The sequence below is a fragment of the Marmota monax genome, unplaced genomic scaffold (assembly GCF_021218885.2).
Source record: "Marmota monax isolate L192 unplaced genomic scaffold, Marmota_monax_Labrador192_F-V1.1 WCK01_AAM20220418_F8-fsc00072, whole genome shotgun sequence".
Lineage (NCBI taxonomy): Eukaryota > Metazoa > Chordata > Mammalia > Rodentia > Sciuridae > Marmota > Marmota monax.
Genome location: NW_026692356.1, coordinates 3546674 through 3667205, shown reverse-complemented (window position 1 = coordinate 3667205; position 120532 = coordinate 3546674). Strand labels below are relative to the sequence as shown.

The following is a 120532-nucleotide window of genomic DNA, read 5'->3' as shown; positions in this document are numbered from 1 at the left end:
AGAATGGGAGATTCTGATTGCGGCATATTGTATTTTCCAAAAATGGCCACAGCAATATATGAGTCACACAGGGTCTTCCAGAACCTTGCCACTCCCTCCTCTAGGGGTGGTGTCTCTTTGCCCTCTTCCTTGAAGTTGAGCAGACCTTCTTGACTGCCTCTACAAACCCAATGTAATGAAAGAGACACTGGGTCACTTCCTAGGAAATCCTTTGGCACCCAGATACCAGGTTGCAAGGAAGCCCATGCCACACGGAGAAGTCATTTGGAGGCGTTAAAGCTCACAGACGGTATCAAATACCGGCTTTGTGAGAGTGACTTTTGATATAAATTATATAAATAATTCCCTTCTTGGACGTCTATCTGAACATTAGAACACATCCTCGGATTTGGTGATTATAGGTCATCAGTTACCTTTAAAATAGTTTGTTTCAGCAGACTTTAGAGCAGAAGTTTGATTGCAGGGGTTCAAAATTTGAGTAAGGAAAATAAAATGGAAGGCCTTCTATGTGCCAATTGCTGAGTTTAGTTTTTTTAACTTTTACACCCTTAGAGGTGGGTATCATGATCCTTATCCGTGTAGCTGTGAATGGTTGACAGCCTAAAGCCATTCAAAAGCAGCCGAGTGATTAAAAGGTAGGGCAGCTTTCTAACCACGCCGCCGTCCCAGAAGGGGTAACAGGAGCCCCACGGGGTCAGAAAACGCTGGCTCCAGGAAGGGGCACGACGCAGGGGGCCTAAAACCCTGACACACTCATTTGGAAGAGGATGGAGAAGGAGTATTAGTGGCGGCAGAAAAGAGGAGTCTCCTAAGCTATTAACGATACACAATGTGTAACAATTCTTTTTCAAAATACCAAAAGGTTACTAGAAGACTGAACCAACTGGAAGTTCCCGGGGCCTCGGGCCCCAGGTCTCAGGGACCAGCAGAGGCGCCCGCGCGGACTAGGAAACTGTCCTTTCTCCGCGCTGGTTTGAGAAACCTGCTCAGAAAGGTAAAACCCGGGCCGCCCCTGCCCCTCGGAAGCCGCAGAAGCCCTCAGCCCCCCTCGAGTCACACCCACGAGCGCGGCCATCCCCGCCTCCCGGCGCCCCGCCCGGCCTCCGCGCCGGCGGTGACCATGACGACGCGGCGGACGTCTGCCAACGGCCGGGGCCCGGTCTGGGGGCGGGGCCGGGCAGAGCGGGGGCGCGGGTCACGTGATTCGGGGCGGAGCCTGCGTGGGGCCAGCCGGAGCGCGTCCGGAGCCGGTGCCGAGGCCCGAGCCGTGGGAGCCGAGCGAAGGCAGCGCCGAGGCCGCTGTGCCCCGCTGGTCCTCCCCAGCCGCCGCCATGGGCAGTGAGTAGCGGCGGCTGGAGCGGGGCTCTCGCGGGGGCCCGGGCCCCGCGGGGGCTGGAGGTGGTAGGGCCGGCGCCCGCGGGGGTCGTCCAGCCCGCGGGCCGGGGATGCGCGGGCCGCTCCGGGCTGCTGCGGAGGGCGCGGGTGGGGGCCTCCGCTGAGGCTCCTTCTGGCGTGCGAGGCCTCGCCTGGGGACCGGGAGCCGGAGGCCCGGGCGTTGCGCTGGAGAGGCGGCGAGGAGCGGGGATGGAGCCGGGAGGCCATTCGTTTTGGGGGCGGGGAGTTAAGGCAGCAGGCTAACCCTGGACCAGTTGTGATTTTTTTCTGGAGCTTAGGAAAGCTGTGTTTTTTATTCCCGAGTCACCCTTCGTTGGTTGTGATGAATAAGTCTTCTTAGCTCGTTTAAAAAAAAATAAAGTGATACATGGCATGTGATTTAGGGGAGGAAAGGAGTGTGATTGGTAGCACAACATTTTCCTGCTTCATGCCATTCGTTCTGTAGCGTTTACTGGAAACTGTGTAGGGCCCTGTCTGTAAGCCTTAGGGACAAGGCCTCACACTGTGGGAATCCTTTGAGTGCCCTCCCCCCAAACATTCAACCCCACGTATATTCGCATAGATACTTAACCTACCTGTTCAGAGGTTTGTTTCATGAATGAATAACTGCATACCCAGGTACACTTATCGGCTAACTAGGGCATTTGGGGAAATCTGGAAATGAAGCAGAAGATACCGCTCTCTTTGAATTTACCTGTAAGGAGTAAAATTCTGCAACACAAGCATAGACAAATGCATACAGAAGCATTGCTTGAACATGAATAGCCCAATACAAAAGATGATAAAATGCTAAGAAATCCTGGAGAGTGGCTTGAATTGAGGTGGAAAGTACAAGGGTTAAAGAGTCTAGGAAGTTTCCTGCTGTGATGATCTTGTTTTCCTTGAGAGATGAATGCTTTCATAATTCAGGTTTACTTTCCAAACACTCCATAATGGTACTTGGGTCACAAACATATGCCCATGACAATTACTGAATTCTTCTATTAAAGATGGAATTTTCTACTGTTGATTTTTCCCCCCCCAGTACTGGGAATGGAATTCAGGGGCCCTCAACCAGTGAGGTTGAGCCCTTATTATTTTTTTATTTTGAGACAGGGTCTCACTAAGTTGTCAAGGTTGGCCTGGAACTTGATCCCCCTGCCTCAGCCTTCCAAATTGGTGGGATTACAGGTGCTGGCCACCATGCCCCGCTTGTTTTTTTTTTTTTTTTTAAATCTTAATTTTGTTTGTTTATTTTTATGTGGTACTGAGTATTGAACCCAGCACCCACACCTGAGAGGCAAGCACTCCACCACTGAGCTACAACCCCAGTCCCTATACTCTGCTTTTAAGATTTTTTTTTTTTTTTTTTTAAAGATAGTGTAGTCAACTTCTGGCCAGCTGTGGAGGTGCTTTAAAAGAATTTAAGGAGGTTGGTATACAGAAACCAATGTCTGTTGGGAAGAAGAATCTAATAGCCAGCTATGGCTTGTGTTTGAATCCATTATAGACTGCAAAGGACTAAAGCTTAAGAGATTGTAGTCTTTATCCTCCAGTTATTTAACAAGACTTAAGTTAATCCTGAAAGCAATGTTTTTTTTTTTTACCCCCTCTGTGCTGGGTTTGAACCCAGGGCCTTGCATGTGCTATGCAAGTCCTCTGCTACTGAGTTATATGCCCAGCCCTTTAGTGTCCATCTTTAAAGAACCTTGGTTTACCTTATTTTTATATAGCATAATAGTCTGGGTAAGCAGTACTTTCTAATGAAATGTATTGTTGTTTTCTGAACTGATTCTTGTACATAAGCAAGTGTGTTTTGATGCTGTTAATAGAGTGGATGACCAAACATTGAGATGTGGCTTAATGAAATGAAGCAGAGATTTTGTACTAAAAAGTTAACTATAGAGCTGGGGGAGTTGCTCGGTGGTAGTCATGTGGAAGGCCCTGGGTTCAATCCCCAGAAGAGAAGGGGAAAAAAAACCCCCAAAAAACCTTTAGGGCTGGGGGTTTAACTCAGTGGTAGAGCAGTGGCCTACCATGAGCATGACCCTGGGTTCTATCCCCAGCACTACAGAAAAGAAAAGAAAAAGATTAATTGTAGGGGGTAGATTTCGTGATGTTTTCACTTAACACATTTTGGTATATTTCGGTGTAAGTTAGCGCTGCAGGTGAAGCCCATTTCCTGCCTTCCTTTCCTCAGTAGAGAAGGCATCCCCATTTCTTCTTCCTCTTATATGTCTACTTTCTTCCACAATGCATTGCCTTGCAGGTACTATACTAGACTGCTCTTTTTTTTTTTTTTTTGACATAGTAATGCTCTGAATAATTCCTTTTGTGTATATAGAAAATTGCATAGAAGTGTGAGGAAACAAAGTTATAGTGAAAGGACACTTGATTTCTTTTATTGACAATCCATCAAACCATTTGGATTCTTTATATCCGTTCCTTTATATATTCATTTGAAATGGAGAGCATCATGATTATTTAATTTGGGGGGATGGGGTAAATTGCTGTTCAAAGTTAAAGAACATTTATATTTGATTTTACAAAAAGATACTTTTTTTTTGTACTGGGGGCACTCAACCACTGAGCCACATCCCCAGTCCTATTTTGTATTTTATTTAGAGACAGTGTCTCACTGAGTTGCTTAGTGCCTCGCCATTTGCTGAGGCTGGCTTTGAAATTGCGATCCTCCTGACTCAGCCTCCCAAGTTGCTGGAATTATAGGTATGTGCCACCGTGCCTGGCAAAAAGATACATTTTTTAAAAAACTTTATAATACTTTTTTTAAAATTTTTTTACAGTCAAATTTTTAGAAGTTATCAAGCCTTTCTGTGCAGTTCTACCAGAAATACAGAAACCTGAAAGGAAAGTAAGTAAAATACTTTAGTAATATACTGGTTAGCTAAATGAATTATCTTATTAAACCAATAAGATTGATTTATTTCCCCAGTCCTTTTCTGGTTGAAGTTGGAAAAATATATCTTGCTCATCCTCCATGAAAGAGACAGAAAATGAATAAAACTAGTATAGGCCTGCTAAAGTGTAGACAGTTTCCTCATGCTTTCAAAAATGACTATTCTTTAAGTTTTAACATTTCCAAGCCAAGTGTGTCTTTTTTTTTTTTCCCCAAGTGTGTCTTTGACATGTTAGTTAACAAACAGTATTCTCCTGTCCTTGGTAATCCTTTATAATTCCTTTAGTATAGGGTATAGTTTATGCTTGCTAATGATGTGATCTGCTGGAATATAAATGGCCCAGACTGCTGGGGTAGGTTTTGATGAATACAACTGTTTTCCATAAACGAATTATAATTGTGCAAGTATATACCTGCCATGTGTTGATTTATTCATTGGAGAGAAAAATCATAGGAATGCAGTGAGAAGATACAGTAATTGAATTGGATCATTTTCCATCATTGTGTACTTTTGGAGCTAAATTCCAGAAATACTGTTATTTCCAAACTGGCCAGTTCCCATATGTTCCTCTTCTGAACTTTTATTTATTTTTATGTGGTGCTGAGGATTGAACCCAGTGCCTCATACATGCTAGGCAAGCGCTTTACCACTGAGCTAGAATCACAGCCCCTGAACTTTCAATTTCTTATAAAACTAGCAGGCATAGGACTGGAGAAAGAGATAGGTAAAATTTTTGTTAAACTTATTGTTTTATTTAGAAGTGTATTTGTGTTTTAATGATTTGAGATAGTAAAAATAGTCATTCCAGCTGTATTTAAGACATCCCAAGAAACCCTAGCTTTTTGCGGTTTTTAGAATATTCTAAGACGACCTATTTAAAATTGTAAAGCTGTAAAGCATCATAGGTAGTCCTAGGTGTGCATGGCACAGTGTTAACTGAAGTCTATACGTTTGCAGTCTGTGTTTTGCTTTGCCACCTTTTCAGTTTCATTTACCATGGTACAGTGCATGTGAAAACTGCTTATATTTAACTCTTCTTTTTGAAAAGTAGATAACAGTGTTTGAGAAGTTTAGCTGTTTATTTTACCTGCTACAAACTAGGGTGAAAGGGAATTTCAACAGTAAATAATAAAAACATGTCATGGCATGGAATGTTGATTGTGCTTTAAAAAGATTTTTATTTTAAATTTGGTATTCTTGGCTTGAATTGATCTTTCTTTGGTTTTTGTTGTACAGATCCAGTTTAGAGAGAAGGTATTATGGACTGCTATAACTCTCTTCATTTTCTTAGTATGTTGTCAGGTATGTAACCAATCATAATATTAAATGAGTGTCTGTACTGTTGTTCTAAGGTCTTGATTAGGTTTGAGAAACATGTTTTAGTTAAAATAATAAATATACTGAATTATATTAAGCATTGTTATTCCTTTTTATCTGAATTCTTATTATTATTGTTACTTGTGTGTATATGGTGCTGGGGATTAAATCCGGATCTCAAGAGTGCTAGAGAAATTGTGTACCACTGAGCTATTCCTGCAGCCCTAATCTGAATGATTTTGATTATGAAAGTGGTGATATTTTTTTCTTTCTTAGACAAGGTCTCCTTATGTGGCCCAGGCTGGCTTATGATCCTCCTGCCTGAGTCTCCTAGGAGTAACAGGATTATAGATTGTGCCATCACATCTGGCCCGAAATTGATTGTCTTGTTCTGAGTATTATTTTGGTTTACTCGTGAGTTTGAACAATTTTTCTTTTCTTTTTTTTTGTTTTCAGATCATGGCTTTTGCCCATTTTTTTCCTTAAAGACACTTTTTTCCTTATTGATTTGGATACCTTTTTGTATGTAAAAGCAACATATTGTAATATTTTTCCAGTTTACTTTTTTCATGTTGTGAATAGCGTATATTAATTTAAATATTCCATTAAAACAGATTTTTTAGAACCTTGGTATATTTACTGTTTAAAAATTAGTAAGGGCCTGGGGTTGTGGTTCAGAGATACAGCACTTGCCTACCATGCAAGAGACACTGGGTTTGATCTTCAGTACCACATAAATAAAATAAAGATATATAAAAATAAATATTAAAAAAATTAATAAACCCCAGCTTGGAGATGCAGCTCAGTGGTAAGATGCTTGCATAGCATGAAGCCCTGGGTTCAATCCCTATCATAACCAAAAAAGAAAAAGAAAGAAGGGTAAATCCAATGATGATACTTCTTTTTTTCCCCCTGCTATACTGGGGGTCCAACCAGGGCCTCCACATACTGGGCAAGAGTCTACCAGAGAACAACACCCACAGCCCTTATTTATTTTTTATGGTACTAGGGATTAAACCTGGGGTGCTTTACCACTGAGCCCCACCCATTGTTTTTTTTTTTTTTTTTTAATTTTATTTTTTCTTTGTTATTTTGTTTTGTTTTATGGTGCTGAGGATTAAACCCAGGGCTAGGCATGTACTTTACCACTGAACTAAGCTGCAGTCTTATCTTTTTCTTTGGTCATTCCTGGTTTTGATTTCATAACTAATAATTTTTTACATATTTAAGGTCATGGATAATTTTTCATGTATTCTTCTAAATATTTTAGTTTTAGCTTTGTCTATTATCTGTTTCAAATTGATAGTTGGGTTTGGCATGAGGTAGGAGTCTATTCTTTTTACATGGATATCCATTTCTGGAAAAATTTGTTGAAAAATACCCACATTGAATTATGTTGGCATTTTTGTTGAAAATAAAGTCATCACATAGCATGATTCTTTTTCTTTACTCTCTTGCATTCATCATTATGTCTATCATTAATACTAAACCACTTTTTGTTTTAGTTGGCTTTTTTACTGCTGTGACTGAATGACCCAACCAGCACAACTATATTTGAGGGCTCATGGTTTCAGAGGTCTTCATCCATAGTAAGCTGGCTCCATTCCTTGGGGCTCAAGGAAAGGCTGAACATCATGTCTAGGGAGTGTGGTGGACGGAAGCAGCTCACATCATGATCAGAAAGCACAGAGAGAAAGAGAAGACTTCACTCACCAGATAAAAATATATACCCAAAGCCATGCCCCAATTTTTGCCTTCTCCAGCCACACCCTACCACTTCAATTACCACTCAGTTAAACCCTGTCAGGGGATTAAATCACTGATTGGGTTAAGACTCTTACAACCCAATCATTTCTCCTTGAAATCTTCTTGTATTGTCTCGCACGTGAGCTGTTGGAGGATACCTCATATCCAAACCATAACACTGTTTTAATTACTGTAATTTCATAGGAAGTCTTGCAATCAGTTTGTAAAAGTTCCCCAACTTAGTTCTTTTTCAAAATTGTTTTGGCTATTTTGGGTCCCTCATATTTTCATATACCTTTTTTGGGGGGTTGGGTACTAGGTATTGAATTTAGGGACACTCAACCACTAAGTCACATTCCCAGCCCTATTTTGTATTTTATTTAGAGACAAGGTCTCACTGAATTGCTTAGTGCCTTGCTTTTGTTAAGGCTGGCTTTGAACTTGAGGTCCTCCTGCCTCAGCCTTCTGAGCCTCTGGGATTACAAGCATGTGCCACCATTCCTGGCTTTCAAATATGTTTTTTAAATTAGCTTTTCATTTTCTACAAGAAAGCTGCTGGGATTATGATTTGTATTGCTTTGAGTTTATAGGTTAATTTAAGAGAATTATCATCTTGATACTGAATCTTCTTCTTCTTTTTTTTTTTTTTCTTTTTCTTAAAATATCTTTTAGTTGTTGATGGACCTTTATTTTTTATTTATCTACATGTGGTGCTGAGGATCGAACCCAGTGCCTCACACATGCTAGGCAAGGGCTGTACCACTGAGCCACAACCCCAGCCCTGAATCTTCTTATTCAGAGGTCAACAGACTTATTTGTGAAATCCCAGAGAGCAAATGTTTTGGACTTTGCAGCCACAGAACCCAGGAAGAAAAAAACAACTCAAAGGAAAAAGTAACACTTCTCACTAGAAAAGAATGACGTTGGCACCATTGTGCATTCCTGTAATCACAGAAATACAGGAGACTGAGGCAGGGGGATTGTAAATTCAAGGCTAGCCTGGGCAACTTAGTGAGACTGTGTCTCAGAACTGGAAATGTAGCTTCAGTGGTAGAGCACCGTTGGTTCAGTATGCAGTACTCAAGACATTTCTCAGCACGGTTCTTTGTAATTGATTTATACATTTTATATTACTTTATTTTTTTGTGTTTACATAGTTGCTAAGATGTTTCTTTTTGTCTAATGCTTAGACAGATCTGCCCAGTGTGGGTGATTTCTTAATTCTCTTTCCAGTGAATCTCAAACAGCTTCAAGCTAGTTTTCTTCAGCTTAAGGAAGTGATGGGAAATGAGTTAAGCTAAGTGCATTAAATTCTACCAGGACTCTGCTTTCTTATTAAATTTTTGTTAACTATCTTGAGAGGATTCTCATCACCTGAGCTGAAAACTGTATTCCATTCCAAGCTCCAGGTAATTCCTGAGTTCCGGTTTAGGGCAGTCCTATAATCTTTAATTCCATACTACAAGATCAGCCACATTACTCACTTTTCTTTCATTCATTTTTTTTTTTCCCCAGCAGCTATTTTTACTTCCTCTTAACCAAAGGAGGGAACAAGATAAGGATATCTGTGTAGTTGGAATATTGGTGGGAATTCAGAGGATTCTATTAACTTCCCATTGTGATGGTTAGGAGTACCTTTGTACTGGATGCTCAGATGTCTGGTGTTTTCTCCTAACTATCACCAGTCCTTCAGATTTATAATCCTTTTTCTTGTTTGGATGCTGTCCAGATTCTTTTTGCTTTTTTGTTTCTCTTAGTTTTCTTTCATTCTTGTTATAATTTTAACTGTTTTTTAAAATGTGCTTTGTTATGTGCTAGAGGAGGAAATTTCTGTAATGTGATTGCAACTTTCCATCTTAACACAGATCTATCTTATTTGGTTTTCAGTTCCTAGTACCTTTGAAAATCCCTAATGCTTATTTTTTATTTTTTCACTTGATCAACTCATGTTTCCATTAGAGCGTGGACTGCTTTGTTTCTCCAAAATAGTATACTGTATTTTACCAAGTTTGTTATTAGACAAAATAAATGTAACAGTTTAATTGAGCATTAAAGGAATCATGTATCTGGTTGGCTTCACTCAACAGTGGAAGAAGTATAGAGAGCTCTGCTCCAGAGGCATGGGGAGTGAGCTCTTATAGGTTGAACGTGGAAGTAAAAAAATTACTTGATTGGCTATGGCTAGCTGTTTGCCTTATTTCTATATGGTCCAGTGGGTGGTCTCTATAGAACCAATGACTATTTGACTATGATTGGTTGATGCCTTGAATCCAAAATTAATCACAAGGAATGCCTTTAAATTCCGTTTCATTTTGCCTTCCTGAAGTTCCCAGTGTGGAAACACCCCTGGCTAACTGACCTCCTGCTTATATATTTTTTTTAACAAATTGAAACTGATTATATATGAAAAGTTTGGAACTCTTCAACTATGACATATTAATAGAAAATAGCTCTGTATTCTGCCCAACTGTTTTATATGATCCTGTAGCTTTGGAATTTATGGGGATATAAAATTAGAACCAAATTTAGTAATCCTAGTGACTACAGAAAAGACCATTGCTTAGGGGAAGTTGGTTGACTTTTTCTTGTTCAGTTTCCCACAAAGCAGCTAACCATGGAGGTAATGGGTACCTATTAAGGAATATAATTGGACCAACTAACTTCTTTACTATTTAGCATTATACTTTGATATAGACTGTCCTTATTCCTCATCCCTCACCTTAACTGAAAAGTTTTCTACAGCTACAGGGTATACATGAAATATCCATGCTTCACACTTCACTCATTTTGTTACCTAGATAATAAATTTGAACAGTAAAAAAGTCTAGTTTGTTTAGAATTGCTGGAACTGTGTGCAGTGGTACATGCCTATATTCCCAGCTACTCAGGAGGTTGAGGATCACTTGAGGCCATGAGTTTGAGGCCAGTAACATAGCAAAATCCTGGGTCAATAAATAAGTAAGCAAATAAGTAAAATTACTGGTAGCATCTTTTGAAACTTTTTAAAAAATCAAGTTTCATATAGAGAACTTTTTGAAATTAGCAATGTATTTTTCTTTGCCTGATCTTCTCGTGGATGAGAAGGGATATGACTAAAGGCTGTATTCTAAACATGAGTCACATGATAGGAAGCAATCTATAGTTCAGGTGTTTTGTTTTGTCCTGATTAAAAATTAATAAGTATCATAAAATAATTTGATAATTAAGGAAGAAAAATCGATATAATCCTACTAGCTAGAGGTAATCACTATTTGAATAAGGAAGAAAAGGTCAATATAATCCTACTCTCTAGAGATAATCACTATTTAAGATTTTTAAAAGCTACTCCTAGTTTTTTATTTTCTATATGTTTTTTATAGTGTTCAACTTTGTTTTGTTTTGGTGGCCCATACGGGGAGTGTTCATCTTTTTAAATAACTTTTTAATTTATACAGTTTTAAAAAAATTTATTAGTTCTTGATGGACTTTTATTTGTTATTTGTTTATATGGGGTGCTGAGAATTGAACCCAGTGCCTCACATATGCTAGGCAATCGCTCTACCACTGAGCCACAACCCCTGCCCTAATTTATATGGTTTGAATCTTTGTTTTTACTTGTTTATTTTTGCAGTGCTGGGACTTGAAGCCAGGTCTGGCACATGCTGAGCAATACCTTCTACCACTGAGCTATATTCCCAGCCCCTGTACTTTTGTTTTTGTAACAGAGTTTCTTAACAGTGGCACTTCTGAATTTTAGGCAGGATAATTGCTGTCAGGGGACGGCTTTCCTGTGTAGTGTAGAATTCTTGGCACCATTGCTGGCCTCTACCCACAGATGCTGTTAATATCACCTCTACCAAGTTATGACAACCAAAGATATCTCCAGACACTGCCAAATATCTCCTGGAAGGCAAGAGTAAACTAGTTTGAGAACTTTTTTTTTTTAGTTCCAGGGATTGAACCTAGGGGCGCTTAACCATTGAATCATATCCCCAGTCCTTAAAAAAAAAAAGTTTTTTTAGAGACAGGGTCTCACTGAGTTGCTTATGGCCTCACTAAGTTGCTGAGGCTTGCTTTGAATTCATGATCCTCTTGTCTTAGCCTCCCGAGCTGTTGGGATTACCGGTGTGTGCCACTGTGCCTGGCTTGAGAGCTGTTTTATATGTACTGTTATAAGTTCTTCCTCACGTTATTACAATTTCATAATTATAATTTTTAGCGACTATGTAATATTCCACTGTATGTGTAATCTTCAGTTTTATAACTATGAATGTGATCTTGGTTGATTAGTATAAAACTTTTGCAAAATTATTCTATGACTAGGCAGATATCATATCCTATAATCTGATGAGAGTAATTCTGTTCTTTTTGTACTAGGGATTGAACTCAGGGGCACTCGACTACTGAGCCACATCCCCATCCCTATTTTGTATTTTATTTAGAGACAGGGTCTCACTATATTGCTTAGCACCTTGCTGTTGCTGAAGCTGGCTTTGAACTCACGATCCTCCTGTCTCAGCCTCCTGAGCCTCTGGGATTATAGGCATGTGCCACCATGCCCAGCTGAGAGTATTTCTTTAAAAAAAAAATATTTATTTTTAAATTATAAGTGGACACAATATTTTATTTTAATATGGTGCTAAGGATCGAACCCAGTGCCTCATGCATGCTAGGCGAGTGTTCCACCTCTGAGCCACAATCCCAGCCCTGAGAGTATTTCTTTTTTTAAAATAGTAACAAAAAATATAACAAATTTTACCATCTTAGCCAATTTTAGGTGTGTAGTTTAATAGTGTTAATTATATTTGCATTGTTGCACATCGTCAGTATTGGCAGGTGTGTTTACTAGTGAAATGCACCCAACTAATAATTTTGACTGTTTTAAGACTCTTACCCTTAAAAATATGCTTGTTTTGTTACAGAACATAAGAGTAGTCTTTTTTAAAGATTCATTGCTGCCAGGCATGATGGCCCATACCTATAATCTCAGCTACTTGGGAGGCAGAAGCAGGAGGGTTATAAATTCTAGGCCAGCCTCACAATTTAGCAAGACCTTCTCTACCTAAAAAGAACTAGGGATGTAGCTCAGTACTTGTCTAGTAAGTGTGAGGCCCTGGTTCAATCTCCAGCACCACAAATAAAGTATTGCAAATATTAAGTGAATGCATTATAAATTAAATGCAAAGTTAATTTATATAATACATTTAAAAATTTATTTTTAGATATTGATGAACCTTTATTTTATTCATTTATTCATATGTGGTGCTGAGAATTGAACCCAGTGCCTCATACATGCTAGGCAAACGCTCTGCCACTGAGCCACAACCCTAGCCCTATAATACATTTTCATAAAATATTTTGTGCAATATTTTTAGATACCACTGTTTGGAATCATGTCATCAGATTCTGCAGATCCTTTCTACTGGATGAGAGTTATTCTTGCATCCAATAGAGGTATGTAGTTCTTTTCTTTTTATCACTAGATTACTAGTGACATCAACTAGTTATACACACATGCATTAACAATTATTTTTCAATGTTTATAGGGAGGGAGAGGATATGAGATCAGAAATTCATGTCTAGGAGAAGAAACCAACATGTAAATAGTGACACTACCATGTATTTGTTGTAACAAGAGAGAAATTTGTCTTTGGGTTTTTCACAGACTAGAAACCTCTGATCTGCAGTTTCAGAGAGGAGATAATGCATTTGAATTGGAGTTTAGTCTTTAGAACAGTAAGAGAAAGTCTGAACTAAAGCCCACAAGTATAAGACAGCATGATACAATCTGGGAAGTGGCGAGTGGTGGATGCTGGTCAGTGAGGCTAATGAGGTAGGGCCTGGATCATGAGATTTCTTGCATTTCAGGAATAATGATTGCTTGTATTTTTCTTTTAAAGCACTTGTTTAAGTAGCCAGTATGTGTGTTTCAGAATATAAAATTAATATTATTTTTTAAATAATACTAATAATTAATTATTATTTATTATTATTATAGTACTGAGGATTGAACCTGGGGCACTCTGCCACTGAACTATATATCCCCAATCCTTTTTATTTTTTATTTTAAGATAGGGCCTCACCAAATTGCCCAAACTGGCCTCAAACTTGTGATCCTCCTGCCTTAGCTTCTTGAGTCGCTGGGATTATAGACATGTGTCACCACACCCAGCCAGTTTATTTTTTTCTAAAAGCGCCATCTTTTTTTTGTTTAATTTTGGAGTACTGGAAATTTGCCTGTGGTCCTATGCATTCTAGGTGAGCACTCTGTCATTTAGTTATATCCCCAGCCTTTTAAAAATTTTGAGACAGGCTCTTGCTAAGTTGCCCCAGCTGACCTCAAACTTGGAGTCCTCCTGTCTCAACCTCCTGAGTAGCTGGGATGACAGGTGTGTGCCATTGTGCCTGGCTTAAATCCACTGACATTTATATACAGATTTATATGAAGCTAAAGATGAAAGTTGCACTTGTGATTGAGAGCTTGTGGGAAGTCGATAGGTTGGCGAATGTTAATCCAGACTTCTTTGTGTATTCTTTCATATATATAAATGTATATATGCTTCAAGTAAAAAATATGATACACTGTATGTTTTTACTTGCTTTATTTAATATCTCAGATGAGAGACTTCATTCAGTGGCCATGTACTATCCCATTATAAGGATAGGCTATGATTTATTTAATTATTTATTCAGTAATTATTTATTGAGTTTTTACTGTGTACCAAGCTTTGTGTTAGATGCTGAGGATAGAGAGTGAACAAGATGATGTCCCAGTTGTCAGAGTTTATATTTTCTATTTGGGGTTCTAGATTCTACATGAAGCATATTGGGGTGGGGACAGATGCTTTAGGATGATAACATTCGGACAGAGACCAGCACTAAGTGAGAGAAAAGTCCATGTGAATACTTACTAGGGAAGAGCAAGTACATAGGCTGTGAGGTGAGAGTTTGCTTGATGTGTTCAAAGAACATTGAAGGGGTCAGTGTAGCTTAAAAAGAAAGGTGGGGGAAGAACGGTAGGACAGGATATTGCAGATGTGTTTTGAGAATCAGATCATGAAGGGCTTGGAGACTAGTAAGGAGTGTGTTTTATGTGTTATAGGAAACGTTTGGGGTCTTTCATCATGCATTTAGTTTATTCTCCCCTCAGTTTTATATGATAAACAGTGCTACAGTGAAGGTTGTATATATGCTTCGGTAACTTTATTTATTTATTTGTTTGCAGTGTAGGGGGATCTAAATCAAGGCCTCATGCATGCTAACCAAGTGCTCTACTATTGAGCTATGCTGCTAGTTCTGTAACCCCCAAGGGTATTCAACCACAGAGCCACATCCAGCCCTTTTTACTTTTTTATTTTGAGACAGGGGTTCTTTCTTTCTTTTTTTAATATTTATTTTTTTTGTAGTTGAACACAATAACTTTTATTTATTTGGTGATGAGGATCGAACCCAGGGCCTTGCACATTCGAGGTGAGCGCTCTACCGCTGAGCCATAACGCCAGCCCCCCACAAGACAGGGTTTCTTAGGGCCTTGCTAAGTTGCTGAGCCTGGCTTTGAACTTGTGATCCTCCTGCTTCAGCCTCCCGAGCTCCTGGGATTATAGGCGTGCACCACCATGCCCAACATACCTGAAATGTTTTAATATAATTAATTTCTAGAAAGTTAAACTGTTTGGTCACAAGATACGTATGCTTAAATTATCACTAGATAAATTATCTTCCAGAAGGGTGGGACTGGGGATGTAGCTCAGTGGCAGAGCATTTTCTTAGCATGTGTGAGGCTCTGGGTTCATTCCCCAATACCACCACATTCCTGACCCACACAAAGGTTATATTATTTTATACTCTTATCAACAATATATGATAATTACCAATTCTCTTCTAGCAGTGGATATTATTAGAGTCTTAGTCTGTCAATCAGGTGAAAATTGTCATCAATTGTTTATATATTGGTGAACTTTGAACACTATTTTTGAATATTTGTATTTCTTCAGTGACTGAAATTTTCAGTAGTGTTTAAAAATTTTTTTGTTATAAATAATAGCAAATTACTGACTAGTTTAAATACCACAAATGGAGTTTATTGAAAGGATATGATTCTTTATTGAAATCCAAGAAGGTAAACTACTAAGCCAGGGTATCTTTTAGACCTCAGCATCAGGGACTTGAAAGGACTTGAAAGCCTTTTCCTCATGATTCAATTTCAGATTGTTTCCTGATTTTTTTTTTTTTTAGTTTTAGATAGACAATATTTATTTATTTTTATGTCATGCTAAGGATTGAACTCAGTGCCTCACACATGCTAGGCAAGTGCTCTACACTGAGCTACAATTCCAGCCCAGCTTCCTGATTCTTTATTTCCTAGTTCAGAATATCAAATTATTTATGGGAGGCTTGAACATCTTCGGGTAGTGTTTCAGGGTTAGTTCAAGGACAGTACAGTTTCCCTGCTGGGGTTCTGCTCCCATATTGTCAGTGTTTTCCTGAGAAAGCATCCTTGGGAGCAGCTATACAAGGTATCTGCTATTTTCTTTTCCTTTTTTTTTTTTTTTTTTAAACTGGGAATTGAACCCAGGGGTGCTTTACCACTGAAGTACATCTCCAACACTTTTTATTTTTTAATTTGAGACAGGGTCTCACTAAGTTGCTTAGGGCCTCACTAAATTTTTGAGGCTGGTCTTGAATTTGTGATCCTTCTACCTCAGTCTCCTGAGTGGGATTGCACTGTGCTCGGTATCCATTTCTTTTTAAAAATTGGTTTGTTCACTTTTTAATTGATTTGTTAGAGCACTTTGCATGTTAGAGATAGAAACTCATTGTCATATTTGTGTTTGAATATTTATCTTTTTTAGGGGGATACCGGAGGTTGAACTAAGGAGGACTTGACCACTGAGCCACATCCCCAGCCCTATTTTGTATTTTATTTAGACCCTGTCTGGTCTCACTGAGTTGCTTAGTACCTCGAAGTTGCTGAGGCTTCCTTTGAATTCCCAATCTTCCTGCCTCAGCCTCCAGAACCACTGGGATTATAGGCGTGTGCTACCGCACCTGGCTTGAATATTTTTCTTTTAACTGCATGGAGGTCTTCATAGTTGTATTTTGTAGCTTCCATCTTTTTCTTTCTCTCTCTCTCTCTCTTTTTTTTTTTTTTTTTTTTGTGATGCTGGGAATAGAACCAAGGGCCTCACACAGTTTAGGCAGTGCTCTACCACTGAACAACATCCCCAGCCCTTTCCACCTTTTTCAATATGGTTTCTAGGATTTTTTGTCATGGTTAACAAGGCCTTTTCTTTTCTGTATTATGAGCATACTTACTTGTATTTCCTCTGGTTCTTTTGTTGTTTATCTTTTGTATTTAAGTTTTCCATATATCCAGCATTTATTTTGATACAGGTAATGAGGTAAGGAATCTAGGTTTAATTGTTGGTAAATGACCAGTCATTTGCCCAGGTCTTTTTATCTTTCTTTTCTCTTCTGATTTAAAGTGCCATATTTCCTGTGTGAGATTTTCATAAAAGCTTGATTTAGTCTCTTTCTAGGATAGATCTATTTGATAGTTTTATATAAATTTTGGTGATTCGACTTGAAAAGCAGACTCTCTCTTTCTCTAAGCCTTTAACAATAAAAAGTCTTTATCTTTGTTGGGGTAGCTGATAAGACATCAAGAATTCTCCCCTAAAATACATTAAATTAAAAAAATCTTCTTTCAATAGAATGTTTTTTCATATTACAGGATACTTTTTGGCATTTATGAAAGCCAGGATTTAAGAGAGTGATGTGACAGAGTGGCCCATGAAAGCCTAAGTTGTGAACATGTGAATTACTTATTCTGCATAACTCCCTGCACAGTTAGCATATTTAGTTTTATTAATTTTCACTATAAATGCAATACATATTTTTTGTAAAGAAAAGATTTAGAAGTATAAGAGAAAATCATTCATAATCCCACTGAGATGAAGAGAAACAATAAATATCTAAATGATCAGATTAAAATAAAAAGTTAATTTACCACTTAAATGCACTCAAACCATACTTAACTATTTTCTAATTTTTTTCTAACCACTATTATATCATGAACATTATTTATGTCACTAAATATTCTGCATGGTTTAGGTTACTTCCTAGGTAATTTTAAATTTTACCTTAGAAGAGTTACAAAATATTCTTCAGTATCATCTTTTATTAACTTAGTGTGTAATTTTTGGGCTTGTTAGGCAGTTTTTGTTTTGCATTATAAAAAAAGCTTTAAGTTTTAAAAGTAATTATTTGGACAGAAATCTTAGGATTTTTTTGTTTTGTTTTTAAATTTGAATTTCTTTTTTCTTAATTGGTGGTGATGACCACACTTTTACCACTTAATTATGGTCCTGGCCCTTGGAAGATTTCTTTTTAAAAAGGATTTCTTCAACATTTTAAATTTAGAATTTATAGAAATAAACATTCTTTTGGTACTATAGTAATTTTTTTATTCAATGCAGTGTTGTGTTAATAAATGAGAGCTTTTTTTTTTAGCAATTAATATTTAATGAATGAAAATTTGCTTGCTAACACTTAAATATGTGTCACTAGAAATGCCATTTAGGACTTGGTGGCTTCTAAATTAATCTGTGTTGTATATAGTAAAAATTGTTTACTCTTTTCCCTTATAGGAACTTTAATGGAGTTGGGTATCTCCCCAATTGTAACATCTGGTTTGATTATGCAGTTGTTAGCTGGAGCCAAAATCATTGAAGTGGGAGATACACCCAAAGATAGAGCTCTATTCAATGGAGCCCAGAAACGTGAGCATTAATACAATTAAAGAGCCTTTTCCAAATTTGGGAATGATTGGGGCAAAGATATTTTCTGTAATCTTTTTTTTTTTGTCTTTGTTGTAAGCCTATAATCCTTTTCCCCCAATTTTTGTCAGTATTTGGTATGATCATTACCATTGGGCAAGCCATTGTGTATGTCATGACCGGAATGTACGGAGACCCTGCGGAAATGGGTGCTGGGATCTGTCTCCTTATCATTATTCAGGTAAGAAATCTTACATTTTCCTATGCAGAAAATAAGGCAGTTTAATTCCATTTTTTTTATTAGTTTAATTCCTTTTTTTCTTTTCTAACAATTCTTTAGCAATTGTTATATTCATGTCCTTTTAAATTGTTTTATTTTATTATAATATTTTGATTTCTGAAGTGATGTGTATAAATTGGGAGATGTAAAAATTAAAATTTATTCTAACAACCTTATAGTTGTACAGTATTTTAAAGAACTATCGATCACCTGAATTGCATTGATTCTGAGATATACATCTTTCACATTTGATGTCTCTACAATCAGGATGTTTTCCTATAGTGGCTTGTAATTGCTATCAGCCAGGTGGCAGTCACAGAAGTTGTCATTTCAGTGCATGAGTGTCTGCTTGGATATAGCTGCTCAGATTGTCATTACATCAGTTGGTTATGCACACTGTTGATATAATAAGTGTTCAGGTTAAATTGCTGTCTAAAGTGTCTTAAATATTTTTTAATTTATTGTTAAAACAATTTTGAATATAGAAAGGCACAGAAAAAACAAGATAGATGATAAAAATTTAAAATACCTATTTTTAATAAGAATATAAAGATTCTTTGTTATAAGATATTGTGCCATAGATTAATTGGCAGTATTGTCTTTGTTGGCACACAAAATAATGGTGTTTAAAATAACAATTTCTTATTTTATATATTTATTTATTTTTTGGCAGTTTCTTAGTGTTAATGAAATACTGTAAATAGACACATACCTATATTATATGAGTTTTTTTTTTAAGGACAATTTTAAATGGAATTTTTAAAAAGCCCACATAATTATCAGTGTACTAAGTATCCTAAAGTTTGATGTAAAGTTTAGAAGATATTTCTCTGTTGAACAATGTTTAAGAGTCACTTGGAGAAATTACCCAAGAATAGATTGTACTTAAGTTACAGAATAGTATTGTGTTTTGAAAAGAAGTTTGCTTAAGTTATTTAATAGTGAGTAGTATCGTGTCCTGGTTTTCTTGGAAATGCATCATCCTGGTCACTCTATGAAATTAGAATATAGAAAATTTTTTCTTAGGATTCAAAAGATTGAGCTGAGAAGAACATTTTAAAATAGTCCTAAACACCATTTGGGGTGTGTGTGTGTGTGTGTGTGTGTGTGTGTTATATATGGAGAAGTAGGACTATCTCCAGACTGGCATGGTTGAGTGTTCTTTTTTTAATAAGAAACCTTACATAGGAAGCAAATCATAATAAGTAAGATTGTTTTAGTAAGTATGATTCAGAACAAGGAGTTAAATTGTTTATTTATTGGCATCATTAACAATAGAGATAGCTTTTCTAATGAGATAGAACTATTTGATCTTTTGATGAGGTTAGGAATTTTTAATGGATTATTGGGTTTTTGGTAGCTTTCTAGCCCCAGTGTGTTTTCACTTGATATAAGATACATTTTCTTAGAAAATAATATTTATTTCTCCATTTATCAATCACTTTTACATGACAAAATTGGAATAACAATCGGAATTGTAAGACAAAAATGAAATGGATGGGGAGCGAAGATACCCTGGTGACTGGATTTTAACATACAGTGCTTAGGATCTTTTTATATACTGATGGCATTGTTGAGGATACTAATAGGCCATTTGTTGCCTTATTTTATAGTGTTGGGGATCAAACACAGGAACTCATACATGTAGCTCATTGGTAGATGAGCCCTCTACCAATGAGCTACATGTATAGCCCATCTTTTTTGTTGTTGTTGTTGTTCTGGAGATTGTGTCCAGGAGGGCTCTATAGTTGAGCTATAACTCCAGCCCTTTATGTTTTTTATTTTGAGACAGGATTTTGCTAAGTTGCTCAGAGCCTTTCTAAATTTCTAAGGCTAGCCTCAAATTTGCAGTCTTCCTGCCTCAGCCTCTGAGTTTCTGGTAACCCATAGTTTAAGATAACCCTGATTTTTTTGGTCGGGGGAGGAGGGTTATACCCAGGATCTAGGGCCTCAAGAATGCTAAGCATGTATTCTATCATTGAACCATACCCTCAGCCCAAAAGAACCCTGATTAAAACAAACAACAAACAACAATAACAAAACATTGAGAACTGGCATCTAGCTCTCAGAATATTATTCATTATTTCTCTAGTACCTTCCTAAGGATATATTTGGAATCCTAAGTGACCTTAGGTGAACAACTCTGGGTTAGTTAGATAAAGATTGACTTTTTATAGAGTCAACTATGGATTTAAATTTATATAAAATGGAGTTAAACTATTTTGATATTTATTTTCAGTATTCACAAATATAAAAATTGTTATATTTTAAAAATGAAACAAGTGTATATGTACTAATTTCTTCAAGTAAATTCTGGTATAAAAATGTTTGTGTTATGGTTAACTCTTCTAGTATTAATGTACAAAGAAATATGTCATGTTTGATTATAGGTGGGCAGTGATACATTTGTGTCTTTTCAAGGCATTGCTAACATTGAAAATATGTGGATACACTGAAGAGCTATGATTGGACATCAGTGTTTTCACCTAGAAACATAGGTTTTGAAAACTGCTTGCATGCTTTTATGGAAGGTATTTCTCATCTTAATTTGTCTTGTCTTATTCACATGGCCAGTGTTTTTCTATTAATGGGTTTTGAAATCTAAGTAGTGGGACTTGATTAAGATCTTTAAAACACAAGTAGAAAATATTAATGTGCATGGCATGTAGTAAAGGTAAGTATATTTTGTACGAAGTGGGGTGTGTGTGTGTGTGTGGTTTGGAAATGTGAAGTGGTACTTTTACACTCCCTCCATATGTTCATAATGTACATAGATGTACATTCTACATGTAAATGCAGCTACTCTTCTATTTTTACAGTGCTAGTCATGGAGATACTGCTGTTTCTTCCTGATTTGGTTCCTTTTTCAAAGGCATGCCTGATTTTTAGCTTCTTTATTCTTATTCCCTTAATTATAAAAACCGTTTCTCAGATTTCTTCATCATTTCATTTTCCCACTAGAAATACTTGAGTCTGATTGATGAACCACTCTGTAGTCTGACTGACACTGTTCCAACATAGGGGGTCTGGAGAATTACGGTTGTTCCAGAGCTGCCCTGTGACTTTGGACAGGTCGTTTATCAGAGCGCATGATAATGCAGTCTGGTTGCTTGACAGTTTGTGGACAGCTAGTATTCCCTGCGTGGAGATGGGTTTCTGTATCTGTGCTTGAAGTCTTCACTCATTACATAATTGCTGTCAAAGCAAAATCTAGTACTAACTCCTCACGTCTTTCTTATTTTGTCAAAATGTCAGACTTGGTTTTCAAACAGTATAGGGTGATCTCTCGTAGAAGTTTTGAGAATTGTACCCTTTTCCAGTTAATTGAAAGTTAAACTAAAAGACCTTAGGTAGAAAAGTTAGGCTTTGTACAACCACTGAAATAGTAGTTAAGGAAAAAACATTGTATAAGGTAAGCATGCTTAAATGGTATACTGTAGTGAGTTTGATCTCTCTTCTGACAGGTGATCTTAGACAAAGTGAGTAGATAATGAAATGAGTGGCTTCAGAGCTGGGAAGAATTGAAGTGACTTCCTCACTTCTGTAGGGGGTTCTCTTTAAAGTATCAGTGGTAGAGCACTTGTCTAGCATGTGTGAGACTTTGGGTTAGATGCCCACCACTGCCAAAAAAAAAAAAAAAAAGTGTTGGGGGCGACCTGTGTGAAATTGGGGGCATAGAAGCATATTTTCCTTCCCCTCTTGATTAGGTTATTCAAGTCGGGAAGGAGTCATATGACTGAGGAGGTCACTTGCAAGGCTATGGATTGTTTTTAATTGATGCATGCTTTTACAGAAATGTCTTCTCCAAGAAGAAAGTTAAGAATGTTCAATATCACAAAATTAAAGTTAGTATGCTTTCATTTTTTAAAAAAAAATTATGAGCTTAAATACCTGGCAGATTTTTAACTGTCTTCAGTTTACATCCAATCCTTGTCCCTCATAAGAATAGGATGTGTTTTTACATTGATTATAACCTGTGTACATAAATTAATGTGTGCTTTACTTTTTGACTTATTCTAGACATATGTAGTACTTGTAATATGTAAAATATTATATACATACTACTTTTTGAGAAGTATCAACATAGTCTTCATACTTATTCTTAAATGGAAACTGTAAAATTGCATCTTGGTATTATTCTATAATTCTTTCAGCCTTTTACTTACTTGGGAGGTATTTGAGATGTTTTTAGCTTCTTACTGTCAAATTCTATATATCTGTGATCATATTTGTTCTATTGTGCTTTTTCAAATAGGCCCTGGTTAAACATTATAAGAGAAACTATTCAGATATTATAAATATACTTTAAAAGTTGAAATGTCTGCTTTATAATGTAATAATATTTCTGATCCTCTGATTTTCAGAACTGACTTTGACTAAAACTAAAGCAGGTCAAAAACTCCCAATAGTGATACTGCAACAATTAGGTTTGATAATTGAAAATGCCAGTACTTTGAAATAGTCCATGGTGTTCATCTCCCCTCTTTCTTGAGTTTATTCTTGCTTCCGCTTACATGCATTTCTTTCCCCACAGTTGTTTGTTGCTGGTTTGATTGTGCTGCTGTTAGATGAGCTGCTACAGAAGGGTTACGGCTTGGGTTCTGGTATTTCCCTCTTTATTGCCACCAACATCTGTGAAACCATTGTCTGGAAGGCCTTTAGTCCCACTACCATTAACACTGGCAGAGGTACATTGCACAGTGACTGCAACTGCACGAGTTTTGCTGGATGTGTGCTGGACATGAGTCCATAATGTAGAAATACATGCCTGTAGCCATTCTGGTTTGCTGCCCCAGGAGACAACAAATGCTATTTGTTCAAAACTTGATAAGCAGAGATGTGTAGAGTCTGCAATAGTACTTCACAAAGAATGATAACTATGTATTAGCCTCTGCTCATTTAAAATTTCAGTGATTGCAAACAGATCTTAAAAATGTTGTTTGTTGATCTTAATCCATTGCTGCAAAAGTCACTTGTCTGACCGACTGCAGTATTCCTAAAGGGATGAAAAGTGGGTCAGGATTTCTGAAGCAAAAAAGACTGTCTCTTACCGTATCTTCAGGGAGCACTTATACTTTTGCTTTTCCTCTAATTGGCTTTGTAATAGCATCTAAGTTTTGAAAGATTCCATTCTGTTTTTCCCCTTTACCCCTCTCCATTTTTCTCAGTTGTCATCCTGTCTAACCGATTAACATCAAACTCTGATGCCAGCCTTAAGAAAATATCAATAATGGTTTATTAATGTTACAATAAACTTAAAAGCGAGCTTGATAGTCACCTTATATCCTTTGATTCTGACATTTCTGTTCTGCTTTGCTGCTTTTCTATTTTTCCTAAAAATATTCCTTTCCTTTCCCTAAAGTATAAAGGGGAGGCAAATCTTCATTAATGAAATATTTTCTTTGGTAGAATCCTACTTTGGATATTTTCATAAAGAATAGTCTCTTGAGAAAACTTCAGATTTATACAAAAAGATAGATTTGCCTCAGTGATCTAAATGTGTTTAGAATCTGCACACATGACGCTATTATTGTAAAGCAAAAGTGGTGAATTCCTTTGACTGGAGTTTCAGGTTATTTGTTTTGACCTTTGAGACAGTTTTGGAAAAGACCTGTACAGTTTGTTTCTGTCTTGATTTCTCAGGTACTGAGTTTGAGGGTGCAGTCATAGCTCTGTTTCATTTGTTGGCAACCAGGACAGACAAAGTCCGAGCTTTAAGGGAAGCTTTTTACCGGCAGAACTTGCCCAATCTTATGAACCTCATTGCTACAGTTTTCGTGTTTGCTGTTGTAATATATTTTCAGGTAAGTAAAATCTTTTCACTGAAGTAAATGGGATGTGAATTCTTATTTTGCTCTCAAATTCCATTTGAAATGCTGGTGTCTAACCTGCCAGTGTTTCAAGATCTAAGTCAAGCAAATAATTCTATTCTTTACCCAGTAGTCTGAAGCTGTAAAATATTGGTGTTTATGAAACAGAAGAGAAAGTTGGTGTATGAAAAGGGGAGCTTTTTGGTTTGCATTATCTTTTTATGCCCCCTTCTATTACTTGTGTTCTTTTCTTTTTTCTTTTAAAGAGAGAGTGAGAGAGGGGGAGAGAGAGAGAGAATTTTTAATATTTATTTATTTTTAGTTATCGGCAGACACAACATCTTTGTTTGTATGTGGTGCTGAGGATCGAACCCGGGCCGCACGCATGCCAGGCGAGCGCGCTACCACTTGAGCCACATCCCCAGCCCTCTTTTCTTGATATGTACAGTTCAGTTCTTCTTACTTACTCTTCATTTCATTTTTTAGGGATTTCGTGTTGACTTGCCCATTAAGTCGGCCCGGTATCGAGGACAGTACAGTAGCTATCCCATCAAGCTCTTCTACACCTCGAACATTCCCATTATTCTTCAGTCTGCTCTGGTTTCAAATCTGTATGTTATTTCCCAGATGCTGTCTGTTCGATTTAGTGGCAACTTTTTAGTAAATTTACTAGGACAGTGGGCTGTGAGTATTTCATTTATTTATATTAAGTATTATAATTTAATACAATTTTCATTTCATGGATCTATTTTTAACTGAATGAGACAGACATTAAAGCAGTTGCTATAACATTTTCAGATTAATTTGCCTATAACAGAGTTTATTTATCTAGAATTGGTAAGTGTTGTAAAACTAAGATGGACCAAGTATTTTTTACTATTTACTGTCTAGGAAGCATTTTCATATATCATTTGAATGACCTTTTAGTCTGAAATCACGATTGCTTTCATGAAAAGTGATTTCTTGTTTTGTAGTCTTATTCCTATATTATCTGTAGCAATTTTTTTATTTGATAAAATTTGCAGATAACATATGGGATACTAGAATCATTCTTTCCTATTTTCCCTCTATTTTTCATGGCCTGAATGGCAGTAAACTAGCTTGTGATTAACTGGGCTGGAAATCAGCATGTAATTAACAAAACTAACAAGAGTTAGAAAAAGAATCCATTAAATTCTGACTTGACTTTTATAGATCCTCTTTATAATAACTTCTTCTAAAGCAGCCCAGCCATGTTTCTTTTGAGGTATGAGTTTCTATTAGTGGTGAAATTTTGATTTGTTTAAACTTCTATCATCTGACAAAGGAATATTTCCTTCTTAAAATTATAAGATTAAAACAAAACAAAACAAAACAAAAAACAACCAACTAAAAATACTTAAAAACAAAAATCAAAAAGCCTTAACTTCTTATATTCTTTTGTGGAGTATATAATTCTAGGATTTGCATTCTGCTAAAACCAGTATTTTAAAATACTCATTCTTGTAATATGGTGCTTATTCTGAGTATTTATTTTAATATGCTGTCTTTTGCACTATAACTTGAGGTAACATCTTTCTGCTTTTATTGAGAGTAATTTAAAAAACTTAGCAGAAAAGACAGTTAATTTAGAATGTTAGTTGAAGGGAATAGGATTCGTTTTATTCATAATACTCCTTTTCTATTCATTTAACAGAAATTTAATTACATTTTGTATTCTGGCAATTATAACTAGGAGAAGGGGATGAAGAGGAGAAAAAGGAGGATGTAGTCCCTCCCTTATTCGTTCAGCAATAGTTATTACCATGATAGGAATTTCATAGCAATAAATGTACTGAGGTGTTGGCTCTGTATATATAGTGTTGTGATCTTGAGTAAGATTCTTTTTAATGTGAGAATTATTGGTAAATTGAATTGGCCTGAAAACAGTGCTTTCAATCTGGGATTTGTGATTCTATAGCACAGTAAATTTTTTGAAAATTTTAAATTCAGGAGCCAGATATTTTAATCATTACAGACCCAAATTGTTTTCCTACCCTTCTGACCTATGATGTCAATATGAGCAAATACATGCTATTCTCATTTTTATTACTATAAAAACCCATTATTATAACTATTTATGAAAATATTATTTTTTTCAACATTTAAAAAAAATTATTTTGTTTGGTACTGGGGATTGAACCCAGGTCCTCACACATGCTAGGCAAGTACTCTACCACTGAGATATATCCGCAGCCCCTAAAAAGACTATTTCTTATAATTATAAAACATAAGAAGTTTAGGCAATGAGCTGTTTTTTTTTGGTCTGTATTTTGATTGTATTATTAATACTTGTAATAATCATTAAAGACCTTTAGTTGGATACTCTTACATATTTCAGAAAATTTGAGGTTCTGAATGTAAGAGATTAATTGTGATCATATTCCTATATTCAGAAAGGTTTTGAAAAAAAAGATTTTGTAAGATATAATTTAAATTTACAAAAAGTTACTCTTCTGTTAATATATTCAAAATGCATTGTACATAATTGATGCTATACAATTTTAAAAAAGTGAAGTAATAGATGCAAAACTTAACTCCTGGGCTGGGGTTGTGGCTCAGTGGTAGAGCGCTTGCCTAGCCTGTGTGAGGCACTGGGTTCTATCCTCAGCTCCACATAAAAACGAACAAATAAACAAAGGTTTAAAAAAAAACTAAAACAAAGCAAAATAAAACTTAACTCCCGTAGTTATACAGAATCATTGGCTCTAGGCACTTTAAACTTAAAACACTATAATAATATTTGAGAAATTTGAAATTCATAAAACTGTATTCCAACCTATAACCCCAGATATACAGGAGGCTTATGTGCTCACCCTAGCCCAGGAGTTTGGGACCAATCTGGGCAACATATCAAATGTCTGAGGGTGAAGCTCAGTGGTAGAGTACTTGGAATGTACCAGGCCATGGGTTCTGTCCCTACCCCCCCAAAAGAAAAAAATATTCTTGATCAGTCAGATTGGACATGTGTCCTTTTTATTCTTGTTTGTAGGATGTCAGTGGGGGAGGACCTGCTCGTTCTTACCCAGTTGGCGGCCTCTGTTACTATCTTTCTCCTCCTGAGTCCATGGGTGCCATATTTGAGGACCCTGTCCATGTGGTTGTTTATATCATTTTCATGTTGGGATCCTGTGCATTCTTTTCTAAGACATGGATAGAAGTGTCTGGTTCCTCAGCCAAAGATGTAAGTATTTGGTTTATTTGAAATAATTATTTTTTTAGGTGTGAAACTAGTAATAGACATACTCTTTCTTTTGTAATTTATACTTATATTTTGTTCATACATTCTTTAATGAGGCAATATTATCCCCAACAGGCAAGAAATTGGTTCCTGCAAGGTGAAAAATCCTTAATATAATGTTTTTTCTTCCTCCAAAACTCAACCCTACCTAACAAAATCTTTTCCTTAGTAAATTCAGTTTCTCTTTAGGGAGGTGATAATGAGAAAAATAAAAGGTTGAGAAACACTGGTTTAGGGTATGATTAACATGTAGTTGGCAGCATTGAGGCCTCAGTTTTATTCAGGTTTTATGGGTATGATACAAATCTAACTTCAAGGTTCTTGCATTGTACTTTTTAGTGTGTGGAAAGCACTTCACACAGAAATGATAGCAAACAGTGAGCTGTTAAGACTTTGGAGATAGTGGTGCACAACTATAATTCCAGCTACTCAGAATACTGAGGCATGAGGATCCCAGTTTGAGGCTAGCCTGGGCAGTGAGGCCCTGTCTCAAAATAAAATTTTAAAGGGCTGGGGGCGTAGTTCAGTGATACAATACCTCTGGGTTTAATACTTATAGTATGAGAAAAAGAAGTTTGATTTAAAAAACATTTTTTTTTTCTTTTCTTGCAGGTAGCTAAACAGCTAAAAGAACAGCAAATGGTAATGAGGGGTCACAGAGATACCTCTATGGTTCATGAGCTTAACAGGTAAGCAAGCCTGTTAGAGTCAGTCCTTCATAGGAGTGGGTGCATTTCTATCTTTCATCACTGATTGTTATCACTTTATCTGTTCAAATGCATATCAAAAAGTAGATGTCCTCTACATCACACAAGAGAACACAAATTTAACACAAAACATAAATTGTTCTCCATATTAAAACTGACCCCTAAGCAAAGTATTTTAATTGAAATTATGTTCAGTCCAGTGTGAAAATGATATAGATCAGTATTCATCATTGTTGGCTGGCTGGACATAAAATCTCCAGGAGGCTTTTATAAAGTACTACTTTCCCACCTTCAGAAACAGTGATTTATTTTGTCATTGGGTGTTTGTTAACAGATTTATTGGACAATAATTCACATAATGTGTGATGTACTTATTTGAAGTATAGGGTTTTTAATTTAGAACAATATTACGATCTAATTTTTCATCCCTCAACTATTATTCTTCATTCACTAATCCACTAGTCTTCATTCTGACTCCCTCACTCCCCTCACCCCTTGCAACTACTTTTCACTTTCTATCTCTATAGATGTATCTATTTTGTATATTCTGTATAATTTTTCATATAAATATGTACTCTTATGAATGATTTCTTTCACTTTGCCTGTTCATCCATGTTGTAGTATCATTACTTTATTCCTTTTTTCTTGAATAATATTCCATTGTATATGCTATTCTCATTTTTATTACTATAAAAACCCATTATTATCCATTCATTGGCTGATAGAAATTTGGGTTGTTTCCACTTTTGGTCTATTATGAATAATGCTGTTGCAAACATACTTGTACAGGTTTTTTGTGGATGTACATTTTCATTAGTCTAAGAGGGGAAGTGTTGGGTCATATAGTAACAGGTTAATATACTGAGGAGCTTCTAAACTGCTTCCTAGAGTGGCTGCAACAGTCTCCTGTAGTGGATGAGGTTCCATATGCTGCACGTCTCACCAGCACTAGCTCTTAATGTTTTGAGTTTTGTTTTCCTAATGTGTGTGGAGAGGTGTTTCATTGTGGTTTTGATTTTCCATATGACCAATGATGTTGCACATCTTTTCAAGTATTTATTGGCTATTTATGCTGTTTCTTCTTTGAAGAAATATTTGTTCAGATCCCTTGCTCATTTTTAATTGGGTTGTCTTTTTGTTAGTTTTAAGAATTGGGTTTGGATTTTTATTTTTTTAATACAATTGTCAGATATTTCAAATATTTTCTTCCATTCTGTTGGTTATTTTTTCACTTTCTCTTTTTGGTACTGTGGGTTAAATCCAGAGCTGATTTACCACTGAGCTAGGACTCCAGTCCTTTTAAATTTTGAGACGGGGTCTCGCTAGGTTGCTAAGACTGGCCTCGAACTTTCAATCCTCCTGCCTCAGGGTCGACGTCAAAGGAGTGAGCCACTATGCCTGGCTATTCATTTTCTTGATGATGATCTTTGATGCACAAGTTTTTAATTTTGATGAAACCCAAGTTTATTTTGTTTTTGATGCTTTTGGTGAAGTAACTAAAAAAGCATTGCCAAACTCAAGTTGTACTCCTGTTTTCTCCTAGAAGTTTCAGCTTCTCTGTGTAGATCTGGGATGCACTTTTGAGTTCATTTTGTGTTGTGTGATGGGTGTCCAGTTGTTCCAGCACGACTTATTGAAAAGGCACTAGTGTTTTCATGTGAACTTTTTATTTGTTTCAGCACGCTCTGGTGGAGTGCTGTAGTGAACCTCTAGCGTCAGGAACTGCCATCATTCTGCCATTCTGTTTTTCATCTCCTGTATCCCCCAGATCTCCCCACCCTTATTTTAAATAAAAACCCATTGTTTAAAAACAATCTTCCTCATAATTCCAATGTCAACTAAGGTTGAATCACTGTTGAAGAGGATCTTCAAAATTTTGTTCCATTTGTTGACATGTTTACTTGTTTAAAAAGATTAAATATTTAATGCTTAAATCTCAGCCAAGGATTCTGATCTTCTGTCCTAAAAATTACATATTGCCTTTTTTGGCTATTAGCCTTTTTCTTTAAATACGGGAGTCAAGTCATTGCCTTAATCACAATTTCTCATCAGCGTGTCGTCCATTATGTACAACCCATCAATGCTATACTCTTCCCATTTGATTAATTTGTATTTCTTTAGAGAATCAACCTTGCCATCTTATTTGTCACGTCTTACATTCTGCTCCACTGCCTGACTAAGGGTTTTGTCTTCTAGGTATATCCCCACTGCAGCTGCATTTGGTGGCTTGTGCATTGGCGCCCTGTCGGTGTTAGCTGACTTCCTTGGGGCCATTGGATCTGGCACTGGAATTCTACTTGCAGTCACAATTATTTATCAGTATTTTGAAATATTTGTTAAGGAACAGGCTGAAGTTGGTGGGATGGGTGCTTTGTTTTTCTAAATGTTCAAATATTTCTTTTTGTGTGTGTGAAAGGGAAAACATTTTGACACGTTGTTTTTGTCAAATAATGCTGGTTCCCCTTTTCCCCCCTCAGTTTCTTGTTTTCAAGTGCTAATAGTCCCATTTCTGAAATGGGCACAGAGCTAAGCCTGTGTGCAGCATTAGTACCAGCTGCCTTAAAACTGAAGTTTACATTATTCGTTAAAAAGTGTACATCTAGTGTTGCCTGTAATGCTGGAAACCAATGCATCTACCTTGCTGTGTCAAATCATGACAGTGAGATGGTGACATGGATTAGTTTTGCACACAACATTCAAAACACTTAATATTCCCCCCTTGTTTAAAAATAAATGTAGTTCAAATTGCCACTTTCCAGTATTTTTGAGCTTATCTGATGAGTTCTGGAACATTTATATCTAATCTATATTTTAGATAATTACTTTTTATACTTTTTTAATTCATAGTATCCATGTTCCTTCCCTCCTCCCTCTCCATCCCTATCCCCATCTTTTATTTGTTCCTTACCAAAGCAGCCACTTAGCCCACATGAGCAAAATCAAGCATTGACAGTATTTCTGTTGCCAGAAACAATTGCTTCTGATTACTCTTCCTGTTTTTCATTCCTCCTTTCCTCCCAGGGACAGCATATACTGTGCTGTTTGACTGTATTGGCTATGCCTTCTAATTCCAGCCAGTCACTTGAGAATACTCTTTCAAGATGATATGCCCCAATTCTTTTCTTTTTTTTTAAATCCCTAAAGCAAAGATCTAATTCTCAAGCAAAGTCTGTAGTTCAGTGGGGGTGAACAATGAGTAATTCATGCTAGGAATTTAAGTCTGTTGTTGTACTTATAGCAGCAACATGAGTGTAAACAGTAGACAATAAACTTTTATTTAATAAAACTGTTTCAGTTGTGTTGGAAAAATAAAGGAATCTGATTTTCAGTGTTCTCCAAGATTATTTGTATAGGTTCACTGTATTTACATCAAGCCCATTCTGAGATGCCTGTTGAAAGAGGACAAATGTAATATACACTTTAATGTTTAATCTGAAATTATTGTGTCTCTTTTTGAATTTGTAGTTCTTTATAAATCACTTTATATATATTTTAGTTGTAGTTGGTTGGACACAATACCTTTATTTATTTTTATATGGTGCTGAGGATTGAACCCAGTGCCTTGCACCTGCTAGGTGAGTGCTCTACTGCTGAGCCACAATCCAGGCCCTGTTAAATCACTTTTTAAGTTCAGGCAACTAAAACAGTGCTGACCAGCAAAAACACCCAGACTGCAGTATTCAAACTCTGACTTAATCTCCAAGGCACAACCTTTTGATGTTCACAGATAATGTGAACAGCACTAGGGATGGTTCTAGGAGTTAGCTGTTGCTTCTAAGTGACTCTTGGGAAGAAAGAAAGGCCAGATAGAGGTTACAAGCCTCACTTCTTAAATATCACTCCTATAGGAGTGGCTTTGGAAGAATTGTTCTGTGCTGGAGTCTATCTCTGCCTTGTCTCTTCTTGATTTCAAAGGAGGAGAGTAATTTTGGAAATGATAGGAAACGTCCTTTGGAGAATCATGATACCCATGATTTTAAAAAAGATTTTAACTAAAGAGGCATAGGAAAAAGTTACTGTTGTAGCAAGGAGATGGAGCTAAGTCTTCACACTTAGAAGGACAGTAAACTTGATTTATAAAATTCTAGAGTCCTGTAATTCTGTCCATCCTTCAGTCTAGATAAAGATATGTATGAGGGCTGGGGCTGTATTCAGTGGTAGAGTGCTTGCCTCACATGCGTGAGGCACTGGGTTTGATTCTCTGCACCACATTAAAAAAATAAAGATGTTGTGTCCATCTACAACTAAAAGAAGGACATGTATGAGCAGCTTTTATATATATCTTAGTTGTAGTTGGATATTTATATTTATTTATGTATGTGGGGCTGAGGATTTTACCCAGTGCCTAGCAGGTGCTAGACAAGGGGCCTACCTTTATCCCTAGATCCAGTTAATTCATAGTATCCATGTTCCTTCCCCGCTTCCTCTCCATCAGGAGATGGTACTGGGGGTTGAACACGGGTGCTTTATCACTGAGCTATATCTCCTGCCCATTTTTTGTTTTGAGACAGGATCTCTCTCAAATTGCTTAGGGTCTTGCTAAATTGTTGTGTCTGGCCTTGCAACTTAGAGTCCTCCTGCCTCAACCTACCAAACCCTGGGATTACAAGGATGCATCACTATGCCTGGCCTCATCCTGACTTCTTTGAGAGGCCAAACTGAAAAGACAATTATGCTGGAGCTGTTGGAAGCTGAAAAATTAAATGGCCCTGGAACATTGGTAGAACTCTTAGGTGTTGGACTTCAGGCATGGCATGCACCAGTTATTCCCACGTTTCCCTTCAGTTTGGGCTTCAAGTATTAGCTAATCTTACTGCCTATACTTCTGGTTTGACATCATGATATTAGTGCCCCAAACCATGTCAATCTTATTATGGATCTGTTTTTTTTTTTTTTGTAGTTCTAGATGGATACAATACCTTTATTTTTCTGTGGTGCTGAGGATCGAACCCAGGGCCTCACACATGCTAGGCAAGCACTCTAACACTAAGCCATAACCCCAGCCCTATGGATCTGTTTTCACAAGTATATTCTGAGATAAATATAGGAAATCAGATCGAAAGTATAGTGTACATGCTTAATGAAGGGCCATGGATTTTCACTAGTCTCTTCGCCTGGTATATTGAGTAGAATCAATCATTTTTCATTATCTAAAAGCTGGGTCACCTTCAGTAATTGGATGGTTATCAAGTCACCATATACTGTTTATCACAAATGTTATTCTCTATTGATTTTACATACTGTATTGCCCAGTTGGATTTCATATAACAATTCAATTAGGAGAGGCCAAAATAGTCCTATATAGGTCTCTTTCTTCAAAACTAAAAACACTAATGCAGAAAACAGGTATATACATACCCAGCAACAGAATTTTTATTTTAGATGTTGAGGGTGGAAAGATTTGCCCCAATTTGGAACTCAAGTTTGTTTTCCTATCCTACCTTTTAGATTAGGTTAAAAAAGTAGTAGTTGGGTTTAAAGAAATAAAACTTGTAGTAAAGACACCTGCATTTGTTTGTTTCCATTAATATTAGCTAGATTTTAAATTTTAAAGGTTGTAGCCTACCTGTAATTACAGTTCCATACCACCACATGCATTTTGTGCTGCTTTTATTTTATGAAAAAACTAATTTCAAATCTACATTAAACTAAGTTGAATACAAAGTCTTTGTGAAGAAGACCTAGTAGTCTCATTTACAAAAACAGGGCCAGTGTCCTCTTTGGCCTTAAAATTTCAGGAAGGGCACTTCAAATGGCTTCGTGTTTGCATGTTTCAGCGCCAGAGCATATGAGTAGACTCTGGCATCCACTGTAAGATGTTCTTCAGCTACTAGAGCTGCAGGAAGCAAAAAATATAACTTAGAAAATGCACTTAACAATGGATAACACTTTCAATATTTACTGTACAACTAGTATTTGCCTGTTCATAGGCTAGATGCTCGTAATAATATTTTCTATCTTCAGAGATCCCACTCCAAAGGAAGAATGAAGGACAGAAAAGTAGGATCCCATTCCCAGCACAAGATAGAACACCAAGGATAATGATTTTACATGTTAAGACAGCAAAGCTGTAAGTTCACAGATCCAATGGTTATACTTCATTTACAGCTCTGGGTTTACTCTTCTGAAACTCCAAGGTGATGATTCTCCCATCACCGGAGGGTGCACATTTCCCCTTGGCAGGCTGAAATATGTGCATGTTAGGCCTGGAAGAATACTACCAAGAATGTGTTCTCAGAATTATAATAGGCCTTAGTGGGAACTTGTTTTTCACTCCAATGGAGGATGTCAGACTTTGAACGTGTAGTTTGCCTAGCCATTTGTTTGGGAACAATCTCAAAGATAATTTGATCCTTGAAGGCAGGGATCATGTCCTGCTCACTTATGTATGGCAGATGCTCAATAAGTGTTGAATGCTATTCTTTGTGGCAAACTGATCTTAAAATACCTTCCTTACACCTTCTCAAATGTCCCTTGTTGAATACATTACTTGATTACTATATCTACTAAGGTTAGGCAAACTGGTTCTTTCATCTTTTTCTCTCTTCCTCCCTTTCCTCCTCCTTCTCTTGCTCTATTTTCCCCCTCTTCTAAGATCAGAAACAAAGGCAAATTAGGTGGGAGACAGGGCATAGAAAGACATTTTTTAAAGAGGATATTCTCTTAATGGAAGAAAGAATAAAAACTGATGGTGTGTAGCACTTAAGCACTTGGATGCCAAGTGCTTTGCCTACATTGTCCCATTTAATTTTATCCATGCCTCCTCAGAGGTAGAGTTTAGAGATCAAGACTTGTTTGAAGTCATAAATAATCAGCTGAGCCTCAAATCAAGTCAGGAATGTGCAACTATGAGCTGTATTGCCTCTTTATTTAGTTAAACTGAGGATTGAACCCAGTGGTGCTTTACCTCTGAGTTGCATCTGCAGCCCTTTTTATTTTGTAGTTTGCTTAGGGCCTTCCTAAGTTGGTATGGCTGGCCTTGAACTTGCAATCCTCCTGTCTCAACCTTCCTAATTGCAGGTATTATAGGCATGAGCCACCATTCCCCTCTGTATTATATATTAGCCACTGACATGGCTTTCTCAGAATGGTATCTCTCTTTAATATGCTATGATTATTTTGAAGTCTGTTTTTAAGATCTTGAGGTGGTTTCTACTTTAGGTCTAGTATTTTAAAAGGTAAAGTAGGGACAGAGGCTGAGAGTCTGAATTCACAGTAGCTTTTGAAAGATACCCACTTTACCTTTCAAACCAGTAACAGACATTTCAGAGTGATCTGCTTTGAAGTGAAATTGTAAGCCACTTGTAGTCATGGAAGGAAGAGACACTCTAAAAAGCTTCTGAGCAAATAATGCTTCAAGTTAATGTGTGAAATAATTACTTAAAAATTGTAGAAAAAATAGGTATCAATTTCCTGAACTATAACCAATAAAATATTTAAATTTTGAAAAGGCTCTCCTTTGTAAATGAGCAGAAATCTACCCAGCCGGCACAGAGTACTCCTGGAACAGCCCTTGTCATGTCTGCATTAGCAGTATCGCCTGAGGCAGTTATATGAAGGACATCTTTCCACATAACAGAATTTTTACAAAATCCCTGTAAGATGGACTGGCCAAGAGTTACAGAATGGAACTACATGACCAGTGATTTAAAAAGGGTCACACAGCTAGTTAGTTTGGTTCATTATATCAGTTTATCATGGTATACAGTAGATACTACAAATATTTGTTGAAGAAATATTGTTAAATTCTCCTTTAACTTACATCCTGCACAAAGAACCATCCAAGACACAGTTGAGGGAAAACTAAGGCATATCCATTTACGCCTTTGCACTACTATGGAATAAAGATTGAACAGAATAGTTTTGGCTAGTTTTGAACAGGAATATAATCTTAAAACAATTTTGTAGGGGAACAAAGGCCCCTACTAAAGGCTTTCACTTGAATATAGAATGTTTTGCTTATATTCTAAAATTCCATGCCAGCTGGAAAAAAAATTACTATATGTCAATGGCAGTTTTCACAATGGTTTCTAGGTATTGGACATTAAGATAAAGAAATGGGAGTTACTTTTAATACTCATTTGCTAGCGATGGGGCCAAGGAAAATAGAGAAAGTTGGGTAATAATCTTAAGGATGCTTACCATCAAGTCTATTCAGCAGGTCGTTCTTTGGTAAAGAAATTACTTCCACAAATTCTAAATAAACAAAGTTCAAATGAAAACAGAGCTAAATAACAAGAGCCCACCAAAACAACCCAAAATGACTGTAGCGTCATCACTATACTAAGCCATACAAGTGGTCAGCAACTGGAAGTCGAATAACATACCTCCATCCCCTGAAAATAAACAACAGAAGGAGAACATTTTAGCAAGACTGCAAGGGTAATACCTTGGAAAACTTTTAATAATGTAAGACATATCAAAATGGCTATTTAACAGAGACCTGATTCTCTACCAACTTTAGTTATCTCATGACAAAACAAGTTCCAATAGTACAAAGTTATTATTCTCTAAATCAAGGGCTTAATAAGAAAATTTAAAAGCATATTCTATAATGTACATATGTAGATGTAATATCTGTATACTGTGGTAAAATATACATAAAATTTACCTTTCTGGCCATTTTTTTTTTTTAAGGGCATGATAGTTTATTTTAAAAAATTGTACCACACTAATGATGACCACCAGCATACATATGATAATGGATTTTCTCTTGGGTATCAACATTGCACTGCAGTATTTTTGTATACTGAAATGTTTCACTAGGACCAAGAATGTTAAGAGAATAAAGATCTTAGATGAAAATGGACACTAATAACTTTGGTGTTCTAACCCACAGAATTAATTTAACCCCCTATGAATCAGTGATGTAATGTTCAGAACTATCTATCACCCCAAACAGGAACTTGGAACCCATTAAAAAATAATGGATAATTATTGTAATCTCTATTTTCTGTGTCTATTAATTTGTTTGTTCTGGGTACTTCATAGAAGTAGAATCAAATAATATTTGTTTTTTTTGTGTTGCGCCCATTTCACCTAGCACAATGTTTCTAAGGTTCATACATGTTGTAGCATACCACACCAAGTTTTTTTTATGATAGCTGAATATTCCCCTGTGTGCAGAGACTACATTTTGTTTATCCATTCATCTGCTGATGGACATTAGGTGGTTTCCACTTTTGGCTACTGTGAATGATGCTGCAGTGAACGTGGATGTACAAGTATACGAGTCTCTGCTTTCAATTCTTTTAGGAATGGAAATGCTAGATCTCATAGTAATTCTATATCTAATTTTTTGAGGAATTGCCAGACTGTTTTCCATAGCATGTTATATTTGCAATTTAAATACTAAGCATTTAAAATTAGTTGCAATTAAACACTGAAGCAGGAATAACTAAAAAGGGTAAGAAATTATAAAAATTCCCATTCATACATGATTTACTGTGGTATGTATATAAATACTCCCTTTAAGAGGTGGAAGAGAGGACATGGAATTGAAAGCTTGACCCCAAACTTGATAAATATTTTAGAACAAAGAATATCCTAACACATTCTCTAAATATAAAACTCATAAGGAATAGTTGATAAACATCTGCCCCTTAACAATACTTGTCATTCTTACAATATACGGGAATACAGAAATCAAGGTGGTGTTGAAGTTTCTCACTTTATATTTGGGCCTGTAGCTCCTTTTACTAAGTGGGAATAAACTTCATATAAAAAATATAGAAATGTGTAATTTAACATTTTAAATAAAGAATAAAAATCAATCAAATGAAAGAAAAATGCTAAACTACCCAAATTAGGAAAACAGACGAGAATACTAAAGTACCTCTAAAAGACTATGATGCTTTGAATGGAAGATTATGATTCATTTAACAAAAGAATTTAACAAATTAAAAGGATACTTAATGCAATTCAGCCTCCTTCAGCATAGCCAACACACACTTACCTGGCTTTGGCTTAGGTCTTACATTTTCTGCATCATCTCCATTGATGGTTACTGTCACGATGTGTGTGGTACAGTTTGACAAACCAGGATCCATACATACAACTATGGAGAGCAGTGACAACTCATCTTAAGAAACCAGTCAGATGCTTTAGTCCCTTTTCTCATTTGTCTTACTACTTAAATATCCTAAGAAGACAGGCTGGGGATTCATAGTTACAGAATTGATAAAGCAATATTACAGTTATATATTCAGTCAGTACATGCTACGGGACTGCAGAGTATATGTATACTAATATATTTCACACACATTTCTCCCATTTTCCTCAGAGTTACTGAGTCAGGTTTGGTTAAGTCTGAGGTATTAGGTGGAACTGCCTAGTTACAAGAAAAAAGGATACTTCTAGTGAGGAGTGTGGCACATGGATGAGGTGAGAAAGTACTAAAGGTTAGAATGGGGGAAATTCTGAAAGGCATCTAACTTTCATGATTCTCCTCCAAGTTCAGGTCCTTCTTGTTTCTACCTGCTTTCCTGAGGAGACCAATTATAACCTATTCTCTTCAGTGAATTAGTTGAAATAACAGTCACTTGCATTCTGAGTATAAAGAACATCCAAATAACTGATCCCTTTATACAGAGGAATCTAGTGATTTTCAAGATACTGTCCAAAGTGCACACCTGGCAAGCAGTACAAACCTGGAGAACATTCAGCAACGTCGCCCTTATAGCCAGTTTCTTCCTCCAGTTCCCGAAGAGCAGCAGCTTCTGGGCTTTCATTGTCATCTATGAGACCTGGAAGTCCAGATCACTTATAAGATGGGATAGGGGAATTCAATTTCTTTGCAACTTTTCATTCTTCTAGCATAGCTCAGTTGTTAGATGAGTCAGAGGACCATGTAAAGTGGTTTTAAAGATAAAGCTGACTGGAATTTAGAACTTAAAAGAATACATTCCTCTTATTTAGATCTGGATTTTTTTCATGACGATGATATATCAACAGTCTTTTTGTAAAGCACAGTGTTTCTAAGGAAAAGTGACTTGGTTGGTGGCTAAATGGCTACTTTTGGGAGTCAACTATGTGACATAGCACAAAAAGCAGCTTTATCTATCTTGCCTTTCTGTCCCACAGAAAAATACTGAGGTCTTATAATTAAATGCCAGAAAGGAGTAAACTGAAGGCTTGTGGACTTCAGATGACCATTATGGTTATTGTGAGAAGCAAATAGGACAAGTGGGAGGAGAGTGGCAATTCAGATTCTTTTGCTTGAATGGAATAAAACAATGTAAAGAAAAAGTGAACTGCAGGTTACTCAGTTACTTTGAATCTTATTAATTTCTTTAGTAAAATGGCAAGTAAATGAGAAATGAAATAGCTCTCACTGTATGTTACCATGAACTGGGCTTTTTCTTCTTCTTCTTCTTTTTTTTTTTTTTTGGTGGTGGTTATGAAGATTGAGCCCAGAGCCTCATGCATGCTCAGTATGCACTTCACCACTAAGTACACTCCAAAACACAACACTTGCACCATTAATGACAAGTAAATAAGAGTTCATCTTTTTAGACAGGGATAATCCAATAAAGTCCTATAATAATATAATGCACTAAATTTTGGATTGCTTTAATTACTGTATAACTGAAAAAATATTGAAATTAAGAAAATTTCCTTCTCCTGTTTATAGATGGTAGATCAAATTGTCTTTTTCATTTATGGTTTTTTGGAGTTCAGTCTGATCTGCTTATTACTAAATTTCTTATCAGGAGCAGATTGCTAGTGACAGGAAATGAAATAAGTTGACAAAGTAAGGAACAGTAATTACTTAAAGAGAGACTGGAGAGAGACACTGCAGAGAGGTGGATGGGATGGCATGGAAAGGTGGGCCATAGCACCCTGCCTCACATCATCTTCTTGGATTCAGTGGATCACTGGAGTACGGCTGGTGGCCTGGTAGAGCCTCCCAACAGAAATGGTTCTGTTTTACTTAAAACCACATGGACAGATGAAAAGGTGTTAAAGATCTAAGCACTGCAGTTCTCAGGCACTGCCCTGCTCAACAGTCCCTGAGAAGGAACATGATGTTTGTTCCTTCTCAGCTACTCACCTGCTGGGAACTCTAGGCAATAGCCGCCCATTGGTGGTCGGAACTGTTTAACCAGAACAATACACTCATAATGAAGAGTTCTCTGGAGCACTGGGATGACTGCTACACCTGTCACCAGGAAATGAAAGCAAGGTAATCTCTAAGAAAGGTTAGCCTAGACCAGCAATTTGCTCAGAGCAATCCAACTAAAGCCCCAGACTTCTGCATCCAGAATCTACTCTGAATTTCCCAGTAAGCAATAAGAAATTAACTTAAATCTTTAGTGTTGGCAGTTAACATTGGAACTCTCATTTAAAACTGTAACTAAAAAATAATCAGGTTTCTGTGCTTGATTTTTTAAATAAAAAGCTCATTTTAACTGTCACTTTTTTTGAGAGAGAGAGAAGGCCTACCTATGTTGCCTGTTACCCAGGTTGGCCTCGAATTCCTGATCCTCCTGCCTGGGCTTATAGGTGGATGTCACCATGCCCACCTCACTTTCTTAACAAATAAAACCAAACTGAAACCAAGTATTTCACATAGCATCAAGGACATGAAGCTTCAGTCTACACGGACCTCTAGGCAGAACCTTCACTCACTGTGCAGCAGCTGGACCACTGTGAGTTAGTGATCTCCGTGCTCCTGCAATTCCATTAAGCAAGAAACCAAGTAAATTCCACTGCTTCTAGTGTATGCTAACTAGACTGGTTATATAACAGAGTAAAAGGTCTTTCCTCCCAAGTAACTTGGCCTTAATCAAAACAAAACTAAAAAACAAAAAGCCCCTGGGTTCTGGAAAATACGAACCACCTGGCAGGAGGACTTGGCTCCTTTTAAATGCTTTTGCTTCAGGTAAGAACAAGAGTTGCAGCAAAACTACTCAGCTTATAGTAAAAATAGACATCAGAAAAATAAAAAGGAAAAATAAGAAAAGACCTACTTCCCCAATGCCAGAAATAATTTTCAGGATTGTTTCTGAGGTCTTTGCAGTCAAATCACTCATGAAAGGAGAGGAAAGGTGAACTGAAAAAACAGTCTTTTCCCAATTCACATTAACTTATAAAGCAAGGGGCTGATAGGCAAGAAGCTGTGCCAAATCATTTTACCAAGCTGAGGGCTCTCACCTGGATCTTTGAACAGCAAATATAGACACAAAGGGTGGCTTTAAGATTTATATTTGGCTATAAAAATATGTACACCTCACCTAAAAAATACCGTTCTGAGCTTAGAAAACAAGAACCAGAAGTTCTTTATAAAGAAAGCTTGATTTAAGTGGGTGCCAGCCATGGCAACTCATTGAGAATCCAAAAAAAAAAAAAAAAAAAAAAAAAATCTGAGGATGTAGGGATGTAGCTCAGTGGTAAAGAGCTCCTGGGTTAAATCCTCAGTAAAACAAAACAATACAAAAAAAAAAAAAAAGCTTTATTTAGTTACATAGAACTGGAAAAAAAAAGGAGATTTTTCAGGTAAAAGAACATAACTGAATGTAACTCTTTTCTCTGAGATTTTGGTTATATTAAATACTCTCCTGCAATTATCTGTGTAACTTTCTTTATAAAGAGAGTTATAAGACTCATACCATCAGCAGACTGTCCTTTCCTGGTTGTACGTTTCACTGTTTCCCAAGTTCTGTTCAGACAGAGACGATGAAAAAAACTGTTAGTGCTAAAGGAGAATGTTCTTAGGTTTCCATGTATAACCAGAACTTCATAAATGCAACACATGCAAATATCCTTATGATACTGACCAAGAAGACCAAGACTATAAAGATCTGTTATTTAAAAAGCCAACTGTACTTAGAGTTTCCAAAATGATCAAAGAAAACCATTGCCACCCTACACCTAACCCTCTGGGCACCATCTAACAGAAAGCCTGCTAGGCACTTGCTTTGCCACTCTCAAAACACTTCAGTTTGGATCATCAGTCTGCAGGTGAGCAGGGCAGCTGGTGAGTGCAGCTGTGAAGGCTGTTAAGCAGTGATGCAAAGTAAGCCCCAGGAAGATCCCAGCCTTGTCCTATGCACAATGCCAACTACTGACATTATTTACATAGATTTTAAAATATATGACCTAAAGTACACAGTTTAAGAAAGTAGAACTTTCCCCTTTACTGAGGAATTATTAAATCGAGGTAAGTGCTCTATTTTGCATATGTGAAGTTTTGTCTAAGGGGGAAAAAATGGTCCCTATAGGGAAAAAGTGGGGTAACAGCAAATTCCTGCTCCCTTTTATGGCTTTACTCCTTGTTAGATATCTGTTCCTGGCTATGTTACTTCAGGTTTTGGTAACGTCTGTACTAATCCACTTCCTTGACAGGAACATTGAGCAAACTATATAGAGAATGCAGTAACTGAAAAAATCATGCTGTTTAAAGGGGAAAGAGCATAACAGGAAACTTCTCCCTTTATGCTCTCCTCCCTTAAGTAGAAAAAAAAAAAGGTAAAAAATGGGAGCGGAGAGGCAAACAATTTTAGATCTCTTCTAAAGGAAGTGAGAGATCTGGGTGGCTCTGGGAATTGGAATAAGAAAAGAGTCAATATCTGCAGCCCAGTAGTAAGGGTTATGAAATGTACTATTATGAGAAACCCTCTTGCTCATACTTTTTATCTAGTGGTCCCCAAGGTTTGGACCTTGCCCCATTTCTATAAAAAATTTTCTGATATTTAATCTGGTTTAAAAATAAAGGGAAAAAACCCTGTATATCTTTCAGCATCATACCCAAATTCTAAAAGGCAAATGTGTGTAAAAATGAACCCATGAAAATAAAGACTACTATGACAACTCACAGCAGCCCGACATTCCTGTTAGTAGCAAGAAGCCAACCAACAAGCAATTTCTGATAAGTAGGTAATACAGGTTGCAAGAGATAAAACACCTTTTGGCATAGCTCCCTCTGCTGCCTCTTAAGGTTAGTCCTAAAGACTGAAGAAGATAGTGCTGGAAAAAGCACTGAAGGTCCCATCCCAAATACACTAGGAATAAGGGAAACAAAAAGAGTAGCATCATTATAGTGGTCAAGATGAAGTCAATAAGCAGTAATGAGCCACAAAGTTTCAGCAATAAACTATAAGATGTATTTTTAAGAAATACTAGAACAACAGTGTCCCCAGAAGAGCTCTAACAATTTTAAAGGGACTCTCTTGAGAGATTACTTTTCAATGGGAGTAAGAAAGTCTTAATCTCTACTTGCATGTGAGTTAAACTAAAACTACAATCTCCTGGAAAATGTTTTCTCATTTCTAAAACCTGGGAACAAATACATTATCTCAAAAATCTCTTCTGGCTTTAGAATTCTGTTTCCATGAGGTTGGATGGTCACAAAGGATGACTCCAGCACTACCCTGAATGTCAATGTAGGGACTTACTAACAGTATGTCTTTACACTTCTAAAATTAATTTCATATCCTTTCTTCTGTGAATAAGACAGTGGACTAAAATAGCTGCTATTTTATCTTTTCTGCATATGCTTTTATACCAGATAATAGAGAACACATTCTTATAAATTTATAGAATGTGGCCTACTAGAAAGTTCAGAGATTCTGTCTTTAAAGCTTGACATTCCAGTACAAAAATATTAATGGTTTATATAAGATCTCATCAGAGGTCAGCAAGACGACTTATATGATGAAGAATGGAAATAAACATGTACAATTAGGTTGGTAGAAGGTAGGGTCCACTCCCAAATTATTGAAATAACGTAAATGAGATCTAGACTTGAGTATTCTGAAGAAAATCCCCAAATTACTCTGGTGTACATTCCTAATTAATTGTTGGAAGGGAAGATGACTAGCAAGGTGAAGAGATAGATGGCATAAACCAACACATATTCTTAGACTAATTAGTGTTAATGGTTGCATTTTGTGTTATAAACTTAATTTTATAAGAAAAAGAGAACCATACCATATAATATATTGGATTCCAATGTCTGTATATACTTTCGCAAATATAAATACATGTGAATATACTGTGCTCCCTGAAGCCTTGCCACATTTCTGTATTGGGTTTGGCCATATCCCTTACCTTTTAAAATATCAAATTCACTTAATATTTTAAATATTACAGTCTTCGAGGATGATAATGGCATAGTGTGTTAGCTTTCTTACTTTTGGGTTTTGAGTCAACAGTGCAGTATAAATATCTTAATGTTTCCTCTAGCTCTCCAACACCAGGTCTTAATAATGTTTTTTTGCTAATTTACTAGATCTAATCAAAAATTGTTCAAATTTGCGAATCCATATATTTTCTTCACCTTGATGACAGATGTGTCTACCCACAGAGAAGCTATGTATTTTTATCTGATCACTTAACAAATGAAATTTTTATAATAATGAATATTAATCATGTAATCTGGATAAATCATGTGATTTAATTTTCATATTTTGTTTTACTCATTATGTTTCATTAGGTAAATAATCTATTTAACTTTTCCCATTTTACTAGGTTTTCTTCAAATATACCATAACAATTAGTTACACACACACACACACACACACACATATATTTGCAGTGCTAGAGCTTGAACCTAGGACCTTGTGCATGCTAGGCAAGGGCTATCTATATACCTGGGCTACAATCTCCAGTCCAGCCCTAACTTTCTTTTTTTTAATAGTAAGGAGGCTTGAATCCAGGAATGCTCTAGCACTGAACTATATCCCCAGTCCTTTTTCATTTTGTAAAATTTGAGACAGGGTCTTGCTAAGTTCCTGAGGCTGGCCTAGAACTTGGGATCCTCTTGCCTCAGTCTTCCAAGTAGCCGGGAATACAGGTGTATGCCACCACACGGAGATTTTTCTTTTTTTTTTGGTGGGGGCGGGGGTACTGGAGATTGAACTCAGGGGCACTTGACCACTGAGCCACATTTCCAGCCCTATTTTTGCATTTTATTTAAAGACAGGGTCTCACTGAGTTGCTTAGCACCTCACTTTTACTGAGGCTGACTTTGAACTCACGATCTTCCTGCCTCAGTCTCCCTAGCCGCTGGTATTACAGGCCTGTGCTACTGTGCCTGGTACTGGGAATTGAACTCAGGGGCACTCAACCAGTGAGCCACATCCCCAGCCCTATTTTGTATTTTATTTAGAGACAGGGTCTCACTGAGTTGCTTAGCACCTCACCGCCTTTGCTGAGGCTGGCTGTGAACTCATGATACTCCTGCCTCAGCCTCCCAAGCAGCTGGGATTATAGGCATGCACCACTGCACCCAGCCTCTTTTAACTTTTTAACTTTTAATTTATAAATCTGAGTCTAAACAAGAGATAATTTTCTCAGCACATTCTCAGAAGTGGATTATTAGCTATTTGCTACAACGAGTGAAAATATGCATTATGATATGGGTTTTTCTTCCAATTTACATTCTATGAACAAGGTATAAACATCTAGGTATTACCTTAAAACCAGCTATGTTTTTGTTTTCTCTTTAAATTTTTCTAATTCAGAGATTAAAGTATTGGTTTTACAAGTATTGTTTACATGTATTGTTAATTATTCTGCTGTCTTGGCAACTAAATTAGGTTTGACATAAAAGTTTAGTTCCACACTAGTCTACTGCGGAAAATGGTGTTAAAATAGTTTCCTGATTAGTTATTGTAACAAATTTACAGCCTAATTTTATTCATAATATCAATGATCCAAACATTCTAACAGTGGAAAAACATCTTCATTAAAGTTCTTATTTAAAAGTTTATAATGAGGAAAACATAAAAAAAAGTTATGTTAAATATTCAACAGAGATCCAGAGAACCAAGATACTGATCAGTTTATAAGAGAAGAAAACGTTTACCTAGTTTTACCAGTAGGATCCATGTAAGTTGTTTTTTCAAGCTTGACCCATTTTCCTTCTGAAATTAACTAAAATGAGATCAGATAGTAAGTTGGGAAACTTTCTAACCCAGTTGGTTTTTTATCTAAAAGGTATTTTTTGTTCAGATTTTTGATATGTAGTCCCCCCACCTCAATAATCATGCTTCCCTCCCAATAATTTTGGGCAACTTTTCATTTCAGAATAAATATTCAAAGTTGTTTTTCCTAAAGGCTAGCTCTGATTCTCTTTGGAGTTTTTGAGGTATTATTAAGAAGTGAAAATAAGTGACAGTCAAAATGGACAGGAAATGGGAGCATGGCTCAGAGGAAGCATGTGCAAGGGCTCTGGTGTAATTCTCAGCACCAACAAGTAAAAAAATTGAAACTTCTGGGATGGAGGAAGTGGGGGCAATTAGATGGGAGCACCAAGGGTAAGAGGTCTTCTGGGATACTCCTACTAAAGTTCTATCCTCTCATCTGGGTATTAGCTACATAGGTGTGTGCGTGGGTAAAATTTTATTAATGTATTTTCCATAGATGATTATACTGGAAAGCTAATTGTGGGGAAACCAGGTCCAGGATTAAGTTTCCTACCCTGACATGTGATCTGTCTACCCAATCTAAGACAGTCCCTGGGACTGTTGAGGCTAGCTGTTTGAGTTTTGGTTACAAGGACTAACTTACCTATGACACTATACTGAACCAAGAGAGTTTCACTGTATACTTAAAGCAGTAGCCTTTTTCTTACTATCCTATCTTTCACTTCTTCCCGGCAGCAACCTAAAAATTATCAGCAGATCTGTTCACAGACAACGGAAAAACTTTTAAATAAAAAATAATTCCAGAAAGGTGCCAAGATCAGAATTGATGAAGGATTTAAAATTTATCCACTGCAATCGTTCCTGCAAGAAGAGTTTAGTAAAAAACTAAACTGAATAACATACAAGACAGACTTTAGTTCTACAAAGTCAGTGGAATTTGGACTACAACTAATAATTTAGGTTCCTTTTTTTTTAATATGTATATTTTAGTTGTAGTTGGACATAATATCTTTATTTTATTTATTTTTACGTGGCGCTGAGGATTGAACCCCAGTGCCTTGCACATGCTAGGTGAGTGCTCTACCACTGAGCCACAACCCCAGCCCCAATTCAGGTTCTTAAACATACATGTTGGATCACGAACAGCTAAGATATGATAACTAAATATGAAATATCAAAGTTTTAAAAAAACCCACATAGTTTTGCCTTTCTATTCAGGGAAGTAGATTATTTTAATAAGAATTAAGGATTTTCTATTAAGAGTCAAAATCTACTTACAGTCTCATTTCACCCATACATATAACTAAGAGGGATAAACTATTGCTGTCACATAAGAGCAAAAAGTACTTGAACTAGAAGATTTAAGGAACGACTATCTCCCAGATTGACAAGTGAATTATAACTTTGGGGGGAGAATATTTGGAATGTTGCCTTTGAATCACTTTTTTAAAAACTCTATTCCCACTAATGGCCAGAATTGCAGACTCTGGGAAAGGACTAACCTGTGTTTCTCATTTGCTAGCAAAACAATAAAACTTCTTTTTCCTTAAAAAAAAAAAAAAAAGAAAAAGAAAAAACAAAGTGCCAAAGCCCTAAAACGAGAGTAGAAGAATGTTTAAAATTATCCATCTGCAACAACAAACAACATAAATACTTCTCTTAAATTTAGACTTATGTGGGAAGGGAAAAGGAAAGTGAAAAACAAATTATACCTCCTCTGAAATAATAGTCTGTTTGGTATTCCGGGAAGAATCTGTTGGTTCTTGGTTCTCCATTTTCAATCCAGCTAGTCCTCAGTGAGAAGTTCCCGCTGTAAGATAATGAGATTTGTTTAGACTAAATTTTTTTCTGAATTAAACAAATAGCTGTCCATAGGCGACTAGTCAAGAGATTCAAATGGCAAATTATATACCATTAAAGCTGCTTCTCCTTTGTTGATATGTGGTGGAACTACCCTAGATGGAAAAGCAAATTTAGAAGCCAGGCTCTTTCAGTTAGAAGCAGTTTACTCACATTCACTAACTCCTGCTGTGCACCTGGAGGACAGTCTCTTAATCAGGTTTTCTGATTCCATATCTAAAACTTTTTTCCAAAAGAAAACAGTGGGAAGATTACACACCACTCTCTACACCCACCAACTTTTTTTTTTTTTTTGGTGCTGGGGATTGAACCTAGGACCTTATGCATGCCAGGTGGTACTTTACCAACTGAGCTATACCCCCAGCCCTCACTTAGCAACTTTTTACATCTAACTTAACAGTTTCCTGTGCTGGCATTTTTTATCTTCTCTCCTTTTTAATAAGTTGGGGTAAATGGATTTATCCTTTTAACAATTTTGAGTTTACAGTTCAGTGGCATTGCACACACTCACATTTGTGTACCATCAATATTACGGTTTCAACAGGTATCAAAGTACAGTTGTACAGTCAACTAGTCCTAGAAGATCTGTCATGAATAAAGCAGGTCCCTGATCCATTATCACACATTACTTCCTCTTTCTTAGTTTCCTCCTTCATTTTTTGGACTTTGCCCCTCTGAGAGTCTTTTTTCCCTACCCTTTCAGTTTGTTAATAATCTGGAGGCACTGCATAGTTGTCTTGTTGTTGAGAAGTCTGAAGCTATTTTGATTCCTCATCCTTTTTTCCATGTGACCTGTTTTCTTTTTTGGGAAGCTTATGACCAAGAAAGAGTCTTCCCACTGACATTATTATAAGGAGTACTCAAGTGGGTCCTTCCAGTACAGAAACTTCACACTGTGCTTCTTTTTAGGGAACCTCTCTTGGATCACTTTATTGATAATTTCCTCCTCTGCATTTTTTTTTCTTTCTTTTAAGAACTGTTATTTAGCTGTTGAGTTTTGTGAATTGATTCTGTCTTCTTGTTGTCATTCTTCTTTTCCATTTCCTTGTTACCTCATTTATCTACATTTCTTAATTGCTACTCTAACCCTTTACTACTCTGAAGTTTCACAGTTCTCCAACCTACCCTACCTCATAACTTTACCTTCAGAGAAAATAGTTAACCCTCAGGTTGGGGGGGCAGTGGCAGATACTGGACCCAGGACTCCCCTTTGGATACCCAAATCTCCTGATACTCAGGTCTCCTAGATAAAATATCATGATATTTGCATACAACTTATACACATCCTCCAATATGTTTTTATTAATTGATTTATTTTAATTAGGTATATATGACAGCAGAATGCATTTTGATTCACTGTACACAATTGCAGCACATCCCATATATTTAAAATAATCTCTAAATTACTTATACTTAACGTAAATTTTACAAAAACAGTTGTTATATTATGTTGTTTAGGGAATAATGACAAGGAAAATGTCTACATGTTCAGTACAGAAAGAATGACCCCCTCCCCCAATATTTTCAATCCATGGTTGGTTGAATCTATGGATGTGGAACCCAAAGATAAGGAAGCAATTACATAGACCTTCAAACATCACTTTGGTTATCATCGGTGTAAAGGAAAAAGTTTCTTCCAGAATCTAAAGTGATAATCAAATCTTTAATTTTTACCTTGTCAGCAAATTTCCCTATCTTAAAATACAATCAACAAAACCCAAACTATATTTATATTCATAAAGTACCTTTAAAAATCAAATGTCTAACTATCTTAATGGACCTGGCTAAAGCACCTTGTAGCAGACCCATTAAAGATAAGGTGTTTGGGGGGCTGGGGACGTGGCTCAAGTGGTAGCGCGTTCATCTAGCATGCGTGAGACACTGGGTTCGATTCTAAGCACCACATAAAAATAAAATAAAGATAGTGTGTCCACCTACAACTAAAAAATAAATATTTAAAAAAAAAAAAAAAAAGATAAGGTGCTTGGAATGCAGCAGTGGCCAGTATAGAGGCAGATTCTGTCCTCATGGACCTTTCCTTCTGGTGGGGAGGAGAAAGGGTGACTTGAAGTATTATGGGAAAAGGTAAAAAAAAGGATAAAAAGAGTAGGGAAGATATGTGCAGGATGGGGGAGGAAGTAATCCATATGGAATGATCAGGGTGACATCTGAACAGAGACTTGCAAGTAATAAGAAAGCAAGCTACACAGACATTTATATATTTAGAGACAGTCATTTAGCACATTGAAACCTAGAGGCCTAGTAAGAAAATAGGTAGATATTCCTTTGAAAAGGTCTCAGATGCTGATTTACTAGGTAAACTTTTCACTGGTACTGATTGAGAGAAGTGGTTGCAACCAAAGTAGCATGCTGACTCAGATAAAACTAACCAAAGGTAGAAAAATCAACTTGTCTTTACCTGCATGCACTAAATTCAGATTAAAAAAAAAAAAAAACTTTATGTAGATTTTTACCTTCTAGACAGTCATGCCCTTTTATTAATAACATACACACCAGAGAAGAAAACTTGCCAATGTGTAAGGAAAGCTTTGAATTTTAACTCTTAACAGAAAATAACTTCTAGATAACAAAGCAGCACCCCCCCCCCCCAATTGAATACACAAAATAAAATGTCTAGAATGGTATAAAATTCTTGGGTTATGTCAAATTTCTACCTCCTTTGATTACATATATGTATTTTTGCAGTGCAGAGGATTGAACCCAGGGCCATGTGCATGCTGGGAAAGCAATCTACCATTGGTCTATATCTCCATCCTCTAGGTCCTTTTTAAAAGTGACACTGACTCCAAATAACTTCTTAGTGCATACCCAAACTTCTAAAAGCAGGGAACCCTTCAAAACCATAAGCACCATCAGAAAATACTGAAAATCCAGGCATACACCTTTTATTCCAGTGGCTAGGGAGGCTGAGGCCCTAAGCAACTTGACAAGACACTGTCTCAAAATAAAAATTGAAAAAAGAGTTGGGGATATGGCTCAGTGATTAAGCACCACTGGGTTCAATCCCTGGTACAAAAAGAAAATACTGAAGAACCAGGTATCTAATCTCTCCTGTGGAAAGCATTTAACCTGGATTCCCAGAAGCCCCAGACAAAATGGCCACAACATGTAACACAGAAGAATAGAGCCTGCTGCCCCAAAACTGCCCCCATGTGAGTATCTTTAGGGGCAAAGGGGCAACTGGTCCTTTTTAAAAAAAAATATTTATTTTTTAGTTGTAGTTGGACACAATACCTTTATTTTATTTATTTATTTTTATGTGGTGCTGAGTGAGGATCAAGCCCAGGGCCTCGCTCATGCTAGGTGAGCGCTCTACCGCTTAGCCACAATACCAGCCCGCAACTGATCCTTTTAGAGTTCATGAAACTTGAAGGCCATTTAAGCCAGGCCCTCTTCTGCAGCTGTCTGTACAGCTTCCCTCTGATTTTCAAAGGTATGGTTGACTGCCCAAGGGATGAAAGAGTAAAATTTTGAAGGCTAGTTCCTCATCTACTAGTCTTCATTTAAAAAAGTTAGTTGAACTCAATTAAATACCCTAAAGATCAATCCTCAGTCAGCACTCAAGATACAGCAGTTGTTTCCAACAGATTGTGTTAAAAAATATGTAAGCTAAAATATTAGAGACTGGAGGGAGGGGGGAGCTACAGGCCTATACCAAAAAATTAAAATTAAACCAGTGGCAAACAGGCTGGGCCTCTCTAGGGCAATCAGTTCCAAGGAGAAGCAGTATTATGAAGCAATCCATCAACAGTTTAAGTAACAAAAAATAAGTGATTAACAAGCAACTTCAAAAGTATATAGTATTCTTTACTATCAGATTCCCAAAATGTTTCAAAAAGACAATAAGAGCATCTCAAAGGTAGTACCAAAACAAGATAGAAATATTGTTTTAGCACTATTTCAAAAACAAGCCAAATGGTACAGTCTGGGGCCAGTCACAAGCAACATGCTGAAGGAAGAAAGAGAAAGTTTAAATTCCACACTTCATCCTCCACTACCTCTGTTACTGTGATAGCACTAAGTCAATTCAGGAACAGCTCTATCACAGTAGCAGCTCTATTTCAAGATTTAAAAAATTGTTTAATTTGATCCACTTCTTTAACTAGAATTTATAACTATCTATATACTACCAAAATGTACGTTATTAAAAAATACATATATACATAATGTTGAATGCTTTATAATTTCATTTGATTGTCCCTCATCTTCAAATTCACTGTTTTGATTCACATAATTCATTTTAATTCAGTTCAGTAGTTCAGACCTTCTGACACTGAAGGTCTAAGATGTGTTATTTTCAAAAAACTCTAGTGAGGGGAAAATGTTACAAGATTCTTAAACTTTTAAAAGGTAGTTTTGATACTGAGATATAATTAGTGACCAAGAAAGCAGGGAAAGCATTCCTACTGGAAGGAACCCACAAGTAAAGAAAGAGATACTAACTGGGACAAGGTTGAAAAATTATGAAAAAGTTTGGCAAACTCAACCTTTCCCTCTACCCTGCTTAAAACAAAATAAAAAACAAAACAATCAAACTCTACATATATGGGATGAATCTAACATTTGCAAACACATTTTTATGATTCACAGATTTGGTGAATCCCTGCCTCTTTCCTAGATCTGCAGGCAAACAAAGTACTCTTCCCTGAAAGGCACACCATAATTTCTGTTGCTATATGAGCTAGTTTTAGGGTTAGGCAGAAAGTACAACCTTCCACTGAAGGGAAGGAAGACAAATGATCAATTTCTCACAGACTTGGGTATATTAGTACTAGTAACAACAGACAGATAAGAGACTGTGGGAGTTAAGATTCAAGAGATTTAGCTGAGAACTCAAAAAACCAGGCTGTGGAGTTTGTGCTCAGGCTCATTGCTCAATTGTTATCATACCTATTTCCTGAAATTTGTTGAGACTGCAAAGTGAAGCAAAAATCACAACAAGAAATTACATATTGGCCAGTCTCTACCTGATAAATTGAGTACGATAAACATCACCAATACTCAATCAAACAAAAAATGTAGGAGTTTACCAGGTATGCTGGAACATGCCTGTAGACCTAACTAGGCTGAAGCAGGAGTATGGTTTAAGCCCCCACAGTTTTTTTTTTTTTAGTTGTAGATGGACACAATACCTTTTTATTTTATTTATTTATTTTATGTGGTGCTGAGGATCGAACCCAGTGCTTCACACATGCAAGGGGAGCCCTCTACCACTGAGCTACAACCTCAGCTCAAGCCCACACAAGTTTGAGACCAGTATGGACAACATAGCAAGACCCTCATTAAAAAAAAAAAAGGGATGGGGATGTGGCTCATTAGTGGTAAATTGTCCCTGGGTTCTATAACCTGTACTTTAATACCCCTGAGTTCAATCCCTGGTACCCCCCCCCCAATAAATAAATACCCCCAATAAATAAGTAAATAAATAAAAAGAAAGTACTTAGGTTGATCCTTCTTTTGTACCATACGGTAAAATTTTGGTTACCACATTATCAAATGGATTTAAGTGACCTTTTTGCTGTTGATAATCATCCTCAGATAATGCAGACCTCTTGTACTTAATTTGTTAATTATAGAAAAACCATTGTTTTTTCTTTTTTTTTTTTTCTTTTCCTCTAGCAGGTATGACTGTTGGATGGACAGGGAAGGAACTAACATTTATTGAGATTATAGTAATCGGTAACTAATAACTTGATTCTGGTTGCACAAGAATGAACTGACTGAATTCTTAGGAATAGTTAACTGGTTATAGTAATGACCCAAGCAAAGAACCTCTTGCTAGAGATCAGGCAAGAGATTAACATGTGCTGAAATAGGGTGGTGGATTGACAAAGGAAAAAACATTTAATTTCTCTCAGAAAAGTTTATTATTTGCTCTAAAACAACTTCTAGGGAAGGGGTAAATCCAAGCTACTTCCAGGCGACGATTTGAAAGGAAACTAGGACATGGAGTTCACATTTGGATACACAGAGTTTATGGTGTTAGCAAGATATCCATATGGAAGAAAACTTCCAATAGTTGAAAATATTAATCTAGAAGAGTTAGTTATGCTATGGATTCAAAGAAGTAAATGTGCTGTCACATTCTTTACTCTGGATTTGTGCAATAACCTCCTCCCTCTATAATCACTTGACTGCTGACATTTGTCAGTATGCAGGAGAAAAAGCAACTTCCCACTATTGTAAAGGTTTCAGTTGAAGAAACCTGAATATAAACACTTCTTGGCTAAACCAAGACAAACATGGTAGTTTAAAAAAGGGTGAAAGCTCATTCAATTGTATCCATTTCAAACACTTGAGCATCTCCTGTTTGTAGTGTTAATTTATTTGATGCTGGTTAAATGTGAAATAAGTTAAAACCAACCGTAGGTAAGACTTCTATTTTTTTTTTTAAGAGAGAGAGAGAGAGAGAGAGAGAGAGAGAGAGAGAGAGAGAGAGAGAGAGAGAATTTTAAATTTATTTTTTAGTTTTCGGCGGACACATCTTTGTTTGTATGTGGTGCTGAGGATTGAACCCAGGCCGCGCGTATGGCAGGCGAGCGCGCTGCCGCTTGAGCCACATCCCCAGCCCCATGTAAGACTTCTAAAAAAAGTCACTGAAAATACTTCTAAAGCATGCAGTCGGTATAAAAGACATATCAAATTCTTTCCCTGCAAGATCTATTATTTAATAGTTTTTAAATTAAGCTGCGTCTCTACAAGAAACTGCAATGCTGTATTCAAGCTCAAATATTTTCCAGGCTATTTAAATATTACTCCTTCCAAAAGGAGTAATATTTAACTACATTCCTGGAATCTGTTTTCTCCCATATATTTGTTAATTCCTATCTTATACAGGAAATACCTTACTAAATGTATTTCTGTCAGTTCTAATATTTCTTTCGGCTGCAACTTTTTCTTCCTAGGCAAAAAATTACAATAAAAAAGTATGAGTGACCTTTCACATCTGCTATTAAGTCTGGCACTCTTCTCCGGTGTTAGGAGACGGAAAATAAGAAATACAGCTTCTTCCTACTACAGTCGGGACTCCATTGATACATACTGCAACATTATAATCTATTTACCTCTGCTCTGAAAATGTATCCTTAGTGGTTAGTTAACCACTTAGCCAGTAACATTTTTGAGAAAAACAATTTATCTTCCTGGGGGCAAAGTTTCTAACTTCAAATACACAGTGGATCCTGTTTATTATTTCTAATGAATACTTTCTCAATGAGGCCTGCAGTGGGTGGGGTTACCTCTAATTTAAAGCTGCTTAGGTCACCCTAAGAGTGTGCATTTATACTACAAGCACCTACAAAACCACTAGGGTTTTTTTTTTTTTTTTTTAAAGTACAGGGTATTGAACCCAGGGACAATTTACCATATGGCCCATAATCCCAGCCCTTTTAAATTTTATTTTTTTATTTTGAGGCAGGGTCTCACTAGGTCGCTTAGGGCCTCGCTAAGTTGCTGAGGCTGGCCTTGAATTTGTGATCCTCCTGCCTCAGTTTCCCAACTCACTGGGATTATAGGCATGCACCACATTGCCAGGCTACTACCACAAGATTTTTAAAGGCGTTTCTCAGTAGCTAGTGTTCTCTCTCTCTCTGAAACAAAACTCAACTTCGTGGGGTAACAGTGGAAAGTGGAGTAGTAGAGGGTAAAAAAAAAAAAAAAAAGAATGACACAAATTCTATGAGAATTCTTCCAGTTTTAGGATCCGATCATTTTAGAGACTGATATAATTTCTGACTGTGTGTTTCCAGACTAACAAATTTTGCAGGGCTGGACTAAATGAACTTGATGCTTAAGGAAGAAAACGTTCTCCTTGACGCTTTTTCAAACTAGCCCGCCCCCTTTTACCTCCCAAACCGAATATCACCTCCCACCCTACCGCAGGATGGGACAGGCGGGATTCCGCCCAGTCTTTCAAAATCAACACTCACGAATGAAGAGGAACCATTCTCCCTGTTTGCAGCTGCCTCAACCAATATACTCAGACATTTAACTGTGGCGTCCCCTGCTTCCTCCGATAGTTCAGGCTCTTCCATCGCAATCGCTGGTTTTCCTTCCGCACTGGGACTCTAGCCCAGCCGCAGACTGGGAGACACGCGCGCGGCTGCTGCACTGTCCGAAATCATCACGCGTGCTCCCTCCCACCCTCTCCACTCCCAAAGAGACCTTGTCCAGTGATTGTTCCGCACCCATTTACCTACTCCAAGGTGTGGGGAGAATAAGGGAACAGGAACCAAAGAAAAAAGGACGAGCGTGAAGCAGCAACCTCTGCAGATACCGGTGGCACGACTTCAGACACCGGCGCCTCTCGCGGTGCTAAGAGGATGTGTACGCGTCCTCCTCGAGGCATCCGTAGAAATCCCGCCGCTGACTTAGCCTTAGATGATTACCTTCCGGGTCGCAGTGCGTCTAGGGTGAAAGCCGAGCCATAAACTCAAGTTCCTCTCTTACACTTCTACAATCCCTCTTCCCGGATTCAAATGCTTTTTGCGTGTGCGTGTATTAAGAATACTCCCACGACTGACCTCCGCCTCCTTTTCTCCTATTGCCTGCCAGCCTTACCGACCGGAAGAGTCTTCGAACCGAAATATCTCGGCTGGCACTTCCGGAAGTGCAACCTAGGGTTCCGGGAGAGTGCTGGCAGGTGAGGGAAAAGTAGGGACGGAGGTAGCTGGAGGATGAAGAAGGAGCAGGTGCTGCACTGTCAGTTCTCCGCGTGGTACCCGCTTTTCCGAAGCCTTACCATCAAGAGGTAAGATGGGAGACGTTAGCCCGGGCTACTGACAAAAGCGAACTGTGGCCTTCGGGCAAATCCCATCTCCGTCCAAAGGAGTGCAGGCCTTGTAACGACCGGATAGGAACGACGAGGTCGATTTCTTAGTGGTATTCGGAGTAGGGAGATTGATGAAGGTCAGCATTTGCCGGCGTCCCCTTGCAAGTCTAGGAGTGTGCTGGGGGAGGTAGGAGGGTGGGTCCTGGTTCGGTGAGGGTCGGAGGCGGGCCGAGTGCTCGATTCACCTAGGGTAGGCCTCGGAGTTTACTAGTACTACTTGAAGAATTGCCAGAGGCGTCAGGCGATCAAGAGAACTGGACAGTCTGGGCTTTGCTACTGACCTGCCCGCCCGGCTCCCATGGCTTTCCGCCACTGTAGAGTGAGAGCAATTTATACAGACCCTACCTCCAAGTCTGTTGTGATGCTCCAGTATGATAGTGTATATGGAAAGAGTTGTGTATGCTGTGAGAAGAAGCAGTCTATCCGGAAAAGAAGTGGAGCCGTATTTGTTTCATAATTCTCTTGACCCCAGTTTGCAGGACAGGCAGAAGATTAGCTGTTTCATCCTTTGTCCCATCATTCATGGTAATGTATGGCAAGGCAGCCAGAAGCCTGTCCCCAGCCGTTCAAAAACAATCATAAGTCTGAAGCATGATACAGGGTAGGCTCTCACTCGCTAACAGGGGTAGATCCAAGGCCTGGGTTCCTGTGAATGGGATTTTCTGTATTTTGCTCACTTCTTCTCCTTCTCCTCCTCCTCCTCCCCCTCCCCCCTCTCTCTCCTCCCCCCTCTCTCTCCTCCCCCCTCTCTCTCCTCCCCCCTCTCTCCTCCCCCCTCTCTCTCCTCCCCTCTCTCTCCTCCCCCCCTCTCCTTCCCCTCTCTCTCCTCCCCCCTCTCTCCTCCCCCCCTCTCTCCTCCCCCCCTCTCCTCCCCCCCTCTCTCTCCTCCCCCCCCTCTCCTCCCCCTCTCTCCTCCCCCTATCTCTCTCCTCCCTCTCTCTCCTCTCTCTCATTCTATGTTGGTACTGGAGATTGAATCCAGAGGGACTTTCCTACCGAACTACATTCCTAGCCCTTATTTTTTTTTTATCTTGAAACAGGGTCTCTCTTAGTTGCTTAGCGCCTGGTGAAGTTGCTGAGGCTGGCCTTGAACTTGCAGTCCTCCTGTCTCAGCCTCCTGAGTTGCTGATATTATAGGAGTGTGTCTCACTGCTCACTTCTCCTTTAGGCCTAGATTGTCACTAAATAAATGACATTAACCATCTCTTTGTTTTCATTCTGACCTGTTTTGGACTCCTGAGATGTTGGAAGGAAACAGAGATTATTCATAAACAGTTCTTTTTCATTTTTTTTAAACAATGATTTTATTGCTTGAGTACATGCACAAATTTATGCCACCAACGCAGAGGCTGTGGATGACTCATGTTTTCAAAATGGTGCTCTGGATTGGATGCAGGGCTTCATGCACACTAGGCAAACACTCTATCACAGAGCTACAGCCCCAGCTGCTCTTTTCCATTTTGTTATTTAGACATAAAATTCTGCTTCTAGGGGCTTGGGTTGTGGCTCAGTGGAAGAGCGCTTACCTAGCTAGCGTGGGTGATGCCCTGGGTTCGATCCTCAGCACCACATAAAAATAAATAAATAAAACAAAGGTATTGTGTCCAACTACAACTAAAAAAAAATAAATATTAAAAAAAATCTGCTCCCGGTTATTCATGGTGTAATGGAATTGAGAGTAGCAAAAGGAAGATAATCCTTGCATTTCATGACAGCTGAAATCACACAAAACAAAGAGAAACCCCCCAGCAGCAGCAGTAGCAGATATTACATCCTATTATCTTCCTGATATTCCAGTCCTTCATTAACTTGCATAATTCAAAGTTGGACTTTGGGTCTTAGATGATGTTAGGCTATTTCTTTTGTGTTGGCACAACAGAAGGTACATTCATGAACTTGTCAGACATTTTGCACTGAATGTTCTTTTCTCTCTCTCTCTCTCTCTTTTTTTTTTTTTGCAGTGTTGGAGATAGAGCCCAGGGCCTTGCATGTCTAAGCAAGCACTCTACCACTGAGCTATACCTCACAGCCCCTGACAAACTAACATTTTTTTTTTCTCTACACCTATCTTGTATAGCCTCTAGCATGCTTTCTCTTTGTCTTAAGCTATAAAAGCATATGATTAAGAAATGGACTCTGAAGTTAGAGCCATCTGTCTGCTTTGAATTTTGGTTCCATCAGCATCTTTACCCAATTATTTATCTCCCTAATCTTCCTTTGGAAAATTGAGAAAATAATAGGATTTTCATGGGCATTAAATGAGAAAATATTTAAAATACTTGTCACTCTTTGTGGCATATAGTAAACATACAAAAGTGTTGCTTATTGCATTTTTTATTTAATAAACGCCCGGTTGAAGCAAAATAATTTTAGTTCACTTAAAATGTGTACCATTTATATGATGCCAAGAATGAAAGAGAAATAAACCAACAACTAAGGCATGTTGCCTATAACCATTTACTCTGTTTTTAAACCCATTTCTTCAGTCTATTTAGTTCTAGTGGTATCCCTGGAACCACACGGATGGCAGGGTACCCCTATACAATCCAAGCCAATCCAGTGGAAGTGTGTGGTGGCCATTGCCAGCTTTAATGCTGAAAGACCTTACTCTGATTATTGACTCAGCATTTTATTTTTTGTTTATTAATTTATGATACAGAAATGATTATGCAGGTTCGTTTTTTTGGAAAGTTCTAGGACTTTGACTCAGACTTGACAATAATTAGCTAGGTGAACTTTGGTCTTCCAGCTACTTTTCCTTTCTAAGTCCATTTTTTCCCCCTAAAATATAAAGATTATATTAATCTTATAAAGGGCCTCTTCTACCTCTTAAATTCCATTAGAAGTAACTTGCCTGTCATTTAATTATTTGATTTCCATCAGGCCTCACTGGATACTTACCTGCATAGCAGCTTCCTTTGATGGCCACATGGGCTCTGAGTAAAGCTTCCTTGGCAATGACTTGTTTATGGCCGAGGCTTTCAGGCACATTTCCTTTTCCTTCTGTATTTGGTAGCATGTGCAGCATCTGCATTCAGTTCAGCACTTATATTTAACTGTGATCCCCCGCCCTTTTCTGTCTTTGTCAGGTCAGAAGCTTTGAGTTCTTAAAGGAATCTGTTGATTTACATAACAAAGGTGCAAGATAATGTCATTTAGGATGAACTTCAAAGTGTGACTGTGGGACTAGGTAATTCATAACAACTATGCAGACTCTAACTCCATATTAGTTCATATGAATAAGAGTTATGGACCTGATGAATAGGAAGAGTATGCAAAGAATTCAGAATTGAATCAAATAGAATACAAATGTTTTGAATCCAATCAAGGAAAGATGAAACCTAGAGTAATAGTACTGATGTACTTCAAACCTGAAAATTAGTATAACTTGTTAAACAAGGATGTGGACTCTGGAATCAAGTTTTCTCACAATGAGAAAAATCACCCTGGATGTCTAAGAATTCAAATCCTGCCAACTTTTTTTTAGTCTTTAGAGCCCTGGGAGGGTAAACTTCAAATTCTCTAGAAAGGTCATCTCTTATTCTCTTGGGATGATATTATTTCTTTAGTGAATATCTTTAGCCCCAGGAAGAATAAGAATTAAGTATGGAGGTGACGAAATAATTTACATTTAATGGTTTTATTTTTTTTTCCTGTTAAATTTCTTTAGTATCTTTAGGGCTTTGCCATTTTGAGGATAACTAGTATGTTCATAAGAGATTAGCCTTGTGGTTACAATTGAAATTATGTAGTTGCTTTAGAATTGATAAGTTAACATATTTAAGGAAAAATTTCAAGTTTTGAATGGTATTAGAATGTGAGAACCTTAGATTCACCATATTTTTATAGTTTTTTGTTGCTCAGCTTTATAAGATTAAATATTTGGCAAGGTTTATTTGTAATCAGACAACAAACGTTCAAATAGACATTTAAATAGATTTTTAAATTAAATGTAGTTTAAATTATTTTATTGATGATGATGATAATGATGATGTAGTAGTAGTAGATACACTATGGATTAAACCCAGGGGCACTTAACCACTGAGCCACATCCCCAACCCTTTTATTTTTATTTTGAGATAGGGTCTTGCTAAATTTATTAGGGCCTTGCTAAATTGCTGAGGATGACTTTGAACTTGCAATCCTCCTGCTGGAATTTGAATTCTTAAAGAGACTTTAAAGTCACAAAGGCCTCATTGGAATTGGTTAAAATTTAGTAGATTTACAAACAGAATAATAAAATTTGTTAGTTGAACTTAAGAAGTCTGAGGAAGAACTAGGCTTTTGAATTTGAAATTGTAACTTTGCTGAATAAAATATTGATTTTTAAAATCAAATTAGCACTTAAATATCTTTTCTTTGTACATAAACCATTTGTAATGTATCAAAAAACTTGTTCAGTAAATAAATGATGCATAAGTCACTGATGTTCTGCTGACTCTTTAAAAGCAGGCTGTAATCTTTTTCAATTCTTAGAAAATATACATCTCAAAATCAAAATGCAGTAATAGCATTACTTTTTAGGAATCTGGAAGAAATTTTTGATGATTTTTTACTTCAGTATAAAAACAAATTATCTCATAAGTTGTTAAATGACTTCAAATGTGACTTTGCCATCTTTAATTATGATTAACTGAAACAAATTAAGCTAACATGTACTCAGTAAGCAACTTTATATCTCTCGTGATCAGTTGAATAGAATGCCAAAACAAATCCATGTAGATCATGAAGTCTTAGCCCTTAATATGTTCATTGCCCATCAAACAATGGATTCCAGATCTTGAGTCTGCTGCTGCTTTGTGTCTTAGAGGTGTTTAGTTAATGCTGTTAATGTTCTGTTGTTGTTTTTCTTCCCTGTATTTTCTGTGTTGGTGCAAATACCTGCTGGTCTTAGATTTCTTAAAGACAGAATCCTTGTGCTCACTGAGAATTCTTTTGAGCTTGTTACTTTCATATTGTGACCTCCATTTGTTTATTTGGATTTGTTTTTGTTTTTCTGCCATAAACATTGTTGTGGTAATTATATGAAATGTCATGTTTGTTCATATTATACTAGTCCTGGTTTGCTGCTATCAAATATACACCATTAACATATTCTACTATATATTAACATAAAGGGAACAGATAACTCAGTAGTAGAGTGCTTGCCTACCCCCCCTCGAAAAAAAGAAAAAAAAAAAAAAGGAAAAAAAATGACCTGGGTCATTAAAATGATGCCTTTTTTGGCGTACTTTTTTTTTTCTTCCCCCAGTGTCATCCTTCCACTTCCTCAGAATGTAAAGGATTATTTACTTGATGATGGAACTCTGGTGGTTTCAGGAAGGTAAGTATGAGAAAGAATTCTTTAAACTTTATTATAAAGAAATAATGTGGTTAAATTTCAACATTTATGTATAAAATGAATAAATTAGCTTGGCACTATTCTCTCATTTTAGCTCCTTTTTTTTTCTAGCTAAAATTATGTGCCAATTTTTGTCCCATATTCCTTTCAATGTTCAGCTGATATCTTGAAAATTGAGTACTTCCCTCACTAATAATAACTAGTTGTGAAATTGCGCAGTTCCTTTCACTTGCTGTAGAGAAGGGATAAGATGGTACCTTTCCTTCTGAATGTAGCAGGCTAAGTGATAGGGCAGATAATTACCCTTTTAAGATCCTTTAGTTTTTAAGATAAAAAATTCATTGTTCATTGCAAGCAGAAAGCTTTCTGAGGATTTATCCTTAACATTTTATTCCCCACAGTTGATCCATCATGGCTCCTCCCCAACCTTCTAGAATCTATTCAGGTAGTTCCTCTATTACTGGGTAGAGGAAAATGATGTTTCAATCGTTTTAGTACAGACTTGAGAAAGTTGAGAATCAGAGTTTAGTGAAGTTCTTGTGTTTTCATTTAAATCTGTATTTAAAAGTCATGTCATGTATGTGTCCAGACTTCCCCATCCTTTCTAAAATGGCCTAATAATAACCCTTGCTAGTATGTCACTCTTTATCCCCTAAAACTGCCTTTATTTTCTGATGATACTTACTTTCACCTTACATAATTCCATTGGTTGTTCTATTTGAATGAAGTTTGATGAGACCAGGGACTTGAGCAGTTGTTCACCCAGCTCTGGGAACAGTCCCTAGTACATAGGATGTGCTTGATAAACATTTATTGAATGAATGAACCTTAGACATGTGTTTAGAGTTATGGTTATTTTCAGTAATAACTAACTTGACCCCATATGTTTGCTTGGTGGATTTCTAGTATATTTTTCTGGATTATAGTTCTAGACTTTTTTGAGTACAATTTTAGCCCTTTCATAACCTGAAAATTGTTAATATCATTAACTTGGAATAATTAGAGGAAAAAGAAATGGTAGAAAAAAATGAACAAGTCTCAACTTTGGGATATTCACAGACATTTTATTATCCCCAATATTGCATATTTAATAAGCTTATGTAAATTAGACTGCAATATAAATAAGATGACTCCTAATATTAGAAGATACTTTATTAATTTTAGTACTATAAATTACCAAACAGCTCCTGTATTGACTTTCATTGGCCAGATGTTTGCATGGGCTGTTGGCTCAGGAAAACAGGATGTTAAATACCATTAACAGTGCTCCACAGTACACAGGGCTCTGCCCTGCTGTACTCTAATGCACAGATCACATACGGAACCTGTCCTTTTGGAGTTGATAGTTCAGCTTCATATTTTGTGGGAGTCAAAATGGTATAAGTGCTAACTCTTAAGTACAGTTTCCTAGGGTTGGATCTTCTCTGTTGTTTTGTAGTTCACTGTATCTCAGGTTCTTGTCTGTAAATGGGGTAAATGATAGTGCAGAACTTAGTTCATTGGGGTGTTATAAGGATAAAAAACAGTAATGTGTAAAACGTTCAGCCCAGTGCCCAGTATATTTTATGGTCTTAAGAAGTATTCACTTCCCTCCTCATCATTAATCTTACTGAGTACAAATATTAAATAAACATACAAGTTAATATATGTGTGAAAATTGGGATAAATCCTATGAAGGAGATGGGACAGGTCCTGACATTAAGTTGGTGGGCTGAGTATTGTGGGGAGGGTCAAGGAGTGTCCTAAAGAAATAACTTTTGAGCCTCTGAGATGTGGAGACTGGGAAAAAGAAGTCAGCCAGTTGAAGGTGGGAAGAAAGACTTTTTCTGGCAGAAGGAACAACATGAATGCTCTTGACTTGGAGAGGGTTGTGTGGCTGGAACTGGGAGAGAGCTTTTGACAAAAGGTAACATAACTAAAATTTTAAACTATCTTTGTGACCCAGAGCCAGTGTTCTTACAAACCAGTTCTGTGTAAGATATAATAGAGAAAATACAGAATCCTAAATACTAGCATCATATTTTTACCAGTTCAGACCTCAGTATTTGAGGGTTACCTTAGAAAGCCAAGCCTAATAAACTTGCACTTTGAAAATGTTGTCACATTCTACTATGAAGAAACTTTAGGTTGTTATCTTCTACAGTGGCACTGCAATAAGTTCTCTGAAGAACTTATGAATACACTGATTACAAATATATTTTAAAATGTATTCTGTTATACTAAAAAAATATGATTTTTAGAGTAATGAAGCACATTTTCAAGTTTGTTGGGGTACCTTTTATGTTATATAAAGTTTGTAAACAATGTTAATGTCACGTTGAATAACGTGATGTGACATTTAATAAGAGGTCTAAGAAAGAAAGGCTAGCTTCTTGGGTAGGGGATTCACAATTGACAGTGTGTTAATATTACCCCTAACTATAGAATCGGGTTCTCACCTTGTAGATATGGAAACTAAACTCTTTAGGATTATGAAGAGTTGATTAAAATTTTGGGGGACTGACACACATTAGCCAAAATTTTAACAGAATAATTGATAAACCAGAGTGTGCTTTTTCTAAAGATTGCTTCCACTTGGAAGATACATAGTATAGCCTGAACAAATGTAAACGGACTCATTCTTTGCCACTTCATGTATCTTAATGTACTTACACTATTAGTCCTTAATCTAATCTCTTCAGTATTATTTCTTTATTCTCTGTGATCACCTTTGAAGATCTCTTCCACTCTTTTCATCTCCCTCATGACTAGTCAGTGTTTACAGTCATTATTGTTGACTACTGAGCTACATTATATGTTATAATTACCTTTTCTTTTAAAAATAACTGTTTCCCCTGAAACTAATAGTGATGTTTTCAAATTTTACTTTATTTTCTATGTGTCTATCACTGATATTTTACAAATGTTCTAATAAACAAAAACAGCCTATTAGTTGTTTTTCTAAATCTTCAAGAACAGTTCCAAATCTGGCAGCTCTGTTTTTCTTTTCATGGAGATCTCACTGTAGCAATCACCCATCTTCCTGGTCCAGGTCGAGCTGATAGTTCCTCAGATCTGGTATACAGTTGTCAGCTTTGAATTTCTCTTGAGAGTTGGATTTTCTGTATTTTTCTTTGGATGCCATATTTTTGTTTATCTTAGTTTATTCATGTTATTGAAGTACATGCTCTAGAATGCATAGAAGGAACACCTTTTGAGCTGTTGCATGTCTGAAGAAAATTGTATTCTATTCTTATACTTGATTTTGGTGCTTAGGAGTTTTTACTTAATATGGGATTCTAGGCAGAAAATCACCCTCTGATTTTGAAAGTGTAGCCCACTATCCTCTAGTATGCTCTGAGGTCCCAAATCATTCTGATTTATGTACCTTTTTTCCCCCTAAGAATGTTCTTTGGATTTTCTCTTCATATTTTATATTTCATGATAATCATCATAGTCACTTGTTTATTGTGGCTTAAAACAGTAACCATTTCAGTGATTTGGGGTTAGGAGATACTTTACTTGTTCTGTTATGTTTCTGCACATCTTCAAGCACAGGTACCACCAGCTTTTGTTCTTAACCATCTTTTTAAGATTGCTTAGACAGCACACATTCTCAAAGATACAGCCTCTCCCTGTAGAGTAAAAAGCAAGTTTGTTTACTGACAATATAAATAAACACATTTACTGACAATATAAACAAACACATTGAGCAGGCTTTTTTGCCATTATGAAAGATGACATTCCCTAAGTTCAGGGTTCCTTGGTTGTAATACAAGCCTGGATTACCCTACTCTGTATTACCCTGTGAGACTTGAGGGGCAAGAGAGAACTGATACAAAGAGCTTCTTGCTGTGGTATGAGTGATAAGAATTGTTTCTGACTCAGGAGTCCCATGTCCTCTGACAGTGTCCATGGAACTGTGAGAAGCTAACTTGTTAGCTTTCAAGTAGGGCAGAATCTCAGATTCTCCATAGTTATTGACACTGAGCAGGTCTTCACAGTGACTGGTCATTTGTCCTCTAGTCTGAGCTGGGCAGTCTTATGATGTCTTTCCTCATATGTCTGGTAGATGATGCTGACCATCGGCTGAGTCTCTTTATCCCTCTTTATCCCTGTGGGCCTTCATCCTCAGAAAGGCTGGCCTTAGTTTCTTTAGCTGTGGCAAGTATTTCGAAAAGTAAGAGTGAAGCTCCAAGGACACTTGACATCTCAGCTCAGAATCCAGTGGCATCACTTGTGTTACATTCTATTAGTCAGAATGAGTCTTGAAGCCAGTCAAAATTAAAGGGATGGAAAAATAAAGGCCATTTGTTGATGGGAAGAGGAGCAAAGTCACCCTGCAAAGGGGCACATAAAAAGGGGTGGAAAAAACTACTGTGGCTATTTTTGTACATTTGTTTTTCTTTTCCTTCATAGTGCTATGTACCTAGTAGACTCTTTAATTCTAGAGACATGTTTTCCATTTTGGGGACATTAAAAAATATTTTGTCTTTGATAATTTTCTCTGTCTTCTGTCTGGAACTGCTGTTGTTTAGGTGTTAAGTCTGTTTGTTTAATTCCTTTGAATTTTATCAATTCTTTTCTATTGACTTTTTGCCTACTTTGTTTTCCTTTCTGGGTAGTTTTTGTGACTTTTCCTTTCAATCTTTTGAATTAAAAATTTTAGCTATCATGTTTTTATTTTCTACAAGTTCTGTCTTTTTTTAATATATATTTTTAGTTGTCAATGATCTTCATTTTTTAAAAAAATTTATTTATATGTGGTGTTGAGAATTGAACCCAGTGCCACACACATGCTAGGCAAGTGCTCTACCACTGAGCCACAACCCCAGCCCCAAGTTCAGTCTTTTTCTTTCTTCTTCTTCTTCTTTTTTTTTAATTGCCTCCTTTTCTTCTTTTCTGGATGTGATATCCTTTATGTTTGGGGATTAATAATGCTTTTAAAAAATATTTTTATCTGGTTCCCTTGGTGTCCTTTTTCTTCCGTGTATACATTTTTTCCTCTTCTTTTTTGAAAGCATTTTTTGTCTTGGAGCTTTTCTTCAGTTTTCTAGTTCTTTGAGGCCTATATTCTTACATAAGAGTAGAGGACACATCCTTGCACAAACATTTGCAAACTTTGTGTACCTAGGTGGAACACAAATGTGCCAGTAGCCAGCCAGTATTGTTGGGAGATTCCCAGATGGTAATATCTGTAGGTCTTTCCTCTAGGCTATTCAGTTCCTACAGAAAATAATCCTTTAATCCTTCTTTGTTCCTGAATTAGGGTGAGAGGAAGGGGACTAGAGGTGGCATTGTGAAGTATGATTTTCACATAACCCTCGTGATCATTTGGGCCATTATGTGTCTGAATCCTTTCACTCTTTAGTTTATTTTTTTCCCCAGAGAAAAAATGCTTACCAAAAGGGCTGAAGAGGATTAGTGGCTAGAGTGTTCAGGGTAAGGAAGGTTGGGTATGTCCTATTCCTCCTTAGATGGTGCCCAAAATTGACCTTTTGTTTAGCGCAGAGCTTCCTTCCCATCTTACACAGTATCTATAAGTTCTTACCTGCCGCTCCTGGGTAATCCCTCTGGTGGCCTTCTGAGTTCAAAACTTTTCAAGCCATTTTTCTTCTATAGTTGTCTTTATTTTGGTCATCTTTATCCTTGGATCTTTCCTTTCATTTTAGTAGCATTTTAAGAGGGAACATAGAGGTAAATGCACATGTTTGACCAAAAATTTCCCTCTTCTTTTTTCCTCATATAGCCTTTGCATAGCTCCTGGGCTTTTCTTATTGATCCCCCCCCCCCCCATAATGTGAATTCTCCTAGGCTTGTTGTCTGCAGTTGGGTGTTGAGGAGTGGCAGTGCAGTGTTGTGAATATTCTGTCTGAGTTCTTTCAGCCTCTGCTTCCCCATTAGACAGTGAGGACTGGCTACTGAATGGCATTTTCCATTCTCCTTTGCTTGCTGGCTTCTTCACAGGTAGTATGCCTGAGTATTTCTTTCTTTCTTACCTTTTTCAGTGGTCCAGTCTTGATCCAGAGTAACTCTTGACACCGGCCCACATGCTCAGTTTTCATTGCACATAGGAAGGATGTTGGTTTTGCCCCAGGGATGTCTGTCAGTAGTGTGGACAGCTCTTCACATGTTTTCTTCCTGGGTCTTCCTTGTTTTTGGCAGCACTTTCTCATATATTGGGGTGCAGAGTCCTAGATGATTCTTATTATCAGACATGGGGTTCTTAAAATTTCCCTTATTTTTGGTGATTTCTGAGAGGAAGGTAGGAAGGTTTTATTCTGTGGTCTATTATTGGTAGTAAGCCAAGTATATGATGCATGGCATTTTTGGTTGAAAGGTGACGCCAGCTAGCCATTGAGATGATATGATTATGTTAAGATTTGCATTCATATGGATATTGGACTCCTGCTGTTCACCTAGGCCTGCTATGGGACTCCTGGAGAGTTCCCATTGGTTGGGGAAGTACAGTAGGAGGGAGTTCCGGGGGAGGAGCTCTCTGGTAGTGGGTAGCGTGGGTGGATTGAAAAATCTTCCTGGACATTGGCGGCAGTTTCAAAAAATAAAGTTTGTTCCTGCTTGAGTGGCTCGTGATTTTGTGCCCAGCCAGACTGTGGCATACTTCAAATTGTTTTGTTTTACATAAGCTTAACATGCTTGAGAATATGGCTATTTGGTAGCAGAAGTTTTCTTTGCATAATTTTTTCTTTCTGTTTTTTTAGGGAAGATCCACCAACTTGCTCTCAGCCAGACAGTGACGATGAAGCAGAAGAAATACAGGTTGGTAGAAAATAAAATAATCTGTTCTGTAGACTATTTTAATTTAAATGGTTCCTAAAGTGGTTTTGATGTTTAGGCTTCCCTTACATTTGATAAAGTGAGAAATTACACGAAAATCTTACATTTGATGTCCATTTTTACATATACTTTGAATTTGGGGAAAGATGTCTTCTGTTTATGTATCATTTTTAGATGGAGCACTGCCTTTGGGATCCTGTTATACTATTTAAAGTTAATGTTGTTTGTTTTTCTGTCCTTTTATCTATGTAGTGGTCAGATGATGAGAACACAGCCACGCTTACGGTAAGAGCAAAGCAGCACCAGCATGGGGACACAGCCTCATACTGTCACCTAAGAGTTACCTCACAGCTCTCCAAATTCCCATGTATTTAACCACTTCAAATACCTTGTTGTCTGTGGGGTATTATTTATTATTCTGAAAAATAATTTGAATCATTTTTGAATAGGCAAACATGGCTTGCCCTCTTTTTCCCTGTGATTACAAAGGAAATATTTAAAGTGCATTATTTGATGCTCTGACTTGTTTCTGTTATACTCTGAAAGAAGGAATTAAGCCAGGCATACACTGAGCTTCACATATTTTGCTGGGCAATAAAATGAAAAATCTATATTTATTTACTCAAGTATATTTAAATGCCATAAATAAATTATAATTTATTTCAAGTGATGAAGTATGTGAGTTAAACCCAAGTTTTATATAAAATTATAGAAGTTGATCAAGCATATTATATAGTCTTTTGGGATAAAAATGCTGCTATAAAATTTAAAATTCAACTTAACATATTTTTATGAAAAAAAAAATTTTTTTTGGTACCAGGGATTGAACTCAGGGGCACTTGACCACTGAGCCACATCCCCAGCCCTATTTTGCATTTTATTTAATTCAGAGACAGGGTCTTACTGAGTTGCTTAGTGTTTTGCTTTTGCTGAGGCTGGCTTTGAACTTGTGATCCTCCTGCCTCAGCCTCCCAAGCTGCTGGGATTATAGGTGTGCGCCACTGCGCCTGGCCAAAAAAAAATATATTTTTTTATACCTTTTTTTTTTAAAGTTATTTTTATGTGGTGCTTAGGATTGAACCCAGGGCCTTGCAAGTACTAGGCAAGTGCTCTCCTGCTAAGCTGCCGCAGTCTGGCTGGGCACAAAATAACCGAGCCACCACAAAAGCCTTGTAGATTCAAACAGCAATTCTTTATTCCAAACTCTCACCGACACTCTACCCACACTTCCCATGAACACCCTGCCTCCACTCGGCTCCACGCACCAATTCTCTCAGAATCCCTTGAGAACTTCACAGGAACTCAAAAGGAGCTGGCACCTGAGGCAGCAGGATCCGCCCTAATCCTGGAGCCACCCTATTCCCAGCAGGATCCACCCTAAACCTGGAGCCTCCCTATTCCCAGCAGGATCTACCCTAATCCCTGAGCAGGGTCACCTTTCAACCCAAAATGCCATGCTTCATTCCTACTTGGCTGTGGCTCTCAGCACTAAGCCACAACCCCAGCATCATGAAAATACTTTAAGAGTATTTTTTAAAGATTAGTAAAGAAAAAAAAAAAAAGAAGAAGAAGAAGAAAGTTTATTTATTTATTTTTGGTGCTAGGGATTGAACCCAGGACATCAAATATATTGAATAGGCGCTCTACCACTGTATATCCATGGCCTGCAAAAATGTATTTCTAAAAATAGATAAATGAAACTCTCTACCTTGAGATAGAAAAGAAAGGCTTTTTAGAAATATATATATATATTTTTAGGCATTGATGGACCTTTATTTATATGTGGTGCTGAGAATCAAACCCAGTGCCTCACACACGCTAGGCAAGTACTCTATCACTGAACTGTACTCCCAGCCCCAAGAAAGGCTTTTTATAAAATTCCTTATAAATAAACATAAAAGCAAAAAGAAAGGAAACTCGTTTTAGGATAGAATATATTGCAATACAACACTAAATAAGAAGATACTTTTGCTTAATGAAAGAGATATAAATAGTGTTCAGAATGCAGAAAAAAAAAAGTGAATATATTTAAAACTGTCATTTCCTTCAGTAGCAGAAGTTTAGCATGCCAGGTATAGAAATAGAAGTTTGTGTTTTATTTACTCTGGATGCCATTTGATTCACTCTCCTTTTATGAAAATTTCACTCAATTCTGTTATGTTATTTTTCTTCTGTACTGAGAGCACAAAATTGAGTTCTGCATGATAATCAAAGATGAATATGATTTGATTTCTGCTATTAGAGGCTTTATAAACCAGTGGGGAAAAATGATATAAAGTAGGGAGTAGATGGAAGAGATGTTGGCTTGAACCATTACAAGTGAGGATATATAGAAGTGCTTAAAAGAATAAACAGTATTTAACCTGGACCTTAAAAAGAGTAAGGATCAATATAATTTAAAAATTACAAATGGATGGGTAATATGGAAATTAATAATACAAGTGTATGTATTTGACTGAGTCTGTTCCTGCTGCTATAACACAATACCGTAGACTAAGTAATTTAGAATAATAGAAATTTGCTTCTCATAGTTAAAGAGACTAGGAAGTCCAAGATCAAGGCACTAGCAGATGTAGTGTCAGGCGAGGGCTTGCTCTTTGCTCCCAGACCTTGTTGCTATATCCTTACATGATACAAGGAGCAAGAGATGGAAAAGTCAGGTAGCTCTCTAAAGCCTCTTTTATGAGGGCATTAATTAAAGGCCCTACCTCCTAATATCACCACAGTGGGGGGGGGGGGTTAAGTCACAACATGAATTTTGGAGTGACGTAAACATTCAAACCAAAGCATTGTGCATGGGTGTATGTTTGTATATTTTTCAAACTCTGTCCACTAATTTGAGCAATAAGTTGTAGAAGCAGTGACATATATCATGAAAGCAGTGAGCACACTTCCTGCTCTGATATTGATTTCTAAATACCATTCTCCAATAAAGGAATTGAAGCTTCTTAGAGAAATTGAGGACTGTGATTAGGAGAGTAATACAAAAAACTAAGGAAATGCTTAAAGAATGATGGGGATGTGACAAAAAGATCTCAGAAGCCAGCTTGAATGGCCCCTCACTAGCTAAAAAGTTGTGCATCATAACAAATAGTGATAGATTATAACCCACTGACTAAAATAAGAATGTAAGATCCCATACTGACATAAATCAGTGATTAAATTAAATAGGTAAGGGGGAAATTTCCCTCCCCCATGGCAGTGCTAATACCCAACAAAGTGAGCTTTTTAGAATTTGTATTGAATAACTGCCCTGTATGTACTTTTTTTTTCTTTTTCTTTCTTTTTTTTTTTATTATTGGTTGTTCAAAACATTACAAAGCTCTTGGCATATCATATTTCATACATTTGATTCAAGTGGGTTGTGAACTCCCATTTTTTCCCCACAGATTGCAGAATCACATTGGTTACACATCCATGTTTTTACATACAGCCATACTAGTGTCTATTGTATTCTGCTGCCTTTCCTATCCTCTACTATCCCCTTTCCCCTCCCCTCCCCTCCCATCTTCTCTCTCTACCCCATCTACTGTAATTCATTTCTCTCCCTTGTTTTTTTTTTTCCCTTTCCCCTCACAACCTCTTATATGTAATTTTGTATGACAATGAGGGTCTCCTTCCATTTCCACGCAATTTCCCTTCTCTCTCCCTTTCCCTCCCACCTCTCGTCTCTGTTTAATGTTAATCTTTTTCTCATGCTCTTCCTCCCTGCTCTGTTCTTAGTTGCTCTCCTTATATCAAAGAAGACATTTGGCATTTGTTTTTTAGGGATTGGCTAGCTTCACTTAGCATAATCTGCTCTAATGCCATCCATTTCCCTGAAAATGTCATGATTTTGTCATTTTTTAGTGCTGAGTAATACTCCATTGTGTATAAATGCCACATTTTTTTTTATCCATTCATCTATTGAAGGGCATCTGGGTTGGTTCCACAGTCTAACTATTGTGAATTGTGCTGCTATGAACATCGATGTGGCAGTATCCCTGTAGTACGCTCTTTTAGGGTCTTCAGGGAATAGTCTGAGAAGGGCAATAGCTGGGTCAAATGGTGGTTCCATTCCCAGCTTTCCCAGGAATCTCCATACTGCTTTCCAAATTGGCTGCACCAATTTGAAGTCCCACCAGCAATGTACAAGAGTACCCTTTTCCCCACATCCTTGCCAGCACTTGTTGTTGTTTGACTTCATAATGGCTGCCAATCTTACTGGAGTGAGATGGTATCTTAGGGTGGTTTTGATTTGCATTTCTCTGACTGCTAGAGATGGTGAGCATTTTTTCATGTACTTGTTGAAAATGTAAAAAAAAATGTCAAAATCATCTGGACATGGTGGCGTATGCCTGTGATCCCAGCAGCCTGGGAGGCTGAGGCAGGAGGATCACAAGTTCAAAGCCAGTCTCAGCAACTTAGCAAGGTCCTATCTCAAAATTAGAAAAGGGGGTGCTGCTGGAGATATGGCTCAGAGATTAAGTGCCCCTGGGTTCAATTCCTGGTACCAAAAAAAAAAAAAAAAGGTTATGAATAGTAAGAACCACAGAGAATATAACTGATGCAGATTCAAAAGTATTAAAGAAGCATGACACCTAAATACGATGCTTGAAGGCAGTCTGAATCCTGGACCTGCCTCCCCCCACCCCCAAAAAAGTTTTGTTTTTTCTTTTGCTATAAAAGACATTATTAGGGTAGCTGGAAAATTTCTTATAAGATCTATAGATTAGGGGCTGGGGTTGTAGCCCCTTGGTAGAGTGCTTGCCTCACATGTTTGATCCTCAGTACCACATAAAAATAAATTAATAAAATAAAGATATTGTACCCATCTACAACTAGAAATATTTTTTAAAAAATCTGTAGATTAGGTTAATGGTATTGTGTCCATGTTAGCTCTCTGATTTGATTGTTTTACTATGTTATGCAAGAAAATGTTAAAACGGCTTTCTAGGAAATATACATTGAAATATTTAGGGGTAAAAAGCTTACTGACTGCAATTTACTCTAAAACAGTGTAGGGAAAATGTAATATGTATGTAAATGTAAATAAATAGATACATTCATAGATAGGAGATGGGATGATAAAGAGGATGTCGTAAAATGGGGAGTCTGGGTGAAGAGTAGGTAGACACTCTTGGTACACTTATGATGTTTCTGAGAGTTTTAAATTATTTAAAAATAAAAAGTTAATGATATATAAAAGTGGCTGGGTTTCACTGGGTTGAATTAGATGGAGTTTGGCAGGGGGAACATTCATGGTGAACACTCTTAATAGAGGAAAAATTTGAGCCAGAACATAGAGTTGGAAAATCCAAAGTATTGTTGACTGGTGAGTTGTCCATTTATATAGGTAAAGCAGTCAATTAAAAATGCGAAAAATAGAGATCAAAACCACAATAGTGAATGTAAAAACATAAGTTGGTAGAGTGCATCCTGGGTTCAATCCCAATGTACCAAAAATATTAAGTTGCTAAAAGTGCACATAGTAAAGGATAGCATATATGTAAAAATTTTAAATGCCACATTTTATAGATAAACACATATATTGTATAAAGTCATAAATGTGGAAGAATTCACCCTGATTTTCTGATGATAGTTGCTTATGGGATATTTAGGATGAATATGATTTTAGAAAGTCCAGTGATATCAGATGAAGAATGTAGAGTTTATCCCACTTCAGTGAGAATTTCCCCCAGGCAAATAACATGTCATGAATGTTTGAAATTGGCTAATTGCAGACTAGCAATGTAGTTCAACAGTAAAACACTTGCCTAATGTGCTCAAGGCCTGGGTTCAATCCCTAGTCCCCCCGCACCCACCCGCAAAAAAAAAAGACCATCTGAGCTGTGTGTTTAAAAAAGATCCTATTAATTAAGTCTTTTTATAGACGATTTTCAGAAAAGAAATCATGATTTCAATACAGATATAAAACTCTGTAACACATTTTAAAGATTTTGTTTAATTTATGAGGGAGCCAGACAGATGTTAACACTATTTTAAAAAAGAACCCAAAGACATATTTATAGATCAAGAATATCAAAATGAACATGTAAATGAGACAAAACTGGTTTTCCTCCCTTTAGAGTGGGAAAGAAGACAATTGAATTTCTTCCAGACAAAACAGAAATTGCATAAACGTAAGAATAAGCTCACATTATTATCAGTTACCTATTATCAAGTTGTAAAATAGCTCATGGACATAGCTAGAATCTGACAATCCAGAGGGTCTTTTATACATATGCTTTTTATAATTTATATTTGTTTAGAATCCTTTTGATGGAATTTCCTCAAGTTGAGTAATTTTGAGGATTTGAGGGAAATGATCACATCCTTTAAAATTCAATACATAAATATAAAGCAATCCTTAGATGTCAAGTTTCATGGGATAGGAAAATTAAATTATTTTGTCTTGAAAGTTGAATGTCTTCATGTTGTAAAATTTGTGTAACTGTTCCACTTTTAGGAAATATTGTTAATGCAGATCTTGGATAATTGGTTTTTATTAGTAAAGATGTAGGGGAACCAGACTAGGAGCTTCAAATTATTGGCTTGACATTAACCATAATTCCTCTTGATGGGGAGAGTTAAGTGGAAATAAAGGACCCTTGATTTAGTTATTCACTTCAAAAGTCTCTCTATACAACTTTAATTTTATGTATCTAAGCTGAAGAAATAGTCTAATGGAAACTAGATGTGGAGACAGTCTATCAAGTAATTAAAAGATATTATTGTTAACAATCTAGAGATCAGATTTACCTGTAGCAAAAAGATAGCTTAATTGGGCCTTAAGCTCTCTCTTCTCTACTCATTAGCCTTTCTAGGGCTGGGGGTATAGCTTAGTGGTAAAGTGGTAGCCTAGCATGTGCAAGGCCCTGGGTTTGATCCCCAGCATTAAACAACAAAAACCAAAATGTTTCTCATTTGGAGAAATATTACCATTAAAAAAAATTATTTCTTTGGTCTGTTTCCAGAGCCTTGTCTATCAGTTTCTTTTCTCTCATGGCTAGGCTAAACTTGGGGATCCACACTAACCATTTCATTTAGTTTTAGAGTATGTAGTTAATTCTAGATCTAATCTAACTTTTTTCCATATGAAAGTTAATTACTGGATTTTTTTCCCAGAACTTACAGATGCGCAATAGGGGGCAGCAACTCCCTGTGTAGGGATATATGAAATTAAATGATTATGTGGAGAATTTATGTTAATATTTTGTGTTCTGTCCCTCCTGAAACCTCCACTTCCAACTCTCTTAATGTTCCTTTTATCTAGTTTGTATCCATGAGTTCCTGTGATAATGAGAGAAAGCTCAAGGCCGGATATACTGGCAATCAAGTTTAAATTCCTGTTCAACAACAGTATTTCAATTTCCTGGTTGAAATGATTACATGAGATATATTTTTTGAACCAACCAGAAAGCAAAGAACATTTTAATTTGACCAAGGTCTGACTTTTGAGTTTTGCTTACATTAAAACTTGTCTGGAAATAGCAGTGTTTAAATACAGTTTACCACATCATTTATTTTTCATTCTTATAAAGCCTTTTGGAGGTGTGTCCAAAGACCTTTTACAGATGGAAAAGCATCTGGCCCTTTAAGTTTGGGGTGTTATTTCTGAGAACTAGAAGATATATACTAGTGACATTCCTGTTACTTCACTTAATAAATCCTGTTTTATGTAGGTATACGGAAAGAACTATTCTTTCATTCTTTTTTTAAAATATTTTTTTAATTGTCAATGGACTTTATTTTATTTTATTTTTTTATTTGTGGTGTTGAGAATTGAACCCAGTGCCCCACACATGCTAGGCAAGCGCTCTACCACTGAGCCACAACCCCACGCCCATTCTTTCCTTCTTAAATTCCAGTTGCCTACTCTGTCTTTTTGGATTTGTGGGGGTTTTTTTGTTTTGTTTTTTAATTTGTGGGTTTTGATTGTTTTGGAAAGTGCCATTTGAGCAATTTGTTATTTTATTTCTCTTTCTGGTAAATATTATTTGATCACTTATTTTATTGAGTTCTGAAATTTGGATGGTAGTTTGTATTCTGCATTCTGTTTTTAATGCCCTAGAGTATATCCTTGAGGTTTTGATCATATTTTCCATGTTCACTGTGATAATACTGACTTGCCTTAATGCTTTCTTCTTTTTCTCTGTAGGCACCAGAATTTCCTGAGTTTGCCACTAAAGTCCAGGAAGCTATCAATTCTCTAGGTGGCAGTGTCTTTCCTAAGCTTAACTGGAGTGCCCCAAGGGTAGGAACACATAAGTAAATCTCTTATTGCTTGAATAGTCTTTGCTTTACTATTTATTTCATTTTATATCCTCAAAGAGAGACTAATTATATTCCTAATTTTAGGGAAAATAGTGTGGAATTTATTTATTATTTTTACCCTGTTCCTGGGTTTGTGATATACTTTATTTTCTGTCAAAAGACAGTTTTGACCTCTTAAGTTGCTGCTTATTCTAGAATTCTGAGGAAGTTCATTCTTTGCCCTTTTAAAAACTTCAGCTATTTAACAGAGAAAGTTTTGTTCATTGTAAAGTAATAATCAGAATGCTACAAGATGTAGAAATAGAGTGGTTTGAAAAATCAACTTGTATTTTCTTATATTTACACTTTATTAAAAAGATTTTTGTAGAAGTTAAGACCCGTGGAAAAATACTCTTTTTTTTAATCCATTAGAAAATAATTTTATGTCATTAAAGCTCATTTAAGAAATTAAAGACTTAACTTGCATTTTCAAAAATCATCTCATGTATCTTTCTCTTTTAAAATGAGTGATGTACTTAATCTAACTTTTATTTTTACTTTATAATTAGTTATATGTGTACACAGTTTAAAATTTTTAAGTAGATACAGAATCTTGCCACAAATAGCAGCAGGTCCTACACCTGTTTTACTTTGTTTCCTCTTCCTTGGAGCAGCCACTTTCAAATATTTTAGTACATTTGTTACTTACCTCTCTTTCCTGACTTTTCAGTTTTAGATATTTATTATTGGCTTCCTACTTGGAAGACTCAGCTCTTTCATCTCCTATCCCCTTTACTTCCTATTTCATATGCTCCTTACAGTTATATCTGATTTTGGTTAGGTCAGCATTCAGTGTTTTTATTTACTATGGTTATGCAAAAAACACATACACATCTGGTATATACTATACTATGATTACTTATGTTTTCTTATTCAATATTTTATCTTCCCTGGAGTTGATAATTGCCTTGTTTATTCAGCTGCACAATTTGCTGTGTATATACTTGTTTCAGTGGAGTTAAAGTGCGTTCAATATTCTATTTTTAGTCAGAAGTTTATCATCTTTTTCATTGGGAGAAATTTTTAAAAAGTTACTTATTGACTGGGTGCAGTGGTGGCACACGTCTGTAATCCCAGAAACTTGGGAAGCGGAGGCAGGAGGACTGTAAGTTCAAAGCCAGTCTCAGCAACTTAGCAAGATGCTAAAAAATAAAAAAGTCTAGGGATGTGACTCTGTGGGAAAGGCCCTCTGGGTTCAATCTCTAGTACCCACCCCCACCCCGCGACAAAAAAGTTATTGTAAAGAAGTTATAATATCGTATATTACAATATACAAAATTATTAAACTCATTTGTAGTTCTCACAGTCAATTTTTCATTTGTACAGCAATATTTTTAATCATTTTTTCCCCACTAAATTGAATTTGGACTTTCCACTTAAGATGGGAAAATTATTTGTGGTTGTTATTTATTTTTTTCTTTTTGTTGTTGTTGTTTATTTTCTTCTACATACCAGTGCTTTCTTACATGTAGTAGAATAGCTTTTTAGTTTTTTGCGATCATTTGTTTCTCAAAAGTATACAGTGCTCCTACTTCTATCTATAAGAAAGGAGTGTTTTTTAAATTACTCAATTATAATATTACCGTTTAGGCATGTTCCACTAAGCTGTGTGCCTGCTCTTCTTCCTTTTTTTTATTCTTGAAGAGTAGCTGGTCAGGCTGTTTCTTTACCATGTTACTCTTTCAGCTGAAGTGTGCTTCTGACATTTCATTTCCCCCTTCTTCCATCATCAGCAAGAAAAGCATTGGAAAGTGCCTGGGCCCCAAGAGGAAATGTGGGGACCACACCAGCTCAGTGATTGTAACTGAGGGTCTGTCCTGCAATGGTCATGCTCTTCCTTGTAAAGGAGTATAATTTGACATTTGACAATATTGCTAAGATCTACTAGACTTTTTTACTACAGCAAGTAACATGGAATTGTACTAAATCACATGTGCTTTATTATTTAGGATGCGTACTGGATAGCAATGAATAGTTCTCTGAAGTGTAAAACCCTCAGTGACATCTTTCTACTTTTCAAGAGTTCTGATTTCATCACTCGTGACTTCACTCAACCGTAAGCATCTCTTTCCCTCAGTATCAGTTATTTCAGTATTTATGCTGATTTTTCTATTGGTAGAACTCCATTAGTTCTAGTACTGCTATAAACAACAGTTTTATATTTCAAAGTCTTTTATGTTCCCAAAACTACCTATCAAAACATACCTTTCTTTTCCTTTTACGGTAAAGACTTATATAGTGGATTTTCCTAAATATAAAGAACTTTCTGTGTATTTGCACATTAAATATTTTAGTACTCTTTTTTTTCCTTGTATAAAACTGATGTTTATCATAGAAAAGCAAAATTAGAAACTGTAGCTAAACAAAAACAGAAAATATAAAAACACTTATGAGGGGCTGGGGTAAGATAGATAGGAAGAGAAACTTAGAAAAATAACTGCCACTTGATGATAGAATAAAAGCACAAACAGCAACTACGGTGTTCTGTATACCTATGATGTTCTGTATACTACAGCGGTAGAGCATTCGCCTAGCACATGTGAGGCCCTGGGTTTGATCCTCAACACCACATAAAAATAAATCAATAAAGATATTGAGTCCAACTACAATTAAAAAATAAATATTAAAAAAAGCACTTAGAATCATTATAATTGGCTCTATATACTTCCAGAGTTTTGTCTATGCATTTATTTATATATAATATTATATATATAAATTTATACATATATAAATTTATTATATGTATAAATTTTTCAAATGGTATCCTATAATTTGTATTGCTTAGTAGGCTAAATTTGCACTTACCAGCATATAGTGACATCTTTGCATGTCTTTAAATACTTAATTCTTCATGACTTTTTATTACCTTAATGATATGTCCCTGAATACCAATGGCGTGATGTGTTTGACCAATCCTTTTCTTCTAAAAAGTTCTGCAGTGGGGCTGGGGATATAGAGCTGTTGGTAGAGTGCTTACTTCGCATGCATAAGGCCCTGAGTTCAATCCCCAGCACCATCAAAAAAAAAAAAAAGTTCTGCAGTGAATATTCTGAAGTTAAATCTTTGGGTGCTTCTCTAATTTTTTCCTTAGTATAAATTTCAAAAGTGGAATTGCAGTTTTCCTTTCTTTGCCAGTCACTCTATAGTTAAAGAACTTGACCTTGCATGATCTGCATCATAGTTATACAGAACACCTGCACTATTGAGTTGTAAGTTGCTTTTATTCTATCATCAAGTGGTAGTTATTTTTCTAAGTTTCTCTTCCTATCTATCTTACACCAGTTATCTCAAACTTCTTTAAACTGGCCTTTAAAATAAAAGATATCTTAAAATCTAGACGCTAAGCAGGAGAACAAAGGTAAAAAATATTGTATATCTGTGCTACTTCTTTCCTACCCGTTCATTCGAGTTTTCCATAATAGTTTACCCCAATTCACATCCTTTTCTGAAAAGGAACTTGGCCTGAATAAATAACTTTGCTTCGTGAACTTTGTTGAATCCGAGTTTTGTAGCTTGGGCATGTAATTATAGTAATATATTAATTAGAGAAAACAAAGTTATGTAACTGTTAATGGGCATGGTTGTCTTGCATACTTATTAAAAAGGATTTTAGGAGCTGGGGGTGTAGCTCAGTAATAATGTGTTAGCATGTGTGAGACCCTGGGTTCAGTCCTCAGCACAGGGTAGGGTTCTTCTTCCAGCCTTCTTCCAGCTGGAAGAAGCAGGCTTTTACCTGCATTGGTATTTCTGGCTTTAAGAATAAAGCATACACACACACACACACATTTGGCACCAGAGATTGAACTCAGGGGCACTTAACCGTTGAGCCACATCCCCAGCCCTTTTTTGTATTTTATTTAGAGACAGGGTCTCACTGAGTTGTTTAGGGCCTCACTAAGTTGCTGAGGCTGGCTTTGAACTCATGATCCTCCTGCCTCAGCTTCTCAAGCCACTGAGATTATAGGCGTGTGCCACCATGCCCAGCCCTGTATTATTTTGACATTTAGTTGTCAGCCTTTTATGGCTGTGTTGGTGCAGATGCTATTAGGAGTTGGTAGTCCTTGTTTACTAATAATTAGTAGCCTTTTCATTTTAGGAGATGCCCTCTGATTAAAAGAAAGTCATGTCTTTCCATTGTAAAGCTTTCTGACAGCCAATGCTTTAAGAGGCCCTGAAATATATTACATTAAAATTACTCTACACTGTTAATTAATCTGGTATGGACTTGTATATACCTTTAGTACTGGTTGTAGCTAGAGTGTGAGAGCCCCTTGCCTTTCCAGAAACCATTATAAATCACTTCTGTTCTGAGGCTGATTGTTTTCTAACTCAGCTTTATAATTTAGAGATCCACTATTTCCACTTAGTCCACTTCTTCCTTTTTGTCTTAATTTGACTGATGTTCCCGTGAATGGTATCCATGAGTTGATTCGCATTTTGTGTTTTTTGACTTTTGTATGGGGAGGAAGTTAGGTCAGCAAGTGAATTTGAGGCCTTGGATTTAGAGTGTTCACCCAGAAAAGGCCATTCTTCTCCGAGTGTAAATAGTTGGGAGTTGGCAGGAACAACTACTGAGCACTGACCTTTTAGACTTTTAGGTGGGTACCACTAATGTGTCACCCTTTTCTAGAAATATTTGTTGGTAGTCAGTTGCATAGCAATTAATAAGCCAGTAGCATAGTAGTAAAAGTTATCATCATATTAAGATTCCTTATTGATAGAACTCATTGAAGATGCACTTTGGGAGCTGAGGCTATAGCTCAGTGGTAGAGTACCTGCTTAGCATGCACAAAGCCCTCGGTTCAATCTCTAGCACTGCAAAAATTTAAAAAAGAAGAACTTTTGACATAAGGCCTTGTCAGAAAGCTCTTAAAAGATTAAAACTCTTAATGTAGTCCGGTTGGTAGAGTGCTTGCCTAGCATATATGAGGAGGCCTTGGGTTCAATTCCCAGCACCACACACACACACAAAAAAAGTGTAATTCTTTAGATCAGATAGAGTTATCTGTGACTTAATCTAACCCTTTTCTTATACAGATTAGAAAACTGAGGATTAAATGTGTCAGTAATTGGCCCAAGGTCCCACAACTGATTTCTTCCACCAAAACCAAAATATAATTTCAATAATCTAATTCTAAAAGTTCTTTGTACTTTCAGTTAATTTACAGATTATTTTCAAAGTGCTTACAATTAAAATACAGAATACAGTATAACTGAATATTATAATATACATATATATGTATATTATACATATATATATATATATATATATACACACATACTATGTATAATATCATATAGTATTACAAAAATAAAATTATTTTGTTTATACTATTTTGAAACTTACCTTAACTAAAAACAAAGATGTGGTCAGGATTGCAAGATAACAAAAGGCCAGCTGAAGATAGCTTATACATATGGGGTTTAAAAGAATATATTATTTGGCCAGAAGTGTGTGTGGTTCAGTAGTAGAGTGCTTGTTTAGCATGCATAAAGCTCTGAGTCCAATAGCCAGCACTGTAAAAAATAAAAATAAATAAATCTGGATAATTAAAAAATATATTATTTACCAAGAAACTTGGAGACTCTGTATTTTTAGAGTTAATTCAGCAGCCCACTAAGGTCACCAGGAAAAGACTTTCAGACTTTCCTCTCTGCCATCCCTGGCTTATTGGCTTGGTGTTTAGGGTTTCACCTGTTGGTCACAAGATTGCTGTCTAAGTTGCAAATATCTATCACATGAAGACATGACAATGTCCATACAAAAAATAGGAAAGATAGGTGTATCTCCTCTGATTAATTTCCTATATGAACAAGTAAAGCACTCCTGGAAGCTTCCCAGGAGACTTCTCTCAGACATCACTGGCCACACAGTTACTTAGCCTAATCAAAGAATTGGCAACAGAAACAGAATGCATGACCATTTAGATGAGGGGTTTTCAAATGTTAGAATGCATCAGAGTCATCAGGAGAGTTTGCCAAAGCACTGATTTCTGGGACCCATTCCTGGAGTTTCTGTTTCAGTACTCCTGGGGTGGGGCCCAGCCATATTATTTCTAATTTGTTCCTGAGTAACATTGATGCTGCTGGTCCAGGTTCATGCCTTAAGGTCTGCTTAGATCAACACATGCATCCCTGGGGTTAGGGAGGTATGTTAGCATAACTGTAACAAAATATCTGAGATAAACAGTTTATAAGGAGGAAAAGTTTACTTTGGCTTCTAGTTTCATTCCATGATTTGTTGGCTGTTTATTTTGGGCTTGTGGCAGCATGGTACACAATGGTAGGAGCACATGGTTGAGGATGCTTGTTCTTATAATGGCAGCCAGGAAACAAAAGAGAAAGGCAGAAAAGAACCAGGATCCTAGTATCCCCTTCAATGGCAAATCCCCAGTGACCTAACTTCCTTCCAGTAGGCCCCATTTACTGAAGGATTCCCCGCCTTCCAGTAACATCATGGACTGGGAACCAAGCCTTTACTACATGGGATTTTTGGGGGACTAGACCATACCAAGAGGTGATCAGGAAGCACAAGTGTTTCCAGTGTCTGGACAATTCACATTCTGTAAGCAAGGTTGGTAATGGGGAACAGCTAGAAAGGGCCAATCATCAGTGTCTGCCAAACTGTAATTTGCTGTAAAATATTAAGTAAGTACAGTTTCATTTTTCCTGTTCCTCAAATTGTTACTCTAGACAAAAAAAAGTAGAGATTTAAATATAACACATATAACATAATCAATCTACATTATCTTTGCTGACTATATTCTTTGTCCAAGTATAAACATTATATTTGATTAAACTGATTGAATCACAAGGCTGCTTTCGACAATTATTTTATTGATTATGTGTCACTTTAGTAAGCCAAAGTAAGGAAAAAACCAAAAAACTGTTATTCCTTTGTCATTTAGAAGAAAAAGCTGAGTGGGTGAAAAACTAAATCCATTCATTGTTTCTGTGATAGTCTCATGACTGAGGAAAAATAGAATTGACCAGAGATCAGGGAATTTCATTTGTCTTAGTAATTTAAACTCAGTTATACTCAATGCAATTTTTAGATTTTTTTCCTTAAGATTATCACAAAACTAGTGATTAAAGTAGTCCTTTATCTTCAGGGGAATATCCCTCCAGTGAGTGCTTGAAATTATAGTTAGTACCAAACACTATAGAGGCTGTGTTTTTTTCCTTTACATACATCCCTATGGTAAACTTTCACCTTTTCATTTAAGAGGAGCACATTATGACTTCTCTTTGGAATATCTGAATTGCCAGCATAGATTTTGCACTTTGGTGTCATTATTAAGTAAGATAGGGGTTACTTGAACATAAGCATTATAATACTGTGACAGTTGACCTGATCACCAAGACAGCTAACCAAGTGACTAACAGGTAGGTGGCATATGTCTACTGGAAACACTGGATAGAGGGATGCCTCATGTTCTGGGCAGGATGGAACAGGACAGCACAAGATTTTATCACACTACTCAGAATGTCACTTAATTTAAAACTTAGGAATTTTTCAGTTCATATTTTTAGAAATGACATGATCACAGGGAACTAGAATTGCAAATGGGAGGGAACCACTATAATCTTGAAGTTCAGCAGCAGTCTGGAGTCATGTATAAGTGGACTATTAGAACCTTGTACCCCATGATTTTTCAAGTCCATTTCTTTAAAAATGATGAAATTATCATAAGATTTAGATAATATCTAAGCCCATAATAAATTAACAGATTATTCTCATATATACTAATTACTCTGATTCTTCTCCTCTGCTCCTACCACACTGGCCCAAATTTGAGAGCAACTCACACCATTGGAATAGGTAATACTGTAAATCACATACATCACCAAGGCTAGAATCTCATCCCTTGTCCAGCATACAGGGCTCATCTTCAAGTGCTTTCCACTAATAGCTTCTCATTTCCCCCTCCATCTACCTTTTTCCTGCAAAATATACTTCTTGATCATAGCATAACCCATCACAGTATATATACATGCGTCCTTCTCATCTTTGTCCTTCTTTCCTTATAGCCTAGTAGAGGACACATTCTACCTTATTTTTCATATTCTGCATTCTCTGTTTTCCTGATAATCCATGCGTCGCAAGTCCCGAAGTTCTGGACATGCATCCTCATCACTGACTATTTACATTTGTCCTCTTCCAAGGTGTGAAGCCTTTGAAATGGCATGATGGATTTCTGTTGATTATAATAATGAAGTTCACAGAAAAAGCATGTCAGTCTCACAACATGTTTAAGACAAGATAAATAAATATGCCTACTTACAGTAAGAGCATTTGGCTGGCAAAAATAGTCTTGTTTAAGTTGAGGGAATAAATTAGGAAGGAACTTGGGTAGAAATAAAAGGAAAAAACATGATACTCCTCATTATGGTTTGGACATGAGGTGTCTTCCAAAATCTCCTCTTAATGCAGGATAAGTGAAATGAATAGATTATGAGAGCTGTAACCTAATCAGTCCATCCTGTTTGATTGGACTGACTGTGTGGTTGGTAACTGTAGGCAGGTGGGGTACAGCTGGAGGAGGGGATCACTGAGAACAGGCTCTAGGAGGATACCTCTTCCCTTCCTTCTCTCTGCTTCCTTATCTCCACCCCCAACCCATGAGCCAAGCAGCTTTTCTCCACTGGGCCTTTTCTCTGCTTCCTTATCTCCACCCCCAACCCATGAGCCAAGCAGCTTTTCTCCACTGGGCCTTTCTCTCATGATGTGCTACCTCACTTTTCCCCAGAGCAAGGAAGTTGGCCATCTATTTAGACTGAGATTTCTGAAATAGCCCCAAATAAATTTTCTTCCTCTAAGTTCTTGCTTCAGGTGTTTTGGTCACAAGGACTTTTAGAAAATCTAACTAAAGCACTCCTCTTAGTCATTAGTAATAACTAAGCTTATTACTTCTAATTTGGGGTTAGACTCTTTTCTTCTTTTTTTTAAAAATTTGAATGTAGAACATTGCTCTCCAAAATTCCTATTAACTAATTTCAAAACATGTTAATAATATTCAGGCATAATTTTGTGGTAGCTCTCATTAAAGTAGACCTTTGAGATTTTGCTTTTGTTTTCTTAAAATAATTTTTTTTTATATCTGGGAGTTCATCTAGTTTATCATTTACATTGTAGATTACATAACATTTATTATTTAACAGTTGTGTTATTTTAGGGATTTCATGACTAGTTAGAGCAACTGTAATTATTCTGCTTAGAATTAGGAGTTTAGAATTAAATGTTGGAGTGTCCTTTTGATGTAGACTATAAATTAGTGACTTTGGTTTTATACTACTTTTTGTTGATGTCATTTTGAAATTTTCAATTAAAGAAATCTTCCTAATTAGTATACTAATTTGTATAATACTACTAACTAATGGAGGAGAACATTTTTAGAAGTGGATTTTTTTTTTAAAGCAAACCCACCTCCCCAAGAATGTAAATGGAATTGAAATATTCACATGCAGCCATTTGCAGTATTTCAGTTGAGCTCCTGAAAATGTTCTTGCTGACCTTTCTATTCAGTTTTAACTAGATGGATCAGCACTTTCCTCTCCTTTCAGGAAGGATACTTGGCCATCTGGCTAATCATCTTAATAAGGTCTTGTGCAATAATCTCTTCTATACCACATATTTTCTGCCTTCTAAAACTAGTCAAGTTTTTAAAACAACAAATGTTAAACCAATTGACCTTTGAAAGTGATGTTATAGGATGATAGAATGCAAATGTGTATGTATTAAAATATATACTTTTTTTTTTGCAGGTGCTGGGGATTGAACCCAGGGCCTCATATGTATTAGGCAAGAGTTCTACCACTGAACTACATTCTCAGCCCATAAAATAAATATTTATTTTTAAGTAGCAGTATGAGGATTAACCAAGTATTGAAATCAATATTTGTAGGAATGTAAAAACATTTTTAAAAATTAGATAATAAAGACCCATGTCTTGGAATTGCTTCTTTTTGTTTTTTTGCTTTAAGGTTCTAATCTACCTTGTTTTAAAAAACCTTTTTCTTTATAGAACAATAGGTTAATAAGAAATTATCCTCATTTATCAGATTTATAAAAATATGGCACCCAGCTGATTAAAATCACATTTCAAAACTTAATATGGTAGGAGTTCTGTAACTACGTTAACCATTAAAACAATGTCATATTATTTTGCCTAAGCTAATTCCTTAATTGTTTCTCTCTTCTTTGTATCATTTAGATACATTTAAATGGAGAAAAATATAGACAATTAGTTTAGTTTTATCTTGATAATGAACTAATGGTTGGTTGGAAACTGTAATATTAAGTTTTAAAGTAAGCTTAAATTGGCTTCATGGGGCTGGAGTTAATAGCTTAGTGGTAGAGCTCATATTTTACATGAAAAAGCCCTTGGTTCAATCCCCAGCACCAAACAAAGAGAAAAGAAAAAGTAAAAGCATTTATAAAAGTATTATAAAAACATTTTTCTTTTATCAATAATTCTTTTACCACACAGTTTTTTGTCCCTACTAAAATAGTATGTGGATTTTTAACACATTATTCACTTAGAATTTTAAAAAGTTTAGTGTCTGATAAGTGGTTAACCAACTACAAAGGCAGTGAAGAAGAGGAGGCCTGATGAATTCTCTGTAAAAAGAACTTTAGAAATCACCTAATTCCATCTCTCATTTTCTGTTAAGGCATCAAGAGCCATCCAGAGACGTTAATTAATTGACTTTTCTGTAAGCCTGTAGATTGGTCTTATCTGAAATGCTTGGGACCAGAAGTGTTTTAGATTTTTTGGAATATTTGCAAATACAAAGACCTCAGGGATGGAACCCACCTTTAAACATTGAATTCATTTATGCTTCATAAACACCTTATACACACAGATAGAAGGTGATTCTCTACAATATTTTTAGTATGCTAGTGTTTTGATTGTGACCTGTCACATGAAGTGAGGTGTGAACCTTTCCACTAGTGATGTCTTATTGGTTCTCATATAGTTTCGGAGTTGGAGCATTTCAGATTTCTGCTTCTTCGATTAGGGATGCTCAAACTGTATGCTAGTAAGGAGCCCAAATTCTTGATTTTGATTTTTGATATTTCTTGGCCAGTGTTTTCTTGGAATGTTTTAATTTTCTTCATGATGTAGTTTATCTAATCCAGAATGTTTTACTTGTCTTCATAGTGGCTGTGTGACCAATCATAATTTTCTTCAATGACAGAAGATGTTACAGCATAGAATTCTGTAAACATTCTTTTTTTATATATTTATTTTTTAGTTGAAGGTAGGACACAATACCTTTATTTTATTTATTTATTTTTATGTGGTGCTGAGGATCGACCCCAGGCCTTTGCTCATGCTAGGCGAGGGCTCTTCTGCTGAGCTACAGCCCCAGCCCCTATAAATATTCATAATGCTTATGATTCTGCTGATCTTGGGGAGAAAGTAGATTTCTTTAAGGATAAAATAATTGTGTTAGTTTTATTAATCTGACAGTTTATGACCTTAACATAAAAATTGATTAACATGAAACAACATATGAGATTAATTTTTACTTAACAAATTTTAAATATATTGAAAGCTAGTTTTCTAATTATAGAGTTTAACTCCTCTGGGTAGCATACTTTTAAATTAGTTTGATTTAAAACAAGGGATTTTTGCTTTTCAGAGAAAAATTAGGTTTTAAAATAGCACCAGCATGTGTTTGAATGTATAAAATCAGAAAATTAATAAGTTGGTATTTTAGAAGATCCGTTTTATATTATGGATTTGGTGAGCAGTAGGTTTTTGTTTTGTTTTGTTTTAATACCTTTATTTTATTTATTTATTTTTATGTGGTGCTGAGGATCTAACCCAGGGCCTTGCATGTGCTAGGCGAGCGCTCTACTGCTGACTCACAACTCCTGCCCCATGTGTGTTTTTTTTTTCAGTATTGACATTGGTTGAGCCTAAAGTCCCATTAGTATTTGTGTTGTTTTTGTTTTGTTCTGGCTCCACCCCCCCCTTAATTTTAGAGTTTTAATAGAACCTTTATCCTTTAGAGAAACAGTACAGCCTGCAGTCTATGATTTAGTGCTGTCTTCCTCACTTCCTTGTTATTGTACCTTTCTGAATCTTGGTATCCTTGTGTGATAACTGTAGATAGTGATAACATTCATGTCCTCATAGGATTATTGGAAGAATTAAATGAGAAAACAAATAAAAAGATTCATGTTGTACCTGGCTCATTAATTGTTCAGTGCATAAAGCCCACTAATAGAGAAAACCTACCGGCATTTTAACAAAACACACTATGTGTAACTTTTTTAGCAATGTAGGTTTTATCAGTCAGTGCCCAATTATTAGTGGTAATAGAAGCTCTGTTCTTAGGATTTCAGCCAATCAAGTAAACTTGTTATTGTTTGTAGTATAAAGCATAATGATTACAGAGTAGTCCCACCTAATCATGTATTCAGGGAAATTAAAAAGCTTCTTCCTTCCTTTCAGTCATACATCAAGTTATATTGATGTGGCCTGAATATCTTTATATATTGATGCCTCTCCTTCTCCACTCCAGCATTGCCTTCATGAGCTCCCATCTCTTACCAGGACTCTTGCAACAAGTCTTTCCACTGGTCTCTTTGCCTCACATTGCCACCCTTTCCCCAAACTATCCAATATTATTTCACCACAGTGACATTCTTAATGCATGAAGGTAATGATCTCCCTTGAATATTTAGACTTTATAGTCTCCCTTTGTCCCTAGGCTGGTGAACTGTACATGGTCTGTACTTCTCCTGTACAAAATTTCTATCCAACTCCATCATTCTTCAATTTCCCTCTTGTATGCTATACCCCACGAGTACAGATGTCCTGCAGTTCTTTGAATACTAGGTGACATTTCTTACTTCCCTCCCTATCTTAGCACATTTCTCTGTGCCTTAAATCTGGACTTCTTCTTGCCTACCTTCCCTCACTCCCCGCACAGCAGATAACCAATTACATCTTCCTTTTTGCTATCAGAGTATTTTATTTTCCCCAGTGTTTTGAAATTGTTTGTCTACTTGTTAGTCCTTTCTCCTTTAGGACTAACCTAGTAAAGTACAAAGGCATATTACTCATTTTAGCATTCCTGGGGCCTAATTGCCTTTAGCATAGATAGATATTTAATAAATGGTATAGATATTGTACATGACACAAGAGTTTTTAGAGACAGAAGCTTAATGGAGGACTGAATAGTTCCATCAAGTATTTTTTAAAATGGTACGTGGGAGAAGGAATAGATTACCTTTATGTAGCTTTAGATGGCAGAAGTAACATTAATGGCAAAGTATAGTAGACTATCTGCTGGCACAGCCAGAGATTAAATGAATGAGAATGTGTGAAATGGCAGCACCATCCTGCATTTATTGAGAATCTGGAGTTAGGCCACTTGAATTATAGACCCAGCTTGGTCACTAAATTTGGACTTTTTTTTGCGTCTTAGTTTCTTTGTCTTTTGATAGAAAAATGGAGATTATACTATATTATACTATTTGTATATTTTGCATTATACTATTTGTATATTTTATAATGATTATAAGAGCTCATAATGTTTTGAGGGTAAATGAGATAACTTCTTTAGGGTGCTTAGGCTAATGCATAACATCAAATAATACATAATACATGTTCATTGGATTTGAATTTGTCTCCTATTTCTGATTGCCTTTAATAAAATCTGACTCTCATGTTAAATATAAGTAACGTATGTATGTAAACTGATACCAGTTTTTAAAAAAATTCAATTGCTGCTTTTCTCTCCAAAGATTTATCCATTGTACTGATGATTCTCCAGATCCTTGTATGGAATATGGGGTAAGAAGCTTTGTTTTTGCCTTAATGACATTGATGATCCTAAATGAAGATGTATTGAAAGTTTCTACTTAACCGAATGGAATTTTTTGGATTGATTTCTATAGAAAAAACTGAGAACCCCTGAATTTTTAAATTTATGAAATGTAGGATACATATGAAAGAATATGTATTATTGGTAGAATATTTATATACCAAATATATATAGCATACATAAACTTATAGAATTTATACTTCCCACCCAGATGAACCTGGTTAAGTTTTTAAACCTGATATGCCAGGAAAATTAAGTTTTTCTTATACACACTTTTAAAATATTGTTCACTCACATCTTAGAAATAATTTTGAAGTAAGAGTGAAAGATAGTGAACAAGACAACTCTTATTAGCTATTTTCACGATGTTAAGCATAGTAAACCTCAATTTTTATTTCATGGTTTCCTAGTTTTGAAAGTGTACACATGTGCAGACACCTGGAATGGGCCATGTTCTTCAGTGCAGCTAATAACTCATTGAGAGTCATGGGTGAATCTGGAACACCCCCACATACACATTTTTTTTTTAAATGTTTTCCATCCCTGGTAGGCTGTCACTTACCATCACTTCTGGTAATTCTTGTATTTGCATTCGCAGAATATAATACTTAACGAAAAATTTGTTAAAGAGACGATGGTTATCTTGCCTACATAATTGCTATACACTTTTATTTGGATTTATAATACCAATTAGAATTAGTATGGTGATTTTTAAAACTTTTCTTCATTGTCTTTTGCTTCTGAATACTTGTATACATGCATGCTCTGAAAATTGCCTACTGGGATGGGGATATAGTTTAGTGGAAGAACACTTGCCTAGCATGTAGGAGGCCCTGGGTTCCATTTCTAGAACCACACACATGTAAAAAAAAGTCTACCTGTTCACTGTATTGAATATTTTTACTCTGTTTCTTAGTGCACTGTAATTGAGATCTTTACACACTACTTGTGTAAGTTTTTTCACCTTATACCATCTGAAAGTATTTCCCATGTTATTATACAGCCTTTTATAACATTATTTGTATTTATGTAATATATTCATATCTGCTATTTTATTGAACAAACATCTGTTAATGAAGCACCTGTTACTGTCTTATTACTTTGTGCTGGGAATAAAAAAATGAGGAAATTTTATTTTTTATTTTTAGCCTTTCCCTGAGGAATAATCTTTGTTGAGACGTTATCATTTATCCCCAAGATGTATTTACCAGAATTTGTTCTTTTATTGCTTTTTAGGGATTATACCATCATCACCTTTCTTGAGGGTGTGTGTGTACTCTCTTTATAAATATTTTGCATTATATGTTAACTTTCTTTAAACTTATAGTGTAAGCATTTTCCCAGGTCATTAATTTTCAAATAACATGATTTTTAGTGGCTGCTTATCTTATACATTTGCTGTTTTACTTGGCAAACAAATTTCTCATGCGGCTGCTAAGTATTATATACAGAAAGATGAGTAAACCTGCTTCCTCACCCTTAGGGAGCTTGCAAGTTAGTGGAGAAGAGAGACTTGTATATTAATTTGATTATTAGACATTGTATGTGTATATATATATATATACACACACACACACCCCTCCTTCCTCCCAGCCCTGAAATTATTTTATTAATATTCCTACAGGGATGGAGAACATGTAAATTACAGAGCAACTTATAGCACAGTGGCAATATGATTTGACTTGGTTATCTATCCTTGCTGTTGGGTATTATGTCAGAACTCTCAGAATGATGTGACAAAGATGGATCTTGTCCTGAAGAGTTTCAGCATAATTTTTCTTTTTTTCTTTCTTTGGAATGATAGACTATAGCCCTTGCCCTCATGTCAAGCTTGTCTTATGGTACTGCTCTTTCCCCCTTTTAAAATCATTTTTTAATAGCAGCTGTTAGGGATAGTCTTGTTAGGAAATTGTCTTAGACCTTGCCTAGTTGTATCACATTTTTTCCTTTGTGTATAGCTTGTTCTCCGAAAATGGTGTGAATTAATTCCTGGAGCTGAGTTCCGATGTTTTGTCAAGGAAAACAAGCTTATTGGTGAGTTCTTTCTATCTTTGAAAGTATTTTTTAAAAGAAGAAAACCATGTTGCCTTAAATATCAGTATTTCTTTTTATGGCTGAATAGTATTCCATAGTGTAAATATGTTAATTTGATTATTAGACATTGTATATAGGTTTTAAAACATCACATTGTACTTCAAAGTATACAATTACTATGTATCAACTAAAAATAAAAAATAAAATCAAAGAGAAGACAAGTTTTTTTAAAAAAATATTTTTAGTTATAGATGGGCAGAATACCTTTGTTTTATTATTTATTTTTATGTGGTGCTGAGGCTCAAACCTCAGGGACTCAGTCGTACTAGGCAAGTGCTCTACCACTGAGCTACAACCCCAGCCCAAAGACAAGCTTTTGATGGAAATACATTTCTAGTAATTACCACAGGGTTATCAGTCAGTTTTAATTTCAGATGCCACCTCTACCCAATTGATACTGACTCTCTGGAATGCTATGCTGACAAGGATCCTGAGCCCATAATCAGTTTCCACAGAAAAAGGTAGTATTGTTGATTAATCATGTCTGTCTGGATTCCAGAGATGAAAGTGGTGGTTATTATGATTTCCAATTTGACATTGTATGATGTTACCTTCTTTCTGTTTGAAACTTTCCAAAAGTATTACTAGCAATAGCTTATTAGAAAGCATCACAAAAACCTGAGTTTTTGAACCTTTATTTTTATTATTGGGACACTGTTCATTATTCCAGCAAAAGAAAATATGTGGGAAAACAAGGAAGCTATTCTAAAAGTCACCCATATTCTTTTCTTTCAGGTTATTTTTTATGTTTGTTCTGATTATTCAAGTTAAATATTGAAGATTGTGTGTCCTTAAATTTTTAGTTATGCATGTTTCCTGAGAAGTAAAACATATGATCAACCAAGAGAAGTGTAATTTAATCAAATCAAATGAATCATATTCATTAAATATGATGTTGATACTTATTAACATAGCTGAAGGAGACTTGGGGCATTCAAATTTGTCATATTGTTAGATATTCCTGGAAAAACTAGAGAATAAATGTGCTAAAGACAAGAGTCATATTGGCATGTGATGAAGGAACTGGAAGCCCTTATTTCAGAGCAGACATCTTTCCCTAGGACTTAAGCATATTGCGGGAATTCATACTGTAGTCCCTCAAGTGTATTTGGAATCATATCAGCAAAGGCACTTTGCAAAAGGGGAATATTTACTTTTCCATAGCTTGAAAGACCAGTGTTGTGAAGGCCGAATAGCATGTATAAACAAGAAAAGTAGACTGTTTCTATGAAATAAAATATGAATATTGCAGACATATGGTGAGGGATATTTTAAATTTTCACCAAAACAGTGGAAGATAACTAATTTGTGGAAACTTTCTTGGAAAAAAATCAAATCAGTTGAATGTATGCAGGTTTAAATAGCTACTTTAAATTTTCTCTTAGCAAGCTTTTTTGTGTCTAAATTCTTTATGTTGTGCTCAAAAAAATACTTCCAGAAGTAAGAATGTGTGGCAATATTGAACTGTAGGATTCCTCTCTATGTGTAATCTTGACACCTGAATAATGTTTAATGCAATTTTCATCTGATTGAACTTCTGACCTACTTTAATGATTGTCTCAAAAAAGTTTAAATTACATCTTGTATTTTTTTAAGAATATTGTATAATAACAATATAAAATATTTTCTTGTCAGGTATTTCTCAGAGGGACTACACACAATACTATGATCATATTTCTAAACAAAAGGAAGAAATTTGCAGATGCATTCAAGACTTTTTCAAGAAACACATACAGTATAAATTCTTAGATGAAGATTGTGAGTATTTTTAAATTTACCCAATGAAATGAAATAAAGTACATAATATTACTGGACCTTATTTCACCAAGGTGCATATTTTAAAAAATGGGACTATTGTATGAGGACTGGGGGTGAAGCTTGATGATAGAGCACTTGCCCAGCCTGCTATAGGCCCTTTTTCAGTTCTCAGCACTAAAAAAGAAAAAAAAAAAATTTTATTTAAAGTACTGCATTTTACTATATTACTAATTGATATTTCTCATGGTTTGCATGTTAATTTTCACCTTATTTAATTGAAATTCATTTCTAATACCAAAACCATTCTCTCTCCTGTCATTTTAGATGTTCAAATATTTCATAGGGTCCATCTACAAAAACCAGACCTATATTTCATAGAGTCCATCTATAGAAACCAAATTCTGTGAAGTAAACATTTGTGGGTTGTTTTTTGGATATTGAAAGTACATTGTAAGAGAATTTCCATGCATCTTAAAATTGATATCTTCTATGCTTTACTTTTTTTCCTCCTTGTCAAGACTGGGTTCTGTGGCCGACTTATTTTCAAAAAGATAAATCATGCCATTAGCATAATTAGATTTTATGCTTTTGTATGATAAATTTTACTCATTTCATTCCTCAAATAAATGACAGATTCTCCTTTCATGAGTACTTTTCTTTTTTTTTTATTGGTTGTTCAAAACATTATAAAGTTCTTGACATATCATATTTCATACATTAGATTCAAGTGGGTTATGAACTCCCATTTTTACCCCAAATACAGATTGCAGAATCACATCGGTTACACATCCATGTTTTTACATAATGCCATATTAGTAACTGTTGTATTCTGCTACCTTTCCTATCCACTACTATCCCCCCTCCCCTTCCATCTTCTCTCTCTACCCCATCTGCTGTAATTTAATTCTCTCCCTTGTTTTTTTTTTTTTTTTTTTCCCCTTTCCCCTCACAACCTCTTATATTTTGTATAACAATGAGGGTCTCCTTCCATTTCCATGCAATTTCCCTTTTCTCTCCCTTTCCCTCACACCTCTCGTCTCTGTTTAATGTTAATCTTTTTCTCATGCTCTTCCTCCCTGCTCTGTTCTTAGTTGCTCTCATTATATCAAAGAAGACATTTGGCATTTGTTTTTTAGGGATTGGCTAGCTTCACTTAGCATAATCTGCTCTAATGCCATCCATTTCCGTGCAAATTCCATGATTTTGTCATTTTTTAGTGCTGAGTAATACTCCATTGTGTATAAATGCCACATTTTTTTTTATCCATTCATCTATTGAAGGGCATCTGGGTTGGTTCCACAGTCTAACTATTGTGAATTGTGCTGCTATGAACATCGATGTGGCAGTATCCCTGTAGTACGCTCTTTTAGGGTCTTCAGGGAATAGTCTTGAGAAGGGCAATAGCTGGGTCAAATGGTGGTTCCATTCCCAGCTTTCCCAGGAATATGAGTACTTTCCTTGTTGACAACTTTCCTCATTCCTGTATGATAAGTTATACAGTGGTGAACTACTTGACTTGATATTGGTGTTTGGTTTGACTTTTTAAATATAAGGGGTTTTTATAGTTGGGGATAGAGAATATTATATAAGTACTTATTAAATAAAACACTGCAAGGGTGCCTTTTTATATTTGATGTTTTGAGATTTAGAAGCACTAAATACTCAAGGTCCATTCTGTTTTTAGTAATGAAATGCATTTGAGGTTTAAATCATGAAAATACTAATTCATTAATAACTGAGTTTTTTCTCCTTTCCAGTTGTTTTTGACATATACAGAGACAGTAGGGTAAGTACATGCTATATTTGACATGTTTAAAATGAAGACTGGTCTTATAAGCAAGCCAGAGCACATATTTTATTATTTAAGGGTCTACTACTCAAAAAATGCATTCCCAAACAACTAAGGTGTGTGAAATTCACAATGGTCCAGAATTTTCCTTGAAGGTATACTTAACATGAGGAGACATAATGTCTTAATTATGTGCTGCAGGTTTAGGGATTATTAATCAAACAGGTAGGTAATGTCTACCTTACTCTACTTTATATTTTGGTCAGAGGTGTGGGACCTACTTAAAATAGTTCATTTTGCATTCTTAAAAGGCCAGGAATTTTTTATTAGATATTTTGGTAATTATTTTTAACCAACTGCAAGAGCCTTTGTATGATTTGAATCACTTTTCTCTTTAGACTAAAAATGAGGTTAAGTTTACATTTTAAAGTGTTTTACCCTTAATCAATTTAAAATTTCTTAAATTTAAATTAGTATTTTTAGCTGCTATATAGAAACGTAAAAATTACGCATGTGCATAGGGCATTGTGTGGTATTTTGATACCTGTTTACATTGTGTGGTGTATAAATCAGATAAGCACCACATATGGGGGTAGTCATAGATTCACATAGGTGAAGTCATGTGGTCATTGTCTTTCTATGCTTGGCTTATTTCACTTAACATGTGAGGCTCTTCGTATCTTTCCATGTTATCACAGATAACAAGTTTTCATATCCTTTTGTGGCTGAATAGTATGTCATTGTGTATCATATTTTCTTTATTGACTTATCAGTTGATGAACACTTGGGTTGCTTCCATTTCTTGGCTATTGTGAATAGCCCTGCAGTGAACATGGAGTGCTGATGTCTGTTGGCATACTGACTTCATTTCCTTTGGATATGTACCCAGGAGTGGGATGCTAGATGGTATGGTAGTTCTAGTTTTAATTTTTCGAGAAATCTCCATACTGTTTCCATAATGGCTGTACTAATCTACCTTCCCACCAACAGTGCACAGGGGTTCTCTTTTCTCCAAGTCCTTGCCAGCGCTTTCTGCCTTTGATACTTGCCATTCTGACAGGAGTGAGGTGATATCTCATTGTGGCTTTAATTTGCATAACTAGTGATTTGTGATGTTAAGTATTTTATTTTTTTATATTATCTATTGGCCATTTGTATATCTTCTTTTGAAAAATGCCTTACATTCTTTAAATCATAAAAGTGACATGAACTTAAGTGACAAGAAAACAAAAGCTTGACATAGTAAAAAATTCCTTCAGCAGAGATTTCCTTGTCTAAGACATGTAATCTTTTTAGAGAGGTTTAGGTCACTGTACATCATCTTGTGATTTCTGCCCATTGACTCAGCTGTTAAGGAGATCACAGGTGTGTTTTCTAATATGTTACCCATACACTGGCAGAGTACTTTTCAGTCTCCCTCCATGCACATGTCAGCCTTCTGGCAGTGATGCGTGTGATACCTTTGAGTCACTGTTTGAGCAAAAGGTTGTGACCCATTGGATCATGTCCCCAAATGACTGTAAACTGTGTAAGCTATTAAATCAAAAGACATTGCTGTATTTTCACCTCTCTGCAGAATTGATGGTATAAGACTTTGAAAGAGGGTCTATAAAATGAGACTCAGCAAAGAAGCGGGATGTTACTTGGCAGAGTTTCTACTGTGTGGAAACAAACTGTAGAAAAGCATGAAAAGCTGGTGTGATGGGATGGACAAAAATGGGATCTAGAAGGCTCTTGCCCTGGCTCTGCTTCTGACTTGTAGACATTGCCAAGTCAGACCACTGATGGAGCCAACAGTATGAGAATCTGAAACATGCTATGCTTCTAACAGGAAGCTTCAAACAGGTTTACTTCCGTCCTAGAAGGAATTCATCTTCAAGTGAGGGTGACAGCCATGTAAACATCATAGGGAATGGCTGGTGGCGAGCAGTGTCAGAGTAGTTAGTTAGCAGTTAGCACCCAGCTCATTGTCCAGAAGGGCTTTATCCTCATTTAACTCAATTCTCACTTAATCCATCTAAGCCTGTGAAGTATATATTATCTGCCCACATAGTATAGACACTGAAACTGAGGCAGTTGAAATTGTTGGAACTTGCCAAGGTGTTTTAATATATCCCTGGCAGATGTTGTGGTCTTCTGTAAATCAGTAGGGCTGACAGGTAGATGTAGATGTTTAACGTGGTAAAAGAGTTAAGGAATGTCTTAAAGTGATGTTGGACATATGCATAACTAATTACTGCTATGATCTTGCAGAACTAAAACTAGTTACATTTTTAAAAGTGAGAAACATGCCAGTATAAACATCCTGACAATTTCTGTTAAGAGATTCAAACCATATTGTAAAATTCATTTGCATTTACTCAATGGCACGTGTATCAGAGTTTGTTAGACACTTGCTTGAATATATTATTTTGTGACTATTCTTATAGAAAGCTAAGTCTTCATGAAATATAACTGAAGTGTGTTTGGACTTGGCAGCACTTTGTTGTGGCTGCTTTCCTATGACTGGAGAAGTTGACTCAGTTTTGATAGGTTCTAACCAGCCTATAAATGTCCCTTTGATGGCCCATCCATTCAGTAAGATTGTTATTAATTTTTTTAATTAATTTTATTAATTTTTACTTTCATTGCTTTACAGGCTGAGTAACTCTGATCTTGAGTCTTGGTATTGTCAAAATTGGCTTTGCAATTTGGTCACTCTTGTGAATGTTCTGTGTGTGACTGAAAAAGAAAGTACAATTTCTAATTCATGAAGTATTCCACAGATGTCTTTAGATTAAGCTTGTTTATTAATTTTATTTTTAAAAAATATTTATTGTTTATTTGTAGTTGGACATAATACCTTTATTTTATTTATTTTTATCTGGTGCTAAGGATCGAACCCAGGGCCTCACATGTGCTAGGCAAGTGTGCTACTGCTGAGCCACAACCTCAGCCCCGAAGCTTGTTATAATAATCTTCTATATTTTACAGATGATATGCTGTTTGAGGATTCATATAAAATAATACACATTCAGGAGGAGTGGATGGGAATATAGATGAAACAGTATAGGTCATGAATTGATATGTTGAAACTGAGTGGGAGGAAATGGGGTTCCTTATGCTGTTTTTCTACTTTGATATATTTTCACTTTTCCATACCTTTTTTTTTGGCAGCGGCAGTGGGGGTGTACCAGGGATTTAACTCAGGAGTACTTGGCCACTGAGCCACATCCCCAGCCCTATTTTGTATTTTATTTAGAGACAGGGTCTCACTGAGTTGCTTAGTGCCTCACTTTTGCTGAGACTGCTCAGCCTCCCAAGCCACTGGGATTACAGGTGTGCACCACTGCACCTGGCCTTCTATACCTTTTTGTTATGGTGCTAGAGCTTTGTATGTGCTAGACAAGCACTTTGCCATTGAGCTGTACCCCAGACTTCAGATCCAGTTTCTTTCTAGTATAGTACATCCTTTAATAGTGCATCCCCCTCATGCATTGGCTGAAGTTGTTATTCCTCTTTCATGTGTGAGTGGTAGGCATTAGCTGGGTATAGAATTTTCAGTTGACCAGTTCTGTTGCCTTAGCACATTGAAGACATTGTCCCATTGTTGTTTGGCTTGGCTTTTCCTTTCTCTGCTTTGTTTTTCTTTGCCTTTCTTTTCACTCTTTATTTTTGTCTGCCTTTTTTGTTAAGCTAAGTCTAGGAACTCATTTCCTTTACCAGTTGTAGAGAATTCTCAGCTCTTATGTTTTCAGATGTCATCACTTTTCTCTCTCCTGTCTTTTTGGAGTTCTGCAGGGAGGCATGTTAGAGCTTCTCACCTTATGCTCATGTCTCTTCTCCTTTTCTGCCTCTTTTTCTGTCCTATGCTGTATCATTTTCTCAGGTACATCTTCTTTTGCTAGCTCTCTTTGAGTTTTGTGTAATCTGATGTGTTTGACTGTTCAGTTTTAAATTTCATCAGCTGCATTTCAGAAGGTTCTATTTAATCCTTTTTCAAATCTGCCTGTTTTTATCATAGTTTCTTATGTCCTGGTGTATTGATTCCTTTTATATTTTCAATCACTTAAAACTGCTGATTTTTGAGGGTCATGCTTTTGAGAAATAATTTACATAGACTAAAATTCATCCTTTTTACTGTGGAGGTGTGTCTTGACAAACACCCAGTTGTGTAACCAACACTAAGTGTGAAGATGGAGAAGTGCTCAGTCTCCCCGCTCATGACCGTTCCTGTTCCCCAGCCCCTGTACTATTTTTAAGTTTTTAATTGACAATACATTCACATAGTTTGAAAATCAAATCTGCACCTTGCTTTTTTCACTATTTGAAAGCACTGTCTCTTGTAGAACTTTCCAGTTTTTTTGTTTTTATTTTTTTGCAACTCTGAGGATCATATCCAGGGCCTCGTGAATACTAGGCACATGATCCACCACTGAGCTACATTCCCGAGCCCTGCCATTTTCTTCCAGTGTGTAGTATTTCAGTTTTTGAATATTCTATATAGTTTGTTTAACCACTTCCTCGTTAATGGTCACATAGGACAACACAGGTTGTTTCTTATCTTCACAATCTATACAGAGGTGAATAACACTGTACACTTCGTTTCATATATGTGCCCATTTATCTACAAGGATAAATTATTTGAAGTGAGATATTGACTCAAAAGTTATATTATTTTAATTTTGAGATATTACAGTTTACCTTTCATAGAAGTTATACCAAACAAAACCCCACCCAGAATTTATGATGGAACCTATGTGTTTCTTCAGAGCTTGCGAAATTCAGACTTTTTTTTTTTTTTTTAGTTGGGTTAAAAAAATGATGTTTCAGTATAATTTCAATTTCTCTTTTTCTTATTGAATAAGAATGAAGTATATCTTTTTATAAATTTAAGGGTCATTTGTGAGAATTATTGCTTTATGTTTTTTTCCAATTTTTCTTTTTTATTTTCCTTAAAATATAGGTCATCTTTATTACAGGAATTAGAATAAAGTTGTCTTTATTGTTCCTCAGGTTGATGATGATTTTTCCAAGTTCTTGGCTTTAATCCCTATTGTATTTGCAGACTCTCATCCATGTTCTTTCCTTTTGACTTTATAGCTCTTCAGTGACTTTTTTTTTGTGAGCATCCCAAAGATCCTAAAGTTTGAATTTTCCGTTTGTTTTTCCTGTGATCCCCAAAACCTCATCAGAGAAAGACATCATTATTTCCTGTTCCCATCATTAGAATTTTTTTCTTATGCTCTCTTCACAGGTCATAGCCCTCTGGTGTCACTTCCTAGTCCTAAGACCTTTCCTCATGGCAAGTCTCCTAGTCCTGTGTGCTACTAACACCTGTGCCGTGGGTTCCTGGGAGGAAAGCTGTCCCAAGGGCTCTGGCAGCTCAGTTTATACTCATCTGTTTTCTTAGTGTTCTTCTTTGCTTCTAGTTCCTGGGGATTCCTCTTTGTCATGATCACAGCTCTACATTTAAAGGGATAATTTTAACCTGAATTTCATCCAGCTTGGAGCAGAAGGCTTTTAAAGTTACCTTAGCCCACCACATTTATGGAGCCCTCATATATTTCATACTCTTAGCCAAAATAATCTATTCCCAGGATGGGTCATCCTCACATAGTCTTTGTATGTGTTAATTTTTATTATTCTGGTTGTTTTCCTCCTAAATGGTTGCTTTTCCTTTCATCCTCCCCTCTCAGATCTTTAACACAATTATTCTTTAAATTCTCAGTTACCTTGGAAAGTGTTTCTAGTCAGGTTCCCCCATGCTCCTCTGTTGTCTCTCAACACCCTGTTTTTGCTCCTGTCAGAGCAGTACCCTCTGTGTTGTAACCATTGGATGGTTTTCATGTTTTTTGAGGGGACAGGGTGGGATTCTGAGCTCATTGAAGGAATAGATTCTGTGTAATACTGATCCTTATAGCTCAATCTCTAGCACAATGTCTGATTCACAGAAGAGATTGATTTGGGCTGATGGTCATTTGGTTGGTATGAAGAATACTGGGTTGACTGCTCTTATCAGAATTACTGAAATAGAATTACTTTCTCAGGATGCCTTGTGCCTGAGATATCGATGAAAAACAGGTTACCTCTAAAAAATCCTAATTCTCATAGTTTTATGCCTGACTATAGCCATTTGATTTTATTATTTTGCACTAGAGGATGGCTCCTGAACTCTAGAGCAAACCTTGCCAGCTAACAGTGGTGGTTTGTTTCTCGATTTTGTTTTTTGCAGTGTGGCATGTTTTAGTTCATAAAGCTCAGCTCCTATACTAACAGATACAGTGGTGGAGTTTTATTGCTTTTAATAATGAGGTGGTTTTATTTGTTATAAAAGTCAATAAAGGAACTGGGATTGTGGTTTAATGGTAGAGCACTTGCCTTGCATACACAAGGCTCTGGATTCAATCCCTAGCACAAAGAAAGGATGGAAGGAAAGAATGAAGGAAGGGAGGGAGGGAGGGAAGGAAAGAAAGGAAAGAAGAGAAAAGAAAAGAAAATCCAGTAGAGAGGGTTTGGAGGTTAGAAAATATCCATTGTAAAAATAATATACAGTATAATAATGTATCAGTAATAGAGCCCCCAAACAAGCTGACATCATGTCAAGATATTAATTGGTAGCTAATATTATTTCACATGTCCAAGAATGTACCCTCTGTGTTGTAACCATTGGATGGTTTTCATGTTTTTTGGGGGGGACAGGGTGGAATTCTGATCTAGGCTGAGCTCATTGAAGGAATAGATTCTGTGTAATGCTAATTCTTATAGCTTAATCTCTAGCACAACTGAAGTGAGCTGAACTGAAGTGAGCAAACAACTCAAGCGGCAAGATAATCTGTAGGATTTTTCCTGGGAATTATATAAAATCAGAACATTACCCATGTGACCCATGGCAAAAATGTCTTGTATTTGTTCTGTGTCACTCACTAGGGGTTTCTGACATTTGAAGTAAGTGCTAGTGAGATGTCTCATCTTTGCTATAATTTTGCTTTAATCCAGGTGAGGAACTGTGAGAGGCTCACCAGTTTCACTCCTTAGGTGTGTCTGATTTTACACACACACACATCTGGTCAAGATGGCATCTGTACATTATAGACAAAACCTAGTTATTATTAGCATCAAAACAATGCAGATATATGAATGCCAGTGAGAAAACCAAGAGTAGCAAAGATAAAAACTTCAAGGAAGAGTCTATCCATTCTGCACGCCTTATCTTAGTGATGTAGCATGTGGTTCTGGTTTCTTGGGGGCTTATACACATTCCCACTTGTTAGCTCAGAGCTGGCCAGTTCTGGCTCACATGCACCTGACTCTAGCCCAGGCAGTCTGACCAGATAGGAGACATTTCTTTCAAAGGTAGATGCATTTTTTCATCTCCTTTTCATATGCTGTCAAGCTTTGTCATACTTAAAAAACAAATACTAGGTTAACTTTTAAAGAAAGCAATTTTTCCATACTTCCTTTAGTATTTCTTTTTAAATCCACTCACAGCAGCTGCCCAAAACCTTTCAGGTGCTCTGAGAGCCACCAACTCCCTGCCTGCCTGTGCTGGCTTCCTCCTCACAGTGGCGTTAAAGACATCCTGGAAAGCATTTCATTCACATCATGTATGGCAAGTGAACTTTTTGCAAGATCTTCCTTTTTTCCTGCTTGGATTTTTTGACTTAAGATTCTAATGTGAGGGCTGGCAATGTGACTCAAGCGGTAGCGCACTCTCCTGGCATGCGTGCGGCCCGGGTTCGATCCTCAGCACCACATACAAAGATGTTGTGTCCGCCGAAAAATAAAAAATAAATATTGAAAAATTCTCTCTCTCTCTCTCTCTCAAAAAAAAAAAAAAAAAGATTCTAATGTGACTTGAGGCGGGAGTTGGAAGATAGGTCTTCCTTCCTGAGTCCCTTCTCTCTGCAGTCATAGGCAACCTTCCCTTTACATCTGTGTCTACTTTATTTAGACAAATGGCCCTTTCTCAGATGGGACCTGGAAGAATTATATCTTTTGAAATAAGTCATAAGATTTGTAAGATTGTCCTTGACAGAAAATAATATCAAAAGTATTTTTCTTTAATAAGACAGTATAGACTGTGTTCTTATTTTATACTTATTTGTCTTTTGTCTGTACTACAGGGGAAGGTGTGGCTAATTGATTTTAATCCATTTGGTGAAGTCACAGATTCACTACTGTTTACTTGGGAGGAACTGATATCTGGAAAAAACTTAAAAGGTGATTTTAGTGAAGGAGATGCTCAGGAGCAGGTAAGACTTTATTTTTTAAGATATAAAGGCAACCTTTTTAATCCACTGAACAATCACTTGCTTACTTTTTAGACACATGGCATATAAGTAACTTGGACCCTTGGGAAGTAGAGTATAGCACAGGTTTACCAATAGTTACTTGATCATGGAGGTGATTAAAGAAAGGTATACATTGTGATTCATTCATGTAACTTTTTTTTTTTTTTTTGCCATCCTGGGGATCAAACCCAAGACTTTGCACATACTGAAGCAAGTGTTTCCTGGTCCCTCGTTCATTTAACTTTAAAGAAATAATGGTCGTCTGATATATATTTTTCTAGTTTGTTTTCTCTTTTTTAGTTTCCTCTCTTATGCCCACCTGAATAATCTTAACATATCTGTTTACTTGACCCCGAATCCTAGCTGCTTGATGCTGATGGAGAACATTCGCCTATGTGCATGTGCAGAGCAGTGCTCTTCTCATTCATGGTCTCCAGTTTTATGAGTTTCCCTGGTCAGCTTTCTCTTCCATGGTCCTTGGGGGCTAATCTGCACCTTCTCCCTGCTCAGGTCTCCCATCTGTCACTACTCTCCCCCCTCTCATTTCACTTCCTTCATAGGAAAAGAAAATCCACTCATGAGAATTCATCTGGTTGAATTGTCATCAGACCTACAGACTTAGCTGCCCCACTCCAAGTCTGATTTTTTTGTCTGCTCAGCTTAGCACCCCCCCATCTCTTGTACTATTTTTTCAGGTTCTCTTTTTCTGTTAACTCCTGTCCCTCAGGATTTAGCCATGTTCAGATATCTCCCACCTTAAAAAAAAAAAAAGAAAAAGAAAAAAAGTTTTCTTCAATCATATTTGCTCACCCAGCCATGCTTCCTTTCTCCCATCTTCACAGCTATATTTTCTTTAAACAACGATTTTGTATTTTTTTTTTCCTGCCTATAAAAGTAATAGTGTGTTTGTTTTTGAGACAGGGTCTCACTAAGTTGCCAAGGCTGACGACCTTTAGGAGGTTCGTGTGTATGTGTATATGCATGTTATACACCATAATATAAATGGTGGTTCTCAGATTTTAGGATCATAGATGATTTTATGATTTTCTTTCTTTTTAAAAATTTTTTTTTTTTAGACATAGATGGACCTTTATTTTATTCCCTTATTTATATATGGTGCTGAGAATTGAACCCAGTGCCTCACACATGCTAGGCAAGTGCTCTACCACCGAGCCCCAGCCCCAGCCCCTGATTTTCTTTTAAAAACGTGTGTGTAGCGGGTGCAGTGTTCAGGTCCTGTAATCCCAGCAATTTGGGATGCTGGGACAGAAGAATTGAGAGCAGTCAGTATATAATTTAGTATTATCTAGTGAGCATTGTATATCTTTTAAAAATATAGTTTAATAATCATTTAAATGTATGTAAATATAGTTTACATAATCATTTAAGAAAACAGAATTAGAGGCAGGACTTGAAATCCTCACCGCTTCAGCGAGTGCTTTCTGGGCTCTTTTTGGTATGAATATGCACATGGACTTTTGCATAGGTAGGAACACAGTAGTTACCCTCATGCTGTCACAGGACTTGTTCTTCTTAGCCCACTCAGTGGCTGTGTATCAGCACATCAGGGTTCCATGGATGGTGATCTCCCTCCTGCCTGTTGCTGTTCAACTCCTCATCCCTCTGCCAGTGGCTTTTGCCCTTCCTCTCAGCTGAACCTGCTCCCAGCAGGGGCTCTAGTGGCTTGCTGGGAATTGCAGTGACTAGCACAGTCCTCCTTTTACTGAACCACTGGCAGTACCAAATACAGTGCCCTCTTCCTTGTTACACTGCTTCTTCCCTGGCTTCTGGAACGCGTGCTCTCCTCTTCCATCTCTTTCTGCTTTTTTAAGTTGCTTCTGCATCTTCACTGAGTACATCTTTTGCCCATCTATCCAACATTTCCTTTCATCATGCTTTGTCCTGGACCCTCTTTGGCCCTGTTTTTCTAGCTCTGAGTTAGTTCAATATTTGGAACTTGGCCTTACTGTTCAAATTGCTTGTTGATTTACGTATGTTCTGCATTATACGGTAAGTTTCTGAGAACAGGGATACTGTCTCTTCTGTTCTCAGTGCATCTGCAGGACTTACCAAAATGTCAGGTACTATGAATGTTGTCCAATTAAAAATGAAGGAATTTGGCCGGACACGATGGCACATGCCTTTAATCCCAGCAGCTCAGGAGGCTGAAACAGGAGAATTGCAAGTTCAGAGCCAGTCTCAGCAACTCTGCGAGGCCCTAAGCAACTTACCAAGACCCTGTTTCAGAATAGAAAGTTTTTAAAAAGGGCTAGGGATGTGGCTCAGTGGTTAAGCACCCCTAGATTCAATTCCTGGTACTAAAAAAAAGGAGGAGGAATTTTATCCCTGCTGGTGTATTACTGTAGTGAACCATTAAACCTAAAGATAAGGAAGGAGAATCTAAGTTATTCAGCACAGATGTTAATTGTGTGAGATTAACTCTGATCCAAAGTTTTTATTTATTCTAAATGGTAGAGGTAAGGGGTATACAAAATGGCTCCTCCCAGCTTGTCTCCTCCTGCTTGGTCTTTCCAAGTTCAGACCACAGACAACTGGTCTTCCCTTTGTTTTGCAAAGCTATGAAGCCCTACGTTGGGTTGAGGTCTTTGCACTAGTTTTTTCCACTGCCACCAGAGCCTGCTCTGCACCCAGACTTGCAATGCTGCTTTCACCACCCTGTCCACTTCTCAGCAAGCTCCTACTTGACCGCTCATCTGAAGTAGTCCACATTGTTATCCTCTTAGTACATCACCCTGGTTCTTTGTTTCCATAGCACTTTCTTCTTTTTCTTTTTTTTTTTTTTTGTGTGTGTATGTGTGTGTGTGATGCTGGGGATTGAACCCAGTGCCTTATGCATGCAAGGCAAGCTCTCTACCAACTGAGCTGTATCCCCAGCCCCATATCAGTTTTTATTATCTGAAATGGTTTTGTTTACTTACTCTTATTTGCCTTCCAATCTTGTTTACCAGTTTGTCTCCTACACCTAAAACAATTCTAGCACACAGTAGATGTTTTAGCTGCCAAGTATGTTCTGTCTGTCATCAGATCTGACCCTCTTTCTAGGTCTTGTCTTCCATCTCCACTGAGTTATCTGACACCAGGAAGCCAAACCCAAGGCTTCTTGTCTCTGAAATTCTTTTTGGTACAAAACAGCATGTAACTATTATATGCAAAACTCTAAGCAAAAGAATTACAGTAAGAAATGAATATGAGGATTTTAAAATTATGATTCTTGAATTTTTATGTAATTGATGAGAGAGATATAAGTAAGTCCAGTGGTCTAAGATAAGTACAAAAGTGACATGAAATCCAAAGCACTCAATTACCCTCATTATTAATTATCATTTTCTAAAATAGTACTTCTCAACTGTACACCTATAGGAAATAATATTTATAAGTATTCTGGCCTATATGAGATTGCTTGAGGCCAGAGATGGCTGGATGTAGGTCCTCGGTCCACTGAGAGGTCATAACCTAGATCCATAACCTACCTTTAGCATACAGTGGCTACACTGTGGTAGCATTTAGTGGGGGGACCTAGTTCTCCATTGGATTCTGTTTTCAGATACCTTATACTTACTTTCTAGTAAATATGTAGAATTATTTTAGAATCTTGGTGCATTCTTCTACTTTAAAATCTTATTTCTTTCTTATGTAGTAGAGAAGAGAACATGGAATTGAAATTTATATGCTAACCTAGTTTGGAGAATAGATAATACTTACAGACTTTTTTTAAATTTTTTTCTTCATAAAGGATTCTCCAGCTTTTCGTTGCACAAACAGTGAAGTTACAGTACAGCCCAGCCCTTATCTGAGCTACCGACTGCCCAAGGACTTTGTAGACCTCTCCACTGGGGAAGATGCTCACAAACTAATAGATTTTCTTAAGTTGGTAAAGTATATGTATATTTATTATGACGCTCATCTCTCCCGTGGGCTTTTATTGGATGATTATCAATTAAAGGATTAGAATTACTGGATTAGATCATTTTGCAATGGAATATGAGTGAAGGAATGAATGATTTATTGATTAGAATGGCAGAAAATGTTTTTATGGTATGCATGCTTTTTGAAAAATATTCATAATACTTCTAACTGTAAAGTAGATATGTTGTCACAGGGCTATGAGATATCTCTGCTGTGGATTCTCAAGGGGAATGTGATATTTGTATTTCCAAGTTTGTTTCTGTGTGGGAGTATATGTACATAGGGATGAAAAAGAAGAAGACAGTTAACCAAGGAGCCAGAGTGATAAATTAGCTTATTTGAATTAGTTAAAGCATATTTTTCTGTGAAAATTTCCAACCAAAGGTTTTATTAAGGCCTTTGGAAAATTGGATTGCTTACAGAAACAATGATCTTGGCTGAGGAAATATCCCAATCAGAATATGCTATTTCAGTGTACTCTTGGTTTCCTTTGACAGAAAAGAAATCAGCAAGAGGATGACTGAGTGCTAGTTCAAGACCAAGTTAAAGAGGAATCCATGACTATTCAGGAGGCTGCTCAAAGGCCACAACTTCCCAGTGACCCTAATGGGTGGAGTAGGAGTGGACAGTGTGGAAATCAGCAGCTTTTTATATTCATGTATATTCACCTGGAAAAAAATGGAGGGACTTTACTACTTGTAAAAATAACATAATAAATAAATCTTAAACATAGGAAACCATACTGTTCTGATAATAAAGTAACTTTTTATGAAATTCTTTACTCTTCTGGCATAGTCTGTTTAGATTTATCTGTATTTCTTATACTGCCTTTTTTTTTTTTTTTTTTTTTTTTCCCCTAATGAGATGGGGTCTCACTTTGTTGCCCAGGCTGTCCTTAACTTTTGATCCTCCTGCTTCAACCTGCTGAGTCTCTGGGATTATAGGCATGTGCCACTGTGCTGGGCTTATGTTGCTACTTTCATACCTGTCAAGTAGGTGGGCAAATTTGTATTTATTATACAGAAATAAATTATTTCTTAATCATTACTTTTCCATTTAAAAATATAGTTTTAGCCAGATGCAATAACCCATGCCTGTAATCCCAGTGACTTGGGAGGTTGAGGCAGGAGGATTGCCAAGTTCAAGGCTAGCCTTGGGCAGCTTAGTGAGACCCTCAACAACTTATCAAAACCCTGTCTCAAATAAAATAAAAAAGAACTAGGGATGTAGCTCAGTGGTAGAGCAAAAAAGTAAAAACAAAAAATAGAAACTTACATTACAATAGAAAATATTTTTCCAAACTTGAGGAATTTCATATAATTTCCTTCAAGTTTAGCTTCAGTTTGGGTGTAGCTACAAGAGTAGAGACTTCTCAAACTACCAAATAACCATTAGTTTTTTAGTACATTACAGCTACCCTAGTGTGTATTGGTAAAACTACCACAGATTTAATTATAATTTTGGCTTAAAAAAAAAAAAAGTATTAGAATTTTTTTCTTTTCTTTTTTTTTTGGTACTGGGGATTGAATTTTGAATTCAGGGGGCACTCAACCACTGAGTCACATTCCCAGTCCTTTTTGTATTTTATTTTGAGACAGGGTCTTATGAGTTGCTTAGCACATTTATTTTGCTGAGGCTGGCTTTGAACTCGCGATCCCCCTGCCTCACCCTTCTGAGCTGCTGGGATTACAGGCATGTGCCACTGTGCGTGGCAAAATATTTGAATTTTAGGCGAGGTAGAGTCACTTTTTTAGGCCACCATTCCAGTAATTATTCTTCAGTGCCCTAAGTGATGATTATGATGATATCAATGATACTTAATTTACTGAGGACTTACTGTCTGCTAAGAGAGTGTGAAGAATATAGACATTACAGTCTCCCAGGGTTTCTATCTAATGTCCTATCAAAGAATATTGTACTCATTGCAGGTGTGTTTCTCAATGGTTAAGAACACACAGAGACTAGGTAGGGATATTGCTCAGTGGTAGAGTGCTTGCCTAGTGTGGGGAAGCCCTGGGTTCCATCCTCAGCATTGCAAAAAAACAAAAACAAGTTTTGCCACCACTTGTAGGAAGATAGAGAAAAGTGGAGCAAAGTTTTCTCTTTCTTTGCATTTAAGACAAATTTTTGTAATGATGAAAAATAGAGTTTATTTTTGGGTTATCTCAAACCATAGTTTTTTTGTACTTAACACTTGGTTTTTTGGATTCAGTATACAAATGCCTTTCAGAGACCAATTGTTTAGGTTACAGGTACTTCAAAAATATTTCTCTCTCTCTCTTTTTTTTGGTACTGGGGATTGAACTCATGGGCACTTGACCACTGAGTCACATCCCCAGCCTTATTTTGTATTTTATTTAGAGACAGGGTCTCACTGAGTTGCTTAGTGCCTTGCTTTTGCTGAGGCTGGCTTTGAATTCGCGATCCTCCTGCCTTAGCCTCACGAGCCGCTGGAATTACAGGCGTGCACCACCATGCCCAGCTATATTTCTCTATTTTTAAACTGTTCATGGGCATTAATCCATGGTAAAAGGAATTACTATCATGAGTTGACTTAAGGTTAGCTATGGAAGCTGACTTTGTCAAGATTGTACTTTACCAGAGTGAGAACAACAAGTGTAAATGCAATTGATACCAATGGGAAACATTCAGACTGCATAGAATAAAAAGACCTAAGCAAAATTTGGCAGATAATTAATAAATGATACATTTCATAATATAAAACTCATTAAGCTTTTGCATTAGTTTTCTTGAGAAAATTTTGGAGTTCAACTCCCACTGTGCTTTTTTTTTTTTTTTAAATAAACACAATACCTTTAGTTTTATTTATTTGGTTGTAAATGAACACAATACCTTTAATTTTATTTATTTTCATGTGGTGCTGAGTATCAAACCCAGGGCCTCACACATGCCAGGCAAGTGCTCCACCACTGAGCCACGCTCAGCCCTCCCACTGTGCTTTTAAAAATGTGTTTTTGGTACATTGTTTCCTCAGTCTATTTAATTTTAATTGATTATCCTGATATTAGTAATTATATTAGGACAATATGTAGGAAATATATTCATCTGAATTCAAATATCATTCTGCCTGCCTGAAGATTAGTTTTGAATTTTTTTTCTTTTTTAAAATTTTGTATTTGTTCTTTTTAGTTATATGTAACAATAGAATGTATTTTGACATATCATACATACATGGAGTATAATTTCCCATTCTTGTGGTTGAATGTGATGTGGAGTTACACTGGTCATGTATTTATATAAGGAAATAGGAAAGTTATGTCCGATTCATTCTGTTGTCTTTCTTATTCCTATTCCCCTCTCCCTTCTCTTCATTCCCCTTTGTCTAATCCAATGAACTTCTATTCTTCCCTCTCTGCCCTTCCCTCTGCTTAGTTCAAATTAGCATCTGCTTATCAGAGAACATTCAGCCTTTCGTTTTTAGGCACTGGCTTATTTCACTTACCATGATACTCTCCAGTTCCATCCATTAACCAGCAAGTGCCATAATTTCATCCTTCTTTATGTTTGAATATTGTTCCATTCTATATACCACATTTTCTTTATCCATTCATCTGTTGAAGGACACCTAGGTTGGTTCCATAGCTTATCTACTGTGTATGAAGCTGCTACAAACATTGATGCAGCTGCATCAATATAGTATGCTGATTAAGTCCTTTGGGTATAAGCCCAGGTGTGGGATAACTGGGTCAAATGGTGATTTCATTTCAAGTTTCCTGAGGAATCTCCATTCTGCTTTACAGAATGGTTGTACCAATTTGCTGTCCCACCAGCAATATACAAGTGTACCTTTTTCACCACATCCTTGCCAACATTTGTTACTTGTATTCTTGATAATTGCCATCCTGACTACAGTGAGATGGAATCTCAATGTAGTTTTAATTTGCATTTCTCTAATTGCTAGAGATGTTGAACATTTTTTATGTATTTATTGATAGATCATATTTCTTCTGTGAAGTGTCTGTTCAGTTCCTTTGCCCATTTATTAATTGATTAAGTTTTTTGAGTTCTTTGTATGTCCTGGAGATTAATGCTATATCTGAGGTATAGGTAGCAAAGATTTTCTCCCCTTCTGTAGGCTCTCTCTTCACATTCTTGGTTGTTTACTTTGCAGTGAAGAAGCTTTTTAGTTTGATTCCATCCCATTGGTTGATTCTTGATTTTACTTTTTGTGCTTTAGAAGTTTTGTTGAGGAATTTGGTTCCTAAGCCAAGATGATGGAGATTTAGGCCTGTGTTTTCTTCTAGTAGGCACAAAGTCTGTGGTCTAATGCCTAGGTCCTTGATCCACTTTGAGTTGAGTTTTGTGCAGAGTGAGAGACAAGGATTTATTTTCATTCTGTTACATGTGGATTTCCAGATTTCCCAGTACCATTTGTTGAAGAGATTATCTTTTCTCCAATCTATGTTTTTGGCGACTTTGTCTATTATGAGGGAACTGTGTGGGTTTGTCTCCGTGTTTCTATTCTGTACCATTGGTCTTGAGGTCTCTTTTGGTGCCATTTTTGTTACCATAGCTCTGTAGTATAATTTAAGGTCTGATATTGTGATATCCAAAAAGGCTTTATTTATCATTTGGTCAATTTACTCTTCTGTGTCCTTAATAGCAGGCCTTACCAGAAAATTGAACCTGACAGAAACTTATTCTTGGACTTCCTAGTCCATAGGACTGTGAGACAATAAATTATTATTATTTATAAATGATCCAATCTTGTGTATGTTGTTAGAGCAGTACTAGTGAGCTTAGACACATAAGAATATGGGCATTTTCTGTTAAGTTTGTGCTCATTTTTATTACTAGAAGATAGATTTATTTTGATTATTTTTATTATTTAGATGAAAGTCAAAATTTATATTCAGAAATTTTAGCAAGAGTCTTTGAGATATATTTTCATTCATTATATATTCATTTAAATCATAACTATGACCATCAATGTATTAAACATTAATATTTTTTTCTAGAAACAAGGTTGACATGTTAACGTATGTTCCTGTTGTCATGACAATTCCAGCAAGATATTTTCTATGTATATAGGAAAAAAGTAATTTGTCAGTCAAATCATTGACTTGATTTTGAACAAAATATGAAAGAGAGTCCACTAAAATTCATATTTTCTACGTTGTTTATATCCATAAAAATATTTTAGGGTTTCTTGATTGGAGGGAATGGTTTCTATGTGCTGAATTTTTTGATTTTTTTTTTTTTTTAATTTTCAAAACAAATCATTAGTAATTCTCCTTCACTGAGAGTATAGAGTTCAAATGATTTTCTTCAGTCTCTCCTTCAACTGTCATTTCCAAGATTGAGTGTTGTTGTGGATTGATTATGAGGTAACCCCCCAAAACTCCTTGATATTCTGCCATCCTCAAACATGGCTTATATCTCATGGTTTAGTTTCTTCTTGCTCCATCCCTTACATCTGTGTTCTAGCCAGGTTTCAGAGGTTTCAATCCATAGACAGCCAGCTCCATTCCTCAGGGCTCCAGGTGAGACAGGAATAACATGGCAGAAGAGTGTGGCAGAGGGAAGCAGCTTACTAGTGATCAGGAAGCAGAGAGAGGTTGAATTGCCTTTTTATTTTATGGGTTTAGCTGTTCTCTTTGAAGTGTCAGTTTTGGACTTGAATCTGGAAAATGAATGAATACATGATTCCTGAAATTCTGCCTTCTGAAGAGAAAACTCAGTGCCGTTGACTTTGAAGGTGGATGAACATGTTTACTGTGCACTGCAGGCAGTGACATGTTGCCTGGGCCTCCTGAACTCAGCAGGCTTGGCTAAAGTTCTAGTCTCAAAGTCTCATTTTGATCTTATCTTAGGAGTTCACAAATTTTTCCACTCAGTCATTTCTCTTTTTATGGACTGAGAAGATTATGTCCATTAACCTTATGTGACTGAGTTTATAGGCTTCAGTTTTTCTTACCTACTAAATGGGAGATTAATACTCATAAGATAGTGCTTTTGTTAAATGAGATAACCCATGCAAAGCTTTTGATGCAGTATCTGACAACAATTTATAAGCTCCCATTAAATGGTCATTGTTGTTATCATTCTGCTTTATAGACCTCTGTATTAAAGGCAAACTCTTTTAACAGAACCAAGAGAATTTTGAGGGGTAAGGGACTTTATTTTCTTCCATTTCTTCCCCCTCACCCCCAATCTCTGTTTTTTTTTTTCCTGGGATTTTTTTTTTTTTTTTGAAGGAGAAAACTGCTACCCAAAGGTGTTAAGACTTGTCCAAAACCTTGATTATAGCAAAATGGGGGTCAAAGGAGAACTTCTGGTCTAATGCTTTTCTCTAAGTGTTTCTAATCTAATATTTTTTTAAATGGATAAGTTTAAATCAGGACCAATTCTTATTTTAATTGAATTTTCAAAAAACATTATTTTAAAAATAATGTTTTAAAAATGTTTTATTGCACATTTCCCTGAGTAAAGGAATCAAAGAAGGAGATATTAAATACAGAGAAATTAAGTGAAGACAGTAGTTAAGCTATGGAGCCCACCTACGTGCCCTTCAACAGATATGGAAAAGAAAATGTGGTACACATACACAACGGAGTATTACTCAGTCATAAAGTCATAAAGAAGAGTGACTTTATGACTTTTTTGTTAAATGATGGATCTGGAGACTATCATGCTAAGTGAAATAAACCATTCCCAAAAAACAAAAGGTTGAGTGTTTTCTCCAGTATGTGGAAACTAACCCACAATAAAGGGCAGGAGGGGATTAAAAAGTTCAGTGGATTAGACAAAGAGGGGAATGAAGGGAAGGGAAGGGGGATGGGAAAAGAAAAGACAAGGGAATGAATCTGACATAACTTTCCTACGTACACATGAATATACCACGATGAATCTCAACATCATGCACATCCACAAGAAATCAATTTTTAAAAATAACTGAGTAAATGACAGGAAGATCAGTAGAAGGAAGGGAGCAGGTGGTGCAGGGGAGGGGAGGGGAAGGAGTGGTACTGGGGACTGAATTAGAACAAGATATAGCCCATACTTTTATAATTATGTCAAAGTGGATTCTATTGTCATGTATAACTGAAAAAAATAATTAAAAAAGAAATTAAGTGAAGAAATATCTGTCTTTGGAAGACTAACGCAGATCTATGTTTATAAACTAACCATCCATGCACATTGCAGGTATATTATGTACACACATAAAGAAGAAGCTTGAGAAATAGAAATAAAAGACTATAGCAAAAGGAAAAAAAAAGTAGTTAAATAAATAGCTACAAGCTCTATATTATGGGGTTATGCAATGACTGGCATTTGTTACCCAGAGAAAAAATGCATTCACGTGTGTGTTTTTTAATCAAGGAAATCCAAAACTAAACCCTCCTTGGGACTGGAATGTAGCTCAGTAGTAAAGTGAATACTTAGCATGCATAAGGCCCTGGTTGCTGTCTCCAGTGGGTGTGTGCGCACGTGCACGCACGCACACGCCCACACACATACTTCTAAATACATACAGACTTTTCAAAAAGCTAAAAGAGCTGGTATGTGTGCTGTTGCAGTGACTCATGTATTCAGCAAGTATTTAATTATTGGGCCCAAGACCTTGGGGCTGTGTGTGCCTCCTAAGTGTTCCCAGCTTCATCCATCCAACAATGAAAATAAGTAAATAATAGAAATCGTTATGAACAGGGAGTACTAAAGAATATTGATACAGACTTACATTGATGAGAGGAGGAACTTATGGGCCAGAATGAAAAACCAGCCACATGAAGAGGGGAATGTACTCCATAGATGATGGCTCCAAGGGAAGACCATAGTAATGAGGGAAGAAATGGGCAGAGCCCTGGTCACACCAGGTCATTTGCCCAGTGTCTGATGCTGGGATTTCCCCCTAAAGTACAATGAGGAGCCATAGGAGGGAGGGTTCAGTAAAGGAGAGATGTAATCTGTTTTTGAAATGTGATTCTGGTTTCTACTTGGAAAGCGATGGGTTAGGCAGTGGTAATGGTGGCTTTCAGGATAGTGATGGCAGTTGTGAAGAGTGCAGAGGAGAGATTGGAGATAAGTTGACAGGGACAGTGACAGGATATCGGGTGCTGTGGCTTGGATGTGGTTTGTTCCCACCAAAAGTCATACTGAAAGTTGATTGCCAGTGTAGCAGTGTTGAAAGATGGGGCCCTTGAGAGGGATTAATGTCTTTCCCAAGAGACTAGATTATTTCTTAGTTGAATGGATTAGGTCTTAGAGAATAGATTAGTTCTTAAAGAATGGATTTTTATAAAGCAGGTCAGTACTGTTATTCCCGTCCTCTATTCTACATGTTCTGGCTTGTCCTTCCCCTTTTCCACCATGTTATGTTGGAGCATGAGGTCTTCACCCGATACAGCCGCTTGATCTTGAACTTCCCAGCCTTCAGAACAATAAGCTCAAACAAACCTCTTTTATTTTTTAAACAATAAATACTGGTCTCTGGCACTCAGTTACAGCCACAGAATTAGCTAAGAAATATGGTGCAAAGGAAAAGGAGGAATCAGGACTATTTCTGATTTGAACTAGTGGGTGTTTTTTAAAAAACTAGTGGGTTTTTTAAAATTTAAAAAAAATTTAAAAATTTTTAATTTTAAAAAATTAAAATTCCATCTTAATTTTTCTTTAAGATGGGAAAGATTAAATAAGAGGAACCAGTGAGGAAAGGTCTTGTATATGAAAAGAGTAAGAGAAAAAGGGGGAGTAGTGGGGAAGGGGGGAGAGAGAGAAAGTGGTAGGAATAGAGGGGAAAGACACAACAAATTGAGAAAGAAAACCAGAGGATGTCTTTATATTCAACTGTGGGATATCAGTAAGAAATTAAATAAGATGACAAAAACTATTGTGCTTACATATTATGAGTAGAATCGTCAACCTAAATAACTATCAGGAAGAGAATCTCTGGAGAATGACGTGTATGTGTGTGGGAAGAGCTGGTGTTGCAGTGGGAATGTTCCTGCTCTAGTAAACCGGGTGAGGTGGAGGCTGGGGGCGTTTTTAAAGGCAAAATGAGGAGAATTACTTAAGCTATTTTTAAACCCCAGTCCTTGGCCACTAGGATCAATGACGAGGGTGGCAGCGGTCCAGGAGTGAGAACCACTGCTGGCAGATATCCTTGTAGGAGTATTTCCTGTGTAAGGCTGCAGTGGCCTCTGTACAAGGCTGGGTTCTGACACTCCTTGTGATGGTCACTGCATCAGGCCCTTGTGAGAACCTTGCCTTCAAACCTCCCAGGTGTGTTTTCTGTTGTGGTTAAGGTTGACACAAGCGGCTCCATTTTGATTCTGACAACTTTCCCATAATCTTTTAATTTGTGAAAAGTCCTCATGCAGATATTTAATGTGAATTTGGACTTTTCTTTTTGATTTTTTTTTAATGTATGAAGTACAATCCTCCCTTCTACAACAAAATGTAATGATGTTTAGCAATAGAATAGTTTTGAGATTCACTAATTGATCATTGCTTGATTTTATTCAAAACTTAGTGTGAACTAAAAATGATGTAAATTGTGCTTTCTAGATCATTGATTTTCTTGCCTTCTCGAGACCATACTTGATATGTGGTGTTCTTAGGTGGGGATTATCTCACCACATATTTATGGATTTTTAATCAAGTAGCCACTTAAACTGAATTTCTCCTAGTTACAAGTGGCCGGCTCCACCCTCTCCCTTTCTCAAAGGACTATCTACAAAAATATCAACAGTGATTTTGGAACAAGATGAGCAGCTGGAAAGCTGATCACCCATTCATAACATACATACAATTATTGAGAAACTGTATAAATAACAGATTAACACTAAGATAAACGACTGGGATTCTTACCATTTTGAGGAGAAAAGGATTCTTTAAGCATCTGGCGAAGGGCCCAGGCTTTTCTCAGAACAATTTTACCTACAATTTCAGGGGTTGTAGACCTCAGATGAAGAAAGAAGAATAAGTAGGGAGACTTGGAATGTGCCTACTTCATCTAAAAATGGACTGAAGTTGTTCCATTTCAAGACTTATTGCCTCTCACCATTCAAGTCACACCCACCCCCTTCCCCTTAAGTGTGTCAGGTTGGATCACTCTAGTTGCACCTGGCCTTCCAAGAGGCTGGCCACTCCTACCCCTGGTCAGGAGGCAGTCCCAGTGTGAGCACCTGTCCTGCACTTCTGTGGGCTCCCCTCTTGTCTTGGTCCTGCAATTTAATGACAGTGCTCACAGTTCCATGTGTCTTGTGCCCTCAGTCAAGCTTTTGGCTTGGTGGGGCCCCTTCCCCTGAGGCAATAGTGAAGGGCCCTGTGTTTTTCACTATTGTGTTCTTAGTCTGATTGCATTCTGACTCAAGGATTGCTCACCTCTTGTTACATTTTGAGGAAAACGGGGACAGACCTGAAGAAAGAAAGCAATTGAAAACAAGAAAGTTTAAAAAAAAAAACAAAACCTTTATTTACATATTATTTATTTTCATGTGGTGCTGAGGATCGAACCTAGTGCCTCACGTGTTCGAGGCAAGCCATCTACCACTGAGCCACAACCCCAACCCCCTGAAAATGTGAGAGCTTATTGTGATCTGGGTGGATGAACTTTTCTCTTTCTCTTTTCTACCCTGGAGTGTGATCATAATTTGGTGATATGGTTGCTGGGTGTGAGCCTCAGTAACAGTGAAATATTTTGGGCTTGCCACTTGTTTTTGAGTGTTGGGTTGCTATAGTTGTTTCCTCTGATTTATCCCGATTCTTTGATTTCCTTAGCTTAAGTTTTCGAAAGTCCTGGACTAGTAAGAGGCAGTAGCCCTCGACCCTGAGAAGATTTACAATCTGATGGCCAAATAGCAGGGACACAGCCACACATGCAGAATGTCTAAGAAAAGACATGTGGACACATGTGGTAGCCAAATAGCAGCAAACGAAGATGGACTTTGATGCATTAACTGGTTTTATAAGGTGTAGGTAGTGAAATTTTGTAAATTAGAAGTTGACTTAATAACATGTATTGAGCTTATGAGAAAAGAATTCTAGAATTTTTTTTTTTAAATCCTCCATTATGTTCCATTGGGAAGACACCCACCACATGATCGTTCCTAAGTGTGGTTTGTTTAACTGTTTTCTTTCGTGCCTCTCAGCTCCAGACACACAGGCATGACTTAGAAGCGAGGAAGGGGGTTTGTTGAATGAATTATAATTTCTGTTGTAACTGAGAAAAGGTCCAGAGTGATGGGAGAAGAAAGCCTTTATTTAGTGGCCAAAGAACAGAGAAGAGGAAGCCTAATTCAAAAGTCAGCATCTCTGCTCAGGGCGTTGAGAGATGACAGATACAGATACAGGATTAGTGAGGGAGAGAGACAGGCTGGTAATGGAGAGGAATACTGGTATCTTTTCTGAGAATAGCTAGAGATCCTCCAGAAACTTGGGTGCCACCTCTTTTTGTTCCTTTTATGGTCTGGTGTTTGTGGTCATGGCAGTTGGGAGATGTACTTAGCCTTATAGTGAGGAGGGAGAGAGAGACCTAGGCAAGTCCAGGTCAAGTCAACTTTTTATTATAGTTCTGAGCAAAACATTTCTCCAATGATCAACACGTCTACATGCAGAGCTGAACAGAATCTGACCCAAAGGTTAAGGCAACAAAAGAGGCAGACACCATATGAAGGCAGAGACGCCAGGCATTTCATCCTGTTTCTGTCACCTGTTGGACA

The 120532-nt window shown here is 36.7% G+C and overlaps 3 protein-coding genes across 8 annotated transcripts; 2 read left to right on the top strand and 1 right to left on the bottom strand.

Moving 5' to 3' along the window:
• The first annotated feature begins 1218 nt into the window (after positions 1-1218).
• On the top strand, positions 1219-31496 carry Sec61a2 (SEC61 translocon subunit alpha 2). Of its 2 annotated transcripts, none has more exons than XM_046442312.2 (12): positions 1219-1338; positions 4179-4246; positions 5529-5594; positions 12710-12788; positions 17984-18115; positions 18244-18353; positions 22927-23080; positions 24036-24196; positions 24689-24886; positions 27213-27404; positions 28074-28150; positions 30365-31496. In XM_046442312.2, exons 1-12 carry the CDS (start codon positions 1332-1334, stop codon positions 30549-30551), a joined length of 1431 nt encoding a protein of 476 aa, XP_046298268.1. In that variant the 5' UTR covers positions 1219-1331; the 3' UTR covers positions 30552-31496. The 2 variants fall into 2 exon arrangements, with proteins under 2 accessions (XP_046298268.1, XP_046298269.1); XM_046442313.2 differs by lacking the exon at positions 30365-31496 and adding an exon at positions 29848-30102.
• A 2265-nt stretch (positions 31497-33761) lies between these two features.
• Nudt5 (nudix hydrolase 5) lies at positions 33762-56434 on the bottom strand. Of its 5 annotated transcripts, XM_046442316.2 has the most exons (10): positions 56114-56280; positions 47751-47848; positions 45978-46045; positions 41779-41828; positions 40221-40328; positions 38818-38913; positions 38124-38225; positions 36496-36504; positions 36311-36364; positions 33762-34004 (listed from the first exon to the last, which is right to left on the bottom strand). In XM_046442316.2, the coding sequence occupies exons 2-10, from the start codon at positions 47811-47813 to the stop codon at positions 33895-33897; spliced, it is 660 nt and encodes a 219-aa protein (XP_046298272.1). In that variant the 5' UTR covers positions 47814-47848; positions 56114-56280; the 3' UTR covers positions 33762-33894. The 5 variants fall into 5 exon arrangements, 1 of the variants encoding a protein (XP_046298272.1); XR_009226619.1 differs by lacking the exon at positions 56114-56280 and adding an exon at positions 56307-56434 and having other exon boundaries at positions 36311-36504; XR_009226617.1 differs by having other exon boundaries at positions 36311-36504; positions 56106-56279.
• Positions 56435-56456: 22 nt separating this feature from the next.
• On the top strand, positions 56457-109622 carry Cdc123 (cell division cycle 123). The gene is made up of 13 exons (XM_046442315.2): positions 56457-56668; positions 62001-62072; positions 68792-68849; positions 69120-69152; positions 77008-77103; positions 79112-79218; positions 90928-90976; positions 92966-93041; positions 94737-94859; positions 96617-96645; positions 104754-104882; positions 108676-108813; positions 109346-109622. The coding sequence occupies exons 1-13, from the start codon at positions 56595-56597 to the stop codon at positions 109370-109372; spliced, it is 1011 nt and encodes a 336-aa protein (XP_046298271.1). The 5' UTR covers positions 56457-56594; the 3' UTR covers positions 109373-109622.
• The last annotated feature ends 10910 nt before the right edge of the window (positions 109623-120532 follow it).

Excerpts from the sequence above, each read along its gene's own strand:
- Sec61a2 (XM_046442312.2), top strand. Across the intron at positions 4,247-5,528 it reads TACAGAAACCTGAAAGGAAA|ATCCAGTTTAGAGAGAAGGT; the intron begins GTAAGTAAAATA and ends TTTGTTGTACAG. Across the intron at positions 23,081-24,035 it reads TACCATTAACACTGGCAGAG|GTACTGAGTTTGAGGGTGCA; the intron begins GTACATTGCACA and ends TTGATTTCTCAG.
- Cdc123 (XM_046442315.2), top strand. The coding sequence starts at position 56,595 with ATGAAGAAGGAGCAGGTGCTGCACTGTCAGTTCTCCGCGTGGTACCCG. Across the intron at positions 62,073-68,791 it reads ACTCTGGTGGTTTCAGGAAG|GGAAGATCCACCAACTTGCT; the intron begins GTAAGTATGAGA and ends CTGTTTTTTTAG. Across the intron at positions 93,042-94,736 it reads CAAGGAAAACAAGCTTATTG|GTATTTCTCAGAGGGACTAC; the intron begins GTGAGTTCTTTC and ends TTTTCTTGTCAG.
- Nudt5 (XM_046442316.2), bottom strand. The coding sequence starts at position 47,813 with ATGGAGAACCAAGAACCAACAGATTCTTCCCGGAATACCAAACAGACT. Across the intron at positions 41,829-45,977 it reads GATCCTACTGGTAAAACTAG|AACTTGGGAAACAGTGAAAC; the intron begins GTAAACGTTTTC and ends CTGTCTGAACAG. Across the intron at positions 38,226-38,817 it reads CGTTGCTGAATGTTCTCCAG|TTGTATGTATGGATCCTGGT; the intron begins GTTTGTACTGCT and ends TGCTCTCCATAG.